The sequence below is a fragment of the Oncorhynchus keta genome, chromosome 25 (assembly GCF_023373465.1).
Source record: "Oncorhynchus keta strain PuntledgeMale-10-30-2019 chromosome 25, Oket_V2, whole genome shotgun sequence".
NCBI classification, from domain to species: domain Eukaryota; kingdom Metazoa; phylum Chordata; class Actinopteri; order Salmoniformes; family Salmonidae; genus Oncorhynchus; species Oncorhynchus keta.
In genome coordinates this window covers 7454076-7598254 of record NC_068445.1, presented here as the reverse complement: position 1 = coordinate 7598254, position 144179 = coordinate 7454076, and the positions used below count along the sequence as shown (strand labels likewise).

The 144179-nt window shown below is 42.9% G+C and overlaps 3 protein-coding genes and 2 pseudogenes across 7 annotated transcripts; 2 read left to right on the top strand and 3 right to left on the bottom strand.

The window, feature by feature from the left end:
• Positions 1-26123: 26123 nt before the first annotated feature.
• mvk (mevalonate kinase) lies at positions 26124-59505 on the bottom strand. 2 transcript variants are annotated; one of them, XM_035735476.2, is made up of 11 exons: positions 59444-59505; positions 53381-53424; positions 38071-38218; positions 37535-37682; positions 36585-36740; positions 35754-35857; positions 35368-35413; positions 34835-34925; positions 33171-33290; positions 32811-32964; positions 26124-27145 (listed from the first exon to the last, which is right to left on the bottom strand). In XM_035735476.2, exons 2-11 carry the CDS (start codon positions 53399-53401, stop codon positions 26994-26996), a joined length of 1140 nt encoding a protein of 379 aa, XP_035591369.1. In that variant the 5' UTR covers positions 53402-53424; positions 59444-59505; the 3' UTR covers positions 26124-26993. The 2 variants fall into 2 exon arrangements, with proteins under 2 accessions (XP_035591369.1, XP_035591368.1); XM_035735475.2 differs by lacking the exons at positions 53381-53424; positions 59444-59505 and adding an exon at positions 51645-52031.
• Positions 52136-56359, top strand: mmab (metabolism of cobalamin associated B). Its single transcript, XM_035735477.2, has 9 exons — positions 52136-52304; positions 52779-52843; positions 52929-53022; positions 53110-53167; positions 53257-53329; positions 53435-53532; positions 55381-55445; positions 55551-55610; positions 55706-56359. The coding sequence occupies exons 1-9, from the start codon at positions 52198-52200 to the stop codon at positions 55788-55790; spliced, it is 705 nt and encodes a 234-aa protein (XP_035591370.1). The 5' UTR covers positions 52136-52197; the 3' UTR covers positions 55791-56359.
• A 581-nt stretch (positions 59506-60086) lies between the features above and the next one.
• On the bottom strand, positions 60087-99459 carry LOC118358060 (ubiquitin-protein ligase E3B-like). 4 transcript variants are annotated; one of them, XM_035735473.2, is made up of 28 exons: positions 80705-80784; positions 79937-80107; positions 79608-79777; positions 79383-79494; positions 79127-79186; positions 78912-79016; positions 78699-78795; positions 78495-78580; positions 78300-78382; positions 77911-78016; positions 77635-77755; positions 77260-77437; positions 72070-72233; positions 71687-71854; positions 71424-71595; positions 69554-69672; positions 69298-69412; positions 67440-67539; positions 67213-67332; positions 66840-67016; positions 66475-66585; positions 66115-66252; positions 65769-65834; positions 65627-65685; positions 64844-65026; positions 64495-64606; positions 63481-63573; positions 60087-63132 (listed from the first exon to the last, which is right to left on the bottom strand). In XM_035735473.2, exons 3-28 carry the CDS (start codon positions 79766-79768, stop codon positions 62941-62943), a joined length of 3198 nt encoding a protein of 1065 aa, XP_035591366.1. In that variant the 5' UTR covers positions 79769-79777; positions 79937-80107; positions 80705-80784; the 3' UTR covers positions 60087-62940. The 4 variants fall into 4 exon arrangements, with proteins under 4 accessions (XP_035591366.1, XP_035591365.1, XP_035591367.1 ...); XM_035735472.1 differs by lacking the exon at positions 80705-80784 and adding an exon at positions 80524-80673; XM_035735474.2 differs by lacking the exons at positions 79937-80107; positions 80705-80784 and adding an exon at positions 99341-99459.
• Positions 95773-99542, top strand: LOC118357818 (BTB/POZ domain-containing adapter for CUL3-mediated RhoA degradation protein 3-like; annotated as a pseudogene).
• A 1141-nt stretch (positions 99543-100683) lies between these two features.
• Positions 100684-141365, bottom strand: LOC118357896 (unconventional myosin-Ih-like; annotated as a pseudogene).
• Between the last annotated feature and the right edge of the window lie 2814 nt (positions 141366-144179).

The window sequence follows — 144179 nt, the reverse complement described above, 5'->3', positions numbered from 1 at the left end:
TTGCTAGATGGGCTAGCTACAAAGTCAAAATTGTCTGTATTGTAAAATGCCATTGAAAACAAAAATGTGCTTTTTGGTCTTAATTTAGGGTTAGAAGTGTGGTTAAAAGTTAGGTTTAAAATCAGATGTTATGACTTTCTGGCTGTGCTAGCTAGTGACCACTCTGCAGAGCTGCCTCCAGGTCAAGATTCCCGACGATAAATGCCAACCAGCCTAAAATTGCCACTGTACGTTACTCATTGTGACTGACACAGCCAATTTTCTGTGGTCCCCACCACACAGCACCAGCAGTTTTAACCTATTTTTTTTCCTACTGTCCTACCCAGTCTCACACTGTCTGGACAAGAGGATTAGCTAGCCTAGTCTCCTCTCTCCACCCAACCTGGACTTGGAGGTAGAAGTAACACAGTTAACATACATTTGCACCCTCTATTTAGTATGCTTAGTACATTACCTTTCGTATGGTATGTATTCATTTGTGGATGTCCATCACCCATTTTGTATGACATGTTACGAATTACAATTCATACAATATGTTACCAATTTTCAATACGTATGATACAGTGCATTCAGAAAATCTTCACACCCTAGACTTTTTCCCACAGTTTGTTACGTTACAGCCTTATTCTGAAATTGATTCACTTGTTTTTCCCCCCTCATCAATCTACAACAATACCCCGTAATGACAAAGCAAAAACAGGTTTTTAGAAATGTTTGCAAATGTATAATATATATGACCTTTTCATAAGTATTCAAACCTTTGTCTGAAGCACTTTTAGCAGGGATTAACCGCCTCCGGTCTTCTTGGGTATGACGCTACAAGCTTGGCACACCTGTATTTGGGGAGTTTCTCACATTCTTCTCTTCAGATCCTCTCAAGCTCTGTCAGGTCGGATTGGGAGAGACGCTGCACAGCTATTTTCAATAATAGCTATAGACAATAATCACTAACCAGGACAGTAATGGACAAGGCGTATTGATATTAGGAAGAGGCATGGGGCGGTGCACAATTGGCCCAGCGTCGTTAGGGGAGGGTTTGGCCGGCAGGGATGTTCTTGTCACATCGCGCACTAGCAACTCCAGTGGCGGGCCGGGTGCACTGCACACTGACACGGTCGCCAGGTGTACGGTGTTTCCTCCGACACATTGGTGCAGCTGGCTTCCGGGTTAAGCGGGCGTTGTGTCAAGAAGCAGTGCAGCTTAGCTGGGTTGTGTTTCGGAGGACGCACGGCTCTCGACCTTCTCGTCTCCCAAGTCCGTATGGGGGTGGCAGCGATGGAACAATTGGATACCACGAAATTGGGGGGAAAAAGGGGTTAAAAAAAAGACAAAAAAATTCAATAAGAGGGTGGATTAGACTGAAAAAAGTTCCCTTCCTTTTTCTTGTCATTCCTGTAGGCTGCTCAAATGAATTTGCCTGTCATGGCCAACTGATGATGAATGGTAGGAAAGGTAATAGGTAATAGGTAAAGGTAATAGGCCTCTGGAATCAGTTGGGGTGGCAAGGTGAAGTCCGGCCTGGCAGATTGCCCGTCTTCCACCTCACCTCTTCATCCACCCACGCCACTGGCCCAGGCAGTGACCCCCTGTGGGGTTTCCAGGTGCACATCTAATACACACACCTGCAGCCCGTCAGCAATACACACACCTGCAGCCCGAGCCAGTCAACCTACATCATCAGCCGGGCGTCTGTTTTGACAAGGTGTCCAATTTGATCATCACGTCTCAGGGACCTTGCTTGGACACGCGACTCAAACCAGAGCATACCGGACCTATTTTCTCTCCATATTTCCCGGATTCGTGCCGCAAGCTCTGAACCACTTCACCTGGATCATCGCAGCTAGCTAGCTGCAATCGGAGTGACTACTCCTGGCTAACGTCTGTCCTGAAAGCAAGCACCAATTAGCCTGGAGATAGCCGGTAGAATGGGCCTAGCATGGGCTATCTGAAGAGGCCCGTCAGCCACTCCTGGGCTACAATACCCGGACCCCTTCTACTGCCGGTACGGGGCACGGAACCCCGCCAATCCTTCACGACTGGACTACCGACGTAATCTGCCACGGCCCGCTAGCTGTCGAGAGCATATTGGACTGTTAGCTGAATAGATCCATCGGACAATTTCTTGGGCCACTATACCTATTTTGACAATTGGACTTGGACCACTCTGCTACTAGAAACCCTACTAATACACCACGACTGGTCTATCGACGTCACCACACGCGGAGGCTAAAACAGACATTCCTCTGTCGCAACGTCCCTCTAAGGCACTACTATTAGCTTGCTAGCACCGGCCTGCTAGCTGTCTGAATCGCCGTGTCTCCAGCCAGCCCAACCACTCACTGGATCCCTATGATCACTCGGCTACGCATGCCTCTCCCTAATATCAATACGCCTTGTCCATTACTGTCCTGGTCAGTGATTATTGTCTTACTTCACTGTAGAGCCTCTAGCCCTGCTCAATATTCCTTAACCAACCATTTAGGTCCACCTCCCACATATGCGGTGACATCACCTGGTTTAAAAGTCTCTAAAGACAATATCTCTCTCATCATTACTTAATGCCTAGGTTTACCTCCAATGTACTCACATTCTACCATACCTTTGTCTGTACATTATGCCTTGAATCTATTCTATCGCGCCCAGAAACCTGCTCCTTTTACTCTCCGTTCCGACGACCAGTTTTTACTCTACTTTTACTCTCTGTACTAGACGACCAGTTATTTTAGCCTTTAGCCGTACCCTTATCCTACTTCTCATCTGATCCTCTGGTGATGTCGAGGTTAATCCAGGCCCTGCATTGCCTAGCTCCACTCCTACTCCCCATTTTAACCAACAATTTAGTTCCACCTCCCACATATGCGGTGACATAGATATCATCCTAACCAACTTGCCCTCCAAATACACCTCTGCTGTTTTCAACCAAGATCTCAGCATACACTGCCTCATTGCCTGCATCCGTAATGGGTCTGCGGTCAAACGACCACCCCTCATCACTGTCAAACACTCCCTAAAACACTTCAGCGAGCAGGCCTTTCTAATCGACCTGGCCCAGGAAAACTGGAAGGATATTGACCTCATCCCGTCAGTAGAGGATGCCTGTTTATTCTTTAAAAGTGCCTTCCTCCCCATCTTAAAAAAGCATGCCCCATTCAAAAAAAAATTAGAACCAGGAACAGATATAGCCCTTGGTTCTCTCCAGACCTGACTGCCCTTGACCGGCACAAAAACATCCTGTGGCGTTCTGCATTAGCATCGAATAGCCCCCGCAACTTTTCAGGGAGGTTAGGAACCGATATACACAGGCAGTTAGGAAAGCTAAAGCTAGCTTTTTCAAGCAGAAATTTGCATCCTGTAGCACAAACTCAAATGTTCTGGGACACTGTAAAGTCCATGGAGAATAAGGGCATCTCCTCCTAGCTGCCCACTGCACTAGAGCTAGGAAACACTGTCACCACCGATAAATCCACTATAATTGAGAATTTCAATAAACATTTTTCTACGGCTGGCCATGCTTTCCACCTGGCTACCCCTACCCCGGTCAACAGCACTGCACCCCCCACAGCAACTCGCCCAAGCCTTCCCCATTTCTCCTTCTCCCAAATCCAGATTGCTGATGTTCTGAAAGAGCGGCAAACTCTGGAACCCTACAAATCAGCCGGGCTAGACAATCTGGACCCTCTCTTTCTAAAATGATCTGCTGAAATTGTTGCCACCCCTATTACTAGCCTGTTCAACCTCTCTTTCGTATCGTCTGAGATTCCCAAAGATTGGAAAGCTGCCGCAGTCATGCCCCTCTTCAAAGGGGAGACACTCTAGACCCAAACTGCTACAGACCTATATCTATCCTACCCTGCATTTCTAAGGTCTTCGAAAAGTCTTCGAAACAGATTACCGACCATTTCGAATCCGTACCTTCTCCGCTATGCAATCTGGTTTCAGAGCTGGTCATGGGTGCACCTCATCCAGGCTCAAGGTCCTAAACGATATCATAACTGCCATCGATAAGAAACATTACTGTGCAGCCATTTTCATCGACCTGGCCAAGGCTTTCGACTCTGTCAATCACCACATTCTTATTGGCAGACTCAACAGCCTTGGTTTCTCAAATGATTGCCTCGCCTGGTTCACCAACTACTTCTCTGACAGAGTTCAGTGCGTCAAATCGGAGGGCCTGTTGTCCGGACCTCTGGCAGTCTCTATGGGGGTGCCACATGATTCAATTCTCGGACCGACTCTCTTCTCTGCATACATTAATGATGTCGCTCTTGCTGCTGGTGATTCTCTGATCCACCTCTACGCAGACGACACCATTCTGTATACTTCTGGCCCTTCTTTGGACACTGTTAACAACCCTCCAGACGAGCTTCAATGCCATACAACTCTCCTTCCGTGGCCTCCAACTGCTCTTAAAATCAAGTAAAACTAAATGCATGCTCTTCTAACCGATTGCTGCCTGCACCTGCCCGCCCGTCCAGCATCACTACTCTGGAAGGTTCTGACTTAGAATATGTGGACAACTACAAATACCAAGGTGTCTGGTTAGACTCTAAACTGTCGTTCCAGTCTCACATTAAGCATCTCCAATCCAAAATGAAATCTTCCTATTTCGCAACAAAGCATCCTTCACTCATGCTGTCAAAAATACCCTCGTAAAACTGACCATCCTACCGATCCTCGACTTCGTCATTTACAAAATAGCCTACAACACTCTACTCAACAAATTGGATGCAGTCTATCACAGTGCCATCCGTTTTGTCACCAAAGCCCCATATACTACCCACCACTGCGACCTGTACGCCCTCGTTGGCTGGCCGTCGCTTCATACTTGTCGCCAAACCCACTGGCTCCAGGTCATCTACAAGTCTCTGCTAGGTAAAGCCCGTCCTTATCTCAGCTCACTGAGAGACTCATATCTCCCTCACTAGCTTTAAGCACCAGCTGTCAGAGCAGCTCACAGATCACTGCACCTGTACATAGCCCATCCAACTACCTCATCCCCATACTGTATTTATATATTTATCTTGCTCCTTTGCACCCCAGTATCTCTACTTGCACATTCATCTTCTGCACATCTACCATTCCAGTGTTTAATTGCTATATTGTAATTACTAGACCCACCATTTATTGCCTTACCTCCCTTATCCTACCTCATTTGCACACACTGTATATACAGTGGGGCAAAAAAGTATTTAGTCAGCCACCAATTGTGCAAGTTCTCCCACTTAAAAAGATGAGAGAGGCCTTTAATTTTATTCATAGGTACACTTCAACTATGACAGACAAAATGAGAAAAAAAAATCCAGAATTTTCTTTTCTTTGTAGGTGACCAAATACTTATTTTCCACAATAATTTGCAAATAAGTTCATAAAAAATCCTACAATGTGATTTTCTGGATTTTTTTTTCTCATTTTGTCTGTCAAGTGTACCTATGATGAAAACTACCGGCCTCTCTCATCTTTTTAAGTGGGAGAAATTGCACAATTGGTGGCTGACTAAATACTTTTTTTGCCCCACTGTAGACGTTTTCTACTGTATTATTGACTGTATGTTTGTTTATTCCACGTGTAACTCTGTGTTGTTGTATGTGTCGAACGGCTTTGCTTTATCTTGGCCAGGCCGCAGTTGCAAATGAGAACTCAACTAGCCTACCTGGTTAAATAAAGGTGAAATAAAACTTTTTTTTTTTTAATTAAGTGGTGCGTTTTTACAGTGATTGTATAATTCTATATAGTCTTTATTTAGTCTATTTTAATTCCATTACTCATATTACAGAAGGTACAGAAGATGTGGATTTGGCGACTTTGCACTTGGTCAAAACAATATGTTGATTCTTTCCAAACAAGGCATTTCTTCGGTTGCATGCAACTTTTTATTTAGACTTTTTTTGGAAGTACATACTGGCCGGGACGGCAGTAATGGAGATAATTGCTCAGCGAATCTCGACTCTTTGGTATGTACTGAACGTATTTTTACATTATTAAGCTTGAAAAGCTGGTGAATGGCAAATTGAATGGCTGCTTCCTGGGCTTAAAGGATAATCACCATATTCAAAGTCTGGTTCTGGTTCACTCCACTCTCATCTTGCCTGTAGTAGCAGTGACCAAAAAAACAGCTCTAATTTCCTGTGTGTCCCTGGTCTCTGCAGCTGTTGCAGTCACTCCCTCCCCCTTCCATTTCAACTGTAATCATGTAGCCATGCAAATGTTGTGCGGTGAGAGGTTGTGTTCCCCTCTCCGGGACATTATTCCCAGCTGCCGGAGCCCTTGACTTGACCACCCAGGGGAGGGGAGAACGGGAAGTCATCAGCACTATCACATCCCAAGCGGGTACACTCTTCATACCGCCAGGCAGCCGCTCCAACTCACAAAGTCCTTGACAACTTGACTAAAACATCCAATTTGCAGTCAGACCCCATTTGGAAATGACAAATAGAAATCTTTTTAAAATTTTTATATATACAGTATATGCTTGTTTGGCCGACCGAAATGGTAACAGAGAAAAGGGAACCTTTTTTCCTCCCATTGCGCTGCTATTCTACCCACAACATCAAGGATATTCATTGTCTGCCATGTTGGTGGAGCTGGTTGGAATTAGCAACTCCTGGGAGCTGGCGCTAATATGTCGGTGGGCACACTAGCACACGCACCCCAGCAGAGGGGTAGGGGGTTGGGGGGGGCCTTTCACACTCCTAATGTGTAATTAGGAGCCATTTTGGAGCACTGCCTTCCACCACCGAAATTAGCTGCCTTTTATTAATCAGGCAGGCCAGCACAATGGCACACTGGGTCCCCCTATAATCTAACACCAAATGTTGTTCTTAATTACAGGGCTGGGGGAGAGGCAGCAAGGAAAGGCCTGGAGCTGTATGTATTGCCCCCCCCCCCTCCCCTCCCATATATTCTGCTTCCCAACGCTATGCAGAACACACAAACATTAGACTGCACACACACACACACACACACACACACACAAAGAAAGCAAATTTAACCTCATAGATGCATGGTCCATGCATTAAACACATTTGCATGATTTGAATGGCAGCTCCCCTTGTGAATGAGATCTTCATTTAGTCAGGTCCATTCTACTTCCGGCACCGACAGAGATGGACGCCTCGCTTGGAGTTCCTAGGAAACTATGCAGTATTTTTTTTTTATGTGATATTTCTTACAATGCACCCCAGCAAATATTTTATTACATACAGTCGGGAGGAACTATTGGATATAAGAGCAACGTCAACTCACCAACATTATGACCAGGAATACGACTTTCCCGAAGCGGATCCTCTGTTTGGCCTACCATCCAGGACAATGGATCGGATCCCAGCCTGTGGCCTACAACAACGGCGCAGTAGAAGGGGCAGACGGAGCGGTCTTCTGGTCAGACTCTGTAGACGGGCACATCACGCACCGCTCCCGAGCATACTACTCGCCAATGTCCATTCTCTTGACAACAAGGTATACGAAATCCGAGCTAGGGTAGCATTCCAGAGAGACATCAGAGACTGTAACGTTCTTTGTTTCACGGAAACATGGCTCACTTGAGACACGCTATCTGAGTCGGTACAACCACCTGGTTTCTTCACGCATCGCGCCGACAGAAACAAGCATCTCTCTGGTAAGAAGAAGGGCGGGGGTGTATGCCTTATGATTAACGAGACGTGGTGTGATCACAACAACATTCAGGAATTCAAGTCCTTTTGTTCACCTGACTTAGAATGCCTCAAAATCAAATGCTGACCGCATTATCTACCTAGAGAATTCTCTTCGATCATAATAACAGTCGTGTATTTCCCCCCCCAAGCAGACACATCGACGGCCCTATAAGTACTTCATTCGACTCTATGTAAACTGGAAACCACATATCCCGAGGCAGCTTTTATTGTAGTTGGGGATTTTAACAAGGCCAATCTGAAAATTAGGCTCCCCAAATTCTATCAGCATATCGATTGTGCTACCAGGGCGGTCAAAACCCTAGATCACTGTTATTCTAAATCCTGCAACGCATATAAGGCTCTCCCCCGCCCTCCCTTCGGAAAAGCTGACCACGACTCCATTTTGGTGCTCCCTGCCTATAGACAAAATCTAAAACAGGAAGCACCCGCGCTCAGGTCTGTTCAATGCTGGTTCGACCAATCGGATTCAACGCTTCAAGATTGCTTAGATCACGTGGACTGGGATATGTTCCGCATTGCGGCGAACAATAACATTGATGAATACGCTGATTCGGTGAGCGAGTTTATTAGCAAGTGCATCGGTGACCCACAGCGTCTATTAAAACATTCACCAACCAGAAACAGTGGATTGACGGCAGCATTTGTGCAAAACTGAAAGCGCGAACCACTGCTTTTAATCAGGGCAAGGTGACCGGAAACATGATCAAATACAAACAGTGTAGCTATTCCCTCCGCAAGGCAATCAAACAAGCTAAGAGTCAGTATAGAGACAAAGTAGAGTCACAATTCAACGGCTCAAACATGAGAGGTATGTGGCAGGGTCTACAGTCAATCACGGACTACAAAACAAAAACCATCCCCGTCGCGGACCACGATGCCTTGCTCCCAGACAGACTAAACAACTTTTTTGCTCGCATTGAGGACAATACAGTGCAACTGACACGGCCCGCTACCAAAACCTGTGGGCTCTCCTTCACTGTAGCCAATGTGAGTAAAACATTTAAACGTGTTAACCCTCTCAAGGCTGCAGGCCCAGACGACATCCCCGGCCGCGTCCTCAGAGCATGCGCAGACCAGCTGGCTGGTGTGTTTACAGACATATTCCATCAACTCGTATCCCAGTCTGCTGTTCCCACATGCTTCAAGAGGGCCACCATTGTTCCTATTCCCAGGAAAGCTAAGGTAACTGAGCTAAATGACTACCGCCCTGTAGCACTCACTTCCGTCATCATGAAGTGCTTTGAGTGACTAGTCAAGAACCATATCACCTCCACCCTACCTGACACCCTAGACCCACTCCAATTTGCTTACCGCCCCAATAGGTCCACAGACGACGCAATCACCATCACACTGCCCTAACCCATCTGGACAAGAGGAATACCTATGTAAGAATGCTGTTCATCGATTACGCTCAGCATAACACCATAGTACCCTCCAAACTCGTCACTAGACCCTGGGTCTCGACCCCTCCCTGTGCATCTCGGTCCAGGACTTCCCGACGGATAGCCCCCAGGTGGTGAGGGTAGGCAACAACATCTCCACCCCGCTGTTCCTCAACACGGGGTCCCCACAAGGGTGCGTTCTCATCCCTCTCCTGTACTCCCTGTTCACCCACGACTGTGTGGCCATGCACGCCTCCAACTCAATCATCAAGTTTGCAGATGACACAACAGTGGTGGGCTTGATTACCAACAACGACGAGACGACCTACAGGGAGGAGGTGAGGGCCCTCGGAGTGTGGTGTCAGGAAAATAACCTCACACTCAACGTCAACAAAACAAAGGAGATGATCCTGGACTTCAGGAAACAGCAGCGGGAGCAGCCCCCTATCTACATTGACGGAACAGTAGTGGAGAGGGTGGAAAGTTAAGTTCCTCGGCGTAAACATCACGGACAAACTGAAGTGGTCCACCCACACAGACAGTGTGGTGAAGAAGGCGCAGCAGTGCCTCTTCAACCTCAGAAGGCTGAAGAAATTCGGCTGGTCACCAAAAACACTCACAAACTTTTACAGATGCACAATCGAGAGAATCCTGTCGGGCTGTATCACCGCCTGGTAACCGTAAGGCTCTCCAGAGGGTAGTGAGGTCTGCACAACGCATCACCAGGTGCAAACTACCCGCCCTCCAGGACAAGTACACCACACAATGTCACAGGAAGGTCAAAAAAGATCATCAAGGACAACAACCACCTGAGCCACTGCCTGTTCACCCCGCTATCATCCAGAAGGCGATGTCAGTACAGGTGCATCAAAGCGGGGACCGAGAGACTGAAAAACAGCTTTTATCTCAAGGCCATCAGACTGTTAAACAGCCAACACTAACATTGAGTGGCTGCTGCCAACATACTGACTCAACTCTAGCCACTTTAATAATGAAAAAATGGATGTAATCAATTTATCACTAGCCACTTTATATAATGCTTACATACCCTACATTACTCATCTCATATGTATTTACTGTACTCTATACCATCATCTCATACTGCATATTACCTATGCCGTTCGGGCATCACTCATTCATATATTTTTATGTACATATTCGTATTCATTCCTTTACACTTGTGTGTATATGGTAGTTGTGAAATTGTTAGGTTATATTACTTGTTAGATATTACTGCATGGTCGGAACTAGAAGCACAAGCATTTCGCTACACTCGCATTAACATCTGCTAACCATGTGTATGTGACAAATACATTTGATTTGGATTTTGATTTGATAATTATTGGAACCCTTCATAAATGATGAGCAAAAAATACTATAAAATAAATCATACAAATAACGAGCTACATTTTATGCTACAAAAAAAAAAGGGAAATGTTCAGAGAAAGAGATGTTGTTTACACTACTGTTCAAAAGTTTGGGGTCACACAATTTCCATGTTTTCCATGAAAACATACATGAAATGAGTTGCAAAATGAATGGGAAATATAGTCAAGATGTTGACAAAGGTTATAAATAATGATATTAATTTAAATAATAATTGTCCTTCAAACTTGTCTTTGAATCCTCCATTTACAGCAATTACAGCCTTGCAGACCTTTGGCATTATAGTTGTCAATTTGTTGAGGTAATCTGAAGATATTTCACCCCATGCTTCCTGAAGCACATCCCACAAGTTGGATTGGCTTGATGGACACTTCTTACATACCATACGGTCAAGCTGCTCCCACAACAGCTCAATAGGGTTGAGATTCGATGACTGTGCTGGCCACTCCATTATAGACAGAATACCAGCTGACTGCTTCTTCCCTAGATAGTTCTTGCATAGTTTGGAGCTGTGCTTGAGGTCATTGTCCACTTGTAGGAGGACATTGGCTCCAATTAAACACCGTCCACTTGGTATGGCATGGCAAAATGAAGTGATAGCCTTCCTTCTTCATGATAACTTTTACTCTGTACAAATATCCCACTTCACCACCACCAAAGCACCCCCAGACCCTCACATTGCCTCCATGCTTGACAGATGGCATCAAGCAGTCCTCCAGCATCTTTTCAGATTTTCTGCGTATCACGAATGTTCTTCTTTTTGATCCGTTCTTTTGCCCATCTTAATCTTTTCTTTTTATTGGCCAGTCTGAGATATGGCTTTTTCTTTGCAACTCTGCCAAGAAGGCCAACATCCAGGAGTCGCCTCTTCACTGTTGACGTTGAGACTGGTGTTTTGCGGGTACAATTTAATGAAGCTGCCAGTTGAGGACTTGTGAGGCATCTGTTTCTCAAACTAGACACTTTAATGTACTTGTCCTCTTGCTCAGTTGTGCACTGGGGCCTCCCACTCCCCTTTTTATTTTGGTTAGAGCCAGTTTGCGTTGTTCTGTGAAGGGAGTAGTACACAGCGTTGTACAAGATCTTCAGTTTCTTGGCAATTTCTCACATGTAATAGCCTTCATTTCTCAGAACAAGAATAGACTGACGAGTTTCAGAAGAAAGTTATTTGTTTCTGGACATTTTTAGCCTGTAATCAAACCCACAAATGCTGATGTTCCAGATACTCAACTAGTCCGAAGGCCAGCTTTATTGCTTCTTTAATGAGGACAACAGTTTTCAGCTGTGCTAACATAATTGCAAAATGGTTTTCTAATGATTAATTAGCATTTTAAAATGATAAACTTGGATTAGCTAACACAATGTGCCATTGGAACACTGGAGTGATGGTTACTGATAATGGGCCTCTGTACGCCTAAGTAGATATTCCATAAAAAATCTGCCGCTTCCAGCTACAATAGTCATTTACAACATTAACAATGTCTAAACTGTAATTCTGATCAATTTGATGTTATTTTAATGGACAAAAAAAAAGATGACTTTTCTTTCAAAAAACGAGGACATTTCAAAGTGACCCCAAACTTTTGAATGGTTGTGTATATATATTAAAGATAGGGGCCAAAATGATTTTCACCCGCTTTCAGTGCTCCTGCATCCTACTACTCTCTTGAGAATAACGTGTGTGTGGCCAAAGAGCTATATTTTCATGTCATCTGACCATAGAGTTTGATAAACGGCATTGGGACTTGGACTGGAAACGGTGCTATGGTCAGATGACATGGAAGATAGAGCTCTCTGGCCATGGATACTAGTTGTGGGTTGGCCGTTGAAAAACGGAAGCATATGCAGAAAAGTACCTAATACCTACGGTAAAATATGGTGGAGGATCTTTGAGGTTATGGGGCTATTTTGCTTCCACTGCTCCGGGGACCCTTGTTAAGGTCAACGGCATTATGATTTATTCATTTTTATAGGTCTGTTTTTCCTCATCTTTATCAAGGCCACCAATAATTATGGACCTGACTGTATATGTGATTACAAGTACTGACCATCCATGTTTAGTGTAAGTGCTGTGACCCTGAGTAGTGTGATGCTGATGCACTCATGACTAGTGATGAGTGCCAACATGTGTGTGTCTTCTAGGCTCATGTGGGATACATAGAGTATATTCCTGTAGCAATGGGGCCCAGTGAATAATTAATGGACATGGCAAAACATTACCATTCAAGGAGTTAGAGAGAAATCCATTCATAGGGGTAGAGCTAGGTCAATGTTGGAATCTCAAATTCTGTCATTTACAGGGCATTCGGAAAGTATTCAGACCCCTTGACTTTTTCCAACATTTTGTTACGTTACAGCCTTATTCTAAAATTGATTACATTGTTTTTTCAATCTACACACAATACCCCCATAATGACAAAGTAAATACAGGTTTTTGGAAATGTTTTCTAATTTATTAAAAACATGACATTTAAATATGACATTTACATAAGTATTCAGACCCTTTACTCAGTACTTTGTTGAAGCACCTTTGGCAGCGATGTTCGTTCGGGTTCAAGTCCGGGCCACTCAAGGACATTCAGAGACTTGTCCCGAAGCCACTCTTGCGTTGTGTGCTTAGGGTCATTGTCCTATTGGTAGGTGAACCTTCGCCCCAGTCTGTTTTACTGAGCAGTCTGGAACAGGTTTTCATCAAGGATCTCTCTGGACTTTGCTCCGTTCATCTTTCCCTCGATCCTGACTAGTCGCACAGTCAATGCCGCTGAAAAACACCCCCACAGCATGATGTTGCCAGCACCATGCTTCACTGTACGGATGGTGCCAGGTTTCCTCCAGATGTGATGCTTGGCATTCAGGCCAAAGAGTTCAAACTTGGTGTCATCAGACCAGAGAATCTGGTCTGAGAGTCTTCAGATACCTTTTGGCAAACTCCTACCGGCCTGTCATGTGCCTTTACCACCATAAAGGCCTGATTGGTGGAGTGCTGCAGAGATGGTTGTCCTTCTGGAACGTTCTCCAATCTCCACAGAGGAACTCTGGAGCTATGTCAGAGTGACCATCGGGTTCTTGTTCACCTCCCTGACCAAGGCCCTTCTCCCCTGATTGCTCAGTTTTGCCGGGCGGCCAGATCTAGGAACAATCTTGGTGGTTCCAAACTTCTTCCATTTAAGAATGACGGAGGACACTGTGTTCTTGGGGAACTTCAATGCTGAAGAAATGTTTTTGTACCCTTCCCCATATCTGTGCCTCGACACAATCCTGTCTCTGAGCTCTACGGACAATTCTTTTGACCTCATGGCTTGGTATTTGCTCTGACTTGCACTGTCAACTGTGGGACCTTATATAGACAGGTGTGTGTGCCTTTCCAAATCATGTCCATTGAATTTACCACAGGTGGACTCCAGTCAATTTGTAGAAACATTTCAAGAATGATCAATGGAAACAGAATGCCCCTGAGCTAAATGTGAAGTCACATAGCAAAGGGTCTGAATACTTACGTAAATAATGTATTTCTGTTTTTCAAAAATCAAAATTTGCCACAATTTCTAAAAACCTGTTTTCGCTTTGTCATTATAGGGTATTGTGTGTAGATGGATGATAACAAATGTGTCATTGTCTCTTTTATCCATTTTAGAATAAGGCTGTAACGTAACAAAATGTGGGTCCTGAATACCATCCCGAATGCACTGTATGTAGGTAGTGACACATAGTGCTTATTCTGAATCGCTACCACCTACATAAAACAAACTCCCTCCAAACCTCTCCCAAATGCCCTTCGCTGCATGGCAGAAGAAAAACACCATCCTCTCTTCCATTCCAAGAAGAGCATCTGATTGCTTTCAACAGGCGATCAGTGGATGACACTGGTCCTTCCTTTGTCCGCTAGCCGCACTGCAGTGGGAGTTGTCGCAACGCCGAGGTCAATAATTCCTGTAAAAGCTATAGTCGGCATCTCAAATGGCACCATATATAAATCAAATCAAATTTTATTTGTCACATACACATGGTTAGCAGATGTTAATGCGAGTATAGCGAAATGCTTGTGCTTCTAGTTCCGACAATGCAGTAATAACCAACGAGTAATCTAGCTAACAATTCCAAAACTACCACCTTATACACATAAGTGTAAAGGGATAAAGAATATGTACATAAAGATATATGAATGAGTGATGGTACAGAGCGGCATAGGCAAGATGCAGTAGATGGTATCGAGTACAGTATATGAGATGAGTATATAAACAAAGTGGCATAGTTTAAAGTGGCTAGTGATACATGTATTACATAAAGATGCAGTAGATGATATACAGTATATACGTATACATATGAGATAAATAATGTAGGGTATGTAAACATTATATTAAGTAGCATTGTTTAAAGTGGCAATCGAAAATCAAATCAAGAGTCGGCTTTCTATTCCGCAACAAAGCCTCCTTCACTCACGTTGGCAAGCTTACCCTAGTAAAACTGACTATCCTACCGATCCTCGACTTCGGCGATGTCATCTACAAAATGGCTTCCAACACTCTACTCAGCAAACTGGATGCAGTCTATCACAGTGCCATCCGTTTTGTCACTAAAGCACCATATACCACCCACCACTGCAACTTGTATGCTCTAGTCGGCTGGCCCTCACTACATATGTCGCCAGACCCACTGGCTCCAGGTCATCTACAAGTCCATGCTAGGTAAAGCTCCGCCTTATCTCAGTTCACTGGTCACGATGGCAACTCCCATCCGTAGCACGCGCTCCAGCAGGTGTATCTCACTGATCATCCCTAAAGCCAACACCTCATTTGGCCGCCTTTCGTTCCAGTACTCTGCTGCCTGTGACTGGAACGAATTGCAAAAATTGCTGAAGTTGGAGACTTATCTCCCTCACCAACTTCAAACATCAGCTATCCGAGCAGCTAACCGATCGCTGCAGCTGTACATAGTCCATAGGTAAATAGCCCACCCATTTTCACCTACCTCATTCCCATACTGTTTTTATACTGTTTTTTTTATTATTGACTTTTCTGCTCTTTTGCACACCAATATCTCTACCTGTACATGACCATCTGATCATTTATCACTCCAGTGTTAATCTGCAAAATTGTATTATTCGCCTACCTCCTCATGCCTTTTGCACACATTGTATATAGACTGCCCATTTTTTCTACTGTGTTATTGACTTGTTAATTGTTTACTCCATGTGTAACTCTGTGTTGTCTGTTCACACTGCTATGCTTTATCTTGGCCAGGTCGCAGTTGCAAATGAGAACTTGTTCTCAACTAGCCTACCTGGTTAAATAAAGGTGAAATAAAATAAATAAAAATATATATATCTTACATCAATTCCCATTATTAAAGTGGCTGGAGTTGAGTCAGTGTGTTGGCAGCAGCCACTCAATGTTAGTGGTGGCTTTTTAACAGTCTGATGGCCTTGAGATTGAAGCTGTTTTTCAGTCTCTCGGTCCCAGCTTTGATGCACCTGTACTGACCTCGCCTTCTGGACGATAGCGGGGTGAACAGGCAGTGGCTCGGGTGGTTGTTGTCCTTGATGATCTTTATGGCCTTCCTGTGACATCGGGTGGTGTAGGTGTCCTGGAGGGCAGGTAGTTTGCCCCCGGTGATGCGTTGTGCAGACCTCACTACCCTCTGGAGAGCCTTAGGGTTGTGGGCGGAGCAGTTGCTGTACCAGGCGGTGATACAGCCCGACAGGATGCTCTCGATTGTGCATCTGTAGAAGTTTGTGAGTGCTTTTGGTGACAAGCCAAAATTTCTTCAGCCTCCTGAGGTTGAAGAGGCGCTGCTGCGCCTTCTTCACGATGCTGTCTGTGTGGGTGGACCAATTCAGTTTGTCTGTGATGTGTACGCCGAGGAACTTAAAACTTACTACCCTCTCCACTACTGTTCCATCGATGTGGATAGAGGGGGTGTTCCCTCTGCTGTTTCCTGAAGTCCACAATCATCTCCTTAGTTTTGTTGACGTTGAGTGTGAGGTTATTTTCCTGACACCATACTCCGAGGGCCCTCACCTCCTCCCTGTAGGCCATCTCGTCGTTGTTGGTAATCAAGCCTACCACTATTGTGCCGTCCGCAAACTTGATGATTGAGTCGGAGGCGTGCGTGGCCACGCAGTTGTGGGTGAACAGGGAGTACAGGAGAGGGCTCAGAACGCACCCTTGTGGGGCCCCAGTGTTGAGGATCAGCAGGGTGGAGATGTTGTTACTTACCCTCACCACCTGGGGGCGGCCCGTCAGGAAGTCCAGTACCCAGTTGCACAGGGTGGGGTCGAGACCCAGGTTCTCGAGCTTGATGACGAGTTTGGAGGGTACTATGGTGTTAAATGCTGAGCTGTAGTCGATGAACAGCATTCTCACATAGGTATTCCTCTTGTCCAGATGGGTTAGGGCAGTGTGCAGTGTGGTTGAGATTGCATCGTCTGTGGACCTATTTGGGCGATAAGCAAGTGCACTATATAAGGAATAGGGTTTGATTTGGGGGACACACCCATAGTCTGCTTTTGGGATTCGTTAGACGGCACACGTGACAAGAGAGCCTGTCACTCAAAGCGTTATTGACTGGGTGTGTACTAGGGGACAGAAAAAGAAGTGGGAGCAGCGTGTCAATGAGGGCCAGAGGTGTCTCTGGTGTTATGACCACATTGGAGTGCCAAATGGCGCAGCTGCAATCACAGAGAGCAGAGGGACTAGGAGGACACTGGTGTATAAGGACATGATACATGAATCATATTCAGGTATAGAAAGACCAAACTGTAAAATAACAAATACAACAAATATAAAATAAAGACCTGGGTCCATATTCACAAAAAGTTTCAGAGTAGGAGAGTTTATATAGGATCAGATTGATCTTTTAGATCATGGTGAATGCAATTATATGGACAAATGGACCTGATCCTAGATCAGCACACCTGCTTCGCGACACTTTGTGAAGACAGACTCTGCTTTCCCCTCACCAACAAAATAAAAAAAAGACTTTAAACAAAGTTACTTTCTAAATGGTTCAGAACCCATAGTTTATAAGCATGTTGTGTAGGTCTATATAGATCTGCAAAAACTTTGTTGCAGTGATCAGGGTAGACTTTCCAGCCAGTTTTAATATTGCATCGACTGTCGTGCCTCCAAGTGTGCCCCCATATTGTCACCCACCTCAGGTCTCCACAGGGTGTCCTGGCAGGGGAGGTGGGGGCCTTGCAGGTGAGGTAAGGAAGGAAAAAGGGCTGTGCTGTCTCTCTGACTGAGCCACTGGGGATTGCAGGCAAGCTATGCGACCGAAGGTGCACAGAAGCCTGAGTGTGACACCTGGGCTGTCTGTCACAGGGCTACAAACACAAATTTATGTGGCACATGACAGGACAGCAGTTGAGGCTGCAGCACTAGAAATAAAGACCCGGGCGACAGCGTGGAGGAGGTGCACACGGCTAAACAGCCCTCCATCGGCCACTGGAATCCCAGCCTGTCTCTCTCGCCTTCTCTCTCTCTTAAAACATGTCAGGTTCCTACTGGGTTCAGGTCCACAGCCATAGGCGTCTGAAGGGACTGCCTGTGAAGTGTGACTGGCTCAGAGGAGGGGAGCTGGTGTGCTGCAGTCAGAGCAGTCAGACAGAGCTGCATGAGGAAACAGAGACGAACGGGCTCTTAAGATGAATTTCCCTCTCCGCATTACTAAACTAAACTGATATCCAATTATGTTCCCCACATTGACAGGCTAACCGAGCAGTGGTGAGGCGCTCCAGCTCTGCAGCCGGCACAGCGTTGGCCCGGAGTGTCAGAATTGGCCAGGCGCGAGGCAGGACCTTGAAACCCCCAGGACCTTGAAGGAGATGTCACAAGGAGGCCGGAGTAAGTCCACCAATTGACTGAGCGATGGTCCACACACTTGTCTGAAAGAATGACATTGCCGAGGGGGGAAAGACACAATTTTATCATTCAGCACCATTCACACCCTCTCTCCCTGTCAAGCATGCCATATGTCCCCATCACAGGTTGCCCTGCTGGCTTATCGAGTGTGACAGGGCTATTCACACAATGCTCCCAATCAGACAGAATTGTCTGCAGAAAGAAAGGGGGGGGGGGGTAAAAAAAACACTGCCACCATGGCACAGTGATGGGCTGTCAGACAGAGGTCACCAACCTCCACAGGGCTCGGGCTGAGGACCTGCCAGCTGAGGGAGAGGGGCAAAGGTCAGGGGTCAAGATTTGAAGACACAAGGTACACAACCACACACACAGTCCAGTCACTGTATAATGCAGTGAAAGGACAACTGGTTTCATGCGTGTGCGTGTGTAACAATGGCAGTCTAGTCACCAGTCCATTTTCCTAACCCCCGGACCATACCGGCCCTTTAATATGCTTCATGCCAATCTTCCTACGTGCTGGGACAACTAAAAGTCAAACATCACGGAGGGAAACTTAAAGGATTGTATCAGGAGGCCATCTTCCTTTTCCTGGGTTGTAGGGAAATGTTTCCTTTGATATTAAAACATCCCTGCGGTGCTTAGCCACTCAGACCCAGACACAACAACACTGCAGATTAACATATTCCCCCCCGATTGATAATATGCATGGACAAACAAATCAGAGAGCAGAGCAAGAGGGAAAATAGAAGAGCGACAGCCGGTGGAGAGACAATATCACCTGATCTGTCGCATCTTGAAAAGAGAAGGGATGCCTCACCTCAAGTCATTTCATTTTTTTTTTTTTTTTTAAAGATCGAAACTTCCTGGTACATTTTGATATGAAAGGGTTCTGAGAAATGATTGCTAATCTATGCAAAAAAGCAATCAGCGACTCATTCATAATGCATGAAAAAAAAAGAGATACCAATTTTGCAACGCTTTCAGATTTGAGATGTTATCGTGAATGCAGCGGATGAAATATGAACACTCCTACCTGTCCCATAGTAATTACATGTGGTCTAAACAGGCAGTGGGAGAGAGAGGAGGACTGGTGAGAAATAGATGGGGGGTGGGGGAGTAATTGTGTGTGTGGCCCCCAGTGGAGCACAGAACAGCAGGATATAGGGATGTGGACACAATGGGGATGAGTGCGTTTCCCCGATCTATGGATCCCATTTTTCCCCCGCTTGATTTCTTCATTTTAAAAAGGCACAGTGCAGTCAAAATTATGTTTTTTCCTGTGTTTAATATCATATTGTACAATAGCTGATGAACATAACACTGTAAAAGTGTAAACACATTTGATCAGTGTTATTTCCTGAGAGTTGCTGTTTGAAAAATAAAATCTACACGGGACCTTTCAATCAGCAGGTTTGCACGGGCAGGAGGTTCGGTTTTCCATAGTGACATCACCATGCAGTAAATTGATTAACAGACCAATAAAGAGAGTTCCAAGCCTCTCTGCCAGTAATAGCTGGTTTTCAGATTTCCTCTCCCCACATCACTTATTGCATGAGAAGGTTTTTGGCTGAAAAGCTATTTTTACACATTTCAACCGAAATCTATTACTGTAAGGTAGTTCAATTGTGAAATCATGTTATTTTGATGTAAAAATGCCTCCCATTGGGCCTTTAATGCTGTCTTTTAAGTATGACCGGTTGACATAGGGTTTTTATTGTCCATCAAACCACACTGTGGCGGCACGTGATTAAATACAAAGATCAACATGTACCACTCAAAACCTCAGAGACAAACAGACACAGCAGGATGCAATGAATTGGCAACTATTCCAGGGGAAATGAGTGTATTTTCAATTCAAAAGGCAGTTCAAAGTATGCATTGTTAGAGTACGCGCGTCTCTTATTAAATGAACGCTAATAACATTTGTGCTTGGATATTTTGGTTCTTTAGAGAGCCAAATGTAATTACATGGAGTTCTTCTCAACGCGGGATGGTAGCATGACGAAAGGATTGGCGTCCGATTTTGGCGTCGCTGCATTTCGAATACTAGACGCAACGAATTGTGCATATTTCCGATTGAAGCGTAATAACAGAGATCAAGATAAATCACTTAAACTGATGTAATAATATCACAAGTGAGCAAGTTCAATATTCACTTTAAATATTCACCCAAATTCTAAAGTAGATACCGTTCATTCTACATCAGACAACCACACAACCTGAGAAATCATTATTGGCTATGTTTCTTGGGGGGAGGGGGTTGACTTTCTACAGGGTCGGTTAAGCTGCTTTAGAGTTGAGTTGAACTTGGCTCGTTCAGTAGAAGCCTTTAATATATTTATTTCTTTAACAGAGCCTTGAGCGGCCCCTTCCACAACACAGGCGGGGGGGATAAAATACAGCTTCAGTACATCCTCTCACTCTTTTTAAAAAGCAGAGGAGACAGATCTTTCACAACTTTAATGTCAAGACGACACCTGAAAGCCTGTGTGAAGAGCAAAAACGCTGCCAGATTTCATGTTTCAACATTCCCGGCAACTTTGCCATAAGGGATTTGCTGTTAAAACAAGGAGAGCATGGGATGAGGGGTGGTATACAAATCAATGAGGCTCTTCAAAAGGCAACAAGAAAAAGAGAGGCCTTAGCCTGCAATTAAATAAGAGAGCTGCCGGCACTAAGGGGATGACATACTACCGTGCAGGTGTCCTTCACTACTTCACAAAATCAATTACCCGATCAATGCAATGACATGATACAATTCCATGATGGAATATGGTATGTGGAGTGGAAACCAGTCATGGTTTGAACTCGGATTAACTCATGTGATAGTCAAAAGAGTGTCCCATTGCTTTTCCACAAAGTGGCACCAATGTTTCAGACCTCTTTAAACGAAGGGTGGGGAATTCTGTCACAGATTCCACCACACCCCGCTGGCCTTAATTGGGTCAGCAGACCCCTGCTTTCATCACAATCAGTCGCCCCCTGCCCCCCTCCATCCCTATCACTTCCCCCAAAAGGGCAACCTCCCCGCAGGAGGGTCACAGAGCACGTAATGAGTGAGAGGGGTCGCAGGCTAGACGCGCGAGGGCTTTCAGAGGCTGATGTCTGTCAGCCATGTTTGTCGGTCCGTGCGTCTGTCTGGCGACCTCTCACCCTGACATATAGATGTACTCTACATATACACACACTATCACCTCTCACCCTGACATATAGATCTACTCTACATATACACACCATCACCTCTCACCCTGACATATAGATGTACTCTACATATACACACGCCATCACATATAGATCTACTCTATACACACACCATCACCTCTCACCCTGACATATAGATGTACTCTATACACACACCATCACCTCTCACCCTGACATATAGATCTCCTCATATACTGTATTAAACAAAATACACATATAAACATATGCATGTAAATGACCACATACTGCACTCAAATCTCCAACTGACATTCTGAACAAAAATATAAAACACAACATGCAACAATTTCATTGATTTTACTGAGTTACAATTCATATGAGGCCTTAATCTATGGATTTCACATGACTGGGAATACAGGTATGCATCTGTTAGTCACAAGCCTTAAAATGGGCCTCAGGATATCATTACAGTATTTTTGTGCATTCAAATTGCCATTGATAAAATACATTTGTGTCGTCCATAGTTCATGCCTGCCCATACCATCTCTGGCAACAGCTCTGGTAGACATTCCTACAGTCAGCTTGCCAATTGCACACTCCCTCAAAACGTGAGACATCTGTGGCATTGTGTTTGAACATTTTTGAGTGACCTTTTATTGTCCCCAGCACAAGGTGCACCTGTGTAATGATCATGCTGTTCAATCAGCAACTTGATATGCCACACCTGTCAGGTGGATGGATTATTTTGGCAAAGGAGAAATGCTCACTAACCGGGATGTAAACAAATGTGTGCACAACATTTGAGAGAAATACACGTTTTGTGGGTATGGAACATTTCTGGGATTTTTATTTCAGCTCAAGAAACATGGGACCAACACTTTACATTTTGTGTTTATATTTTTGTTCAGGGTAGATACCAATATAATGAACTGCAAGGAAAAACATGCATACGCAAATATTAGTCATGGTCAAGAACTATGTGACATCTTGTCAGTCAGTTCCAATTGTGTGTTGAAAGTGAATGGATCCTGGGCGGCGCCGTGGTCTATGGCACTGCATCGCATGTGCCACCAGAGATTCTGGGTTCGAGCCCAGGCTCTGTCGCAGCCGACCGCGACTGGGACGGTACACAATTGGCCCAGCTTTGCCTGGGTTAGGGAGGGTTCGGTCGGCAGGGATATCCTTGTCTCATTGTGCACTTGCGACTCCTGTGGTGGGCCGGGCGCAGTGCACGCTGACCAGGTTGCCAGGTGTATGGTGTTTTCTCCGACACATTGGATGTGCATTGTGTCAAGAAGCAGTGTGGCTTGGTTGGGTTGTGTTTCTGAGGACGCATGGCTCTCGACCTTCACCTCTCCCGAGTCCGTACAGGAGTTGCAACGATGAGACAAGACTAACGACTACCAATTGGGGAAAATAAAGGGGTTCAAAATTAAATTAAAATAATAAAGTGAATGGCCCCTGACAACATTTCACCAACTTGTTGAGAACAGAGGCATGATTAGAGGCATGATTGGTGCCACAGTGATCATGATACACGACCACTCCATTTCACACACAGAATTAACCATCGCATTACTCTTGCATGAGCAGTAAAACTTCTGCATTCCTTATTACTCTCCCACAATGATTCAAACGGCACACCGTGAAAACAAACCACCCCAAAAAAATTACCATTTTACATCTCTCTTATCTCCTGGGACAAGGCTTTTAGGCTTGGATAGTGTTCTCATTTCATCTCCAGTGTTGACATTCTCCCTCTATCCTTGACCCCCTTTCCGTGCTCCCGCTGTTATCTGAAATAATGTCAGGGTCTCCTTAGAATCTATTCATCAGAGCAGAAAGAAGCGGGCGCTGACATTGATAAAAGAAAACATCTGTGCCACAGGGGTAAAAGGGAGAGAGAGAGAGAGAGAGGGAGGAGAAAGGGGGTCTTCAAATGAAACGGGCGTGACTGGGCAAGCTTTCTCCCTCTTCTCTCCCCCCCCCCTTGTCAATGCCATTTCAATTGAAAAGCGCAGTGGTAATTAAATTGCAGCAGGGGTTAGGGGCGACTGTGCCGAGCAGTGACGGGGGCTGCCCTGACATACAGATGACACAATTCAGGGGGATGGAAGGGGCGACAGGCGGAAAGGGGTGGTGGGGGAATGTGACAAATGGTGTTCATTCATATACAATGGCCAGGTCCACACTACTCAATCTTCATGACATTTAAAATTAAATAAAAATGGAAATTCAAGACTCAGATATCCCCAACTGACCTTTTCCAAAATGAGAGGTTTCTCTATACTCGGCTAATCCATATCTTACTGTATACGCAGCATAGGCAGACAATTCTGTTATGCTTAGGGGGTGAGCAGTTACGGAAAACGATTGGAACAAATTTGTCAGAACAAATGGAAGCGTGAGCACGCCACAGAGCTGTTTATCCACATTAGAGGGAAGCTATTCCAGAGGCTCCCTGAAGAGCCTTACCGATCCAGCCTCCACTTCCTCATGTCCTACACCACTTTTCTCACTAAACATTAAAAATGATCAAAAACAAACTAAGATCAATTACTTTCCTAACTTTGAAAAGACATCACGAGAAACGTGGGATGCATATGTACTGTTACACATTTAGTAATTCAAGATACCGTGGGTATCATAAATATTAATCCCCCTTGGATTGTTCACATTTGATTGGTGTTATAAAGTGGGATTAAAATTAATTTAATTGCTCTTTTTTTGTCAATGTCTACACAAAACACTAATGCCAAAGTGGAAGAAAAATGTTACTTATGAAAAATCACCACCAAGTCAATACACCTTTGGCAGCGATTAAAGCTGTTAGTCTTCTTGGGTTAGCCTCTAAGAACTTTACACACCTGGATTGTGCAATATTTGCCCATTATTATTTTCAACATTCTTCAGGCTCTGTCAAGAGATCATGACTAGACAGCAATTTTCAAGCCTTGCCAGAGATTTTCAAGCAGATTGAAGTCAAAACTATCTTGGCCAGGAACATTCACTGTCTTCATGGTAAGCAACTCCATTGTAGATTTGGCCTTGTGTTGTATGTTATTTTCCTGCTGAAAGTTGAACTCCTCTCCCACATGTGGTGTAAAGCAGGTATTCCTCTATAATCGTTCCTGTGCTTAGTTCGATCTCCCATCACAGCCATTAGCGGTTCTAACATCACAATGGTGACATCCCTGAGCAGTTTCCTTACTGTCATGCAGCTCAGTTCAGAAGGACAACTATATTTGCTGTCTCTGGGTAGTTTAATAAATCATCCACAGCATAATTATTAACTTGACCATGCTTGAAGTGATATTCAATGTCTGATTTGTTATTGTTACCCATCTACCAATCACTGCCCTTCTTTATGAGGCTCCCTGGTCTTTGTAGTTGAATCTAGACTTAACATTCTATACTTGACTGGAGGGACCATGTAACTTTGTGATTTGTTAAGTCAAATTTGACCCCTGAACGAATGTATGTTTGTCCAAACGAAAGGGGTGAATACTTACATAACGACTATATTTTAGTTATTTTGTTTTCATTCATTTGTAGAGTATTTTCTGTAGAACAATGACATGGTTCATATACACTCAGTGGTCAGTTTATTAGGTACACCCATTTAGTACCAGGTCGAACACCACTTTGCCTCCAGAATAGCCAGAATTCTTTGGGGCATGGAAACGTTGCTCAACCGCCACCAGCCTGTACCATTGACACCAGTCAGGATGGGACTCATGGACTTATGCTGCTTAAGCCAAATCCTGACTCTACCATCAGCGTTACGCAACAGGAAACAGGTTTCATCGAACCAGGCAGTGTTGGTGATCGCGTGCCCACTAGAGCCTTTTCTTCTCGTTTTTAGCTGATATGAGTGGAACCCGGTGTGGTCGTCTGCTGCAATAGCCCATCCGTGACAAGGACCGACGAGTTGTGCGTTCCCGAGATGCCATTCTGCACACTGTTGTGCTGCGCCGTTATTTGCTTGTTTGTGGCCCACCTGTTAGCTTGCACAATTCTTGCCATTCCCCTTCGAACACTCATCAACAAGCTGTTTTCCCCCACCAAACTGCCACTGACTGGATGTTTGTTGTTTGTCACATCATTCTCGGTAAACCCTAGACACTGTCGTGCATAAAAAGCCCAGGAGGCCGGCCGTTTATTAGATACTGGAACTGGCGCGCCTGGCACCGATTATCATACCATGCTCAGAGTCGCTTAGGTCACTCGTTTTGCACATTCTAACGTTCAATCGAACAGTAACTGAATGTCTCGATGCCTGTCTGCCTACTTTATATAGCAAGCCACAGCCACACGTGACTCACTGTCTGTAGTAGCGAACCTTTTTCGTGAACCGAGTGGAGTACCTAGTAAACTGACCACTGAGTGTATATTACAACCGTGAACAGCAATGTGAAAGGCGGAGGCAGAGAGGTAGCCTACCTACCAATAGTTATTTTTAAAGGCCTTGCAATTCTTGGTCTGTGGCGTGATGTCAGACATATTTGATGACCAAAGAAATCTGAGAAATGCTGTCATTTTCAAGTTCATACTCATCTCTTGGAAAGAAGAGCTTGAGGGGCTGTCTTCAAAAGATGGTCTCTCGCCACCAAAAATATGCTTTGGACATTGAGAAAACAATTACCCTTATGTGACAAGAGAATTATGCACATTTTTATTTTCAGTTTTAAAAAGGTTTGTATACCTAGGAATGCATCTGCTTTGGCATTGTATTAACACCTGAAGCAAAAACTGAATGACAATCTCTTCGCTACGATTTGCTCATGTCACTTAAGAGGTTAGTTCATTCTTACATTTTGCTGCCATCTATACGACAAATGGCTCACAGCACCCTCATTTGAAACGAAGAACAAGTCAACCAAGGTATTGATATTCAAAAACAAGTGTAAACAACTGCAAAAAAAAGAAAAAGAAATCAGGTGACCAACTGAGTTTGATGCAATGCTAATATTAAAAAGAAAAGCAAATATACACTGGAGTCAAGGTCGGTGGCCTGTCATCTTTCAATACATTTTTTACTTGTTTTTAAATACTAGCACCGAGACACACTGCTACGCACGGGGTTTATCTTGCTTTTTTGCAACATCTTCTTTTGAAGTTTCATGGTAAGCTCCTGCTAAACCAAAAACAGTTTAAATACACATTAGTTAACAATCATTTTAAGCCAGGGATAGGGAAGGCTACAGTGCATACCAAATAATGAAAACTGTGATCACCTGCCTAGTGCCCCTACAATCTTAGTTCCATGACCTCATGAAATGTCAGAAAAATATATGATGAGTGGGTGATTAGCAACTGTCCTCCCCTGAAACAAAGAGGCTGTCTTGACGGTTGGTCGTTAGAGAAGCGCTATTAGCATTTATGCATGTCCCATGCTGTATTGTGCTGTAGCCAACTCTTCTGTTGGAAGTTGTCAGGCCTTAACAATAGAAGACTTGGTAGGCCAAAGTAATTGGAGCAAAGCGTCACCTGTTCACCCATAGGAAGGGCAGACCCATGGCCAGTGGGTCTCAGTAGCGTGCTAAAACCTCCAGGGCCTCCTCTTTGACGGCGAGGGGAGAGTGCTGCTGCACGCCTTCTGCACCTACACTGGTCTCCCAGCAGTCATAGCCACAGTCTCTCAAGTCCTGGATAGTGTTCTGGATCACCGAGCACTCCGTTTCTACCAGAGGAAAATCACAAAGAAAAACTAAATCACAAACAGTGAGCTACATTCAAAAATACACGACTCGACAGTGTTTCCTCCGTGCGTGCCTCCTGTGCAAGAGGATTAGTTTACATCTGCGTAGGTTTTTACCTAATTCATCTCTGAGAATGACTTCGGCTGCTACACAATTGGCACCCTTTGCCCTGGATGCACCCTAGAGCTCTGTGCCGTGGGAGTCTGATGGCCGCTGTGAGAGCTGCTCACAAAGCCCTCGCCAGCAAACAGCAGAAGGGGCACACCAGCGGTGCCAAATAAATGGGACAAAACAAATAACTGGATTTAAAAAATGTGTAAGGGCTAGGGGTAAAAAATATTTAAAAAACACTTAGGGTGTGAATGTGTCAAATGTGCTATTTTTTATATTTTATTTCACCTTTATTTAACCAGGTAGGCAAATTGAGAACAAGTTCTCATTTACAATTGCGACCTGGCCAAGATAAAGCAAAGAGTTACACATGGAGTAAAACAAACCTACAGTCAATAATACAGTAGAAACAAGTCTATATACGATGTGAGCAAATCAGGTGAGATAAGGGAGGTAAAGGCATGGTGGCAAAGTAAATACAATATAGCAAGTAAAACACTGGAATGGTATATTTGCAGTGGAAGAATGTGCAAAGGAGAAATAAAAATAATGGGGTGCAAAGGAGCAAAATAAATAAATAAAATAAATACAGTAGGGAAAGAGGTAGTTGTTTGGGCTAAATTATAGGTGGGCTATGTACAGGTGCAGTAATCTGTGAGCTGCTCTGAGAGCTGGTGCTTAAATCTAGTGAGGGAGATAAGTGTTTCCAGTTTCAGAGAGTTTTGTAGTTCGTTCCAGTCATTGGCAGCAGAGAACTGGAAGGAGAGGCGGCCAAAGAAATAATTGGTTTTGGGGGTGACCAGACAGATATACCTGCTGGAGCGCATGCTACAGGTGGGTGATGCTATGGTGACCAGCAAGCTGAGATAAGGGGGGACTTTACCTAGCAGGCTCTTGTAGATGACATGGAGCCAGTGGGTTTGGCGACGAGTATGAAGCGAGGGCCAGCCAACGAGAGCGTACAGGTCGCAATGGTGGGTAGTATATGGGGCTATGGTGACAAAACGGATGGCACTGTGATAGACTGCATCCAATTAGTTGAGAAGGGTATTGGAGGCTATTTTGTAAATGACGTCGCCGAAGTCGAGGATTGGTAGGATGGTCAGTTTTACAAGGGTATGTTTGGCAGCATGAGTGAAGGATGCTTTGTTGCGAAATAGGAAGCCACTTGTAGATTTAACTTTGGATTGGAGATGTTTGATGTGGGTCTGGAAGGAGAGTTTACAGTCTAACCAGACCCCTAGGTATTTGTAGTTGTCCACGTATTCTAAGTCAGAGTCGTCCAGAGTAGTGATGTTGGACAGGCGGTCAGGTGCAGGCAGCGATCTGTTGAAGAGCATGCATTTAGTTTTACTTGTATTTAAGAGCAATTGGAGGCCATGGAAGGAGAGTTGTATGGCATTGAAGCTTGCCTGGAGGGTTGTTAACACAGTGTCCAAAGAAGGGCCAGAAGTATACAAAATGGTGTCGTCTGCGTAGAGGTGGATCAGAGACTCACCAGCAGAAAGAGCGACATCATTGATGTATACAGAGAAGAGAGTCAGTCCAAGAATTGAACCCTGTGGCACCCCCATAGAGACTGCCAGAGGTCCGGACAACAGACCCTCCGATTTGACACACTGAACTCTATCAGAGAAGTAGTTGGTGAACCAGGCGAGGCAATGATTTGAGAAACCAAGGCTGTCGAGTCTGCCGATGAGGATGTGGTGATTGACAGAGTCGAAAGCCTTGGTCAGATCAATGAATACGGCTGCACAGTAATGTTTCTTATCGATGGCGGTTAAGACATTGTTTAGGACCTTGAGCGTGGCTGAGGTGCACCCATGACCATTTCGGAAACCAGATTGCATAGCAGAGAGGGTATGGTGAGATTCTAAATGGTCGGTAATCTGTTTGTTGACTTGGCTTTCGAAGACCTTAGAAAGGCAGGGTAGGATAGGTATAGGTCTATAGCAGTTTGGATCAAGAGTGTCCCTCCCTTTGAAGAGGGGGATGACCACAGCTGCTTTCCAATCTTTGGGAATCTCAGACGACACAAAAGAGAGGTTGAACAGGCTAGTAATGGGGGTGGCAACAATTTCGGCAGATAATTTTAGAAAGAAAGGGACCAGATTGTCTAGCCCGGCTGATTTGTAGGGGTCCAGATGTTGCAGTTCTTTCAGAACATCAGCTGACTGGATTTGGGAGAAGGAGAAATGGGGAAGGCTTGGGCGAGTTGCTGTGGGGGGTACAGTGCTGTTGACCGGGGTAGGGGTAGCCAGGTGGAAAGCATGGCCAGCCGTAGAAAAATGCTTATTGAAATTCTCAATTATAGTGGATTTATCAGTGGTGACAGTGTTTCCTATCTTCAGTGCAGTGGGCAGCTGGGAGGAGGTGTTCTTATTCTCCATGGACTTTACAGTGTCCCAGAACTTTTTTGAGTTAGTGTTGCAGGAAGCAAATTTCTGCTTGAAAAAGCTAGCCTTGGCTTTTCTAACTGCCTGTGTATATTGGTTTCTAGCTTCCCTGAAAAGCTGCATATCACAGGGGCTGTTCAATGCTAATGCAGAACGCCATAGGATGTTTTTGTGTTGGTTAAGGGCAGTCAGGTCTGGGGAGAACCAAGGGCTATATCTGTTCCTGGTTCTAAATTTATTGAATGGGGCATGCTTATTTAAGATGGTTAGGAAGGCATTTAAAAAAATAACCAGGCATCCTCTACTGACGGGATGAGATCAATATCCTTCCAGGATACCCCGGCCAGGTCGATTAGAAAGGCCTGCTCGCTGAAGTGTTTCAGGGAGCGTTTGACAGTGATGAGTGGAGGTCGTTTGACCGCTGACCCATTACAGATGCAGGCAATGAGGCAGTGATCGCTGAGATTTTGGTTGAAGACAGCAGAGGTGTATTTAGAGGGCAAGTTGGTTAGGATGATATCTATGAGGGTGGCTGTGTTTACGGCTTTGGGGAGGTACCTGGTAGGTTCATTGATAATTTGTGTGAGATTGAAGGCATCAAGCTTAGATTGTAGGATGGCTGGGGTGTTAAGCATGCTCCAGTTTAGGTCGCCTTGCAGCACGAGCTCTAAAGATAGATAGGGGGCAATCAGTTCACATATGGTGTCCAGAGCACAGCTGGGGGCAGAGGGTGGTCTATAGCAGGCGGCAACGGTGAGACTTTTTAGAGCGGTGGATTTTTAAAAGTAGAAGTTCAAATTGTTTGGGTACAGACCTGGATAGTAGGACAGAACTCTGCAGGCTATCTTTGCAGTAGATTGCAACACCGCCCCCTTTGGCAGTTCTATCTTGTCTGAAAATTTAGTTTGGGATGAAAATTTCAGAATTTTTGGTGGTCTTCCTAAGCCAGGATTCAGACACAGCTAGAACATCCGGGTTGGTAGAGTGTGCTAAAGCAGTGAATAAAACAAACTTAGGGAGGCTTCTAATGTTAATATGCATGAAACCAAGGCTATTACGGTTACAGAAGTCATCAAAAGAGAGCGCCTGGGGAATAGGAGTGGAGCTAGGCACTGCAGGGCCTGGATTCACCGCTACATCACCAGAGGAAAAGAGGAGGAGTAGGATAAGGGTGCGGCTAAAAGCAATGAGAATTGGTCGTCTAGAACGTCTGGAACAGAGAGTAAAAGGAGGTTTCTGGGGGCGATAAAATAGCTTCAAGGTATAATGTACAGACAAATGTATGGTAGGATGTGAATACAGTGGAGGTAAACCTAGGTATTGAGTGATGATGAGAGAGATATTGTCTCTAGAAACATAATTGAAACCAGGAGATGTCATCGCATGTGTGGGTGGTGGAACTAATAGGTTGGATAAGGTATAGTGAGCAGGACTAGAGGCTCTACAGTAAAATTAGCCAATAAACACTAACCAGAACAGCAATGGACAAGGCATATTGACATTAAGGAGAGGCATGCTTAGTCAAGTGATCAAAAGGGTCCAGTGAGTAGTGAGGTTGGTTGGGGTCACGTCGATTCAGACAGCTAGCCGGGCCATCGGTAGCAAGCTAGCATAGGATGGAGGTTTGTTTTTAGCCACCTCATGCGTTTCTGTCAGTAGGATTAGTGGGGTTCCGTGTGGTAGAGGGGATCAATCCAATTTGCAAAAAAAAATTGATATAGTTATAGAGGCCCAAGAAAAAAATATAATAATTGTCCGATAGGTCTATTCAGAGTTTGTTTTGATATTTTAACATGCGTGTCGTGATTGCGTTTGGTGTGGGGGGACAAAATACATTTATGCACGATGGCGCACGCGCGCAAACGGTTTGGGTTCCGTGTTAGCCATCATTGATTTGGTCTTACATGCTGAGTGCTCATTGGCTATTAGAAGTAGTCCTTGTCTAATCGCATCGTAGCAATGCTCATACTACAAGATGCACAACCAACCGGGGTCTGGTGAATGGAACAGCCATCATGGTTGAGTCCTTGATCCGCTCAAACTACACAAGTCCTGACGTACTGACACTAGCCCTAGTTCATAGGATTTCACCCCGATCATGAAAATTAGCCTGGGACAGCAAAAACGTGGCGAAACCGTGTAGTGTATGACCGGCATAAGTTGGAAATTGAGTGGCACTAGCAACTCCAGGGTTGTGGGTTCAATTCCCGTTAGGGGTCAAATATACTAAAAAAATTATGCTCTCACTTGCTGCTTTGGATGAAAAGCATCTGCGAAATAGCATATACTGTATTATTAGTAATATTTACTTAGCTGAAGAGCCAACCATAAGCTAAAGTAAATCTCTATGTGGAAGAAAAAACATTACAATGCTCATCAGCAAAGAAATTAGAAATATTTAGCACGTCACCAGACAGTGGTGGATTTTAACAAGGCAGGAGGATAGCAGGTTACTTTACTGCATGCTCGTCCCTGCTCTACCTCAAATCAAAGCCTTTAAGCCCAAAGCTGATCTGAGAGCACTGGGAGGGAAAACAGACACTTAAGTAAACTTTTTGGAAAATAGCTTCAAACCATAAAAATGTGCAACACTTGCTTGCTAGTACAACAAAGCAAATCAACATCAGTTGGGGATATATTTAGGAGATCTTTAGCTGATTTAAAATTCAACGTGTTACAGGCTGCAGGCATAAACAAAGCAGGCAGTGGATTCAGAAAGGTTCTCTGCCTGTTTTGTTTTTGTGGAAGATAGGATCCTGTTTGTCACTCTCTTGGCATACTGACATATCCCTACTTCTCTACGACGTCGGTTTGAGACTACAGAGCTTTTCCCTAAAACGAGGAAGAAGATAAGGATGACTAAGGTAGAGATTTCCAGGACATACAATAATTCCAGCAGGAAGGAACCCCCCCCACCCAATCAATAGAATGGAGCCAAATCTACAGATGTCCTTTCATAGATCTCTCACTTTTAAAAGGATTCATTACAAATAGAAAATGGTAACTCTCTAACCCAAAATGAAGGTGAGGACCAAAGATGATGGCGATGCAGTGTAAGAACAAATAGGGATAGACGCCCCCCCCCCACTTGATTACTGTAAGCCAGATAGGGAGGTAAGTAGATAGCGAGCTACAGTACCTGGTCTAAGCAGGGTGATACCACAGCCCCCTCCGCCGGCACCAGTCAGCTTGCTGTGTAGCCCTCTGGCCAAGGTGACGCGGCACAGGGTGTCCAGGGCCGGGTGTCCTACACCCATCACGTTCAGGTGGTGCTGGTTGATGTCAATGAGTTCCTACGGTAGACATAATAGCAGCTGTCGTTTTTATTTGAGCCTTTTTTTTTTGCATGAAAACACTATTTGTCTTTTCATGCAGCTGTAGTCTTTACCGCGTGTAAGAGGAAGGGAATAATTTCTACACTGTGTCACACTGGTAGTGTGTCTGCAGCACCAGGACACACTGTCCATAGGCAACGTGTGCATGCATTTCCATACGGTACCTCCAGGATATTGTAGTGCTCTGGTGTGGGGGTGTCGTTGGTCATCTCTGATAAGGTCTGCTCGCAGGTGCAGGAGACTGCATTCACAGATTCCAGTACAGGGTTTATAATAGAGGGAAACTGGGGGGGGGGGGACAGCATATAAACATAGAATTAATACTTTTTACAAATAATTGGGAATTGAATGTAAAGGAATTGAACAACACTAAATATACTAAAGGAAGTCCACAGTGCAGACTAAAGCAGCAAATACTCATATCTCATCTAGTGGTCATAATCATTTAAACAGTCAGATACCGTACAGCAGAAACACAAAAAGCCAGTCACTCAGTGCTGAGTGAAAAACATTGCTTGCCCCCCCCCCCAATCATAACACTGCCAGTAACACCACCTATGTCGATCTAACAGAACAGAAGTGCTCACCCCTGTGGGTGTCGTCAAGGCAACGCCACACAGGGGTGCTAGCTGAGTGCTTCATCTCCATGTTTTATGAACTGGCCATTCCATATGAATTCAATTACTTTCTGACTGCACCCCTTTAGATTTCAACAAAACCTTCCAAACATGTTTGGCCATGTCAGAAGTGGTCAGAAAGGGACTTTTTGAATGCCCAAAGATTCAGGAGATTGAGCTTACAAAAAGGGTTGTCAAATCCTTTCTGAATTTCTAGATACTTGAAATGAAAAATGTATGCGTGTTGTCATAAATTGAGACACGGCATTATCTTGAATACAGGGGGGGGTCGTTGCAGTCATAGAAACAGAATTCATAAAACGGGATGTATTTCCATTTCAATTACTAACAGAAAGATGGACACCAGTCCACCCACCGTTGAATTTCAACTTGAATGGAAATGTCTATTCTATTATCTATATTTCTAGGATTTCAATAGGTTTACTGTGGAAAATGTACAGTTTATTTTAAAACAATGAATATTCCTACTCAGGTCAACATTCTCTGATGTGTGGACCTCCAACCATCTTTCCAACCATTTTGAAAGTAGAAATGTAAATTGTATTGAATTTTGTTGTTCATTAAATCAGCCAAAACATGACATACCCGTTAGGGTATTCAAGAGCATGCTGTCTCAACCAATGGTGGGCACAACACAAACACCTCTGATTATGTACAATTGTATCTAAGCTACAACAGATACTGTATGAACATTTAAAATTAAAATAAATCATATTTAGATAATTAATTTTAAAAGGTAAAAAAAAAAATGTAAAAAAAAAATACTTTTTGACAACCCTGTTTGTAAGATTATATCAAACTCAAACATTTATCTTTTTCATTGATGGTAGGGTGGTTTACATGTAGGGTGGTACATGTTTGCCCATGGTAGGGTGGTTTACATGTAGGGTGGTCATGTTTGCCCATGGTAGGGTGGTTTGAGCACCTCTATCTCCTGAATGTTTTGGCATTCAGGTCCAAAATGTCACTTTCTGACAACTTCTACCACGGGCAAACATGTACGGAAGGTTTTGTTGAGATCTAAAAGTTGTGCAGTCAGAAAGTAATTGAAATGACATGGAATGACCCAAAGGCACTCAATGCCAGGCCCCAGAGTGCCTTTCCCATACAAATGAAAGCACAGGCGATTACACTAATTACAGGGCTGGGGAGGTGAACACAGGGGAGATGAGATGGCAGCCATTTAGTACCTTGTTCATTTTGTCCTTCACTCCAGCAACAAGTACCTTGGTGCTGCGAGGGACCTTGGTGTTTGTGAGTAGGATCCTTAACATTGGGACCCTGCAAATGGGAAAATTAAAAAAGGCAGGTTAGCAATATAATACCACATGATGCACCTGTATTTGTCCAGGTGTTGCTACTGTTATGGGTTCCCTCATACGAGTGGCAATAGTAGAATCCACAGAGGGAGCATCGCCTATCTTTTCCATTGACCACTCTTGTGACAGCATGGGCAACGCCGTCTTCATTCTAAAGTAGTCAATTTTAACTTCACTTGGGGATTTAAATTCCACCTGCCCTGCTGGAATGTTCGCTCAAGTGTATAATTCACAGGCTGACCCCCCCCCACTGACCTGGATAACATTCTGGGATCCCTTCCCAACCCAGTAGACTACTTTAAAATGATGTCTGCTATCACAGTCTGTAAATCTGTCAATGTAAATTAGGCCCAGCGAGCATATTCATGGAAAGGTGATTTGTTAAGCAAAAAACTGTTCAGTACCTGTTTAGGGGTGTTATTTTCCCAGAATGGTATCTCAATATGCCACCTAAAAAAAGAGTCAAGACAAAGTGAAAGAAATCGGCATCGGATGAAAATAAAGAACACAATAGAGCATACATTTTCTGACCGCAAAACAGCCCTCGCAACACACAAAGGAATAGTGCAGCACATTTCCCCTCCGTTTACTGTAACATCCGCACAAATAACGTCTGCCTTCTCACAGAGATCCTACAACGAGATAAATCCCTACAACACTGTGTTCTGCAGACGACAAATGTTGCCAGATTGTATCATATCATTCCGTTGTAGTGTCCACATACACAGTTCATGGTATCATACATCACAATGCAAAGCTGTGTGGTACTGTGGTGTTGCGTGGGTCTTACCCCATGTCCCCACGGCGTTGTCCACCCCCGACGGGTTCCCATGGATGATCCTCTCCCCCTGAAACGCCCACCTGTTGATCAGCTCCATCTCCACCTCACCCCACCTGTCGAAACATGATGAAATATAGTAAAGATGATTACAATGACAATGTACACTGGGCATTCAAGCCCCATCAGCATTTCCCTGCTGTCCTTCAGTCTGTGCTTGTGATGAGCCCTACCCATACTAACATGTGAGGACATCAGTAACAAAGTCCTAACTGATTTTTGGAATAGCATCCTTCAGTGGCGGCAGCACCCAATACATGTGAGATAAAACAGTTTACAATTGGCTCATTCATCCTGTAACTATTCCCCAGGTCGTTGCTGCAAATGAGAATTTACCTGATAAAATAACGGATAAAAAAAGTATAGAAAAAATAAAAAAGATAAACTTTTGTTATTGACCAAATACTTATTTTCCACCATAATTTGCAAATAAATTCATTAAAAAATCCTACAATATGATTTTCTGGATTTTTCTTTCTCATTTTGTCTGTCATAGTTGAAGTGTACCTATGATGATAATTACAGGCCTCGCTCATCTTTTTAAGTGGGAGAACTTGCACAATTGGTGGCTGACTAAATACTTTTTTGCCCCACTGTATATATTAGGACATACGTTACGGTGAGAGAACCGTGCATTGTCTGACTGTGCATTGAGTGGTGCAAGTACTCTACATAAAACTACAGTACATGCAGACTAAGACAAATATGGCTTACATTGTTCCAATAGACAATTTAAATGTTGCAATGTTATTAGATCTAGTAGATTTGTTGTGCAGTCATTACCTGGCTGTGCTTTCCTGGTCACTGAGTAGAGAAGGGATGGTCCCACTTGCAGAGAGCAGAGCGGCAGCCAGGCACACAGAGTAGGCAGCACTTGACCCCAGACCCGCTCCAGTTGGTAACTCTGACCACACAGACACAGTCAGGCTGGGTAACTCCCTGCGATGGAGCAAGAACCATGAACCAAATTCTCATTCTCAGCTTAGATGTGCTTATATCTAGGAATAGGAAAGTAGTATGATTTATTAAGACTAAGATAGGCTAGGGAGAAAAGTATATCATTTGGGTGGAAAAGATACAATAAATAAACACATTCCATGAAATCACTTTAAAACTGGGCTTATTGTTTGTACCTACTACTGTTTGTAAAAGGCTTTTGGGTACCCATCTCACACAAAAACCTCACACTTTGCAACAGCTCATACAGCAAAAATATCCAGAAAGCACACTTCCTGTGATCTTAATCAAACAGGCCAAAGGACCGAGGCACAGCAGTACTTTTCCTCAGGAATGACTAGTGTGGTGTGCATATGTGCATGGGTGTGAGCTGAGTATACTTGCTCCACTGTCAATGTCCATGACAGTCAGACTCCTTTTGGGCAGACAGGAAACGCGGGTGCTCTAAACTAATTGTGGAGCTCTTCTCCCCAGGGACAAACACATCCAGACTTGTTAAGGCTGCAGCGGGGGCCCAGTGCCAGCTTCTAATTAGTGGCTGTCCGTCCTGTCAGAGCCCGTCCACTCCTCTCTCAAACACGCTAGCCTAGCGCTGCCCGCGTCAGCCCCGATTAGGCCTACTCTTTAGCATCCGCCCAGCTCCCAGCTGCCTAAGTCTTCCTCACTAGCATGGGGTCTGTATTGTTCATTAGAGGTTTGATTCTTGGGTGTCAAGATTAGAATTATCCTATGTTAACACTCCTATATAAATTAGCTCTACCAATTTCAATTCTTACCCTGACCCAGCAAAGACAGAGAGGTAGATGTAGAGAAAGGCTAAGATGGCCATGCTGCGAGTATCCAAGGTTCCATTTGATACACCAACCAAGTCTCGCAGCTTCCTGACAAGCTCTGCATCAAGCTCATTCACATTCCCCAGTTCGGCTGTAAGCAGAATTACAAAAATAGACAACATTACCATAGAAGAATAAAACAAAGAAAACCAACAATTATATTTTGAGCTGTTGTTTTACAGCTTGACCAAGTCTAGTTCAGGCTCTCTCCCAAATTCGCTGCATTGGTGTCAGAAGTGGAATGGAGCTGCTGGGAGGCCAGTATGTCCCATAGCACGGACACAAGGATATGACTTTCCAAAGGGGGTATTGTAGCAAACTTAGTACAACACCTACCTTGTCAGGAGGTTTAAGCCTCTTGGTGTAATGGCTAAGGTGTTGGACTGAGTCACAGGGACCAGGGTTCCAATCCCACTCGGGCCACCCCTTCAAATTCACTACAGTACATTTCAATCCTCCAGCCAGAAAGCACCTCTCACCTCCAGAGTCAGGAAGCAGCTGCTTCAACTTGGTCACATCCCAGCTGAGGAAAGTGTTGATGTTGGGGAGATTGATGCAGACTTTACTGGTGGATGTGGCTTGCAACCGTAGGTATGTGCGCAGGTTCAAACTCACAGCCAGAGCCACCTAGCAGGGGTTGGAGAAAACAGACCTCTGAATTGTTGTTGTGGTTATAGTCAAATCAATTTCATGTCAACAACCAATCTTTCAGTGCAAACACAGAATAGACTGTGTCAGTACTGGGTGAACAACTTTCATGAATACATGAGTGTATAAAGATGTTGTATTAGCCTGGGGGCAATTCCATGGTAAAGGAGTTGCACTGAGACTCAGGTTGTTCACTTAAAATGTTACCTATGCCAAAAGAAAAAAAAAATGTCAAAGTTGAACAAACCATACAATCTCTACGCACAATGAATACTTTCATCAATTTACACAGAACATGTTTCCAAAGCACACGTACTATTAAAACTGTGGAGATCTGCCACTGTTTTCTTTGTGACCATTTTACAAAAACTCTTAAATATCTGCTCTGAATTAAGATTCAAATATATCTGCAGAAAATAATGAGGTGTCAGCTATGATGACACCTTGACTTAGAACAAAAACTATTTTGGTTATTGAACTACAGTAACTGAACTGGATGTACACCAGGGAACAGCATTGCGGTAAAGAATTACATCATGGGTTTCTGTTCTGTACTGCACAAAAATGCATAATTATGGTTATGAATGTCATTCTCTTCATGGTGACTTATCCTCAACAGGTACACAAAGGCAGAAATATGCAATATCCTTATTTTGCATATTTGGGTATTATCCTACACACAGGCTATTATTTTAATGAGCTCTGCCACCAAACAAGACCAAATTTGGTTGGTCCGGACCAAATCTGAACCAATCATAGACGTCTATATGTTCCACAAGTTTGGACAACACAGAAGAGCTCAGTAGAGTACAGTATAGTTCATTATAATGTAGTGTACTCAACTCTAGGGGGCTCTACTGTGTATTAGGGGTTTGACGTATACATTCAATTGGGATCGTTAACTTTTAGAAAAGCTCCCTAACCAATCGTTTTAGTTTTTCACAAAATTAAAATCACAGTGCAGTTAACTTAGCACTAACAGGTCCCGATCACCATCATAAAGGGGTGAAAACGAATTAAACAAATACCTAATGCAGCAATGCTGTAACGTTAGGAGGAAATCCGTATCTTTCAAATTATTTGCCACGGATATAAAGCGCTCCGCTCGTCATTAACAGTTGGAAAAAATGTCAGAGTGAGACAGTGAAGCGGCAGCAGCAAAATCCTGTATGGGAATACTTTGAGAAATTAAATGAGAAGGTGGTGAAATCTGCTAACCTTGCGAGGTGAAACTGAGCAACCGTGGCAGTACAGGTGCAAGGCTGAAAGGGAGGGAACATGAGACCCAACCCGTTGCTGGCAGCAGTGCGATAAGGGACGTAGTGAGAGAAATCACAGCACCGACTACAGAAAGTATTGCAATTGATATGCAGATATTGTCAATGGTAGAGGATGACGGCTTCAATGTCCGAATGGCATAACTATAACCAGACGGAAGATGCCGAAAAAAACCGCGACAGCCCGGATGGAGAAATTGTATGATTGCTCTGCAAGTAAAAAGCGCGCGCTCTCAAACACCATGTGTGGCGTTAACAGCAGATTGTTGGACATCTATGAACAAGCTGTCATGCATCACTGAAACGAGCCATCACACAGCCCATGTACTGACATCTGAGAACATGGAGGAGAGGCACCCAGCAGGAAACCTAAAACGGCATTAACTACCATTGTTGCCGAGTGTGTGTGGGGGACAGCAGTAAGAGTGCAGTCTGGTAGGTATCCAGGCCTTCAGTAGATTGAACTGCATTGCCAACTAGCGGTCAAAACGCAGGATCATATCTGAATCACGTCATTTTAGGATTTTTCTTATGGTTTAAACTTTAACAAAATGGTACACTTGTCACATCCCTACCACAGATTGAACAACGAGACAAATGTACATCCCTGGATGTACACTACCGGTCAAAAGTTTTAGAACACCTAGTCATTCAAGAGTTTTTCAATATTTTACTATTTTCTACATAATAGAAAATAATAGTGCAGACAACAACACTATGAAATAACACGTCTTAAATTAATGGACTGTCGTTTCTCTTTGCTTATTTGAGCTGTTCTTGCCATAATATGGACTTGGTCTTTTACCAAATATCTATCTATCTTCTGTATACCACCCCTACCTTGTCACAACACAACTGATTGGCTCAAACGCATTAAGGAAAGACATTCCACACATTAATTTAAGGCACACCTGTTAATTGAAATGCATTCCATTTGACAACCCCATGGAGCTGGTTGAGAGAATGCCAAGTGTGCAAAGATGTCATCAAGGCAAATGGTGGCTATTTTAATTTGTATAACACTTGTTACTACATGATTCCATGTGTTATTTCATAGTTCTGATGTCTATTATTCTACAATGTAGAACATGTAGAAAATAGTAAAATAAAGAAAAACCCTTGAATGACTAGGTGTTCTAAAACTTTTGACAGGTAGTGTATAAATGTGAAGCATCAGCTTGACATTTCCACTGACAGGCAGGGGGAGAAGATTGAACGAGATGGATTTTGGCCTACATTTTCTCATTGATCTAACATTTGCGCTCAATACAGTTCTCTGTTCACAAATCTAGAATATGTTATGAACAGTTTGAACTAAGTTCTGTAGACTTTCGTTTTTTAATTTTTTTATCGTGCTGTGTAGAACGAGTGCAAAGTTGAATTGAGATATTGCACACGTGCACTTCGAAGTAAGCGTTCCCTAACGGAAATATGCAGATGTATGCTAAAACGCGCCAATAGGATCACGCTAGCACATGCTTGGCTCTGCCCACCTCCTTGCTTGTTCTGCCCACTAGGAATCATTTGTTCCCACTGGAAATGACAGGTACTGGTCTATCTTGGTTTAGTTATAAATCTACTGTGTACTGTACTGAACTCTACTTTTCTTTACTGTCACGATACCAGAATTTTGACTTAGAAACCAGGTTAAGGTTTAGTATCATGATACTAAAAAACAATAAAAAAGAAACAAAAGTCTCAGAAAGATCCAGACAAACTCAGCTAACGCTCTGTTCAATTGTTGAGCTTCTTTTGAGTTCAATATCATTAAATTACACTTTTTTTACATCAACATTTTTCAGAGGCAGCCATGAATGCATTAGTGAATCAATCATAAAATCAATCTAACTACATAACATAATAGTATCCATTTATTATGAACAAAAATATAAACATAACATTTTAATTGATTTTACGGAGTTAGTTCATATGAGGAAATCAGTCAATTGAAATAAATTCATTAGGTCCTAATCTATTGATTTCACATGACTGGGAATACAGATATCTTTTAGACAGATACCGTAAAAAATAAATAAAAATAGGGCTTACAATGGGCCTCAGGATCTCATTACAGTATTTTTGCATTCAAATTGCCATCAATAAAATGCTTATGCCTGGCCATACTTTATAACCCCACCGCCACCATGGGACACTGTTCACAACGTTGACATCAGCAAACCGCTAGCCCACGAGACGCTCTACGGTTATGAGACTGGTTGGACGTACTGCCAAATTCTCTAAAATGACGGAAACGGCTTATGGTAGAGAAAATAACATTCAATTCTCTGGCAACAGCTCTAGTGGACATTCCTGCAGTCAGCATGCCAATTACACGCTTCCTCAAATCTTGAGACATCTGTGGCATTATGTTGTGTGAAAAAACTGCACATTTTAAAGTGGCCTTTTATTGTCCCCAGCACAAGGTGCCCCTTTGTATTGATCATGCTGTTTAATCAGCTTCTTGATATGCCACACCTGTCAGGTGGAAAGATTATCTTGGCAAATGAGAAATGCTCACTAACAGGGATGTAAACACATTTGTGCAAACAATTTTAGAGAAATAAGCTTTTTGTGTTCATATTTCTGTTCAGTGAATTTGAATGGTAAATCTTTATTGATAAACTGGGTAAATCAAGATGTAGCCTAGGCTTATTCAAACAGGAGTGTGTGCATGCATTAAGTAACAGAGCGTGTTTTGGCTGATTTCATGGGGCTACAGATGAATCAACTTGCAACCTGTTTCATTGGACTGATCAACAACATTTAAATAGAAATTAGCTTAATTTATAAACGTGTGAGCTGTCTCTTTAACCAGTAATGGCATAGTTCAAGAGAGAACAGGGAGGCTGCCCATCAGAGCCCCATTCACACATTCTGTTCGCTGAGGCAATAGATCTTTGGGAGGGACCAATTTTAAGTGAATTAATAAAGTTTGTGGTAATCAACTTTCTGTATCATAATCAGTCACATTGACCCCAAAACACATGAAGTTGGATACAGTGCCGGAAAGAGGAGAATGTTATCTTCCTTATGAGACCAACATGAGCTCTCTCTACTCCAAATATCAAGCGAGTTACGTGCCGTGCCATTCACAGAAGGTTGGTGGCACCTTCATTTGGGAGGATGGGCTCGAGGTAATGGCTGGAGCGGAATCATATCAAACACATGGTTTCTGTGCGTTTAAAGCCACTCCATTCACTCTGTTCCATCCATTATTTTGATCCGTCCTCCCCTATGCAGCAGCCTCCATTAGTGCCATTTACATGCGGAACATCACCAAACCATGAAATCCACATGACGTGTCAGTGTTCTTCTTACACACACAAAATGACATCTTGCTCTCACTATACAGACATAGTGTCCGTCTGCATCGTTGTCGTGCACAAATATGCATACACGATCACATGTATACGTTTGTACACATACAAGCAACGGGATACACATTGGCTACATTCACTTATTTTCACACACGTACACGCACATGCAGTATGTGTGACAGAGAAACTCATACTGCACATGTTCGAAACATGTGTGAGGACTACGTGTGGTGTGCACGCGTTCGTGGCGCATGTGCACATGCATGTGCAGACAAATGCATGCACATCCCATGTAGTCCTCGCACATATCATGGTTGTGACCCTTACTTTTTCCATGTCAGATTACATTCTGGGAGAAGGCTTGGTACCATAAATAATTAGCGCGTTAAATAACATCTCTTTATAAAATACGTGTCGCAGAATGTGTATAGGCTATACTCAAACAAATAGTTTCAGTCTGACACGTCCCCGAGCACAGAGTAAACTACATCTGAAAAGAGCTAAAACAGGGAAGAGGATGGAGGAGATGAGAGCTAAAAAAGGTCAGAGTAAGCTCTGGGCTCTCTAAGCAGCAACTAAAATGAGAAATGTTAAAGAAAATATGTCCACACGCGTCCCCAGAGAGTGAGGACTGATCGTCTTTTTTTGGATCCAATTTGTGTGGGAGTCTTTGTCGCTGGTCCGCTGGCTTGAGCTGACGAACGTTTGATACAATTCTAAGTATCAAGATTCAGGAAGACACCAAGTTCATGCATCGATATTTTGTACTTGTGCCACACAGAGGACTTGGTCTGAAATTGTCAGTAGCACCCGGATGTCTGCCCTTTTTAAATCCAGGGTTCCATCCTGGGAGCGGCATCGCGTGGACATTGGCGAAGTTCTTGACATAGTGGACGATTCGCTGAATGTCCTCGTAGTACAGCACCTGTTTGCTGGCGAGACGACCACCACACTACTTCTTCCTTGGAACCACACCATGTTCCTTGTAGAACTTTATCACTCCTGTCAGCTTATTTGTAGAAATTCTGAAACCAGAAAATAAATGACTTAAAACAAGCCTTTAATATGTGCTGAAAGGAACAATGTATTCTGAGCTCTTATTTCTATTCATGATACAGCCGACTACTCATTCTTCCTGAAGTACCTCATTACCACTGTTGCAGCTCCAATAATAACAGAAAACATCCAAGTTGTATTACTCTAAAGAAAACGTAAGTGTAGGAACTTGAATGTTTCTCTTCAGATTTGCTTGCCATCAAGGAAATATGTCCTTTTAGAGCTGAACGTTTTCTTGCAGAGGTTCTTGGAAAAAGCTACTAGTTTTCTCTCTGGAAAAGTAAGATAACAATATATAATTCTTTAACATTCAGTCATTGTCATCTATTTTGGCCAATACATTTTCAAATATCAATAATTACACACAACCTGCACTCATTCAAATGCATACGTGAACACACAAACAGTACACAGTTTTACTAGTATTGATATGAAGGTATTTGATAACATTATTGATGGCCATTTCATGCATTTATGTAACCTGTCTTTAGGACAAATATAAGCACCCACCACACACGCACAGGTCGAATAAGTTACTGCAAATATTTTAAGGTCTCGCTCTCGGCTTTAATACGCTAGCTAGTCAGTCTATCTGTCTCATCACACACACACACACAGCAAACTAAACTTGACTAATAGTTGAATGGCAAGCACTTACCATTGGTGAGTTCATTAAAACTGGTCACGTCTTGACCATCTCCTTGGGGGTAAAAAGCAAATAGCAGGTCCTCCCTTCATTGGACTTGCAAGTGCACCTGAACTCGAACCTTTTCAATTTCTTGTCCAGAATCACTGACATATTACCCCTCAACCGACTGAAGCACCGTAATTGAAAGAGCCAACATTAAAGGGTGGTCTTCCTCGGTTGCCTCAAGGGGCTTGGCCTCAACGTCGGTGAGCTCGTCTGACTCGGTGTCTGTGCTGTCTGGAGTCGCTGATGGACTCACTCTCTGGCTCAGGTGTCAAAATGTAGTTGGCAATAAGTTGGCAGCCCTGATCGTCTGAAACAGCTCCCAGCACAACATTACTATTTCCTGCGAATCCATTGATGCAGTAGAAATCTAAGCTAGCTAGCTAAGGTGTAGGCAGTAGTAACAGTATGACTAAGTGTAACCGACGTGAAATGGCTAGCTAGTTAGCAGTGGTGTGCGCTAATAGCGTTTCAATTGGTGACGTCACTCGCTCTGAGACCTTAAAGTAGTTGTTCCCCTTGCTCTGCAAGGGCCGCGGCTTTTGTGGCACGATGGGTAACGATGCTTCGTGGGTGTCAGTTGTTGATGTGTGCAGAGGTTCGAGCCCAGGTAGGGGCAAGGAGAGTGACAGAAGCTGTACTGTTACATATGCATGATGGGTTTTTGACAGATGTTAAGAAACAGTGTAGCCTGAGGTAAAGTTTTTGTTTTCTGCGGATAATACACTACTGTATGAAAATAATACAATTGAATAGCCTATTGCAGCTTCATTCAAAATATATACAGTGTTTTTCAATGCGGGATCATTTTTGTTGGTACCCTTCCCCAGATATGTGCCTCGACACAATTCAGTCTCGGAGCTCAACGGACATTTCCTTCGACCTCATGGCTTGGTTTCTGCTTTGACATGCACTGTCAACTGTGGGACCGTTTATAGACAGGTGTGTGCCTTTCCAAGTCATGTCCAATCAATTGAATTTACCACAGGTGGACTCCAATCAAGTTGTAGAAACATCTCAACGATGATCAATGGAAACCGGATGCACCTGAACTCAATTTCGAGTCTCATAGCAAAGGGTCTGAATACTTATGTAAATAAGGCGTTCTTTTGCAAAAATGTCTAAACCTGTTTTCGCTTTGTCATTATGGGGTATTAATATATATATATATATATTTTATTAATTTTAGAATAAGGCTGTAACATAACAAAAATGGAGTCAATATACTTTCCGAATGCACTGTATGAAGGGCCTACATGTATCAACTGTCACAGTGAATGCCTTTGCTTAGAAGTTCTGTACGAATTAAATTAACATGTCAAATGCATAATAAAAAAATATTGTGCCTATTTAATGCAACCCTTGCTGATAATAGATCGCAAAGCAGCATAAAACTGAGCTAAACAATTGGAAATGACAAGTTCAGTTTCTCATTCATAGCCTAACAACACATATCAAGTGCAAGTTCGCTGTTTAGCTCACATCTGAAGGGGAGGGGGGGGGCATTTAGGATGTCTTTTAGGACGTCTTTTAATGCGGAACGCCAAAATATGATTATGATCACACTTCCTCAATTCAAATATTATCACGAGACTTCCGTCATAACTGAAAAAATGTATTGAAAAAAAATAATTACATGGGGGCAGTTTGGAAAAATAACTAATCCTGTCAGAATCGTACTACTCCTTCACTCTGCAGTCTGACTCATCCCAAACCATCTCCATTGGGTTGAGGGCGGGGGATTGTGGAGGCCAGGTCATCTGATGCAGCACTCGATCACTCTCCTTCTTGGTCAAATAGCCCTTACACAGCCTGGAGGTGTGTTTGGATCATTGTCCTGTTGAAAAACAAATGATAGTCTCACTAAGCGCAAACCAGATGGGATGGGTGTATCGCAGCAGAATGCTGGGGTAGCCATGCTGGTTAAGTGTGCCTTGAATTTGAAATAAATCACTGACCGTGTCACCACTAAAGCACCCCCACACCACCTCTTCCATGCTTCATGTGGGAAATACACATGAGGAGATCATCCGTTCACCTACTCTGCATCTCACAAAGACACAGCGGTTACAAATGTCAAATTTCCACCAGTCTGATGTCCATTGCTCGTGTTTCTTGGCCAAAGCAAGTCTCTTCTTCTTATTGGTGTCCTTTAGTAGTGGTTTCTTTGCAGCAATTAGACCACGAAGGCCTGATTCAGGCAGTCTCCTCTGAATAGTTGATGTGCTTGTTACTTGAATTCTGTAAAGCATTTATTTGGACTGCAATCTGGCATACAGTTCACTCTATTGAATGTATCCTCTGCAGCAGAGGTAACTCTGGGTCTTCCTTTCCTGTGGCGGTCCTCATGAGAGCCAGTTTCATCATAGCGCTTGATGGTTTTTGCGAATGCACTTGAAGAAACTCTTAAAGTTCTTGACATTTTCCAGATTAAGACATGAAGGTCAGTCAAAGTAATGATGGACTGTCATTTCTCTGCTTATTTGAGCTGTTCTTGACATTTACCCTATTTGGTAAAAGACTATCTTCTGTATACCACCCCTACCTTGTCACAACACAACTGATTGGAATTTCTTAATGTGTTTGAGACAATGAACTTAACAAGGTACACCTGTTAATTGAAATGCATTCCAGGTGACTACCTCATGAAGCTGGCTGAGAGAATGCCAAGTGTGTGTAAAGCGGTCATCAAGGCAAAGTGTGGCTACTTTGAAAAATCTCCTAAAATATATTTAACACTATTGGTTACTACATAATTCCATGTGTTATTTCATAGTGTTGATGTCTTCACTAATGTTCTACAATGTAGACAATAGTACAAATAAATTAAAACCCTGGAATGAGTAGGTGTGTCCTAAATTTTGACTGGTACTGTACATATCCAAACCAGAAGCCATGGATTACAGGCATAATCTGCACCGAGCTAAAAGCTAGAGCGGCAGCTTTCAAGGAGCGGGACACTAGTCTGGATGCTTATAAGAAATCCTGCAATTCCCTCAGACGAACCATGAAACAGGCAAAGCGTCAATACAGAACAAAGGTTGAATCCTACTACACCGGCTTTGACGCTCGTCGGATGTGGCAGGGTAAACGGACTACGAAGGGAAACCCAGCCGCGAGCTGCCAAATGATGCACGCTTACCTTTTATGCTCGCTTCAAGGCAAGCAACACTAAAGCACACAAGAGCACCTGCTGTTCCGAACGACTGTGTGATCACACTCTCCGTAGCCGATGTGAGCAAGACCTTTAGACAAGTCAACATTCACAATGCCGTGGGGCCAGACGGATTACCAGGGCGTGTACTCAGTGCATGCGCGGGCCAACTTCCAAGTGTCTTCACTGACATTTTCAACCTCTCCCTGACCGAGTCTAATAACTACATGTTGCAAGCAGACCACCATAGTCCCTGTGCCAAAGAATGCAAAGGTAACCTGCCTAAATTCCTACCGCCCCGTAGCACTGGGCTAGCCATGGCTCACATCAACACCATCATCCCGGAAACCTGAGACCCACTCCAATTTCTAACAGATCCACAGATGACGCAATCTCAATCGCACTCAACACTGACCTTTCCCACCTGGACAAAAGGAACACCTATGTGAGAATGCTGTTCATTGACTACAGCTCAGTGTTCAATACCATAGTGCCCACAAAGCTCCTCACTAAGCTAAGGATCCTGGGACTAAACACCTCCCTCTGCAACTGGATCCCGGACTTCCTGACGGGCTGCCCCCAGGTGGTAAGGGTAGGCAACAACACGTCTGCCACGCTGATCCTCAACACCGGGGCCCCTCAGGGGTGCATGCTTAGTCCCCTCCTGTACTCCCTGTTCACCCACAACGTCAGGGCCAAACACAACTCCAACACCATCCTTAAGTTTGCTGATGACAACAATGGTAGGCCTGATCACCGACAACCAAGAGACAGCCTATAGGTAGGAGGTCAGAGACCTGGCATTGTGGAGCCAGGACAACAACCTCTCCCTCAATGTGAGCAAGACAAAGGAGCTGTTCGTGGACTACAGGAAAAGGAGGGCCGAACAGGCCCCCATTAACATCGACGGGGCTGTAGTGGAGGGGGTTGAGAGTTTGAAGTTCCTTGGTGTCCACATCACCCTCAGGAGACTGAAAAGATTTGGCATGGGTCCCCAGATCCTCAAAAAGTTCTACAGCTGCAGTATCAAGAGCATTCTGACCGGTTGCGCCACCACCTGTTATGCTAACTGCCATCCAGGACCAATATACTAGGCGGTGTCAGAAAAAAATATCGTAAACTAAATATAAGTGTTGATATTAGTTCTTATGTTTATGTATTTCAAATACCTTTAAGACTTTTTCTGGTAGATGTTTTCTAAGAATCCTTGTCCAACTGTTTGACAAGAATGCCTTTTTTAAATAACTCTTTGCTTTTATTTGACACCCACTTTGACATGCTCCTAGAAACCTCACGTTGGTGATCATGGGTCTTTTTACATAGAGTCCGACCAATGTATAGGTTCATCAATATTATCGGCTGATATTGGCATTTTAGCGCTATATCGGTATTGGCTGATAATTCCACCGATGACCGATATTCAATTTATAGGAAGAAAAGGCCACACATTTCTTCCTGCGAAACTGCACATCACCATCTTCTGTCAATGTAAGGGTTTATGGCAGGGGAAACAGTGTTGCAGTAGTCTAGTGTGTGGTGCGGAAATAATGACAAGAGACCCTGGGGAGCTTTGCGTTCACGCTGCCTTAAAGGGAACCGGACTAAGGAATTAAAGTGAACCGAACTCAGACCATCTCTTGATGGTCTCCATTCGGTTCGCTTCGGGGGCTCTTTTGGGGGGGGTCTGAGTCCCCTTGGAGTGTTCACACTTCACAAAAATGTAAGCAAACAGCACTGAGTTCACAAAAACTGTCAAAGGGACCAAGTGTGAAAACACCCTTAGGCTCAAATTGTGTTTGTTGATTCTAGCAAATAATTCTACTTCACTGGCTAGCTGAGGGTTTCTCAGCCAATTACAACACATCAATGGAGTTGAGTGATAGACAAGTGTGTGGACTGTATCTCTGACTACGTTGAGTCATTGTCAGTCGATACTTCTAAAAATATTAATTCTACCTATATTTGTCCTCTGTAGCTGTTCAGTTTTGTTTGCTGAAATCTAGATTTTTTAAATAAACCGTTAATCAAATACAACCACCGACAGTTTCCCCATATCGACTGACAGCGACTCGATGTAGTCGGGAGGTACACTCCGCCCACAGTAGAGTAGAGTAGAGCTCTTCACGGATCCACCAGTATGCGAATACCCGAGACCCAATCCTGGACCCGAGAGGATCCGGATCCAGAATTCTAAATAATGTCACAGGTCTGAGTTGGATTCGATATGATCGTCACGGGTCTAAGGTATGTGTAATTTTGACTGACTTATCCGGAAGGATCTGAACGTGACTGCTGCAGTAGAGAGCAAGAGAGAAATGGTAAGGAGAGTAAGGAGATATCTAATCAATGGAAGATGGAATTAAAATGACAAAATCATAAGTTAAAGGAGGATAGGCTACAATGACCAAGAGCCAACAGGTAGGCTGCTAGTTAATATTCTCAATGGAGTTACTTGTAACTAGGATTAGAAAGTGCATGCACTGCAGCCTCAGTTAGCCTACCTACCTAACTTCTCACAGTTTGATCCAGTCAAGACCAATACTATGTAATCATACGATGACAAATAATCTAGCTATGGCAGCTATTAGCCTACTATAGCGCGAGTCGGCTTGGTTGGTTGCTGTCTCATCTTTCGCTTCCTCCTCCCCGTGTCACTCGCTCACAGTACGGCCCCTCCCTGCCTGTTAGAGCGGCACATCTCTCCCTCCATCCTCAATCCTCTCCCTTAAATAAAAAATACAACAATTCTGCTGCTTCCCTCACTCGAATCGGAACGGGTCTGGATCCGACAAGGTCTAGTTGTCCTCAGGTCCATTTCAGAACGGGTCCAACTTAGAATTGTAATGAGGCATATCTGGGAAAGGGTATACAATTTCTGCATCATTGGGAAATGTAAAAAATGACACTACCCAGACTCTGCCTAGAGCTGGCCATCCAACCAAACAACCTGGCAAAAAGGACCTTGATCAGGGAGGTGACCAAGAACCCGACCACTCAGAGAACTACAGAGTTCCTTGGCCGAGAAGGGAGAACATGATAAAAGGACAACAGTCTCTACAGCACTTCACCAATCTGGTCTTTATGGGAGAATGGCCAGACAGAAGTCCCTCCTGAGAAGAAGGCATGACAGCACACCTAGACTTTACAAAAATGCATGTGAAAGACCGGGTAAAAGATTCTGGTCTGATGAGATAAAAATGTAACTCTGACCTGAATGCAAAGCCCATCTAACACCATCCCTACCGTGAAGCACGGTGGTGGCAGCATCATGCTATGAGGATGCTTTTCAGTGGAAGGGACTGGAAGACTGGTAAGGCTAGAGGGAACAATGTCTGGAGCCAAATACAGACAAATTCTTGATGAGAAACTTCTTCTGAGTGGAAACTACCTTGGAATGTACATATTTGCCCCATTCTAACGGGACAATTCCCCCAAGCAAGACTGGAATGGCTTCAGAACAAGAATGTGAAAATCATTGAGAGGCCCAGACTTGAATCTCACTGAAAATATGTGGAAAGACTTGAAGATTGCTGTTCACCACCACTCCCCATCACTCCAATGTGGTTGAGAAAATGTGCCAGAAAGAATGAGGGGGAAAAAAATCCCCATATCCAGATATGCAAAGCTTATACAGACAAACTAAAGACGACTCAATGCTGTAAAGGTGCTTCTATGAAGTATTGACTCAGGGGTGTGAATACTTATTTAAATGAGATCTCTATTTCACTCAATACATTTGCTAAAACGTCTAAACATGTTTTCACTTCGTCGTTATGGAGTATTGTGTGTAGATGGGGGAGAAATTATATTGAATCAATTTTGAATTCAGGCTGTAACACAGTGTGGAATAAGGCAGGCGCTAGCTAGGTGGTCCACTGATTGTACTGCGCTCTAACGGTACTGTACTTACATTGCCATGCACGACAGCGTGTTCTCCGTGGAGGATAGCTTTCCCAGGTGCAGACATGATACATTCCTTGATATGCATTCTGATAGCGGGCTACGTTTTGGTACAGCGAATTTGCTCAGTAAATTATTAGTTGTTAGCAAGGTAACTAGCTGGCTAGCCTCCAGACAATTCGCCAGGAAAACGTTATCTGGCAATTTTTAGTGATACGTCAACCACTCCGAATGATGAGGGGTGGTCTATACACAATCCCGATGTATTTTTAAAAGGGATAAAACGTCAGTATGAAGCTGTTGCCACTTAAATAGCTTGCTACCGTAAAAATAGTGGAAACATCATGCGACAGTGAACTGTCAACACAACGCAGCCAGCGGGCCATAGCTCTGCTTCATGTCCAATCAGCGCTAGAGGTGAGATGTACAGATCTTTTGCTAGCCAATCAACATCCTACTCTGTCCCTCGTGCCATTGGTCGTGCGACAAGCTGTCCATCCCACGCACATACGGATACCAGGGATAAACAAGAGGCACAACGCGCGTTTTTATATTATGTAAACATGGTTTCAATGATTACCAAACCATCTCACCTACGTTGTATCCTGACAAGGACTAGCAAATGTTTAGCTGTGACTTGGACAAAGACATCATTTGGATCAGAAAGAAGGTAGCTGTATGGACCATCGCTTCTTATACAAATATTTTATATTGTTTGGTAGCTAGCTAGCTATGTGCCATAGTTATTTGACACACAGTTAGCTTACACATCAGTGGAGGCTGATGGGAAGAGCTATAGGAGGACGGGTTCCATTAATGGATGGAATTGGATAAATGGAACGGAGTCAAACATGTGGTTTGCATAGGTTTTGATAACCTTCATTTATTCTATAACAGCCATTACAATGAGCCTGTCCTCCTATAGCTCCTCCCATCAGCCTCCTATGCTACACATGTAACGTTAGTACTAGTCACACAGGTAGTGCAAGAGAATGGGATAAGAAACACACCTGAAATTGTTGTAGATGACGGCTGACTATGCTAGCCAATAATATTGCCTACAGACAGACAGCTGAAATGATCTTGCCTGCACTGATAGCCAAGCTAGCATAAAGCTCTTGATTATATTTTTCTCCTGTAAAAGTTATGCCTCCAAAACTGATGGCGAAAGCAGGATCCCCAAAATATACACAAAAACTGGTGATAAAGGTGAGTATGCAAGCAAGTTATTGCACATCATATGGTGATTTCAACAAGGAACACTTTGTTTATCGTCTTCCTGTCGTTGCCAAAGGTTTCTCTAGCACTTACACTGGAGAGAGAAGACCCAAGGAAGATCATGTGTTTGAAGCATTGGGAACAACGGATGAGTTGTCATCAGCGATAGGGTAATGTGATGTCCATCCCTTCTATTGGGTCTTATGCTTTGTTTCCCCTTACTGAATTGATTCACCGTCTTGTGTTGTCTTCTGCAGCTTGGCCAGGGAGTTTTGTATCGACAAAGGCCATACATTCACAGATCAACTGGACAAGGTCTGAGTTGTAACTTTTTCCCTTTCCTTTATGGAGAGTAACGACGAACGAATGTCTTGTACTCAACGTTTACCCTTCTAACCCCACAGATTCAGTGTGTCTTACAAGATGTGGGATCCAACATTGCCACACCTCAGTCATCTGCACGAGAAATTCATATAAGTAAATGACTTTGTTGTAAATCATTTTGAAGAATCATTCCACACAGCTTACCCGAGTCAATGGTCTTCTCATTGTCCTTATACTCTCTCGCACTCCTGCCAACAGAAAAAACTAAGTTCAGTTCCCAACCCGTGGCAGACCTTGAAGGCTGGATTGATGAGTTCACAGAGAAGCTTCCACCACTGACAAACTTCATATTACCTGTAAGCACTCACACACTGGATGAATCTTTTAGAAAACTGAAATGTTATTTAAAACATGATGTGGAATTGTGAGAGGCTTAGGGGGTTCATATTCCAAATACATGAGCTGACAATATGTTCAAGGTAAAACAGCATGAGGCAGATAACGTACTGTAATTGTGAATCCATGTGTAAAGCAACTCAATGCATGTGTATGGACTTGTACTACAGTGCATTCGGAAAGTATTCACACCCCTTGACTTTTTCCGCATTTTGTTAGTTTACAGCCTTATTCTAAAATTGATTAAATGTTTTCTCTAATCTACACACAATACCCCATAATGACAAAGCAAAAACAGCTTTAGACATTTTTGCAAATAAATAAAAATAAATCACATTTACATAAGTATTCAGATCCTTTAGTCAGTACTTTGTTGAAGCACCTTTGGCAGCTATTACAGCCTCGAGTCTTCTTCGGTGTGACGCTACAAGCTTCGCACACCGGGTATTTGGGGAGTTTATCCCATTCTTCTCTGCAGATCCTCTTAAGCTGCAGATCGGTGTGATGGGGAGCGTCGCTGCACACCTATTTCGGGTCTCTCCAGAGATACTTCGATCGGGTTTAAGTCCGGGCTCTGGCTCGGCCACTCAAGAACATTTAAGACTTGTCCCGAAGCAACTCCTGAGTTGTCTTGGCTGTGTCCTTAGTGTCGTTATCCTGTTGCAAGGTGAACCTTCGGCCCAGTCTGAGGTCCTGAGCGCCCTGGAGAAGGTTTTCATCAAGGATCTCTCTGTACTTTGCTCCGTTCATATTTCCCTTGATCCTGACTAGTCTTCCAGTCCCTGCCTCTGAAAAACATCCCCACAGTTTGATGCTGCCACCACCATGCTTCACTGTAGGCATGATGCCAGGTTTCTTCCAGACGTGACGTTTGGCATTCAGGCCAAAGAGTTCAAACTTTGTTTCATCAGACCAGAGAATCTTGTTTCTCATGGTCTTAGTCCTTTAGGTGCCTTTGGGCAAACTCCAAGCTTGCGGTCATGTGCCTTTTGCTGAGGAGTGGCTTCTGTCTGGCCACTACCATAAAGGCCTGATTGGTGGAGTGCTGCAGATGGTTGTCCTTCTGGAAGGTTCTCCCATCTCCACAGAGGAAATCTGGAACTCGGTCAGGGTTTTTGGTCACCTCCCTGACCAAGGCCCTTCTCCCCCGATTGTTCAGATTGGCCGGGCAACCAGCTCTAGGAAGAGTCTTTGTGGTTCCAAACTTCTTATATTTAAGAATGATGGAGGCCACTGTGTTCTTGGGGACCTTCAATACTGCAGACATTTTTTTTGGTACCCTTCCCCAGATCTGTGCCTCGACATAATCCTGTCTCGGCCCTCTACGGACAATTCCATCAACTTCATGGCTTGGTTTCTGCTCTGACGTGCACTGTCAACTGTGGGACCTTATATGGACGTGTGTCCCTTTCCAAATCATGTTCAATCAATTGGGTTTACCACAAGTGGACTCCAATCAAGGATAATCAATGGAAACAGGATGCACCTGAGCTCAATTTTGAGTCTCATAGCGAAGGGTATTCTGAGTATTCGGATACTTATGTAAATAAGGTATGCTTTTTTTTTCTCTTTTCTTTTTTTACACATTTGCAAAAAAATTGCTTCATCATTATGGGGTATTGTGTGTAGATTGAGGAAAAATGTTCATTTTAGAATATAGCTGTAATGTTGGAAAAGTCGAGGGGTCTGAACTTTCTGAATGCACTGTGTATATATTGGTGTTATTCATAAGGACCCTTTTTGGGTGAATACATTGCCTGTGCATATTGGTTTGATGTGTTTTTATCTTAACTTCTCTGTCCGGTTAGTCTGGAGGAAAGAGCAGTGCGGCCCTCCACATAGCACGGACAGTGTGTCGCCGAGCAGAACGCAGGTGAGTTCCAACGAATCATACGGTTGTTTAGACCCAACACTGTATAATGTTGTGATCCTGAACGTAGCCCCAGAAACAGCCATAACACTTGTCTTATCTTTCCAGTGTTTCCCCTATTGTGCGGTCAGGTGAGGCCGATCCTGATGTTGCCAAATATTTGAACAGGTATTATCCTTGTATACATGTGCAGATGTATTATCATGCGTTTAAGGAAGTGGTGTACTCTTGTTGATAATCATTTACCTCACGTCTTCCCATAGATTGAGCGACTACCTGTTCACAGTGGCCAGGTACACAGCCATGAAAGAAGGCAACGAGGAGACGATCTACAAAAGACCCGAGTGACACACGTCTACACGTGAATGATCAAACCGGGGACCTTTGTGGAACAACCTTTGTTCTGCTTCTCGGTTGAATTAAGTCATCGGCATTGTTTTATGTGAAAGGCAGTTTGATGGGTCTAAGTTTAAATACTGTATCTCGTGATGGAACTTTTCCTACATTTCAAATAAACACTTGAATCCAAATTCGACTTTGCTAGAGGCAAAATCTAAACGCACGGACACTTCTTTTGCCGTGCGGTACTTTTTCAAATGTTGCAACCATTTTTGAACAGGATAATAATAAAATGAGGTTTGATTTTGTAATGACACGCACAAGTTATAATCTTGTATTGTGTATATGAAGCACAGGTTGTATCACAAGAAGCTTTCAATACAATTTCTTTATCAATCTATTTCAGAGAACTGGATGACTAGCTTTTATCACTCGGCATCAGAAAGTACACTTTTCTAATGAAAACAGATGAGACTCCATTTTGAATGATCATAAACCTATATTTGTATAGCATTTCTACAAACTCTTATGCTGTCATCCGATGCTGCAGTAAATAAACTTCTTTCATCATCACATTACCATTATCTTCTACACCTCAAACGTAAAGTGCTGAAGGTCATATTGAAAACCTATTACAACTGGTCCTCAGAACTGTACTGTCGGTTCAGATATCCTCAGTTCACACTGGGCTTTCCAACATAGTTTCAACAACTATGGTGGATGTTTAACCAAGCAAGCATAGTACAGCCCGGTCCGGCTCAGTACTGTGAAAAGGGCTCTGTCTTCCAACTCACACACGGTCACTATCTGGCACCAGGCCTGGCTTTTCTGGGAAATGCTACTGGCCCAGGTCATAAGAGACAGATTGTGATCCTTGTATGGCAGGTAAATGCAGGTGGGTGATTGAGCAGGCATGATTTCCTGTGTGAGAAGCTATTAAAGCTGTAGCACCCATGGTAGGTGCCAGTGGAATGGGTTCCTGTCAAGTGGAGTTTTAAACAAAGATGGAGGATTATTGCACTTAACCCTAATTTGATCCAGGGTCACCGTACTACTATGGCTGACCCTGTTAAGCACATTTCACTTCACCTTTCATGTGTATGTAACAATATGTATTTATTAACTTACTATGGTACTGCTTACCAGACCTTATTATGGAAGAGTAGATCAAAAGTCCAGGGTTGTGTTCAGTAGGGAGCAAATGTTTTGAAAAAAGGGAGATACTTTTTTTTGTTGTTGTCCAATAACAAATTTGTTCTGCTACAAAAACAATCTGCTTTAATGAACAAGACCCATGTCTCCGCACTGAGAAGAGATGAGGACCAGAGGCAGCGATCTGACCCAGACTATTCTAGAAACTACCTACTCCCCGAAAAGGCAGGACCCTGTCATTGGAGCAGCGTACAGTATGTGTATAATCAGTGCCATTTCTAGGAACAAGCCCCCCCCCCCCTTAGGAAGTCAGTCGTGGTCTCAACTTACTGTTAAGATTAACCAGTTGAGCTGACATACGTTTTACACTGTTTAGCTGTGGGTTTAGTCATCAATCTAGCAAGACGGCAATATTTCATAAATGTCCTGTTTCCCCCCTAGAAAGCTATGACCTTTATGTCTGTCTGAGAACAAAAACAACTTTCAACCCATATGATCTACTACACAATAAAATAATAAAACACATACAATATATGATAATACTGCCTCCACTCTTCTGGGGAGGCTTTCCACTAGATGTTGGAAAACTGCTGCAGGGACATGCTTCCATTCCGCCACAAGAGCATTAGTGAGGTCGGGCACTGAGGCCTGGCTCGCAGTCGGCGTTCCAATTCATCCCAAAGGTGTTCGATGGGATTGAGGTCAGGGCTCTGTGCAGGCCAGTCAATTTTTCCACACCGATCTCGACAAACCATTTCTGTATGGACCTCGCTTCGTGCACAGGGACATTGTCATGCTGAAACAGTAAAGGGCCTTCCCCAAACGGTTGCCAAAAAATTGAAAGCACAGAATCTTATAGAATGTAATTGTATGCTGTAGTGTTAAGATTTCCATTCACTGGAACTAAGGGTACTAGGCCGAACCATGAAAAACAGTCACAATCCATTATTACTCCTCCACCAAACTTTCAGTTGGCGCTATGCATTCGGGCAGGTAGTGTTCTCCTGGCATCCGCCAAACCCAGATTCGTCCGTCGGACTGCCAGATGGTGAAACGTCAGTCATCACCCCAGTGAACATGTTTCCACTGCCACAGAGTCCAAAGGCAGCAAGCGGCATGGTGATCTTAGGCTTGTGTGCCGCTGCTCGGCCATAGAAACCCATTTCATGAAGCTCCCGATTAAGTTATTGGGCTGTCGTTGCTCGGTAGTGAATGTTGCAATGCAGGACAGACCATTTTTACACGCTTCAGCACTCATCCGTCCCGTTCTGTGAGCTTGTGTGGCCTACCACTTAGCGGCTGAGCCGTTGTTTCTCCTAGATGTTGCCAATTTACAATAACAGCACATACAGTTGACCGGGGCAGCTCTAGCAGGGAAAAAAATATGACAAACTGCTTGTAAAGGTGGCATCCTATGACGGTGCCACATTGAAAGTCAGAGCTTGAGTACGGGTCATTCTACTGCCAATGTTTGTCTATGGAGATTGCATGGCTGTGTGCTCGACTTTATACATCTGTCAGCAACAGGTGTGAATGAAATAACCAAATCCACTAATTTGAAGGGGTGTTCACATACATTTGTAATGAAATGTACATACATATACATACACACTGAGGGTACAAAACATTAAGAACACCTTCCTAATATTGAGTTGCACCCCTTTTGCCCTCAGAACAGCCTCAATTCGTTGGGGCATGGACTCTACAAGGTGTTGAAATCGTTCCACAGGGATGCTGTCCCATGTTGACTCCAATGCCTCCCACAATTGTGTCAAGTTGGCTGGATGTCCTTTGGGTGGTTGACCATTTTTTGATACACACAGGAAACTGTTCAGCATTGCAGTTCTTGACACAAACCGGTGCCCCTGGCACCTACAACCATACCCAGTTGCCCATTCATCCTCCACACATTCTAAAAGATAAGTCTTCATGCAGGGCTGCCCCAGCCTGGTCCTGCACCCCAGAGACAAAAGCCAGTGTATTCTTATGTGTAAACCAAACAAGTTATGTTGTTACTGTAGTAGTCCATAACAAATCATAATTCAGTATACCTTCTGCATGTCAGGCGACCATTACTCTTGCATTCATAGCAGGCTCTTGCTTTCCCACTAATGCTGTATAATGTTTACCTCTCAAACAGGCTTTAAAAAAAAATATATATATATATATATATATATATATATATAAATAAGCCTGCTGAAAAAAGTGTATACTAAACAGAGGACAGACCCTGGGCAGTAAGCATACCATTAAACCCCCAGTATCAGAGGGAAATGACTTCAAATCAGGCAATGCAAGTAATCCAGTCACAGATGTGATAAAGTAATTTAAGTTGTTCGATCCCGTCTCCTTAACTTTCTGAAAGTAATTTTGATCTCAAAGATGAACAGTGTCCTTAAGTTTGAGAAACAGAAGTAAATCAATAAATCATTGCAGATTGGTAGTAATAAAGTAATTAATGTGAATTTTGACAGCGAATTGATGCGTCTGACTAGTTTTAATGCACTTACCTCCACAAAGCTGTGAACCAGCGCGTTGAAAAAAAGACTTGGATGGGTACTCGTGTTTTTTTTGTTTTTTTTATTTGATTTTTTATAAAATGATCGGAAAACAAACTTTCTGAAAAGGACGCATTGATATTCATGCTCACAACCCAAACGTCAGAGTCGACTGACAGATTGGGGTGCTTCGGGTGTACACAATATAAACCAGCATGTGACACAATCAAACTTTACAGATAGTAACGACATTAATAGAGAACTGACCATAGAGAATGATAGAGGCCTCTAGTGGCCAAAAGGCCATTTTAGCATGGGCAGCGCCATTGAGGGCTTCCACCATTTTAACGCAGTCAACTGGGTGTGACTTGCATCTTCATTGGCTGATCCCTCCTGAATACCTGGAGTCAAGGTCCAACCGGCTCATCAGGAAGGATCAGCCAATCGTGAAGAAGAAAATGTACTACGTTAAAATGGAGATAACGCTATAATGGCAGATAAAGATAAATCTCTATGGAACTGACAGAACCTGTTCTTCACAACTGTTATATAATTATTTAATTAATAAATACTGCTCTGAGCTATACAGAACTTGTCTCGAAGTGAGAAAATAAATGGATTGATTCCTCTAGAAATAAAACCACAACACACTCACTTCAGTTGATAAGTAAAGTTTTTAGAATAATTATGGTTAACAATTATGTTACTGTTTTTACAGAATAAATAGTATCTTAAACAAACATGTTTTACATTGAAATTGAGTTTTCAATTACCTGCATTTCACATAGTGCAACCAGTTCCCAAAGACACTTCACAGATTGTGAGGGGACAGTACTTTCATAGAAGTATGTTGCACATTTCCTGGATTTATTTTTCTTCTAATTCATAAAAAGATATAGCAAGATTTCATGACATCGTTTAAAAATGGAGGAGTGCCCCCATTAAAACACCAGACAGAGCTTGTGAGGTATCTTCCAGTCTTCTCTGGGACACTGACCATTTCCATTCCATGACTCTTTTCTAACCCGTTTCAGGATACTGAAACAATTGATTGAAATAAAATGGGTAACTGTTGTCAGACTGGCACCACTGAAGTGAAAAAGATGCAGTCAGATTGAAGTATAACTACAGTATGCTGCAAATACTGCATCCAAAATAATACTTTTGTTTTACTGCAGTAATTTTGCAGTGTAACTGCAGTTCAAGGTACCAGTCGACTGCACTTCCTGCAGTTTTGAAACTGCAATCTTTTTTTGTAAGCAAATGATTCGTCAGAGGTCCTTGGGAAGTAAGGAAATATATCGCAGTGATCACAACAGACTGAACATTGAGGTAAAGTCTTCCCATAGAGTCACTAAGACAAATTGTCATTTCTATTTGTCAATGAGATTAATGGCATTTATAAATGGGGGGAAATGCCTGTACAGGTATGTTGTACCCCCTTAATATTCCTATACACAGATAAATCGAGCACAGATTTCAGTTAGTAAAGCAATACAAAACCATATAGAACGTTGTGTAATGCCCATAACATGCCTGTATAATCATCAGAACTGAGTTCTGTTAACCAGTGGCCAAGAGATATAAGAGATAGTTATTAATGGTGCTTAAAAAGGCTTTATTCCCTTTTTTTATGACCACAACCAGAGCCATGTCTATGGTTCTGACAACCGCTCAGCGCACACCCCTCATGAAACAGTTTTGCATAAAATACTGAATCAACAAATAGGCTATTGCTTTTCAGCCTGTTCATCTTTCACATTATTAAAACTCAGGACCCTTTTCTGCCTCGTCTGCAAACACCTTGACGTTGGAACTACACGTCACTAACAACTGCCCCAAATTGTCTCTATTTGCTCCTTTGACGTTTTGCATGGTATAATTATTTCCGATCTTTAGAAGAAAAAAAGTGTGTGTCCCCCCTCACAAAAAGAGCAGGGTTATATGTGCAAGAGAGAGGAGGTAAGAAAGGAGAGGTGAGAGAGACACACAAAAGCAATGCTTTCAGATTCACATGATCAACCAGCCCATGACAAATAGTATGGTTTGCTCCCTGTGTATCCCCTTTTCCACGTGGCTGTAAGGTTACGAGACACAAGGGAGAATCAGTACATGCTTGACACCAAACCTTCCTGGGTTGGACGGTTCAGTGGCGGTAAAGGGAGCATGGGACTTTTGTCTGTAAGCAGGCTCAAGTCCTTGTCCTATGTGTTCATGGCTTGATTCCATTCCAAGAGGCATGGCCAAATGTTTGTGATCGACTTCACTGTAACGGATTCGTTTGGGAATGTCACAATTAGGGACATGCAAAGTGGAAAAAACAATGGTTGTCAATGTTGTGTCCGCTGTAGTTATCGGACCCAGATTTCACAGCAAAATATATTTTTTTAAAACAGAGCCACTGTATTATCCATTTTCAGACGCATCAAGACAAGAGACTCCGGAACCATGACAGAAGATAACGGGGACATCTGGTATCAAATAACGGCATGGAGTTTGGTTTAAGTATTGATGGCATCACTTTGGGTCACAAATGCATTGCTGTGTAACATGAATTCTAATTTGAATACATTAGAGAACAGAGACATACAGGCTCCAAAGCTGTTGTCAGGTGACGGACTGTAGTGTGTGTGTGTGTATGGGGAGAGAGACAGATCGTCAGGATTTAATTCCCTAATTAACCCACGAGGGACAATAAACAGATATGACACAGGCGCCAACACGTGACCACATCTCCGTGGTCAGAACTTGTCGTTGAACACGAGGCGGTGATTTGTCATCTCTTTATGAAAAGGTGCTTCCGTCATGTTAAAAACAAGGTTATTAAGACTCGCCGAATGACAGCGGACAGTTGCTCGGATAACATCCTGTTCCAGCAGGTAGAACAAAGCTTCATATGATTTTGCTCCAGTGTGGAGTCTATCGCGTGTAATCGCTTGCATTGCATCTATATTGCTTTCCAGTTTGTTTGACGTGGGAGTGCTAGATCCAAGTATCGTTCTGTTAAGCCTGAGAAGAAATAGTAAGACACTGAGCCATTTTAGTTCAGCAATGTGTTTGGTTAAACATTCCTCCTTGTTACGATTATTAGCATGGATGTGGTTTTCGGGTGTGTGAGAGTAAAGAGAGACTGTTTCAATTGTGCTGTTCCCACAATTTCTTCAGCTACTTGTCTAGAAAAAAAGTGAAATAAACTCATATGGGCAATGACTGCCACTGGTCAGAACATAAGTTACCATGGTTGCACAGGCAGCAAATAGGGTTGAAAGCCCTTGGGGTGGGTGGAGTTTCCAGAATCCAGACTGATTGGGGTAAGAGAGGGTGGCGCTCCTCTGGTTTCCTAGACTGGGATAAAGGTACGGGGGTATCCTATTTGTTTCGCCTTCAGCTTTGGTGAAGCTCCACTGACTTGACCGGCTGCCACCCTTAGCCTGGGTAAGGAGGATGCTCTTTAGTTGTTTATCCTTTAGTCTTGCTGGCAGCAGACCACGAGCAGGGGGGAGTTTATTTTAGGAGAGCTCAAAACCTGTGTTCATACTGATGGCATAGCGGAGCTTGTCACGCAGGATGCTTTTCTTGCTGTAGTTAGGCAGCTTGAGCAGGTTGAAGCAGGTGGACGAGGTGGGGAGGCGACCGCCAGGCTCCTTCTTCCGGATGGTGAAGAAACCCCGCAGGACACTGCCCAGGGTGTCCCCCGTGTCCTAGAGAGAGATGGGTGACAGGAGCGTGAACACAAACACAGAGATCCAAAGTAGTCTCAAGGGACTGACTTCCCAAACTTAAGTTATTCAACTAAAATAGGCGTACTGGTTGTGTGTGCTGGGGCGCCAGGTAGCCTAGTGGTTAGAGCGTTGGGCCAGTAACTGAAAGGTTGCTAGATTGAATCCGCGAGCCGGTAAAAATCAAGGCAGTTAATCCACTGTTCCTAGGCCGTCATTGTAAATAAGAATATGTTCTTAACTGACTTGCCTAGATAAAAAGGTTAAATATATCTATTTTATTTAACAAACATGTGGCTTAGAACTTTCCAATGATCCAAGTGTTCTCACCTGATCATCGGACACCTCCACACAGCGAATGGAGAAAGGGGGCTTGAGGTAGGCAAAACCCAGGAGGGGTGGTCTCGAACAGCTGGTGACAAACTGTAAAAGCAGAACAACAACAGATCACATAACAAGTGGAAGGGCGTTCTAGAGCAGGGGTCTCAAACTGACAGCCCCGCAAGCCAACGTAATGCAGTTAACGTATGAACAGTAAAATAGCATTTTATACTGAACAAATATATAAATGTAAATTGCAACAATTTAAAATATTCAACTTTATTGCAGTACATAGAAGGAAATCAGTCAATTGAAAATTCATTAGGCCCTAATTTATGGATTTCACATGACTGGGCAGGGGCGCAGCCATGGGTGGGCCTGGGAGGGGAAGCCAGGCCCAGCCAATCATAATTACTTTTTCCTCCACAAAAGGGCTTTATTACAGACAAATACTCCTCAGAACCATCCTCCCCTCCTCAGACGATCCCACATGTGAAGAAGCCGGATGTGGAGATCCTGGGCTGGTGTGGTTACACGTGGTCTGCGGTTGTGAGGCTGGTTGGATATACTGCCAAATTCTATAAATTGACATTGGATGCGGCTTATGGTAGAGAAATTAACATTAAATTATCTGGCAACAGCTCTGGTGGAAATTCCTGCAGTCAGCATGACAATTGAACACTTCCTAAAAACTTGAGACATCTGTGTCATTGTGTTGTGTGACAAAACTGCACATTTTAGAGTGGCCTTTTATTGTCCCCCGCACAAGGTGCACCTGTGTAATGATCATGCTATTTAATCAGCTTCTTGATATGCCACACCTGCCAGGTGGGCGGATTATCTTGGCAAAGGTGAAATGCTCACTAACAGGGATGTAAAGAAACATTTTTGAATAATAAGCTTTTTGTACATATGGAACCTTTCTGGGATCTTTTATTTCAGCTCATGAAACATGGGACCAACACTTTACATGTTGTGTTCATATTTTTGTTCAGTATAGTAACATTTGGGGGTTGTTACTACCTTGAGGAACATGGCCCTTTCCTCAGAGGAGAAGTCACTGGACAGGATGTCCCACAGCCAGATGATGACCCGATGGCTGCTGTGGAAACCTCCATAGTACACTGTGTGTTTCCTGACAACAGGAGAGAGAGCGGGCAGGAAAGAGAGCGAGAGAGACCATGTCAGCAAGCACCTTCACCTTGGCTTTACAACCTTACACAGTCAACTCACTGTCCGTTACCCAATCAAATGGGACATTCAAACCTAGGATGATAGGATTTCAGGATTTCCCCAAAAAGTTTGGGAATTGGCAGGTCGAAAAGATGTGGAGAAGCTCATCGAGGGGGAAAGGGGGTGGAAGGTCACGCACTTAAGGTCATCCAGATCTATCTCGGCGTTGTCCCCGGAGACGAGGCGCTGGACCTCGGGGGTGGAGAACATGTGCAGCCACTCTGGGTTGATGATGCTGCGGAACCCTCGGATGAAAGCTGCCGTTTGCTCTTTTATCTGCGTGTGCATGCGGAAGTGCGCCATCAGGTGGATATAGCTGATCCTGCAACACGGACAAGGTCAAAGGTGAGGTTAAGTCAGACTCAGAACACCATGGGCCTCAGGGTTCTCTCTTCTTTTTTAACAAGGTGGTGCTGCCGAGTACTGTGGGGGGAGGCCCAGGGGGACCATTTTCTATAATCTAGAGCCAAACATTTCCTTTACTTTTTTTTTAACATAGTGGTGCAGACAGTCCGCAAGATGGCACAGCGAACCGCTTACATTCTTTGGGGAGAACCCTGGGCCTGTCTAGAAACAACCCTCTAGCCCTTCCGCCTAGGTACTTGTGGAGAACTGAAAGGTTTTGATATATGTACTAGCGTATTGCTTATTATACCTATCTACCTTGCACTGTGATAGGCTTGGTAGGACATACACCATATTGCTTACACCCATCAGATCTCCACAAAGTGTCAAAGGGCCGGGTGTAGGGGCTAGGGGTTGTTCCTGGACGGAACCCCACGTCGTCATCCAACTTGTTATAACTACAGGGACAATAAACAAATCTTGTGTTTAGAGAATGAGAGTGTTAACATCAAATGACATCAACAACTGTAAAAATATACATCTTTGTTCTAGATACTGCATCTGCATCTTTCCTCACTTGTTTTCATTGGTGACTGGCATCGTCTTTCCTCCAGGAATCAGCTCATGACAGACCAGCTGCGATATGACACGAAGACAGTATTAAGAGACAAGAGAAGAGTTCTGTTTTTCTACATTCACAGAAAAACTATGGCTTCTACCTGTCCCATAACATCCTCGTCATACGATAGCGTCAGTCCTAGATCACCAACATCCCCGTCGTAGCGCTGGAAAAGGACAAGACGAAGATCAAAGAACTATTCTGAGTCGACTTCCACAACTTCAGAGTGATATTGATCACAGAAAGTAACGACGGATAACAGCGAAGCAAAAAAACTTCTCAAATCAAAATAGCGGTCACCATAAACCAGGGTCGTGTTCATCAGGCACCAAGTAGAAACAAAACAGACTGAAACAGGGAGAAAGGACCTCATGGACTTATACAATAAGAAACACTCCCTTTCGTTTTCAGTGTGTGTGTTGGGAGGGGGGAGGAGTCTTTCTGACCTTAATGGAGGTGAGGTTCTTGTAGAACTCAGAGTCCAGGGAGGGCAGCTCGTCAATGGAGCTGTAGAAAGTGCTGTGATGGTGGCCCATGACCTGGCCGAGGAAGAAGGAGGCGAAGGGTACGTCTACCACGATACCCTGAAACACACACACACACACACACACACGTTGATCTCATGGACTATCAGGCTTCGCATCGATAGCTCCATCTATAAATTGTGGCAACATTTCTCCAGACCTATCCCTCAGCATTATAGTGGGAAAAAGTGGTGAGTTGGGCTAGTGGCTTTAAAATAAGTCATTCTTGTTACATATATGGTCATTTCACATGAATAACATTCTCTGTGAGCGCATGCACACCTCATACATGGCTTTTCCGAGCATCTTCCCCACAAACTCAAAGAGCTGCAGGTGGTTCTCGTGGATGTAGGACGTAGGGGAGGGGTACAGCCTCTCATTGCCACTGGTGGTCTATGGGGGGAGACATCAGCATAAAATCAGCAGCAGCAGTAGCAGCAGTGGCTAAAAGTACCGTGACACTATTTGAAATCTTTCAAAAGACTATGAGCGTTAGCTTTAGCCTATCCTGGAGTGCCAGGTGGGCAGTGTATGCACTTTTGAGACTTGTCTATTGGTTCCAGTGCAACAGGCAAGCTCAATCAAGCACAGATACAGCACTCAAAATTATTTCAAAAATTATTTGAAACAAGGTCTGGAGAGCCAACCTTAAAGAGGTTGAGAGCCGGATTGAAGACTTTCTTGATGATCTCTTCCAGGAACTCCTTGAAGACGCCGTCCTGGTCGATGCCGGCCTCGTCCACACCCAGGTCGTTGACAAACTTCACGCGGATCACACCTTTGATGGAGTTGACGGGCAACCGGCGGAGCTGGTCATAACCATCCTTATGAGAGAGTTCAGACACAAAGAGTTTGGGTGATCAGTTTGGGTATCAGTCACAACCACCATGCCTGACTGTATTTGACATCAGGCTCTGTGCCAATATGTACCCTTTGCATAACACTGTTTCGAGAATACATTCTTTGTGATATGCTAGTGTGGGGGAAAACATGCAAAAGATGGATACATCCATTTCATACCTCTAACATCCGTGAGCGGCGAATGGTGATATGGGTGACATGCGGAGAGGCGGAGCTGGTCTCCACCAATCCCAAGGTTTCCTTCTCCTTGGTGACAATGTTTCGGAACAGCAGGACCCTCTAAAGTGGGGAGGACAACGAGTGAGACACTATGTGCATTATTGGTATAGTGAAACGACAAATACGAATGCCCGGGAAGGACAAATATTATTTCTGTGCAGACTCACGTTTTTGTGTGGAATGACGTGTGGGATGTACTGAAGTAACAGCTGAGCTCTCCTCTTGCCCTTCTCCAGCTCTTGGAACAAAAGGCTCGGCTTTAAATCCCTGGACACAAGGGGTGAAAGAGTGAGTCAGTAAGTGTCCCAATTTTTTTCCTACTGATCAGGCCTGGGACAAATACAGTGCCTTGAGAAAGTATTCACCCCTTGAATTTTTCCACATTTTATTGTGTCACAAAGTGGGATTAAAATGGATTTAATTGTCATTTTTTGTCAATGATCTACACAAAACACTCTGTAATGTCAAAGTGGCAGAAAAATTCTGAAATCTAAAAATATTTATGGATAATAAAACACTAATATATATTGATTAGATAAGAATTCAACCCAGAGTCAATACATTACAGCAGTTAGTCTTTCTGGGTAAATCGCAGAGCTTTGTACACCTGGATTGTACAATTCTTCAAGCTCTGTCAAGTCGGTTGTTGATCATTGCTAGACAGCCATTGCTAGACATAAGATTTTAAAGCAGACTTAAGTCAAAACCATAACTAGGCCACTACGGAACTTTCAATGTCATCTTGGTAAGCAACTCGTGCATAATTGGCCTTGTGTTTTGGGTAATTGTCCTGCTAAAAGGTGAATACGTATCCCAGTGTCTGTTGGAAAGCAGACCAAACTAAGCTCTCCTCTAGGATTTAGCCTTTGCTTGGATCTATTCCTTTGCTTTTTATCATAAAAAAAAACTCCCTAGTCCTTGATGATTAGCATACCCATAACATGATGCAGCCACCACCAACCATGCTTGAAAATATAAAGAGTGGTAACTCAGGATGTGTTGGATTTACCCCAAACATAACGCTTTGAATACAGGACAAAAAATTAATTTATTTACCACATTTTTTGCAGTATTACTTTAGTGGCTTATTGCAAACAGGATGCATGTTTTGGAAAAATTGTATTCTGTACAGGCTTCCTTCTTTTCACTCTGTCAATTAGGTTAGTATTAGGAGCAACTACAATGTTGTTGATCCATTCTGTTTTTTTTCCAATCACAGCCATTAAAAACTGTTTTTTTTTAAATGTTTTAAATCCCCTTTGGCCTCATGATGAAATGCCTGAGCGGTTTCCTTGTACTCTGGCAACTGAGTTAGGAAGGACGCCTGTATCTTTGTAGTGACTGGCTGTATTGATACACCATCCAAAGTGTAATTAATAACAGCACCATGGGACATTTAATGTCAGCTACCAATAGGTGAACTTCTTTGCGAACCATTGATAAACCTCCCTAGTCTTTGTTGTTGAATCTGTGCATGAAATTCACTGCTCGACTGAGGGACATTACAGATAATTGTATGTGTGGGGTACAGAGATGGGGTAACATTTAAAAATCATGTCAAAAACTCATTGCACACAGAGTGAGTCCACGCAACTTATTATATGACTTGTTAAGCACATTTTTACTCTTTCATTTATTTAGGCTTGCCATAAGAATACTTATCGCCTCAATACATTTCAGCTTTTCATTTGAATGAATTCGTAAAGATTTCTAAAAACATAATTCCACTGACATTATGGGTTATTGTGTGTGACACAAAATCTAAATTCAATCCATTTTCAATTCAGTCAAATACTTCCAAGTAGTGGAGGTGGGCCCAACATGGCTTGCGTGGAGTACTGGGTGGTCAAAGTTGGCACAAATGTTCCATTGGTTCCATTGTGGTGGGCAAGCTTCATCAAGCGCTCCTCAAGCATTTGACCGCTACTGATCACTAGGATTACCTTAGCAGGTTTTGGGAAGTGCAGACTAACTATGGGAAGGATCAGGGATTAGGATAAGTATGTTTCCCGGAGGGGCACTTACTTGCGCAGCCAGTTGTCATCAGGGGAGAACCTCCTCCTGCAGTCCCGCTCGTAAAGCACCATCAGCCAGCCGTGAACGCTGTGGAACAGGTCCAGCTTCTCTCCTTTGGCATTCTCTGTCACAGACAACAACACACTCAACGACCCTATCCTCAAGACATTTCTCATGGTGCCGGAAACTGGGATTGGCAATTCTGTCACTGTCTATCACATCACCTTAGAGTACGACAAGAATTCAACAGAGGGAGAAGACTCACCCAAGATGCCATCCCAGACCATCTTGTAAACAAACGTGTTGAGAAATGAGGAGATAGTTACAAGCTCCTCCGTCTTAAACGAGATCTGCTCTTCGTAAACTTCAATGTCATCCAGGATCCTGTATAACACACAAAGGATGGTCAACATATAACATATACAGTCGTGGCCAAAAGTTTTGAGAATGACACAAATATGAATTTTCACAAAGTCTGCTGCCTCAGTTTGTATGATTGCAATTTGCATATACTCTAGAATGTTATGAAGAGTGATCAGATGAATTGCAAAGTCCCTCTTTGCCATGTAAAATGAACTGAATCCCCCAAAAACATGTCCACTGCATTTCAGCCCTGCCACAAAAGGAGCAGCTGACATCATGTCAGTGATTCTCTCGTTAACACAGGTGTGAGTGTTGACGGGGACAAGGCTGGAGATCACTCTGTCATGCTGATTGAGTTCGAATAACAGACTGGAAGCTTCAAAAAGAGGGTGGTGCTTGGAATCATTGTTCTTTCTCTGTCAACCACGGTTACCTGCAAGGAAACACGTGCCATCATCATTGCTTTGCACAAAAAGGGCTTCACGGGCAAGGACATTGCTGCCAGTAAGGTTGCACCTAAATCAACCTTTTATCGGATCATCAAGAACTTCAAGGAGAGCGGTACAAATGTTGTGAAGGCAGCTTCAGGGCGCCCAAGAAGGTCCAGCAAGCGCCAGGACTGTCTCCTAAAGTTGATTCAGCTGCGGGATCAGGGCACCAACAGTACAGAGCTTGCTCAGGAATGACAGCAGGCAGGTGTGAGTGCATCTGCACACACAGTGAGGCGAAGACTTTTGGAGGATGGCCTGGTGTCAAGAAGGGCAGCAAAGAAGCAACTTCTCTCCAGGAAAAACATCAGGGACAGACTCATATTCAACAAAAGGTACAGGGATTGGACTGCTGAGAACTGGGGTAAAGTCATTTTCTCTGAATCCCCTTTCCGATTATTTGGGGCATCCGGAAAAAAGCATGTCAGGAGAAGACAAGGTGAGCGTTACCACCAGTTCTGTGTCATGCCAACAGTAAAGCATCCTGAGACCATTCATGTGTGGGGTTGCTTCTTAGCCAAGGGAGTGGGCTCACTCACAATTTTGCCTAAGAACACAGCCATGAATAAAGAATGGAACCAACATCCTCCAAGAGCAACTTCTCCCAACCATCCAGGAACAGTTTTGTGACGAACAATGCCTTTTCCAGCATGATGGAGCACCTTGCCATAAGGCAAAAGTGATAACTAAGTGGCTCGGGGGTACAAAACATTGATATTTTGGGTCCATGGCCAGGGATCTCCCAAGACCTTAATCCCATTGAGAACTTGTGGTCAATCCTCAAGAGGCGGGTGGACAAACAAAAACCCACAAACTCCAAGCATTGATTATGCAAGAATGGGCTGCCATCAGTCAGGATGTGGCCCCGAAGTAAATTGACAGCATGCCAGGGCAGATTGCAGAGGTCTTGAAAAAGAAGGGTCAACACTGCAAATATTGACTCTTTGCATCAACTTCATGTAATTGTCAATAAAAGCATTTGACACTGATGAAATGCTTGTAATTATACTTCAGTATTTCATAGTAACATCTGAAAAAAATATCTAAAGACACTGAAGCAGCAAATTTTGTGGAAATTAATATTTGTGTCATTCTCAAAACTTTCGGCCATGACAGTATAAGTAAGTACAGAGATGGGATATTGTATTTAGGGCCAGTTTCCTGGATACAGATTAGGACTGAAAGAGGAGCTTCTTAGTCTAGGACTAGACTTAATCTATACTTAAGAAACCACCCCATACTGTATAACGTGTAAGTTATGTGGTAGCATTTCATGGAGCTCACGTGATGAGGTGTCTGGAGCAGTCACAAAACAGCATGAGCATGGCTAGCAGCTGTTTAGACTCCTCTGTGTCGTTGTTCAGGCACTCTATGAACAGCTTGAGCCCTCCTTGGGGTCCTAATTCGCAGATGAAGGCCCACAGCTTAGGCAGCAGGTCATCCAGGTAGGTTAGGCCTGAGGGGGACAGCACCGAACACAACATGAGAGAATGTGCGTGTGTGTGTGTATGCGTGCCTGATTCAAATGGAACTATGCATGGACTCACCAGTAAGGATTTGCAGTCGTATCTGGGTGAGCGTGGTGAGGGCTGTCTGGTACAGTACACAGATACTGCACACTTTCTGAACCTCTGCGGAGTCCACCCGTCTCCCACCAACTGGCTTCAGGATGTTTCGTACTGAGGCAGACTTCTGAAATGCCCGCTTGAATAGACCTAAGAGGAAACCGATCCAATAAGGTTAGTTCATTGTTTTTTAAAAACACAACTTATATTATGCACTTCTATAATATAATCTGGTTCAATCAACAACAACCCAGGTATGTGATAATAAATCTGATAATGGTGTCAAAATAAATAACCCATGACATTAAATGATTAAATGCCTGATGAGAAAACAAAAGAGAAACTGAAATACAAATTCGACTTACTCTTGACTGGCAGGTTGTTTTGGGATGTGGTAGGTTGTGGTGGAGGCGTGGGCTCTTGGGCCTCCAGCTTTTTGCTGAGGACATCACTGAAGAGAGTCCGGATCACAGGCATGCCCCACAGGTACTGCAACTGCTTCGTGACCAGTGGCATGGACTCATTCAGACTGGAGGGATGAAGTAAAGGTTGAGTGGGAAGGGGGTGGGTGGGTGTGTGTGTGTGTGTGATTGAGTTGGTCCCCCCTTTGCTGCTATAACAGCCTCCACTCTTCCGGTAAGGCTTCTCTGCCAAACCCAGATTCATCCGTCAGATGGTGAAGCATGATTCCTCACTGCAAAGAATGTTTCCACTGCTCTAAAATCCAATGGCAGCTAGCTTTACACCACTCCAGCCAACACTTGGTATTGCCCATGGTGATCTTGGTACGTCTAAATCAGCCATGGAAACCCATTTCATGAAGCTCCCAATTAATAGTTCTTGTGCTGATGTTACTTCCAGAGGCAGTTTGGAACTCTGTAGTGAGTGCTGCAACCGAGGACAGACGATTTTTACGCGCTACCGCACTCGGCAGTCCCATTCTGTGAGCTTGTGTGGCCTACCACTTCACGGCTGAGCCATTGTTGCTCCTAGACATTTCCACTTTACAATAACAGCACTTACAGTTGGTGGGGGAAGCTCTAGCAGGGCAGAAATTTTGGTGGCATCCTATGACACGTTGAAGGTCACTGAGCTCTTCAGTACGGGCCATTCTACTGCCAATGTTTGTCTATGTGCTCGATTTCATACACCTGTCAGGAACGGGTGTGGCTAAAATAACCAAATCCACTCATTTGAAGGGGTGTCCACAGTTTTGTATATATATATTTTGTAGCTGAATAAACTAGAAAATACCATGGCTTGCGAAAGTATTTATCCCCCTTGGCATTTCTTCTATTTTGTTGCCTTACAACCTGGAATATTTTTTTATTTTTTTTTGGGGGGGGGGGTGTATCATTTGATTTATACAACATGCCTACCACTTTGAAGATGCTAAATAAATAAAAATATTTATTAAATTTTTTTTTTTTTTTTAAATAAAAATTGAAAACTTGAGCATGCATGACTTTTCACCCCCCCCAAAGTAAATTATTCTCCAACCACCTTTTGCAGCAATTACAGCTACAAGTCTCTTTGGTTATGTCTATAAGCTTGGCACATCTAGCCACTGGGAGTTTTGCCCCTTCTTCAAGGCAAACCTTCTCCAGCTCCTTCAAGTTAGATGGGTTCTGATGGTGTACAGAAATATTTAAGTCATACCACAGATTCACAATTGGATTGAGGTCTGGGCTTTGACTAGGCCATTCCAATACATTTAAATGTTTCCCCTTAAACCACTCGAGTGTTGCTTTAGCAGTATGCTTAGGGTCATTGTCCTGCTGGAAGGTGAACCTCCGTCCCAGACTCAAATCTCTGGAAGACCGAAACAGGTTTCCCTCAAGAATTTCCATGTATTTAGCGCCATCCACCATTCCTTCAATTCTGACCAGTTTCCCAGTCCTTGCCGATGAAAAACATCCCCAGAGCATCATACTGCCACCACTGTACTTCACTGTAGGGATGATTTTCTGGGGGTGATGAGAGGTTTTGGGTTTGCGCCAGACATAGCATTATCCTTGATGGCCAAAAAGCTCAATTTTAGTCTCACCTGACAAGAGTACCTTCTTCCATATGGTTGGGTAGTCTCCCACACACCTTTTGGCGAACACCAAACATGTTTGCTGATTTTTTTCTTTAAGTAAAGTCTTTTTTTCTGGCCATTCACCTGTAAAGCCCAGCCCTGTGGAGTGTACAGCTTAAAGTGGTCCTATGGACAGATACTCCAATGTCTGCTGTGGATCTTTGCAGCTCCTTTAGAGTTATCTTTGATCTCTTTGTTGCCTCTCTGATTAATGCCCTCCTTGCCTGGTCCATGAGATTTGGTGGGCGGCCCTCTCTTGGCAGGTTTGTTGTGTTGCCATATTCTTTCCATTTTTTTAATAATGGATTTAATGGTGCTCCGTGGGATGTTCAAAGTTTCGGATATTTTTTATAACCCTACCCTGAACTGTACTTCTCCACAACTTTATCCCTGACCTGTTTGGAGAGCTCCTTGGTCTTCATGGTGCCGCTTGCTTGGTGGTGCCGCTTGCTTGGTGGTGTTGCAGACTCTGGGGCCTTTCAGAACAGGTATATATATATACACAGATCATGTGACAGATCATGGAACACTTAAATAAAGTCCACCTGTGTGCAATCTAACTAATTATGTGACTTCTGAAGGTAATTTGTTGAACAAGATCTTATTTAGGGGCTTCATAGCAAATGGGGTGAAAACATATGCACGCACCATTTTTCCATTATTTTTTTTTATTTTTTATTTTTTTGAAACAAGTCATTATTTTAATTTCACTTCAACAATCTGGACTATTTTGTGTATGTCCATTACATGAAATCCAAATAAAAATCTATTTCAATTACAGGTTGTAATGCAACAAAATAGGAAAAACGCCAAGGGGGGTGAATACTTTTGCAAGGCACTGTATATTTTCTCCAATCGATTTTACGGCTATTCTGTGTTGAGCGGTTAACAAATTAACAGGTCCTCATATATGATTCATTTAGAGTTATTTATACAACTTTAGTGGTGAAAGAAACATTGGGCTACATGTTTTGATTTTTAATACATTCTGCAGGATGTAACTAATGATTTTCCCTTTTTTACACATGAAAGGCATGAGTTCTGCTTTGTTTAGTTTTTTGCGCAGGCTGCACACACTTTATCAGTCTCTCATTCACAATTTGACAAGCAATTGATTATGCCTAGCAGTCATGGTGCCCTTGGATAAATATAATAATTCCTTCCCCCAGCTGAGTTCTCCAAAGCACCTCTCACTCACGTGGCTTTCTCAGATACCGCAATTCTTATTAGTCAATGGCCATCACGTGATCAGGTCCTTCTCACAGGCTACAAGTGAACACACACATCTGGGAAGCAACTGAGCTCGTACTTGTCAAATTCTGAGGCGCATATTGAAGATGTTGGAAGGCCAAATGAACAGCAAACGCACTAGCCTATGTCAATCTACTAACTCCCAAAGTACAAAAGTTGAACTATTTTGACCTATTCTATTGGTCAACTTGTCCTTCTGTGCGAGAAATAAATATTCCAAACATAATCTGGGACAGTTGTCGAATGCGACAGATCCCAAATTAAATACAACCACTAGCATAAAAAAAATGTTTAAAGCAATGAGGCTGATGCAACAGATCAGAACATTTAGCTCATTGATTGTCAACTAAATTAAGTCGTGGGACAATTTTTCTTGAGCGGAAGGTTGGGTGCCAGAACGTATTTACAAATAATTTGTAGACTGCAAATTGGCCACAAGAAGCCCAAACCAATATAATGTTTGATTAAAACATAATCATTTTAAACCTGGCTTACATTTGTGTACGATCACATCTCTCCATTATACGTTGGAATACTTGGGAGCAGATTTCTTAAATTAAAATCACTTGGAGCTGATTTCCTGATGTTTTTACAGTCTTATGTCCAACAATTAATTTTAAAATGTTTTAAAAGTTTTTTCCCTCAGAAAACCTGGGGGGTCAAATAAAACCACCCATGGGGTGCCAGTTTGGGATCCCTGGTTTAGCTTAAAATGTTGATAAACTATTAGGCTATTTCTTCACATTATAAGCTCAGAAATGCGCACACGGCAGTAGGCTATAACAGTGAATATTGAGAATGCAATTAGCGGGAAAATACTATTCTTAAAAGTGACCGCAAATGCGATTATACATGTAATGCTTTATTATAAAGGTACATTTTTATGGCGACAATTATCTTCCCCAAACTTGAAACTCAGACGCTGCCAGGGCCTCTCGAGTGGCACAGTGGTCCAAGGCTGTGCTACTAGAGATCCTGGTTCGAGTCCAGACTCAGTCGCAGCCGGCCTCGACGGGGAGACCCTTGGGGCAGCACACAATTGGCTCAGCGTCGTCCGGGTTAGGGGAGGGTTCCGGGTTAAGCGAGCAGTGTGTCAAGAAGCAGTGCGGCTTGGCTGGGTTGTGTTTAGGAGAACGCACAGCTCTTGTCCTTTGATTCTTCCCGAGTCCGTACGGGAGTTGCAGTGATGGAACAAGACTGTAACTTCCAATTGGATACTACAAAATGTATGCCAGTTAGGCTCCTATGTATGCTAGTTAGGCTCCACACCAGTTGTAAAGCAAATTAATGTTCGTAATTTTAAGAAGTTATTTGGCCACTTTAGTGGCGATAAAGACCTTATCAAAGGGGTTTGTGACTATGATTTGAAAAAGTTGCAAAAAAGGCATGCACTGTTTCTTGCCTCACTGCACAGAGGCTGGGCATCATTAACAAGTGATACTATGTCATTCACAAGTGATACTATATCATTCACAAGGGATACTATATCATTCACAAGTGATGGGCTAATATTGTCAACAATCAGACTATTCTTGATTTAATCTAGTCTTTACATATACTAAATAATATATGTGTGAAATTTGTTTTGATTTAGAATGGACCATTAGCATGCACCTGTCTCAAAACAGGGGCATGGGAAAGAAATACATGTTATCTACGCACTTAAATAGGGAATGGAGGACGCTTTTCCCATGGTTCACTTTCATGCCAGCCAGTAAAGAGAAGCAATGTGCTTAGTATTAGGAAAGTTGAGAAATAAATATAGTAGGTCTAGCCTGTAGAAAGCTGATAGGATCCTCCTCTCTTTAATAGAGGCCATCAAAACTCTGTTTTCTCAATTGCATAGCCTATAGAAATATTGCACAACATGAGCTCATGGGCTCTCATTAAGTATTTGATTAGATTTTCGTTTACATTTGTCAGAGTGATTACAGGGACAATAGAGTGCTGAGTACAAGGCAGTTAGCAAGTTGGTACGCTACTAATGACCATCAGCAGTATCAGAGCTTGGAGAAGACTAATGACTCGTGACTGCCGGTGTGGAGTAACGCGGACAACATAACAGCCCTAGTTGAGATCCCATTTCATAGCCCAGTCCCAGATCAGTTTGTGCTGTTTTGCTCCTAAGGTCATTGACACTTGATTTTGGCATGATAACAACCATAAGAGTCGGCAAGAGAGCACAAACCGATCTGTGATCAGGCTATGAGGATGTCTCACTGACCCGTAGTCTACGGTTTGGGAGAACCAGCCAAGGACAGGGTGCCAGTGGGTGAGGTTAGATTTCTTCTGGGACACGTATCTCTGGCAGTAGGACAGCATGTCCGTCAGTTCCGTCACAAAGTGGTTGGCCTCCTCCTCCAGTACTTTCTCGTTGAGGTAGCCCAGGTGAATCAGGTTACCTACAGTACAACAGGATGAAACGGAGGCCCCGCAGAGCAGCAACCCCAAATAACTGATTCAGTATGTTTCCCACAGCACCGCACAGAGAAAGACAAGAAAGAGAGAGACAAAAAAAAGGCAACTCAAACATGCACGCTCACAGTAGTAGCCAATATTGCCATAGAATAGATATGAGAGTCAGTGTAAACGGCCCTACCCAGTAAGCACAGTGTGTGGCTCCCCTCCAGGCAGACACAGATGTCGACACACTGCTCCTCGCAGCTAAGGAACAGGATGAACTTCCTCAACAGGTCGTGGGTCTGGATGGTGGTCATGCACTGCACAGAGACAAGCACACACTCAGAGGCTTTGTCATTGTACAAGCTATTATATGTTTATACAATAATGTCTATATATCTGAAGTGGCATCCTACACAGTGCACTAGGTAGAGAATTGGCTGTAATTTCTTCATTTTGAGTGTTTAGCGTTTACCTCTGGGGTGATGGTGTAGATGTGGGAGACAACTGCTGGGACAGACATGATGTGGATGAGGAGAGACCTCAGCAAGTTGTCAGAGAAGTGAGCAGCAATGACAGGTCTGTAAAATAAAGACAAATTACACTAATGGCTCCCGAGCCTTCTTCAGCTCCAAGCATTCTAAAAAGGTGACCAAACAGATCATACACTATGATAAGATAGGACCTCATATTCCATGAAGCTAAGCCACTTGATTTTTTTTCTTCCAACAAACCCAGTTACAGAGGGAAGTCTGAGCAAGCAGAACATTGGGTATATACAACAATAGATCTGGCCCAGGCTCTATTGATGCAGAGACAATTGATCCGTGGTGGTCGAATGGGAATGAGAGAGCTTCCACTCACCTTAATGCCAGTGTGAATACTGCTGTGAGTGTGCCCTTGGTAAGTGAGGGTCTGGAGCGTGCCAATCCGTTGGTGAGTAGAATCTACCAGGGAATGCAAAATTGCAGAAACCACCAATAAAACGTCAGCAACATAATAATAATCATTCTAAAAGCCCTGATGAAAAGATGGAAAATGTCATATGAGTCACTGTACCTGCAGTATTGAATAAAATCCCTTTTGATTGAGATGCCCCATGATGTTCTCACAGATCCGGGTCAATGCTGGTCTGAGGGCCTCGCCTACCACAGAGGGAGAAAAAAAAATGGAGGACTCCACTTTGTCTTTTTCCTTTCAACATCAAGACACTTATATAGAGGAGGTGTGTGTACTGCAGCAGTGGTTTGACCTGAGACCGACCTTTCCCTCTCACTATCTTCCAGGTTGATGTGTCTGTGAAAGTCACCAGCATGGTGAGGTACAGAGTCACCAGCTTATTGTCCTGCATGATGTCAGGCTACAAGAGACAGAAGGAAGAAGGGGTGTAAAGATCCAATTATAACATTTCAATATTTAAAATGGTACACCTGTTTTCTTAAAGAAGGTTATTATAATCAAAGCATTCTGATTTACTTTTAATTTTTTCAGGAACTGACAGGAGATCCACAGGAGATCTTTAATCTGCTTGATCCAAGGGATGGTGAGGTCTTTAGAAAGAGCCAATGACACATACCAAACCTGATAACAAAGAACAATACATTATTATATATAAAGTCAGAGTCAATCACACTCTGGGTTAATTAAAAATCTGTTCTCACTGATGATTCCTTCACTATAATCATACTCACTTTGGGCTCATTTTCAACATCCATGCTGCCAAGAATGGAGCGACAAAGCTTCTCAAATCTCTGTGTAGTTAAAAGCATCATAGCTTGTTAGTTATATGTACACTAAACAATCTCAAGTACTATACTGATATGTAATCATTAATTTGCCTTTCAATTAGTAAATAAGAGACATCATCCTGTAAGAGACAATTAATAACAATGTACAAAACATACATTCAAATCAGTGAGGGTAAAGTGTAGGTGTTAAAGAACTTACCAACTTATCATCTTGGCAAAAAATGAATAGTAACTTCCGTGCAATTTTAAAAATGGATAGTGCGTTTCTTTTTGTGGTCCCGGCATCTTGGAATAAGTCATCAACTTCTTTCCTAGTAAGAAAGAGAGCATTCATACATTACTTCAAAAGGTTTATTCACAAACTAGTCTCATGAAAGATTGTGTGTCCTAATGCATAACAGCACGCATTGCTTGTAAAGCGAACCTTATTTGTTTCTGGAGTCTGCAGCGACAGAGGAATCTCCTGACCAGCGCTTGAATTAGGGTGGCTGCTCTGTCCCTTGCTTTGTACCCCTTCCTCTCCTCACGTGCCTGCCTGGCTTTGTCCAGAAACTCAGACTTGGAACTCTGAGCTGCACTAAACATTGTGCACCCCTAAGGTCAGACAAAATGGATAGACTTAGTTGGTGCTGAAACATAATGGAGATGAATACTCATGGTCAAATTAACACATCTATAGTCTCAGTGTGGGAAGGGGAGGGGGAAGAACCATACACTGGAATAGAATATGAATACATTCAAATTAAGGTATACCTGTGTTTTCCTCTGGTCTTGACTAGACCTTTGAAGCTCAGAATGCGCTATGCTTCTCAAGTCATTTGAACATCCTCGACATCCAAGTTTTTAGACACCCTTCGAGAGCTATAGCTAGCTGCGCTTCGGTTAGCCCAGCAAAAGCTGCAATTGTCAACTCTAGGAAAATAACTATTTAAATAACATATGTAACATTAACACGTCATTACAACTTGAGACCATGTTAACTAGCTAACGTTAGCTAAATTCGCTAGTTAGCTACATTGACGACGTTGTCTGGTCTCAAACGTTGACATTCCTAAGGCAGGTAGCTAGCTAGCAACATAAACGATATTTTTATCCAATGGACAAACTGACAATGTGGTACCAATCAATTGTATCGGTTAGTTAGCGTACTACAGTAGCGTTAGGTAGATAACTAGACCCGGCAAATAACTCGCTAGCTTTTGTCGCCAGTCAGCTAGCTATTATGGTTAGCTAGCTAGCTGTGTTGGTTAGCATAGCAGATTAGATACTTCATCGCCACCAATTGATTGAAATACTTGTCAAAGCATTTTACTAACATGAAAAACGAAATAAATCATTACTCAATAATAACCGAACGTTCACTGGAAATGACACCCTCATTAAGTAGAGTCCGTACGCTGTTTCAAAATGTAAACAATAACAGGCGATCCATTGACTGCATCCAATTTAACCATTAATCCTTGCACTGTCGCACAGAATATATTGTGAGTGGGATGTAATTGTGTGAGAGTAGACACTTACATAATAATTTCAGTATTGATACATTGTATTTATACTGAACTATTAGCATTTATTTTGTCACAATTACTCTTGTTTGAACTGCATCTCTTCAATTAAAGCAACTTATAGGAACTATAGGTATTGCTATGAAAAGGGGGGAGATATTATTGGTTACTCCTTTGTGGGGCGGAAGCTAATTAGTGACGTATAACAATCCAACGCTATTTATGGCTTATAAAGAATAACTTGTTGAATCTTTTTTTTATATATATGTTTACCGTTCTCATAGCAGCAGGATATTATGCTGGCAGAACAATAGCGTATTTATTTTTCTCTATATAAGAGTCCCAGTTTTGCTTCTGTCCCTCTCCTCACCCCTACCTGGGCTTGAACCAGGGACCCTCTGCACACATCAACAACAGTCACCCACGAAGCATCGTTACCCATCGCAGAGCAAGGGGAACAACTACTTCAAGGTCTCAGAGCGAGTGACGTCACCAATTGAAACACTATTAGCGCACACCCACTAACCACATCTGGAGCCCCACAAGGGTGCGGGCTCAGCCCCCTCCTGTACTCCCTGTTCACCCATGACTGTGGCTACATACGCCTACAACTCAAATATAAAGTTTGCAGATGACACAACAGTAGTAGGCCTAATTACCAACAATAACGAGACAGCCTACTGGGAGGAGGTGGGGTCTTGGCCCCTAAGACCATCACAAACTTTTACAGGAGTACAATCGAGAGCATTCTGTCGGGCTGTATCACCGCCCGCAACCACAGGGCTTAACCACCCGAGCCATGGCCTGTTCATGCCGTTATCATCCAGAAGGCGAGGTCAGTACAGGTGCATTAAAGCAGGGATGGAGAGACTGAAAAACAGTTTCTATCTCAAGGCCAACAGCTTGTTAAATAGTCATCCCTAGCCGGCTACCACCCGGTTACTCAATCATGCACCTTAGAGGCTGTTGCCCTATGTACATAGACATGGAATCACTGGTCAATTTAAATGGAACAACAGTCACTTTAATAATGTTTAATACTGTTTTACTCATTTCATATGTATATACTGTACTCTACTGTATTTTAGTCAATGCCACTCAGACATTGCTCATCCTAATATTGATATATTTCTTAATTCCATTCCTATACTTTTAGATTTGTGTGTATTGTTAGATACTACTGCACTGTTGGAGCTAGGAACACAAGCATTTCGCAACACCCGTAATAAACATCTGCGAAATATGTGTATGTGACCCATAAAATATGATTTGATTTTGATTTATATAGTGTAGGTTAAGAGGAAGAATAAACTGATATCACAATATGCCTTGCTCATATCGATATCAAACAATATATCGAGTTGTCAACATTGGTGCCCACTACTAACCCTAACCCTAACCTTAAATATAAATATAAATATAATATAAATATAATATAATTTAATTATTAAGAATATATCTTCATTTCATCAGTCTGCTGTCTCCTTCAAGCATAAAACATTAACTTCTTTAAACAAAGTAATTTACTCTCCAATAACTCATATAGGCAACAACACATCCACTATGCTGATCCTCAACACAGGGGCCCTACAAGGGTGCGTGCTCAGTCTCCTCCTGTACTCCCTGTTCACCCATGACTGTGTGCCCACACACGCCTCCATCTCAATCATTAAGTTTGCAGATGACACAACAGTGGTAGGCCTGAATCCCAACAACATTGAGAGAGACTACAGGGAGGAGGTGAGGGCCCTTTTGCAGAGCAGTGCCAGTCAAATAACCCCTCCCTTGACATCAACAAAACGAAGGAGCTGATCGTGGACTTCTGGAGACAGCAGAGGGAGCATGCCCACATCCACATTGATGGGCCGCAGTGGAGAAGGTGAAAAGCTTCCTCGGGGTACACATCAGTGGCAATCTTAAATGGTCCACTCACACAGAAGATGGAGGCTGAACAAATTTGTCTTGGCCCCTAAGACCCTCACAAACCTTTACTGACGCACCATTGAGTGCATCCTGTCGGGCTGTATCACCACCTGGTACGGCATCTGCACTGTCTGCAACTGCAGGCTCTCCAGAGGGTGGTGTGGTCTGCCCAACGCATCACCGGGGGCACACTGCCTGCCCTCGAAGACATGTACAGCACCCTGTGTCACAAGAAGGCCAAGAAGATCATCAAGGTCCTCGCCCCTAAGACCCAAGGTCCTCAGTGTGGAACAGCAGGCTAATGTTAGTGGTTGCGTTGCAATGCTTGCAGTTGCCACTGATTCCTTCCAAATGACTCACTGTTGAATTTGCAATTTCTAACTTGCTGTGTAATCTTTATGTCCAAATGCCGATGAGCACCGATGCGTTTTATCTACATTTTCTCTTCATTATTTCTATTCATATGACAAGGATTAAAAAGGATTTGCCAGTGGATTGTCGACTTGATTCATGATGATGACTGCTAGCTAAGACTTTGAAAGTAATATGTTGACATGATCAGTACAATCATAGCTACTGTAAATATAACGTGATTTGACATAATTTTATCTGTGACCAATGACCTTGAGCTTTCTTGGAAGGGCACTTGTAATATAATTCTATGGCAGGACCCAAAGGGTTGCAATTTTGGATGTCTACCCTTACTAAGCACTTAAACTTGTTGATGACGTACTGTCCCCATGAGTGACAGAACACTGAGCCAAACACGGCGCAATGCTCCTCTTTTTGCTGGCTCGCCCCACCACCACAGAAAGCACTGTGCTAGGCTGAAACACCTGCATTTTGGAGCTGCCTTACTCAAGAAAACAAAAAAGTATGTATGCAGCTTTATTAGCTCAATGATATATATTATTTTTAATTGTTTGTAAACTGATATGTGACATGTATTACTGCCAAAATAACATGCAAAACAGGCAAGCCCCCCCAAAAAAATATTTATAGATTTTTATTTAATTTATTATTATTATTTTTTGCAAAAAATGTGGGGCTCAGCCCCACCTACCCTGAATGACGGGTCGCCACTGGTAATCGCTGCCAAAGGTGCTTCAACAAAGTACTGAGAAAAGGGTCTGTATACTTATGTAAATGTGATATTTCAGTTTTTTATTGTTAATACATTTGCAAAAATGTATAAAACCTGTTTTTGCTTTGTCATTATGTGATACTTTGTGTGCATGATTGATGTGGGGGGGGAAACTATTTTAAAATGAGGCTGTAACGTAACAACATGTGGAAAAAGTAAAGGGGTCTGAATACTTTCCGAATGCACTGTATATATACTGTATTTATATATTTATACTCCCGACTCGAACATTGCTCATCCTAACATTTTTTTTAAGGTGTTTTTTTTCTCCAACTGATATTCAACACACCAGTCAAATAATTCATTTGTTTGGGATTAATGTAACACACAGGATTAATATCCAGTAATCCATATACTGTGCTCTGTACTATTCAGTCCCCCATGAAATAACACCATACAGTATACACATTCTACTGACCCTACTGTGTATTCCCAACCACACTTTTACCTCGGCACATCAAATGTTTTTTTCTTTGTAAACCAATTTGTAATTTCTAGGCCTACAGCGTATTGCATTCTGACTAATGGAGTGGGTGGGGTAGAAAGTGCTGCTGGGTATTTAGACCACAGTCCCCCAATAAATAAAGTCGTATATAGATTCTACAGACCCTACTGAGTAATCCCAACCCCATTTTAATTTGGCACATAGAATTGTTTTTTTTCTCCTTTTTTTAAGCCAATGTGTAATTTATAGCCCTACAGTGTATTGCATTGTGACCACTGGAATGGGTGGATTATAAAGTGCTGCTGGGTATAACGACCTCAGTCCCCCATTTCTTATCAACAAGCCAATTTGTAATTTATAGGTAGGTCTAAGGTGTATTGCATTGGGACCACTGGAGTGGGTGGAGTAGAATGTGTTGTATTTATGTTACGATAAACTAGGAGTGGTGGATGGAATCCGGCGCAGAGAGCAGGGTTCAGTAGATTGTCAAATGTATTCACCGGCGCATACAAAACGGTCACGCCAACACACAGGGCGCATACAATTTTTACCAGCCCAAACAACAGGACCAAAATAGTCCGGAGAATAAAGACACGAAAAAAACACCATCCAACAGAGTAACAAAAAAACAAGCCCGCACAAATACCCAGTGGGCCTAGTGCCCTTAAATAGCCTACAAACAAACACTAACACAAAACAGGTGTACCCAATTACCCAATAACCAGAAAAAAACGGAAAGGGAATCGATGGCAGCTAATAGGCCGGCGACGACGACCGCCGAGCACCGCCCGAACAGGAAGAGGCACCATCTTAGGCGAGGTTCGTGACAATTTAGACCTCAGTCCTCCATGAAATAACACCATACACAGTGCCTTTAGAAAGTATTCACACCCCTTGACTTTTTCCACGTTGTTGTGTTACAGCCTGAATTTTAAAAGGATTTCATTGAGATTTTGTGTCACTGGCCTACACACGATACCCCATAATGTCAAGTAGAATTAGGTTTTGATACATTTTTACAGATTAATTTTAAAAAAAAATGTAAGCTGAAATGTTTTGGGTCAGTCAGTATTCAAACCCTTTGTTATGGAGTAAAAATGTGCTTAACAATTCACATAAATTGCATGAACTCACTGTGTGCAATAATAGTGTTTAACATACATTTTTTTAAATGGCTATCTCATTTCTGTACCCCACACATACAATTATCTGCAAGGTCCCTCAGTCGAGCAGTGAATTTCAAACACAGATTCAACAACAAAGACTAGGGAGGTTTTCCAATGCCTCACAAAAAAAGGCACCTGTTGGTAGATGGGTACAAAAAAAAGTGGATATTGAATATCCCTTTGAGCATGGTGAAGTTATTAATTACACTTTGGATGATGTATCAATGCACCCAGTCACTAAAAAGATACAGGCGTCCTTCATAACTCAGTTGCCGGAGAGGAAGGAAACTGCCCAGGGATCAAACCATGAGTCCAATGGTGACTTTAAAATAGTTATAGAGTTTAATGGCTGTGATAGGAGAAAACCGAGGAGGGGTCAGCAACATTGTAGTTACTCCACAATACACAACAACAAATTCTTATTTTCAATGATGGCCTAGGAACAGTGGGTAAACTGCCTGTTCAGCGGCAGAACGACAGATTTGTACCTTGTCAGCTCAGCGATTTGAACTTGCAACCACTTGGTTACTAGTCCAACATAAATGGACTTTATGAAAAGAAGGAAGCTTGTACAGAACAAAAAAAATAAATTCTAATGCATTTTGTTCGTAATAATACAGAAGAGTATTAGGACCAAGTGAAGAGAAAAAATACATTAGCTGCGATGCTATATTTCTAGAATGAAGTCCCAATATCTTGAGAATAAAGTGGCAATATTTTGAGAATAAAGTCTAAATTAAATTGTATGAATAAAGTGGCAATATTTTGACAATAAAGTGGCAATATTTCGATATTAAAGTGGTTTGTGCTGTGTGCGCCACCATTGAAATGCCTGAGTTCGATGATCTGGTGAAGCTGTACTTTAGAGGGAAGTAGGGGTGCTGAGGGTGCTTGCTGCACACCCTGAAAAATCTATATATTAATTAAAAAATATATATATGATTTTTTTTCTTTTTTTTTACAAAAGTAGTGCACTGGGCTTTTATTAGTCCTCTATTAGCTGACCGATATCATTTTCTAATGCTTTTAAAACCCTGAAGCCAAGTGCAGAAACTATGGATACAACTTCTTCCATGCTCACACATGATCTTAATTCATATACATGCCAATATAAATCCCTGCATTTAATATCATGCTTCTGTTAGCTGAAACATAATGACAAAATACACTATAATAATTTCCTCCAGTAAGACAAGGGGTGGAGGTCTGTGTATATTTGTAAACAACAGCTGGTGTACGAAATCTAATATTAAGGAAGTCTCAAGGTTTTGCCCGCCTGATGTAGAGTATCTCATGATAATCTTATGGTTCCAGCGGTCACCAGAGGGTAGCAGATACCGTCCTAGAGACATTAACGTCACTCAAGTGTGTCCAATTTACTCATTATGATTTCCCTGTTAAAAGAGGTGTGTTTTCTTTTGTCCTTTGCAGAAGCTTGAATTGTTATCCGTGTGCGTTTGTTCCTTGAGTGAGTTTGCGAGACTTACTGTTTGTTGTTTTTTCAAGTGTACTGTGATCCTGCGGCTACCGTTTCTCTGTAAAAGTATTACGTTTATCCTTAACCACTGATTCCTCGTATGGTCTCTTCTCTGCATCTGGGTCCGACCTTACCACGTCACAGATAAGCAGTAGACCACACTATTTACCAAGAGAGTTTTCATCATAGCTGTCTATATACCACCACAAACCGATGCTGGCACTAAGTCCACACTTAACGAGCTGTATAAGGCCATAAGCCTTACCGGCTCCGACGCTCATCGGATGTGGCAGGGCTTGCAAACTATTACAGACTACAAAGGGAAGCACAGCCGTAAGCTGCCCAGTGACACGAGCCTATCAGACGAGCTAAACTACTTCTATTCTCACTTCGAGGCAAGCAACACTGAAGCATGCATGAGAACTTCAGCTGTTCTGGACGACTGTGTGATCACCGTAGCCGATGTACGACCTTTCAACAGGTCAACATTCACAAGGCCGCCGGAACAGATGGATTACCAAAACGTGTACTCCAAGCATGCGCTGACCAACTGGCAAGTGTCTTCACTGACATTTTCAACCTGTACCTGACTGAGTCTGTACTACCAACATGTTTCAAACAGACCACCATAGTCCATGTGCCCAATAACACTAAGGAAACCTAAATGACTACCGACCCGTAGCACTCAAGTCTGTAGCCATGAAGTGCTTTGAAAGAATGGTCATGGCTCACATGAACACCATTATCCCAGAAACCCTAGACCCACTCCAATTTGCATACCACCCCAACAGATGATACAATCCCTATTGCACTCCGCACTGCCCTTTCCCACTTGGACAAAATAAACACCTATGTAAAAATCCTGTTCATTGACTACCGCTCAGCGTTCAACACCATGGTGCCCTCAAAGCTCATCATTAAGCTAAGGACCCTGGGACTAAACACCTCCCACTGCAACTGGATCCAGGACTTCCTGACAGGCCACCCCCAGGTGGTAAGGGTAGGTAACAACACATCTGTAAAGCTGATCCTCAACACGGAGGCCCTCGGTGGTGCGTGCTCAGTCCCCTCCTGCACTCCCTGTTCACCCATGACTGCACGGCCAGGCACGACTCCAACACGATCACTAGGTTTGCAGATGACACAGCAGTGGTAGGCCTGATCACCGACAACAATGAGACAGCCTATAAGGAGGAGGTCAGAGACCTGTCCGTGTGGTGCCAGGACAACAACCTCTCCCTCAACGTAAGCAAGACAAAGGAGCTGATCGTGGACTAAAGGAACAGGCTGGCTGAACAGGCCCCTATTCTCATCAACAGGGCTGTAGTGGAGCGGGTTGAGAGTTTTATGTTTCTTGGTGTCCACATCGCCAACAATCTATCATGGTCCAAACCCACCAAGACAGTCGTGAAGAGGGCACGACAAAACCTTTTCCCCCTCAGGAGACTGAAAAGATTTGTCATGGGTCCCCAGATCCTAAAAAAGTTCTACAGCTGCACCTTTGAGAGCATACTGACTGGTTGCATCACCACCTGGTATTGCAACTGCTCGGCATCTGACTGTAAGGCGCTACAGAGGGTAGTGTGTACGGCCCAGTATTTCACTGGGGCCAAGCTTCCTGCAATCCAGGACCTATATAATAGGCGTGTCAGAGGAAAGCCCATAAAATTGTCAGAGACTCCAGTCACCCAAGTCATTGACTGTTTTCTCTGCTACCGCATGGCAAGCGGTACCGGAGTGCCAAGTCTAGAACCAAAAGGCTCCTCAACAGCTTCTACCCCCAAGCCATAAGACGGTTGAACAATTAATCAAATGGCCACCGGACTATTACATTTGTTTTGTACACTGCTTCCACTCGCTGTTTATTATCTATGCGTAGTCACTTCACCCCTACCTACATGTACAAATGACCTCTACCTGAACCCTGCACACTGACTCGGTACCTGTACCTCCTGTATATATAGCCTCGTTATTGTTATGTTATTGTGTTACTTTTTATTATTTTTAACTTTAGTTTATTTGGTAAATATTTTCTTTCTTAAACTGCACTGTTGGTTAAGCGCTTGTAAAGTCAGCATTTCACGGTAAGGTCTACATTTGTTGTTTTCGGCGCATGTGACAAATAAAGTTTGATTTGATTTTGATTTGATTGGGAGTACCATAGGGTGGCGCACAATTGGCCCAGTGTTGTTCGGGTTTGGCCGGTGTAGGCAATCATTGTAAATAATAATTTGTTCTTAACTGACTTGCCTAGTTAAAAAAAAGACGTTTTTTTTTACTTTACTCTTTATGTTTTTGACAACTTTTACTTTTACTCCTTTACATTTATATAGCAAATTACATACTTTTTACTGCATACATTTTCCCTGACACCCAAAAGTACAAGTTACATTTTTAATGCTTAGCAGAACAGAACAATTGTCCAATTCACGCACTTATCAAGAGAACATCCCTGGTCATCCCTACTGCATCTGATCTGGCGGACTCACTAAACACAAATGCTTCATTTGTACATGTGTGTTGGAGTGTGCCCCTGGCTATCCATAAATTTACAAAACAAGAAAATCATTCCATCTGGTTTGCTTAATAAAAGGAATTTGAAATGATTTGTACTTTTACTTTTGATACTTAAATATATTTATAACAAAATACCTGTAAATTGGTATAGAATCAGCTTGATCCCCTCTGTCGAAGACACTTGGACCGTATTTATTTATTTTCAGTTATATTATTAACAAACACACCCCAATAACTGACTGTGATCTGGCAGTGTTACTCCACCTTAAAGATTTGCATTTGGCGAAAGTCTCGGCAAACGCATACTCAGGCTGACTGGCTCTCGTTCAGGCAAATGAGAAATAAGTGCACTCAGGCTATCCGGAAAGCCAACGTTAGTTACTTTAAGGAGCAGTTTTCTCTCTGTGGGTCTAACCCCAAGTAGTTCTGGAAAACGGTTAAAAACCTGGAGAATAAACCATCCTCCTCACAGCTGCCCATGTCCCTTAAAGTTGATGATATGGTTGTTACTGACAAGAAGCACACGGCTGAGCTTTTTAATCACCACTTCATTAAGTCAGGATTCCTATTTCACTCAGCCATGCCTCCTTGCCCGTCCCACATTTCCTCATCTCCCACCCCTTCTAATGCGACTAGCCACAAAGCTTCTCCCTCTTTTTCCCCTGCCCCGCTACAAAGTTTCTCACTGCAGGCGGTAAATGAGTCCAAGGTGGTTAAGGAACTCCTTAAACTTGACCCCAAAAAACATCCAGATCAGATGGTTTAGACCCATTCTTCTTTAAGGTTGCTGCACCTATAAATCACCAAGTCTATCTCCAACCTTTTTAACCTGTCTCTCCTCTCTGGGGAGGTTCCCATTGCTTGGAAGGCAGCCACGGTTCATCCTTAATTTAAAGGGGGAGATCAAGCTGATCATAACTGCTATAGGCCTATTTCTGTTTTGCCTTCTCTATCAAAAGTGTTAGAAAAACTTGCCAATAATCAACTGACTGGCTTTCTTGATGTCTATAGTATTCTCTCTGTTATGTAATCTGGTATCCGCTCAGATTATGGATCTGAGCTGATCACTGCAACCTTAAAGGTCCTCAATGATGTCACCATTGCCCTTGATTCTAAGCAATGTTGTGCTGCTATTTTTATTGACTTCGCCAAAGCTTTTGATACGGTAGACCATTCCATTCTTGTGGGCCGCCTAAGGAGTATTGGTGTCTCTGAGGGGTCTTTGGCCTGGTTTGCTAACTACCTCTCTCAAAGTGTGCAGTGTATGAAGTCAGAACATCCGCTGTCTCAGCCACTGCCTATAACCAAGGGTGTACCCCAAGGCTCGATCCTAGGCCCCATGCTCTTCTCAATTTACATCAACAACATAGCTCAAGCAGTAGGATGCTCTCTCATCCATTTATATGCAGATTATACAGTTTTATACTCAGCTGGCCCCTCCCCGGATTTTGTGTTAAACGCTCTACAACAAAGCTTTCTTAGTGTTCAACGAGCTTTCTCTGCCCTTAACCTTGTTCTGAATGCCTCCAAAGTCATGTGGTATGGTAAGAAGAATGCTCCTCTCCCCTCAGGTGTGATTATTATCTCCACAGGGTTTTGAGCTTGAGCTAGTCACCTCATACAAGCACTTGCGAGTATGGCTAGATGGTACGCTGTCCTTCTCTCAGCACATATCAGAGCTGCAGGCTAAAGTTAAATCTAGACTTGATTTCCTATATCATAATTGCTCCTCTATCACCCCAAGCGGAAATACATACCCTGATTCAGATGACCATCCTACCCTCGCTAAATTACAGAGATGTAATTTATAGATCGGCAGGTAAGGGTGCTCTCGAGCGGCTAGATGTTCTTTACCATTCGGCCATCAGATTTGCCACCAATTCTCCTTATAGGACACATCACATCACATCTCTGTATACCCATTCGCAAGACCCACTGGTTGATGCTTGTTTATAAAACCCTCTTAAGCCTCGCTCCCCCATCTCTGAGATATCTACTGCAGCCCTCATCCTCCACATACAACACCCGTTCTGCCAGTCACATTCTGTTAAAGGTCGCCAAAGCACACATCCCTGGGTTGCTCGTTTTTTCAGTTCGCTACAGCTAGCGACTGGAACGAGCTGCAACAAACACTCAAACCCGACAGTTTTATCTCAATTTCTTCATTCAAAGACTCAATCATGGACACTCTTACTGATAGTTGTGGCTGCTTTGCATGATGTATTGTTGTCTCTACCTTCTTGCCCTTTGTGCTGTTGTCTGTGCCCAATAATGGTTGTACCCTGTTTTGTGCTGCTACCATGCTGTGCTGCTGCCATGTTGTGTTGCTACCATGTTGTTGTCATGTTGTGTTGCTACCAAATCAAATCAAAGTGTATTTGTCACGTGCGCTGAATACAACTGGTGTAGCCCTTACAGTGAAATGCTTACTTATAGGCTCTAACCAATAGTACAAAAAAGGTATTAGGTGAACAATAGGCAGGTAAAGAAATAAAACAACAGTAAAAAGACAGGCTATAAAAGTAGCGAGGCTATAAAAGTAGCGAGGCTATAAAAGTAGCGAGGCTACATACAGACACCGGTTAGTCAGGCTGATTGAGGTAGTATGTACATGTAGATATGGTTAAAGTGACTATGCGTATATGATGAACAGAGAGTAGCAGTAGCGTACCATGCTGTATTGTTGTCTTAGGTCTCTCTTTATGTAGCGTTGTGTTGTCTCTCTTGTCGTGATGTGTGTTTTGTCCGATATTTTTATTTTATTTTTAAACCCAGCCTCCGTCCCCGCGGGATAACTTTATCCTTTTGGTAGACCGTCATTGTAAATAAGACTTTGTTCTTTACTGACTTGCCTAGTTAAATAAAGGTTCGATAAAAACAATATAGACTTTTACTCAAGTAGTATTTTACTGGGTGACTTTCACTTTTACTTGAGTCATTTTCTATTAAGGTATCTTTAATTTTACTCAAGTATGAAAATTGGGTACTTTTTCCACCACTGGTAATATCTTTTGAATGAGGTTTCCTTATTACCATACTAAACTGACGTCATAGTTTGTTCTCCTGGCAAATGTCAGGAGACGTGCAGTATTATCATAAGGATACGTTTACTTGTAATACAGAGGAGGAATGGAGGGAAAAGGAGAGGCAGAAGAGGTCAAAGAGAGAGAGGGAGGAAGAGGGTGGCTTGAGTCGGTTAAAAATTGCGGGAAAAGGGGAGATGTTAAAGAATGGTAGAAAGTGTAAGCAGAGTGAGCTGAAGACAGGAGGAGAAATGGAAGTGAATGAGTGTAACGGATGTGAAATAGCTAGCTAGTTAGCGGTGGTGCGCGCTAAATAGCGTTTCAATCGGTGACGTCACTTGCTCTGAGACCTTGAAGTAGTGGTTCCCCTTGCTCTGCAAGGGCCGCGGCTTTTGTGGAGCGATGGGTAACGATGCATCGTGGGTGACTGTTGTTGTTGATGTGTGCAGTGTCCCTGGTTCGCGCCCGGGTATGGGCGAGGGGACAGTTTAAAGTTATACTGTTACATGAGGGCGAAGGTGTGGTGATGTTCTCTGAGCCTGAGGCTTGCACCGAGGGTCAGGATAAAGATGAGTCTGTGACAGTTGGAGTGAAGTTTTTGGAAAAAGTGTACCCTTGCCTTTTGGCTGATCCATTTGTGGTTTCAGGGTGGGTGAAAACAGAGTTGGATGCCGTGGAATCGGTGAGGGTAACCAGAAGTGGTATTGTGATAATTGGTTGTGTTTCTGCTGATCAGAGGGTGAAGGCGCTCCACGTTAAATGAATGGGGCAAGAAATGTGAATTGTTTTGCTCTCAAGAAAAGGGCACTATTGAAAGGAGTGATTACTGTTAGCAGTAAATGTAAAAGTTTTCCAACTGAAGGGGAAGATTCCCGGTGTTTGTGATGCTCGTCGTTTAGTGCGACACAGACAGGGTGGCGTGAGTGGTGAAACAGAAGAGTCGTTGTCTGTTCTTTTGAGTTTTGATTTTGAGTCTTTGCCCGACAAAGTGATATTAGGATATATAAGTTATCCTGTACGAGCTTTTGTGCCGAATGCATTAAGTTGTTACAGGTGTCAAGCTTAAGGGCAGCAGTGTGTAGGTGGGAGGTTCTTAGGTGGGAGAAGTTATTTTTTCTTTTTTTTCACCTTTATTTAACCAGGTAGGCCAGCTGAGTTCTCATTTACAACTGCGACCTGGCCAAGATAAAGCAAAGCAGTGAGACAAAATCAAACAACACAGAGTTACACATAAACAGTCAATAACACAATAGAAAAATCTATGTACAGTGTGTGCAAATCTATAAGAGTAGGGAGGTAGGCAATAAATAGGCCATAGAGGTGAAATAATTACAATTTAGCATTAATACTGGAGTGATGGATGTGTAGATGATGATGTGCAAGTAGAGATACTGGGGTGCAAAAGTGCAAGAGGGTAAGTAATAATATGGGGGTGAGGTAGTTGGGTGGGCTATTTACAGATTGCCTATGTACAGGTACAGTGATCGGTAAGCTGCTCTGACAGCTGATGCTTAAAGTTAGAGAGGGAGATATAAGACTCCTGTTTCAGTGATTTTTGCAATTCGTTCCAGTCATTGACAGCAGAGAACTGGAAGGAAAGGCAGCCAAAGTAAGTGTTGGCTTTGGGGATGACCAGTGAAATATACCTGCTGGAGCGCGTGCTACGGGTGGGTGTTGCTGTGGTGACCAGTGAGCTGAGATAAGGCCTAGCATAGACTTATAGATGACCTGGAGCCAGTGGGTTTGGCAACGAATATGTAGTGAGAGCCAGCCAACGAGAGCGTACAGGTCGCAGTGGTGGGTAGTATATGGGTCTTTAGTAACAAAACGGATGGCACTGTGATAGACTACATCCAATTTGCTGAGTAGGGTGTTGGAGGCTATTTTTTAAATTACATTGCCAAAGTCAAGGATCGGTAGGATAGTCAGTTTTATGAGGGTATATTTGGCAGCATAAGTGAAGGATTGCGCAATAGGAAGCCGATTCTAGATTACATTTTGGATTGGAGATGCTAAATATGAGTCTGGATGGAGAGTTTAGAAGTGTGCAGAAGGGCATGAGCCAAAGGAATGTGTAGCATTTGGGAAAGTAGTGGTATGTGTTAATTGTAGGGGTGCCCATGGGGTTGGGGATCAGAAATGTCCCGTGCGAGAGAGGCAGGTTGAGGTTTCCAGGGTTGGAGTAGAGCAGAAGTTGTCATATGCTGAGGCAGTGAAGAAAGTAGAGGAATATGTGTCATGGGGAGGGGATCCTGAGAGAGTAGTAGATCTGTACCAGTACAGAGGGAGACGCCAACAAGTGATATATGTTTCAGTAAGATTGGATTTTTGGCATTTATAGCAATGGTTATCAACTGTACTGCAGGGATGGAACGTAACTCGCAGAAAATTGAGGTTGTGGTGGCAGCTGCAGAGAGGTATTTGGGTGTGCAATACTTTACCTCAGAAAAGTTACAGGGTGTGTTAAGGTGGGGTTGTCTCATCCTTTTAGGTTGTTGGCCTGAAGTGGGACAAAATAGATTTATATAGTGGAGTAGGGTGGTGTTATATTTTAACATTATTATTTTGTATTTTTTTTGTGAGTGTTGTAGATTGTAGGGTATTTGTTTATTTATTTATTTTTTCAAGCAAAGTATAAGGGAGTTATACTCCAGTCTAGTAGTTGACGGTAATGCAACATTTGTTGAATGCAAACCGCCGTTAAACATAATCACATAAGAAGTTCCGCTGGCAAAAAGTGTCCGGAAGTGGGTGATTCCTGACTCGGGCTGGTGCTAGATTACCTAAATCTGTTTGGGGTGGGTTCTATGGTAGATATGACTGAATAATGTTATTGTTCTAAATCACATGGTAGTTAGCTAGCACTTTCGGGAATAGAAAACATTGAATCAATGATCACTCATTTGTCAAATGTGGGACATTCTTGTCTCTTTGGCCTAACGTTAGCTAGTCTTCTTGGTTTAGCCCAGTATTGGACCTTACATGTTCTGTTTAAAGGGGGAATTGGGCCTGGAAGCCAAAACAATCAAATATTCAATCTAAACATGATTCGGTTCTCATTTGCGGTACTGTATGTTGTTGTTTTTTATATCACGTCAAAATAATTTCACAAATGCAAAATACACCGTTCCTATACATTGTTTTAACAGTTAAAGCTGACAGTATTTTTCAGTGGCTTCTATTCCATTTACACAAAGGTGTTCGGAGATGCAGATAGCGAAGTTAGTTAGAACAGGTCGTCCAGTGTCTTCCACTGTAACATGGAAATATGGCCGTGTGGGAACTCTAAACCTATAAAAGGTGTGTACTAATTTAAACTTTTTGGAAAATTATTTGTCGCTGATTTTTAAAGATACGTTCCTTATGTTTCCCAAACCGTACCGCAAGCGATGCGTTTTAACGTTCAGAACGAACGTTTGGGCTCTTTTAACAACACTCCTGCGGCCAACCCCGGTCAGAAGGTATTATCGTCAATAGGCGCTACTATGAATGGGTTATCCTATAGTTAACTGGGGGGAGTCTAGTTATGTCTAGAATATAAAGCTCTGGTTATGTATGTGACCTGTGGCCAAAACAAAAGTTAGCTGCCATTAACTGGGGAAGATGACCAACTGTGAGAATTGAGAATCAAATTGGTTTTGGGTTAGGCCATAGCAGGTCCTACCTACTGTATCTAGCTCATCCTTTCAGATCTCAAGTCTTGAAGCTTGGGGTCAATGTGGGTTTGAATGGACTGGTTTTCCAATGCCAACCTGTCCATGCGGCTCATTGTCTTGTTTGTCGTCTTGACACTTGACTTGGTGATGTTGTAGGCACAACCGTTACAGGAAGAGATGTCAGGAGAGAGCGTGGTGAGCTCGACAGTGCCGGCGGCTACAACCCGGACCACCTCCTTCAAGTGATCCAGCTCCAAGTATGTGAAGCTGAACGTGGGCGGGGCGCTCTACTACACCACCACGCAGACCCTCACCAAGCAGGACACCGTGTTCAAGGCCATGTTCAGCAGCAAGATGAAGGTCCTCACAGATAGTGAAGGTACTGTATCTGTCAGACATCAGTGGCACCAGAACGCATGGTTGGAGGGATCCAGAGTGTCTGAGTGAGGAGTCTTTGTAACATGCTTCTGTATTTTGCTATCCTGGTCCGAGGTCTGTCTGTGCTGTCTTGCCAACTCCTAAATATCCATTGTCAAGACGAGCATGACAACGAGCCTAGGAATTGGCTATGAGCAATTCTTCAGGAACAGAGTGATGCTAAGTCTCATCTTTTTCACTTTAAAATGTATGTGAAACAAAAATCAATGATTGCAGAGTTAAACAAACCATAGAACTCTATGCACAATGACTACTTTTAACCATTTCCACAGACATTTTTACCAAAAAAAAACGTTTACTTCAAGAACAGGGATGGTTTGTGCTGTTGGTGCCATCATTCTGTTATCAAACTTTGCATCTGCACTGTTCTTTAAGTAAATGTGTTGGTAAAATTTTCTGTGGAAATTGTTCAAAGTCATCCATAGTCATCCAAAGTCATTGTGCATAGAGTTGTATGGTTTATTTAACATAGAGAACATTGTTTTTTGTTTGGGATGCATTTTTAAAGCGAGAACTCTGAGTCTTAGCATCACTACCATGGAATTGCCCCCATACACTAATTACAAATGAAAGTGGTCTCTAATCTGGTGCTTGTCCCTTTCTAGGCTGGATCTTGATTGACCGGTGTGGGAAACACTTTGGGACAATTCTGAACTACCTTAAGAGATGGAGTGGTGCCACTCCCAGAGAGTGGCACCACAGGAGACTGAGGAGATGCTGGCTGAGTCCAAGTACTATCTGGTCCAGGGCCTGGCTGATGAGTGTCAGGCTGCCCTTCAGGTAACCCCTCACCCTCAAGACTGGTCTTTTCTCCTGTCACACCTCTTTACACCCTTTTCACACTACTGAGCTGAGCCAAGCTGCACTGCACTGATTTGGTTATGCAGCCACCATAGTCGCTTGAATTGTGTTGGAAAGGACCATGTCAAAATGAAAATATTAGAGCCAGTACGGTTTTGGTCGGCACAATGGTGTGAAATAGTTTAAGTCTCATCCCTGCACCCACACTCTGCCTTTGTATAGCTCTACTTCCTCCCACTGCCTCTACCTCCTACAAATATATCATTACTGGCCCAGCCAACCCACCCAATCTGTTATAGGATCTATGTCCAAATTCATATTGATTCTGGACAAAATCTCTCTTTACCGTCTCATGTTTTTATTGGTGTTCTAGAACAAAGAGTCGTACGAGCCGTTCTGTAAACTTCCCCTGGTGACATCATCGACGGAAGATCACAGACTCATTGCCACCTCTGATAAGGTATCATTGACTGAGTCAGGCATCAGAGTGAAGGACTTTACTAGGGAAGATCTAGTCTCACATATTGAATATTTACTGGCATCTTCCTCTGTTGTTTTGTCTCTACACAGCCTACTGTCAAACTGTTACACAACAAAAGCAACGATAAATACTCCTACACCAGGTGAGACTCTTACGTCTACAAAGACAAATTGGCAGTGAATTATGGTTCCGTTGAAGTCGGAAGTTTACATACACCTTAGCCAAATACATTTCAACTCAGTTTTCACAATTCCTGACATTTAAACCCAGTAAATATTCCCTGTCTTAGGTCAGTTAGGATCACTACTTTATTTTAAGAATGTGTAATGTCAGAATAATGGTAGATAATTATTTATTTCAGCTTTTATTTCTTTCATCACATTCCCAGTGGGTCAGAAGTTTACATACACTCAATTAGTATTTGGTAGCATTGTCTTTAAATTGTTGAACTTGGGTCAAACTTTTTGGGTAGCCTTCCACAAGCTTCCCACAATAAGTTGGGTGAATTTTGGACCATTCCTCCTGATAGAGCTGGTGTAACTGAGTCAGGTTTGTAGCCTCCTTGCTCGCACATGCTTTTCCAGTTCTGCCCACAAATGTTCTATGGGATTGACTTCTTTGTGATGGCTACTCCAATACCCTGATTTTTTTTTTGTCCTTAAGCCATTTTTCCACAACTTTGGAAGTATGGTTGGGTCATTGTCCATTTCGAAGACCCATTTATTTTCGACCAAGCTTTAACTTCCTGACTGATGTCTTGAGATGTTGCTTCAATATATCCACATAATTTTCCATCCTCATGATGCCACTTCACAAAATAGCAAAGCACCCCCACAACATGATGCTGCCACCGCCGTGCTTCACATTTGGGATGGTGTTCTTCGGGTTGCAAGCATCCCCCTTTTCCTTCCACACATAACGATGGTCATTATGGCCAAACAGTTCTATTTTTGTTTCATCAGACCAGTGGACATTTCTCCAAAATGTATGATCTTTGTCCCCATGTGCAGTTGCAAACTGTAGTCTGTCTTTTTTTCTGGCGGTTTTGGCGCAGTGGCTTCTTCATTGCTGAGCTGTCGATATAGGACTCAGTAACTCTGACGACAACATGTCAAAGAACATCGAGCTGTTTAGCAAGCTGTCCTTAACAAGGACGTGATCGGCGATGAGATCTGCTGCTGGTCCTTATATGGCCAGGGCCGCAAGATCGCCGAGGTGTGCTGCACCTCTATCGTCTATGCCACCGAGAAGAAGCAGACCAAGGTAACGCAAGTGAATCATACTCTGAGACGGCTTATAGTGGGATGTCGTCATTAAGATATTTTAATCAGCACAAACTAGGCAAGTACATCATGTATCTGGCCTCCATCTCTGATGACAGAACTGATTCATCCTCTTTAGTAAATTATTTCAATTTATGAGTTGGTTGTCTCTAACCTTCTGTTAGCATAAAATAGAATACTTTAATATGCCGTTGTGACTTTTTTTTTTTTTTTTTAAGTACAGGCGTACTTTGCGTTCAGATAACATAATACCCAGGCAGACAGACATACATAAATGCATATATATCCACTCCCCTACCGTTCCAGGTGGAGTTCCCTGAGGCGTGGATCTACGAGTAGCCCATCAACATCCTGCTGTACGAGTCCCAGGACGGGAGGGGTCCTGACAACGCTCTGCCGCCGGCCACTCGCACCACCTGGACGAAGACGAGGAGCGCGTTGACAGGGTGCGCAGGGTCCACGTGAAGCGGCCCGACGACCGCACACACCACCACCAGTAACCCCTGACTGACCTCGACCTTCCAAAGCACGGCCCTAAATGTCCGACCCTGGGGACTCAGTGGAACTCTTCCGTGCCTTACTTCCAGTGCCTCTCCTTCTCCCTCTTCTTCCCCACTCCTACTCTCACACAGGAGCTCACTGCTGAGGATGAGAGACGAGTTGAAGCGTAGTGTGATGTGGTGAAGTTGATTCACGTGTGTTCATCTTGTTGTGTGTAGTGCTCTGAGGATTTTTAGTTTTCTTTTTCTCGGTTGGCGGTTGCAGAGTTTGGAGGTGATGATTTGTTTTTCTACTGTGCGTGACTGTAACTAGGATTGCTAATGGGACTGGAAATGTGTGGAATGGAAATGTCAGTTGTTATACTGGAGGGAATTGCAATGTCAGCATCGTGTTCTTTGGTCCTTGCTATAATGCAATCCAGAAGAACAAGAATCATGCAACGTTTGTCACTGAGTTTTTGTATGTGTTGAAAGAAAAGTCTTCTAAGTGTTTGAAGAAGCTGTATGATGGCTGTCAATCAGGTGTTCTACAATAAAATCCCACTAGGGGGCAGTATTGAATCAGATGATCACATTGTGTCTGAGACAGTGTCGCTGCTCGCAGCCTTTCATGTTCTATCAATTTCCAATGATTTTTGTTGCATTTTTTAAATTCACCCTATTGAATATCAGTCAACATTTAGTTGATTAAAAAGATATCATACAATAGAGTACCTCTACTCTCCCACAACCACTTTTTAATGAATAGGATTTCCCATTTAACCCATTGTCCCTTCTTGCCATGTAAGTGATTGCTTACAAGGGACGAACTTGAGCTGTGACGTGTTATCCAGGTTGATTGAAGATTGAATGATGGAGCTCCAAGGCTGAAAAGAATGGTTGAAGCTAAAGCTCTACCCACCCCCAAGGAGGAGAGCTCTCCTACAAGCTTTTAACAGGCAGATCATTTAGACCTGGCCCTCATCAGGGAATGTAGTATGTCCACATGTGTTCTCTTTTAGGAAACCATACTTGTGAAGACATCTGTCTTCAGATTTAACATTTAAATGTTTTACATGTTTATAGATACCTTATCAAATAAATTAAAGATTTCTACAATGTTGTGATTTTATTTTTCTAATTTAATTTGAATGTTGGTTGAAATACAAAATTATGATACACATGACTTTGTTGCAAAATCAATGATTCCTATCCTGACGGTTGCTATAGTACAAAAATATATAATGTACTATTTTAGAGAGTAAGTACACTTTGCTCTGAATTCAACAACACCGTAATGTGAATAGAGTGCTTACATCTGAAATACTAAACCAGCAGAGACATAAGGCTCCCTTAGCCTTGAATTCACAAACAGAAATTAATTGAAATATACAAGTGTGTGGTAGATCATAGACATGACACAGGTTTGTGCTTTTCTTGGGTCCCTTAAAGAGATTATCCGGTACTTTTGTATACTTATTAGTCAGTAGTTATGAAAGTAGCGCTCATGAGCCAAAAGTGGTCCCTGAAAATGGCATATGTCACGTACTGTATGTGCACGACGTCATTTCTCTCTCTCTGCTGTGTCCACTGAGCCGTTGGGCCCTGCAACTTTGTTGGATAACACTGTCACTCAAATGCAAGCTCATTGGCTAGAACTCAAATTGCTAGGTGGCTGGCCACGTGAGGTTAAATTTAGGGAAAATAGCGCAGCTTCAAGAAAAGTCGCTTTCAAACTAGGAATTTCTTCGCTAATTGAGGTAAGACTAATTCTGCTCATAGATTATTCATAGTATGAACTACAATAGTATGAACTACAAATTGACACATTCAGCCCAATGTGGGAGGTTTAAAAAATACTTTCTTAGTCGCCAAAGTACCGGAGTATGTCTTTAAATGAACACTTGGTTGGCGCCAGTCAATTCTATCACACAGGATTGGTGCATAAGAAGAACTGAAATATATTTTCTTAAGAGATTTCCTGATTGACATTAAATACATTGATTGATTCAATGGTTTGTACATTTGCAGTTTCGGGTTTTCTGAAAGCAACAGCTGTAGGTATTTTTGGGGTGTTCATCTCTAACAAAAACCAGCCTGATCCCAGATTTGTTTGTGGGGTCTTGCAACTGGCTATTGAGTTTGTGTACAACACAAACAGATCTGGAATCAGGCAATACAATAGCAAAATTCTTGGTCTAATCCAGATGATGTGTCTGTCTCCTGGGTGCCTGTCCATTCTCTCCTTAGTGTATCTCTATGTCCTGCACAGGTCATCGAGCCCTGGTCCGAGTGGAAACCTAGAGTGACAAATATGCAATTCGTTCAGTCTGCATGTGTTGATCACCTGCATTGTGTTAATTAGGGGACGTAACAGAAAACATTTGAAAACCCTTGCAATTAAATGAAAGATTCCTATTGGACACTGTAGTCCCTCTTTGTTTCAGTCCATTTTCTTCCGTTTGGTGCCAAATGAACGCGATCCTGGAGCTGCCTGCTGCAAAAAGGACTCCGCATTCCTTTTTGTATGGTTCACAGTATGTCCATAACCCAAGGTAGTGCATGCCCTCGTAAAAAAAACATACAATAACTGCATCTTACTCCAAACATTTGTTAACGTTTCCTATGTTTGATATCATATCAATGCGATCACAGTCATTTCAATATTTGTTTGTCTGTTCTGTGTATAATGCCACTGGGAAGCCAAAGGAAACATTCTACTTTGTGTGGACAATAAAAATAAATGTCTTCTTTGTCACGAATCCCGCCGAAGATGGTGCCTCTTCTTGTTCGGGTGCCACTCGGAGGTCGTCCTCGCCAGGCCTACGAGCTCCCACCGATCCCCTTTTCTGTTTCATTTAGTTGTGTCTGATTTGTTGCACCTGTTTGGTGTTTAGGTTTGGTTGTGGGCTATTTAAACCCTGTAGGCCCGCCGGCTTTTGTGCTTGTTTTTCTCTTTATGGTGTTTGATTATTCTTGTGGTTTCTTTTTTTCCGATCAGTTTCGTCCTGTTTGTTTGGACTGGGACTTTACGCGCCCTTGTGTGTGTGGCGTGACCGTCTCTCTGTTTTTTTGGAATATTAAAGATCCACATCTTTTGAACTACCCTGCTCTCTGCGCCTGACTCCTGCACTCACTACTTATTGAAGCCGTGACATTCTTCTAGCAGCTAAAATAAAAGTCAGCAGAAAGCATATGATTCTAACCAGCTGTGCACGAGCCTGGTCCCAGATCTGAGGCAAATTATGTGGCAATGGCCATAGGAGTTGGCCAAGACAGTACAAACAGGTCTGGGAACAGGCAACCAGGCCCCTCTCAACAGCAGTAACAGCATCACTCACCACCATGAGATGTCCATTCTTGTCCTTGTACACCATGGACTCCTGGCCACTGCTGAATTCCACAATGCCCTCTTTCCCCGCCTTCATCTGAAACTTGATGCTAAAAAATAACCACATATCATAGTCTTATTCACCCAGCACTCCTTGGAAAACACTGGCAATTGTTACTGAGTGGACTATCCTAAATAAAATAACATTCATAAGTAAGCTCATCTGGCCTCTTGACCCATCGGACTAGAACTCCCAGAATCAATCCTGTCAGCCACAGCCTTACCTGCCCTGGACCACGTTGATGGCGCTCTGCTTGTTGGCAACCACGCTGAGTTTGGTCAACGCTTCAAACAGGTGGTCACACTGCATGATTAGGTCCCCCTGGGCACACGAGGTCAGGACACATTGGATAGCATTAGGACTGTGTCTGAAATGGCATTATATTCCCTGTATAGTGCAATACTTTTGACCAGGGCACGTAGTGCACTATATGTAATAGGGCGCCATTTTGGATGCACATCGGATTCCATTTTGAGCAGTTCCTGGTTAGAATCACTTGAATAACAGAGGCACTACATGGACATTACCAGACTATTATTCTATATGTTGTGTGAGGGTGTGGAGACCGGGTCCTCCTACCTTCTGCTTATCGTCTTCATTTGGAATATGGAAAATGATGATGCCATCACTCAAGGTACTGACCGACACACCTGTAATCGAGTAAGCAGCACTCACACAGATCAGTACACTTTAAAACCAAATCTATTCTATACAACCAGTATTTATCCACATTAGTCCCATTGGGGAGAATCCAAACTTCCCCTTAAGTAGAATTTTGACCTAGTAATCCATTGTAAAAATGTGACTTAAATGGAAGTTAAGATTCGTCTCATTGAGATCAAATCTATTTTGCAAGAGAGATCAGACAAGCTAGAACCCCATCCATCCAATCCACGGCATGCTGGATGCTCACCTTTCAGAATAGTGTACAACACTCTCTGCTTGATCTTGGCATCATCCACCACATAGGCAGCAGTCTGTGTGAGGATGAGCTGCCGAGGTCGGGCTTTAAATCCATTCCTGTCGTACTTCACTATTGGTATGCTGTACTGCAAAGAGAGAGAGAAAGATGGTGGGAGAGAGGGGCGAGAGAGAGCGAGAGGGAAGAGAGATGGTGTAAGAGTGAGAGAGGGAGGAGGAGAGAAAAAGAGAGAAAATATTTTGAAACGATTGAAACAATCTTTCTATGAGTTTTAAGTGTAAAGGACACACTGCAACACAAGTGTCTTGATTACCTTGATTCCTTCATGGTGAATCATCTGCAGGACCTTCATATTTATGTCCTGTTCACCTGAAAAAAGAACATAGTGTAAGATGTGGCATTTGACCCTAAAATACCAGTTTAAGTAAGACACCACATAATACACAGATACTATTCACTACTACAGGGGTTTCCAAACGTTTTTGTCCCACAACCCCATTTTGATATCTGAAAAATCTTGCGACCCCAACCTGGTGAAAATAAATATGTAATTAACAGCCGATGTTAACTTGTTTATTTGGGGCTGTGGCAGTCAATTGAAAAACATTCTAACAGTGTTTCTGATTGTCTTTTTAACTCACCAGCACATTTTAATGTGGGGCTATGACAGTCAATTGCAAATTAGTCTGACGTAGTCTCTTATCTTACCACCACTAACGAGATGGGTGTGCTTGATGCATGTCGTGTCGGAGCTTCTCAAAGTCAAGGGGCGTGGTCAACAGTGCGCACCTCATCTCTGAGGTCACATCCAAACTGGATCAATATTTGGTTTAATGCAGGAGAGAGCACTGAATCCAGCTTCACACAGATATGAGCTGGTGAAGGGTAGCCTACCACAAGTTTTATGGTGTTTTTAAGACAACTGGGAACTCAAGGTCAAATTATGACGTCAGTGATCTTCAGGTCGGAAAGCCGGAGCTCTGGAAAGAGGCCCGAGGTTCAGAGTTGGAATTCCGAGTTGGATGACCATTTCTTTCCGAGTTTCCAGTTGTCTTGAACGCACTGAAGTCAGAGATTTCAGAATTCCCAGTTATTTTGAATGTGACATAAATGCTCAGAGTAGTTGCGCATCACACCTGCACAACGGTCAGAAGGAATTCAACTGCAATATTCTTGGGATGTCTGGTGTGAACCGCTCTCTTGAGGTCACGCCATAGCCTCTCAATCGGGTTGATGTCACAACTCTGACTGGGCCAATCCAGAAGTCGTATTTTCTTCTGTTGAAGCCATTCTGTTGTTGATTTACTTCTGCGTTTTGTGTCATTGTCCTGTTGCATCATCCAACTTCTGTTGAGCTTCAATTGGCGGACAGATAGCCTTACATTCTCCTGCAAAATGTCTTCAAAAACTTGGGAATTCATATTTCCATCGATGATAGCAAGCTGTCCAGGCCCTGAGGCAGCAAAGCAGCTCCAAACCATGATGCTCCCTCCACCATACTTTACAGTTGGGATGATGTTAGTTTTGATGTTAGTGTGCTGTGCCTTTTTCTCTCCACACATAGTGTTGTGTGTTCCTTCCAAACAACTCAGTTTAATCTGTCCACAGAATATTTATGCCAGTAGCGCTGTGGAACATCCAGATGCTCTTTTGCGAACTTCAGACGTGCAGCACTATTTTGGGACACTTGGCTTCTTCCGTGGTGTCCTCCCATGAACACCATTCTTGTTTAGTGTTTTACGTTATCGTAGACTCGTCAGAGATGTTAGCATGTCCCAGAGATTTCTTTAAACTAGCTGACACTCTAAGATTCTTCTTCACCTCATTGAGCATTCTGCGCTGTGCTCTTGCAGTCATCTTTGCAGGACGGCCACTCCTAGAGAGAGTAGCAACAGTGTTGAACTTTCTCCATTTATAGACAACTTGTCTTACCATGGACTGATGAACATCAAGGCTTTTAGAGATACTTTTGTAACCCTTTCCAGCTTTATGCAAGTCAACAATTCTTAATCTTGGGTCTTCTGAGATCTCTTTTGTTCGAGGCATGGTTCATTGGCATCAGCCAATGCTTCGCTTCGTGTGAATAGTAAACTCAAATTTTGTGAGTGTTTTTTATAGGGCAGGGCAGCTCTAACCAATATCTCCAATCTCGTCTCAATGATTGTACTCCAGGTTAGCTGACTCCTGACTCCAATTAGCTAATGGAGAAGTCATTAGCCTAGGGGTTCACATACTTTTTATCAACAAACACAGTGAATGTTTAAATGATCTATTCAATATAGACAAGAAAAATACAATCATTTGTGTGTTATTAGTTTAAGCAGACTGTTTGTCTGTTGTTGCAACTTAGATGAAGATCGGATCTAAATTGATGACCAATTTATGCAGAAATCCAGACAATTCCAAAGGGTTCACATACTTGTTCTTGCCGCTGTAGGTCAATATGTGCTCTTCCAAGTGTTGGAGGTGAGCAGGCATCAATCGTGTGGGACACTTTACCGATGCTGTGTCAAATTCTTATTCACAATGACAGCCTAGGGACAGTGGGTTAACTGCCTTGTTCAGGGGCAGAACAACAGATTTTTACCTTGTCAGCTCGAGGATTCGATCTAGCAACCTTTCGGTTACTGGCCCAATGCTCTAACCACTAGGCTACCTGCCGCATAGTGGGACTATCATTTGTTTTTCAACAGGACAATGACCCAAACACACACCTCCAGGCTGTGTAAGGGCTATTTGACCAAGAAGGAGAGTGACGGAGTGTTGCATCAGATGACCTGGCCTCCACTATCACCCAATCTCAACCCAATGGTTTGAGATGGTTTGGGATGAGTTGGACCGCAGAGTGAAGGAAAAGCAGCAAACAAGCGCTCAGCATATGTGGGAACTCCTTCAAGCTGTCGTCAAGGCAAAAGGTGTCTACTTTGAAGAATCTAAAATATGTTTTGATTTGTTTAACACTTTTTTGGTTACTGTCATGGATCCCTCTGGAACTTTCATAGCGCACACCTGGTCCCTATTCCCACTGATTGTATTTGTATAATGTCCCCTTTGTTCACCATGGTGCTGTCGATTATTGTTACGACGTCTGTTGGTGCGTGTGAGTACCTGTGCTGTGTGTTATGGATTGTGCAGATGATTACGGGTCTCGTCCCGTGCGATAATCATTGTGTGCGTGTGTTATTTATTCGAGGTACTCCTCGCTCTTTTGTTTGAGTTTCAACCCTGTGTTTTTGTTTCGTGTTTGTTTGGTCTTTGTCCTTGTGCCTTAACACAGCACGCCGTAATTTGGGCATAATAAAAAAATATATTACGCATTCCTGCGCCTGTCTCCCGAATCTCTTCATGCCAAAGTGACAGTTACTACATGATTCCATACGTGTTATTTCATAGTTCTGATGTCGTCACTATTATTCTACAATGTAGAAAATAGTCAAAAATTATGAAAAACCCTTAAATAAGTAGGTGTGTCCAAACTTTTGACTGGTACTGTATATATATATATATATATATATATACATACACACTGTATATTTTGTAGATATATATAGTTGTATATCGTATTTTATTCTCAGGATTTTGGAAATTCTCCTGCGACCCCCATATCAGGTCCCCTCCTGCGACCCCACATGGGGTTGCGATCCCTAGTTTGGGAACCGCTGTGCTACTATATACTGACTGATCCTGGTGTCCACATAGGGTTGGGAGACACTCTGTGGGTAGCTGTCCTTCTTGCCCTTGAAGATGACACTGGTGATCCCCTTGAGTTGAAGCTGGGAGGGAAACACAATTAATAAACATCACAAAGACGGAATTACACATTCATGTGATCACAAACATCTGCATAAGCTATACAGGTTATACAAGGTTTAAAATCCTAACCTTTTAGGCCCCTATGCCTACAACACAGTAAATCAAATAAAACATGTACAGTACTACAACAAAAGTCTGTTGCCTACTATATCCATGACGTAATGGATAGCAAAAATCTAGTTTTCATTTATCTGCATGTTCAGCCCTTAGATTTAATAACAATTTCACGTAAACAGTTGATTTCATGAGTTTGATTCACAAATGTCAATTTTTATATTTATATTATTATATTATTAAAGAAAATACGGTCCGCCAAAACAAAAACCTGATCAGAATGAATTTATATGAAGCTGTAAGTACAGAAATGGTTTGCTCAGGGGGAAATGAATATCCAACTCGTCAATGACAACTGTCAGGAATTTGGAGTGAGAGCAACTATGTGAGCTTATTACTGTATTATAGACACTACGTTCTGGGATTTCCTACGATCTTCTACGTAAAAGAACCCCTTACCTTCTAAAAACTCTTGTGTAGCTAGAGCGTGTATATGAGAGTCTCATCTTTTCATAGATAGCTTTTAATCGTTTTTAGTAGCTTAACCATTCGGATGTTTTAGTAAAAAAGACCCAGCCCGGAGCCTCTTTGGGATCTGCTCTTGTCTCACAAACACTGCCCTAGCTCAGCCCCCGTTAATCACACAAACAAATGATTGGTATGGATGCAGAAAAAATAGACAACTCCAATGGTACAACCCAGAAGTCTGTAGCTCAAACACACTTTGTGTTTAAAAATTCCTAAACAGGGGTGGAAGTAACTAATTACAAATACTCTTGTTACTGTAATTGAGTAGCTTTCCCGAGTACTTTGATTATTTTTCAAAGTCAGTAATTACATTTTGACTTAAGTATGTTTTGAATTAATTATTGTATTTCACTACCTTTTTAAAGCCATAAATTACAGACTACAATTTTGTAGGCTATCCATAGTTTATCATGATGTTACATGGGCTGGGGCCCCTCAAATAAAATATGCGCCGTGCACGCAGACTGAACGATGATGGTAGTATGAGGATTCTGTGTTATGCACTATAGCCCGTTTCCATATGTTTCCATATGTGATTGAAACAATTTGTAAGTCGCTCTGGATAAGAGCGTCAGCTAAATGACTTAAATGTAAATGTAATATTATCTGCTGTTGGCTTGTGTGGATGTATGTATGTGTTTTGCAACATAGCTGACTTGAAACATTGTTAACAGTTTCAGGGCCATGGGCCTTTCTCATGATGGAAAAATACAGAATAACATGAAGACAGGAACTGTGCAATGAGTTGGGGGGGGGCACATTCAGAACGTAGTGTTGCGAGAACAAACGGTCTTTTGTTAGATAACAGGAGCCAGGTGCGAGATAACGGTATCGAGCATGAGCACATAGATATTCTTCACAGCAACAGTTACATCTATCAACTGAAGCGCGAAGGGGGCTGGGACCAGCCTCTGCGCCAACTATCAACGATAGGCTGGGTGAGTTTAAACCACACCCAGTCTCTACTCTGACAGGCTTGCTCGGAAGCAGGAACTACTACTGTCATCAGGGTATATTATAATATCTTTGTCAGGAACAAGTCAGTTCTCTGTTTGCCCTGCGAGGTGGGACAGAGAGCCCGTATATATACGAAAATTGCATTTACCACTTTTTGCTTAGCTAATAAAAAATACATAGTATACAATCGTTGACTCATTGTCATATTTATCCTGATACCAGATTTGAATTGACGCAAATCTAACAGTAGGCAGATTTTCAAAAACGCGAAAATAACTTTGTTAGTCTGACTTGTCGTGAAAGAGAGTAAAAGTTTTTTTTAATCAAAGCGGTGTGTGTGAAAAACAATGACTGAGGAGAGTCAGGAGACAATCCAGACACATACCCAGTGTCTGTGTCTTCTGGAAAACACAAGGAGGAGAATCAATGGTTGCATTTCAGTGACCAGTTCTCCTTCATGTACAGGAGAGGCCATCCTTGCAGCTACAGTAAGTTAGCTAGCTAGCTGCATGGCTAACCAGCACTCGAAAATATTAGCCGTTATTGTGGCTTGCACGTCATTGTCACTATGTATGGTGGGCTAGGGAACAACATTAGCGAGACTAACATCAAAAACAAGTGAACTAGCTAGCTAGCCATTTAGCTAACATTAGCTTGCTTGATCATGACATATTTAGAGAGATTTAGGATTTTTAGCTATCTGATGTACTTAGTCATGTGCAAATTAGGATAATGTTAATCTAAAAGCCAGACTCAGTAAGTATAAAATAGAATGTGTCAAGTTTCATTATTCTTTTATTCATTATTCGTTATTCGTTAACTATATTTGGTTAGATCACTCAGATGATGTATGAAAGCATAGAATAGCCAAGTATCACATAATTAAATCACATAAAATGTGCAGCCGTTCATTACACATTAATGAGAGTTGAAGTAGGCCTATCATTCATTACATTAACCTTAATGATTGATGTATTCACTCAACATCAGTGTTTCTCACAAATAATGTATTGTCTACACATCAATCTCATTTCATTGAGTGTGTGTCTGCATGTGAAGTGAGAGAGAACAATACATTAATGCATCTTGCATATAACTGTGTGTGTCAACACAATAGCTACAGCTAGACATAGGCTCATCTCATTAGGCAACTTTTTAGGTCAGAGAACATCTGACAGACTCATTACAGTCTCAGTATCTTGAGAATAATAAGCAGTGATTTTAGCATGTAAATGTTGGTGGGGCAAAAAACTAAAAGTGGGATGCATTACAGCAAAGCCACTACACAACACAACACTAAACAATACACTTATTTCAATATAACAGTGACAAACGGTGCCCACAAACTGTTAGGGCCTACAAAAAGCTGTCCCAACAGCAGAGTCCCAACAGCAGTCCCAACACCTTACCAATGCTACACCTGGCTTTCAGCAGAGCCTTGTCTGGCAGCGAAACAGTTCATTCAGCCTCATTTACTGCCTTTAAAAAAAACATACAGTAGCTGATATGGCTGACTTGCTTAAACGAATGTGGTTTCTGGACGACAAGCGGATAAGAGGCAATCCGTATTTTCGATTAAGACAATAAGCGAGCGAACGACCACCTATCTAGTCAATATAAATATTTGTTCAGCACTTTTGAAATGTACAGCGACAGAATTCAGAACATGGGCCGTTTTTACAGTGTACTCCCTGTACAAGTCAGAACCGTAGGATAAATAATGGGGACATATAAACAGACAATGAAAGCTCTTACAATATTCGATGATTGCATTTCTCTGAATTTTTATTGAAATAATAATACTACTCATATTACAGAGCAAGTGATCGGATACATGTGCACAACCAAGTTAGAACAGAACGGTGAATATAGACCAAATTATTAGGGTAGGGCACATTGAACACTGGCATATTACATAATTTATGCAGCAGCACACAATACATTTTTGGACTCACCTTGTGAAGGTGGCGTGGCGGCCTTTTGTTGGCTAATTTTGTCATCAAAGTCTGGCATTCTCTGGATTTATAGTGGGAACTCGGGGGGAAAAACACAGAGCCACTCCATTGAATAGCAGGCTAACGTTAGTGGTTGCATTGCAATGCTTGTAGTTAGCCACTCTTTCCTTCCAAACGACTCATTGTTGAATTTGCGATTTCCAACTTCTTGTGTAATCTTTATGCCCAATGGCCGATGAGCACCGATACATTTTATCTATCAATTCTCTTCATTATTTCTCTTCATATGATAAGGATTAAAAAGGATTTGCCAGTGGATTATTGACTTGATTCATGATGATGACTGCTAGCTAAGACTTTGAAAGTAATATGTTGACATGTTCAGTCCAATCAAAGCTACTGTAAATATAATGTGATTTGGCGTCATTTTATCTGTGGCCAATGACCTTGAGCCTTCTTGGAAGGGCACTTGTAATATAACTCTATTGCAGGACCCAAAGGGCTGAAATTTTGGATGGCTACCCTTACTAAGCACTTAAACTTGGGGATGACCTACTGTCCCCATGAGTGACAGAACACTGAGCCAATCACGGCGTAATGCTCCTATTTTCTGCTGGCTCGGCCAACCACCACAGAAAGCACTGAGCTAGGCTGAAACACCTGCATTTCAGAGCTGCCTTACTCAAGAAAACAAAAAAGAGAATATGTGTGTAAGCAGCTTTATTAACTGAATGATATATATTATTTTACATTGTTTGTAAACTGATATGACACGTATTAATGCCAAAATAACATGCAAAATAGGCAGAAAAATTGTGTGCAACACTGTCATCAAGGCAAAGAGTGGCTACTTTGAAGAATCTCAAATATATTTTGATTTGTTTAACACTCTTTTGGTTACTACATCATTCCATATGTGTTATTTCATAGTTTTGTTGTCTTCACTGTTATTCTACAATGTAGAAAATAGTACAAATAAAGAAGAATTCTTGAATGAGTAGGCTTGTCCAAAGTATTGACTGGTACTGTACAGTTGTTGGTTAGCTACCTAGCTAATTTTAATAATATTAGTGTAGATGTGTCGAAACACCTCAAAACAAGACATGGTATCAAGAACAAGATAAAACTAACTGAAACTATCCACCTACCATTCCCCACATGGCAGCTTCTTGTCATTGTTGCTAGCTATCTGGCCACCAAGAATCACAACAACACAGGATTTCTGCCCCATTGAAGCATTGTTTTCGTGACATTGTCAGCTAACCTGTCCATAGAGCTAGAGCCTCCATGTGGCAATTTATTAGATATCTAGGCTAATCAATGGAAGATGGAAATATAATAACAGAACTAAAAGTTAAATGATAAGGAATGGCTACCACACCAAGAGCCAACAATGGGCTGCTACTTAATAATCTGAATGGAGTGGAGAAGGCACACAATTAAAATAATGTAGCTAGTCTCAATTAGCCTAGCTAACGTTAGCTAGCTGGCTAGTTAGTGTAACTAGCTTATTTTGGTTCGATGTGGTAAAGACTGGTACTATCTCCTCAGATGAGATTATAAATATCTAACCATAAATTAAGGGCTCCACACAGTCAACGGATCCGTGACGGATCCAACGGAGCTTTGCTTGTGTAGCTCTGAAGTTCTACATACTTTTGTGCAGCAGAATCTTTGGAACACTCCATAGCTCCTATTCTAACCACCTCTCGCCAGCTTTGTATTCATGTTACCTGATGAAATTGCTGTACAATATGATCTTGTTGCCATCTAATGCACATAAATCAGCGCTGCATAGGTCTCCCTGTCTTCTGCCGTGCCTTGATTGTATTACTGCTGATATCTGGAAATGTGAATGTACACCCTGGCCCATCTACTGTTGCAAGACCCAATTCTGACTTGTGCTCTGATATATGCTTCACTGATTCTGCTCTCGTAAAACCCTGGGTTTTCTGCACGTTAACACTAGAAGCTTATTACCTAAAATGGATCAATTGAAAGTATGGGTTCACAGCTCCAATCCAGATGTGTTGGTCATTACTGAGACGTAGTTAAGGAAAAGTGTTTTGAACACTGATGTTAACCTTTCTGGTTATAACCTTTTTCGGCAAGACAGATCTTCCAAATGTGGGAGAGTGGTACTCTTTACCAAGGATCACCTTCAGTCCTCGGTTGTCTCCAACAAGTCTGTCCCCAAAAAATTTGATTCTAAGCATTAAACTTTCAAATAGCTCTTTGTTGACGATTGCTGGGTGCTATCGTCCTCCATCAGCACCGGCCTGTACCCTACCTACACTAAACTCTCTCCTGGCCCCTTACACTAAGTCTGAATTTGTCATGTTAGGTGACCTGTACTGGGACATACTTAAATCCACCTGACCAAGTCCTAAAGCAATAGGACTCCCTAAATCTTTTTCAGATTATTACCAATCCCACAAGGTATGACTCCAAACATCCAGAAAAGGCTACTCTCCTCAATGTTACCCTCACAAATGATCCTGACAGTTATCAGTCTGGTGTTTTCAGTAATGACCTTAGTGATCACTGTTTTACAGCCTTTGTTTGTAATGGCTGCTCAGTGAAATGACATGTCCTGATTTGTCATAGATGCTTGCTAAAAAACATTAATGAGCAAGCCTTCCTTCATGAACTGGCCTCTAAAATGATATAGAATCAGCTTCACCCCCTCTGTTGGAGACACTTGGACTTTCTTTTTTGATATTTTCAGTGTTATTGTTATCAAACACACCCCCATAAAGAAAATGAGAACTAAAAACAGGTTCAGCCCATAATTCGACCTTGATCTTGCAGAGTTACTCCACCTCAAGAATTTAATTTGGCAATTGCATTATAGGCCTATTTATATTTTGCCTTGTCTATCAAAAGTGTTGGAAAAACTTGTCAATAATCAACTGACTGGCTTTCTTGATGTCTATAGTATTCTCTCTAGTATGCACTCTGGTTTCTGCTCAGGTTATGGATGTGTCACTGCAACCTTAAAGGTCCTCAATGATGTCACCATTGCCCTTGATTATAATCAATGTTATGCTGCTATTTTTATTGACTTGGCCAAAGCTTTTGATACGGTAGACCATTCCATTCTTGTGGGCCGGCTACGGAGTATTGGCCTCAGAATTGGACTGAGGGGGTCTTTGGCCTGGTTTGCTAACTGCCTCAAAGAGTGCAGTGTATAAAGTTAGAACATCTGCTGTCTCAGCCACTGCCTATCACCAAGGGTGTACCCCAAGGCTCGATCCTAGGCCCCACGCTCTTCTCAATTTACATCAACAACATAGCTCAGGCAGTAGGAAGCTCTCTCATCCATTTATATGCAGATTCTACAGTCTTATACACAGCTGTCCCCTCCCCGGATTTTGTGTTAAACGGTCTCTACCATTAACGTTGTTCTGAACACCTCCAAAACAAATGTCATGTGGTTTAGTAAGAAGAATGCCCCTCTCCCCACAGGTGTGATTACTACCTCTGAGGGTTTAGAGCTTGAGGTAGTCACCTCATACAAGCACTCGGGAGTATGGCTAGATGGTACACTGTCCTTCTCTCAGCACATATCAGAGCTGCAGGCTAAAGTTAAATCTAGACTTGATTTCCTCTATCGCATTCGCTCCTCTGTCAACCCAGCTGCCAAACTAACACTGATTCAGATGACCATCCTACCCATGCTAAATTACGGAGACAATTTATAGATCGGCGGGTCAGGGTGCTCTCGGGCGGCTTGATGTTCTTTATCATTCTACCATCAGATTTGCTACCAATGCTCCTTATAGGACACATCACTGCACTCTATTCTCCTCTGTAAAATGGTCATCTCTGTATACCCGTCACAAGACACACTGGTTGATGCTTATTTATAAAAACCTCTTAGGCCTCACTCCCCCCTATCTGAGATATCTAATGCAGCCCTCATCCTCCACATACAACACCTGTTCTGCCAGTCACTTTCTGTTAAAGGTCCCCAAAGCACACACATCTCTGGGTCGCTCCTCTTTTCAGTTTGCTGCAGCTAGCGACTGGAACGAGCTGAAACAAACACTCAAACTGGACAGTTTTTATCTCAATCTCTTCATTCAAAGACTCAATCATGGACACTCTTACCGACAGTTGTGGCTGCTTTGCGTGATGTATTGTTGTCTCTATCTTCTTTCCCTCTGTGCTGTTGTCTGTTATGATGCTACCATATTGTTGTCATGTTGTGTTGCTACCATGCTGTGTTGTCATGTGTTGCTGCCTTGCTACGTTGTTGTCTTAGGTCTCTCTTTATGTAGTGTTGTGTTGTCTCTCTTATCGTGATGTGTTTTGTCCTATATTTAAAAATATATATAATAATATCCCAGCCCCCATCCCACCGCGGGCCTTTATCCTTCTGGTAGGCCGTCATTGTAAATAAGAATTTGTTCTTAACTGACTTGCCTAGTTAAATAAAGGATAAATAAAAAATAAAAAGACTGTTAAATCACTGTGGAGAACCCTTTAATCTACCAGTGCAAGTCGACTTGGTTGCTATCTCTCTCCCCCTTCCCTGCTCCCCTCGTCACTAGTCACAGGCGCACACCGCATTTGGTTAATTGTTATTTGTTGCATTTCCATGAGGTTCTGTTGTTGCCTTTAGAGCTAATTTGACATCAAATATTTTGGGTAGGTCCAGTGTGCCCTGGCACTCCCCAGATTGAGAAGGGTGCAATTGCGGCCTGCAATTGCGGCCTGCAATTTGGGCCGTTCCTGCATGTTGGCATACCCAGGACAGATAAACCCCACAGAAGAAAGGGCGGGGGGTCAACGGTAGCTAGCTAGCTTCAGTATTCTTTCAACTTCTGGTCCTAATTCAAGACCGGCGTGATGGTGGGACTCATTGGGTAAAAATGGAAAATTAAGGAGTAATTCTGGTTTTACCTGTGCTTTCTGTTGTTCAGTGATACCTCTGATATACTTCCTCACCATGAGACGCATGTGGAGCTGACGCAGGATCTCTGAGGTCTGTACAAGTAGAACAAGCACAGTTCCACAGCCAAGTTTCACTGATCTTCCCCTTTAAGCAAATTAGCCATCCTCAATTCAATGTAATTGAATTCCAATGTCAATACATACCTCCGTCAATACCGGTGGAGGGGTTAGCCAGCTGGTTTTATCCAGAACCATTTTGGGGAGATTGTCTTTCAGCCTGTTTAGGTAGTTCTGTCTGACAAAGGCCAGGTATTCTGAGTTATCGGTGGACTTTGCCTCCCCTCTGGCCATGTATCCTTTAATAAACCTGGGATAGAAAATTATCAAATTGGTCATGTATTTGTAAAACTGCCCTGTGTCTTCTGTGACTGTGCTAGGAAAGGATAGGCTTCAATCCACTATGGACCTAAACTATGACATAGTCTAGAGTATAAACGAGGTTATGTAATTTTGGTTGATGGGTCAACATTGTAGTGCTAGAGCCTGAAGATATAACCTCGTCCTCCATCTTACTTCTTGATGACCTTGACAGCCCATTGTCTCCTCCCTTTCGCTTTCCTGGCTTGTACTCCTCGCCAGCAAGTCTCAATCTTGGTGGCTAAGGATCACATGACACAACAGGTCTCTTAATAAAATGGAGAGAATGGTGAACCCATTGAATGTCTCTGTATATTTAGTTTTAGTTCAGACTACTCCATTCTGTTTACATGGCCAGCGAAATTAATATACAGCTTGTCTACAATGTTCCTGCTCTCCAAAAAATGTACCATTTATCCTATGTCATGTTACACACATCATAATACACTGAACAAAAATATAAACTCTACATGCAACAATTGAAAAGATTTTACTGAGTTACAGATTGTATAAGGAAATCAGTCAATTTAAATAAATTCATTAGGCCCTAATCTATGGATTTCACATGACTGTGAATACAGATATGCATCTGTTGGTCACAGATACCTTTTAAAAAAAAGGTAGGGGCGTGGATCAGAAAACCAGTCAGTATCTGGTGTGACCACCATTTGCCTCATGCAGCGTGACATATCTCCTTCGCATAGAGTTGATCAGGCTGTTGATTGTGGCCTGTGGAATGTTTTCCCACTTCTCTTCAATGGCTGTGCGAAGTTGCTGGATATTGGTGGGAATTGGAACACGCTGTCGTACACGTCGATACAGAGCATCCCAAACGTGCTCAACGAGTGACATGTCTGGTGAGTATGCAGGCCATGGAAGAACTGGGACATTTTCAGTTTTCATGAATTGTGTACAGATCCTTACGACATGGGGCATTATCATGCTGAAACACGAGATGATGGTGTCAGATGAATGGAATGACAATGGGCCTCAGGATCTCGTCATGGTATCTCTGTGAAATTGCCATTGATAAAGTGCAATTGCGTTCTTTGTCCGTAGCTTATGCTTGCCCATACCGTAACCACACCGACACCATGGGGCACTCTGTTCACAACGTTGACATCAGCAAACCGCTCGCCCATACGAAGCCATACACGTTGTCTGTGGTCGTGAGGCTGGTTGAACGTACCGCCAAATTCTCTAAAACAACATTGGAGGGGGCTTACGGTAGAGAAATTAACATTCAGTTCTCTGGCAACAGCTCTGGTGGACATTCCTGCAATCAGCATGCTAACTGCACACTCCCTCAAAGCTTGAGACATCTGTGGCATTGTGTTGTGTGACAGAACTACACAATTTAGAGTGGCCTTTAATTCTCCCCAGCACAAGGTGCACCTGTGTAATGATCCTGCTGTTTAATCAGCTTCTTGATATGCCACACCTGTCAGGTGGATGTATTATCTTGGCAAAGGAGAAATGCTCACTAACAGTAATGTAAACAAATTTGTGCACAAAATCTGAGAGAAATAAGCTTTTTGTGCATATGGACAATTTTGGGGATCTTTTATTTCAGGACCAATGCTTTACATGTTGTATTTATATTTTATATTTTTGTTCAGTGTATATTTAATAAATATATGCCATTTAGCAGACACTTTTATTCAAAGTAACTTACAGTCGTGCGTGCATCCATTTTTCTTTTACATGTGGATGGTCCTGGGAATCAAACCCACTATAATGGTGTTGCAAGCACCATGCTCTACCAACTGAGCTACAGGCAGTGTTAGGGAATAGTGAACTACATGTAGTTCAACTAGTAATTTAACTACATTTTACAGTAGCTTTGTGGTAGTTGAACCTAATTCAAATCTAGGTCATCTTTTCAGTAGTGAATTCCTTTTTTGCCATGTTAACCCCTCTGCTAACATATGAACCTAAATTGATCTGTTCTTCCGATTTGTAGTCTATGATATATCATTTTTCACGATGGAGTAGTTTGGATGTAGTGAACGACTTTTTCAAAATTTTTCTTAAAGCGCAACTCCACCACTTTTCAACCTCATTTTCATTACCTCCAGCACAATACCAGTGTCAACATATTTTCACAACAGCACAGTTCTACGTTTTGTAGAAGTTATAAAGTTAAAAAGTTCTACCCGATGACATCATTAAAGATGAACAGTTATTTTAAAACACTATGAGATTCGCAGTGATGTGAGGAGCAAGAAAATACCCTCCCTTTGGCTAGAAACTCTTGCAGCTTTTGAAAATCCCTGTTTTTTTTATTTTAATAATTTCTTCTTATATTTTTTTTTACCACAGATCATAGAAATGTACTGTTTTCACATATGTAGACACTGGTTTGGTGCTGGAGATGATGAATATGAGGTTGAAAAGTGTCGGACTTGCCCTTTAAGGGTAGCTTTAGTGTAGCTTAATGTCTTCTAGTGTGAAGTAATTGGTAGCTTGGTAAACTATATTTTTCGAGTAGCTTCCCCAACAATGGCTACAGAGGACCACATCATGTAGCTTAGCAGTCACTTACCGGCTTCTTTCTGTCTTCTGAATTGTCCTTTTTGCCAGTATGCCTTGTACTGGGCCTGAATCCTTGATGCTGTAATATCAATGAGTAATATTAAAATCTCTATGCAAATAAATAAAACCTCTTGATTTATCTTAGTTTTCCTGTCCTTACCAAGATCATGTTTGCAGACCTCAAAGGCATCCTCTGTAGCAAAAAGTGTCCTGGGGTGGCGGATAAATATCTTGGTTCTAAAGTGAAATGGAAAGTTAACAGAGGTCTGTATGAACCAATTTAGTCAAGGAGAAATGAGTTGCCCACACTGGTTAGCTGCTCTCACCTGCCCATTTTGTACTCATCTGGCAGGTATCCCAGGTGCTGCACCAGCACTTCCACTCCTTCTGCAGCCACTCCTCTCCAATAGGGCCAGGTGGCTGGGCATAGGGGCTTGTATCTGGAGGTGGATCACACATCACCTAGATGGAGTAGGCCTAATGCTCTACAGTATGTTGTACTGAATGTAATACCTGTGCTTGTTTGTGTTGAGACACAAGACAAATTTCCCCAAGGGGACTCAATAAAAAATAAATAATAATGGACAGGTAGAAATATGCACTACACTTTTCTACACACTAACTTTTACAGTACCACAGATCAGTAATAGTCTTCCCGTCTAACTGTCATGGTGACATATGTAGTTGTAGGTGGATTGTTTGTCAAGATATGCAATAGGCTAACTAGCAATCATACCACATATAAAAGCATTCAAAGCGGCATCAGTTTTCAATTTGAATCCACAATAACAAATAGGAATAGCTGATAGACAATGTAGAGGCCAGCTGCATTATTGTGCATGAAAGAACAGTGAAGACATGAGACACGCAGATCAGAAAGCTCCCCTGTAGATCTTGCTTAGGGACAATAAAATTATCCTAGCTAGACTAGCCAACAACACCACAATGCAATGAATAATTGTATTACTGTTTTCAAGTGTACAAAATGATACACTAGGCTGCAGTGAAAATATAACTTGGCAAAGGCATTGATTTCAATGTCTCATTCCATTTGGATCAGTTGTGGATCTCCTCTCTGCAGTTTATAAGGTTTAGAAAGACACAGTAGCAGGCCAATCGCTGTATTTTTCATTCTGATACTGATGCAGTCATGGGTAAACAGGGAGTACAGGAGAGGGCTGAGCATGCACCCTTGGTGTTGTTGTCTACCTTCACCACCTGGGGGCTGCCTGTCAGAAAGTCCAGGACACAGTTGCACAGGGTGGGGTTCAGACCCAGGTCCCTGAGCTTAATGATGAGCTTGGAGGGTACTATGTTGTTGAAGGCTGAGCTGTAGTCAATGAACAGCATTCTTACATAAGTCTTCCTCTTGTCCAGATGGGATAGGGCAGTGTGCAGTGCAATGGCGATTGCATCATCCGTGGATCTTTTGAGGCGGTATGCAAATTGCAGTGGTGCTAGGGTGTCGGGTAAGGTGGAGTTGATATGCTCTTTAACTAGCCTCTCAAAGCACTTAATGATGACAGAAGTGAGTGCTACGGGGCGGTAGTCATTTAGTTCAGTTAACTTTTGCTTTCTTCGGTACAGGAAAATGGTGGACATCTTTAAGCAAGTGGAGGCAACAGACTGGGATAGGGAGAGATTGAATATGTCCGGAAACACTCCAGCCATCTGGTCTGCGCATTCTCTGAGGACGTGGCTGATGATTGATGTTTGGCTGCCGTTTGATAAACAAAAATACTTTTTGTCCATAATAATCACATCATGTCGTAGGCTAACCCGTACTGTATCTGCGAGAGCTGTTGACTAGAACGCACATGCTAATAGCAGAGTGGGAATATTCGCTATACTTACGCAACATTTTTTGTGACAAAACCATCAGTATGCCTAGAGTTGACTCTGTTTCATGTCGATGCGTTGTTTGTGTTCGCGTTTATTGTTGTGTTTATGGTTTTGTTTATTTATTAAAACACTCGCTCCCTGTACTTGCTTCCCGATTCTCAGCGCACTTGTTACAATTAACTTCAGGTATCCCTGGTGGTAATTTCCACAACAGTTTTATTTTTTTTACTGACATATAACCATTCAATCAATCTAAACTGTGCAGCGGCCATTTGATGAATGGAAAGAGACATCTGTTACAAAACACCAAAATGTTCAATGACATTCAATACTGGGTAGAACCTACATGGTAGGGAGGGATGTATTTTCTGTTGGTCAAGATTGACATAGTCTATTTATTGTGGTGTTAACGCACCCATGATATTGAAGTTGCCGAAGTCAGTATGCTTTGTTTAATGGTTGTGTGCTGCATTGACACAAATCTGTTGGTGGAATATTTGTTGCATATATATAATTATAAATATGGCATCACAATGTTGAACATCTGACTTATTTTGAGTTCATTCTATGAGGGGGGGATGGTGTGCAATTTATTTTACTGTACAAGAGCAGGATCATGTGAAAATATATTTTTACGTTTGGGAGGTGGATGCCATTTTTGGACCAGGCCCCTAATATCAACAGCTCATGTGAAGGCAAATTATAGGCTGAAATTCCTCCCTCTACAAAGTAATCAACGTGGTCTGCTAAAGCAATAAGTTCTACTGTCCTACCTCTGCAGAAAAACGTCATAGCGGCATCGGTATGCAAAACCTGCCCGTCTGACCCTAAGGTGTTCCATCAGCCCCAGGTACTTCACTTGGTGCCGAACCAGCACGTCGTCAAACTGCCCTGTTGTGCGTGTGCGCGCGTGCACACAAAAGGAGAGAAAGACAGAGGGCAAAAGAGAAAGAAAGAAGGAGAAATTGCTTCATAAACACAGTTGACAGGTTGCCATTTTGCAATTTGGAAGTGCCACCAGCTGGTGAAGATCTGGTGCACGTGGTGGAGGTCAGAGGATCTCTCACCTGGCTGTTGGGACTCGTTAGATTTGAGGCAGCGCACATACCAGGGCTCCTTAGACATGAGGATGTCTGTCAGTCCCAGCAGACTGCTCTTAAACTGGCTAGCAACCTACAGAGAAACAGGCCTGGAATCAGTGTCAGTTCTAGCAGACTGCTTTTACAATTTAGTGTTGTTTCAAGGGGACAATAAATAATCTAATTTAAACACAGAGCAATCTATTGCTTTTCTCAGTTGTTGGTAATTCTGAAAACGGCACGTCCCCATACAGCCATACTATATTTAATATGTTATACTATTGAGGCAATGTACAAGGAAAGAAACAATGTAATCGTGACTTCAGGGGGACAGATGGGAAAGAGGTGGGAGAAAGACTTGGTGAGCTGTCACCGTCTCTGGTCGCCGCCTGCCATCTGACTCCTTTGATGCAAAGTACTCTCTGACTATGGTATTTTTAGATTGCCGCATCACCTGTGCGTAGGGAAAGGGGGGGGGGGTTAAACAAAATAATTAGGAATTAAAATAACAGAATGGACATGAACCTGATGATTGGAGAAAGGTCAGCCTTTTTGGTCAAGGAGGTGCCAGTGCTGTGATAAGATATTGTGTAAAATAAAGAATTTGAAGAATTGATCGGCACTGTATGTTAGCTAGCCAGTTTTAGAGGAATGATTCCATAATTTTTTTGAATTAACTGCCAATATGCCAACATTCCATTCGAACAATGCAGTCAATCCTCAGCTGAAATCAGTTGATGATAGGACTTCTACAAGTTGTAAATGCAACAAGTACTAATATTGTATCATAAAAAAACAGAAATGTAGTCATTTATGGTGTGTTTACATATATACATAGAGGCTATTTATATAGTACATTTGTGTAATACCCATATAAACTGTATTTATAATTATATTACAATATTTTAGATTGACAATAATTATATTACACAATTTCTGATATATCACATGTCTTACTTTCATTTTCCTGCATAAGTAAAATCAGGATTATGCTTCTCCTGCCATTTATTCCAATTAGACTAGTTTGGATTTCTCCCTGACCAATATGGCTGCCATTTTCCCCCCATTCTGGAACTTCGAGGGTTTATGACATTGCCCCTCTAGTAATTTAATAGGATCTCTTTGGGATAAATACACACACACACACCACCCATCAAGTGTATACTCAAAACCCATTGGCCAAATTCACTGCATTCCCCTCCTCCTCTATTATTTACAATAAGTCTACAGGAGAGTAAATAATTAAGGAACCAATTGAAGAGTCCCTTCCTCGTCTCACATAATACATGAGTAGAAACCTGCAGACTCACATCTTTGATGTTTCTGTATAACAGGTCATTGTTTTTGTTGAGGAACCCTGGGATGACACAAATAACAACAATAACAACATGTGAGAGAGTGTCCTGAATGATCTAGTAGTAGGACATGTAGGGACATTGAGGAGCAGAGTAATGCCCCCACTGGGCCTGAGACCATGGTTTCCCTTACCCACAACACAGTAGGTGACCTCCCCGGCGTAATGCAGAAGGCGAAAGTTGCCCCTCTCCAGCGTCTTACGTGTCTTCTTGTCAGCCAGCTTGTGCCTGCAGTCAATGGGATGGAGAGAGGGATGAAGAGTGAGAGGAATGTAAGGACCGAGCCTTAGCTTATTGTGTCGACTCACAGGGTGGGACAATAATAGGTCTATCAGCAAAATGTTTAAGGCTTTGAGCTTAAGTGATAAGGGAGGTTGACTTAAGTGATAAAGTTACACCATTGTATATCCTTGAGAAGGGTTGTGCGTGGTCAACATGTACGTATGCAGGAGTGGGGGGCCGGGAGGGGAGGGAGGGGAGGTAGCTACACTCACGTGACGAAATGAGGGTGACTGTCTAATTTTTCCTCGAGCCTTTCCAGAAACGTGAGGTCAGTGGCCTCTCCAGGCCTCAGGCACTCTTCATCCTAAGAAAGCAACAAGACTATCACTGCTCGCCATTTCATTTCAGCCTATGTCCTTTCCAAGACCAATAGGATGCTTCGTGTTACTGTATGGGTTCAGTCTTATGGGCGTCCAAAATGGCACCCTATTCCGTATGTAGTGCACTTCTTTTTCCCAGAGCCCTGATCAAATGTAGTGCACTAGATAGGGAATAGTGTGCTGTTTGTGTGTCCTCACCAGCACTGAGATGATGCCCCTGTGTTTCTCCTCCACTAGGTCACAGATAATCTTGTTGTTGAAGAACTGGACAGGCTCCCACTGAAGAGGAAAGGAAAGCATGGGTAAGTGAGGGGAATACTACCTGAGTCAAACTCAACAGAAACATACACAACCCACTGGGCACACCACGTCATTTCCTTCAGCATTGACAATTGGGTAATATTTGGTTGTTACAACATCAGAAAGACAGCCGAAAGTTTGTTGAATTCCCAATGTGTTATCACTATGCTTTCAACCATCTAAAAAAATGACCAAATTCCTATGGAAAATAAAATCAATGTCAAATGTTTTGTTAGGTTGTCACCAAACTTTTTATCACTGCGCTTTCAAACATTTAAAAGCACAACAAGGTTCGGTAACACTTCATTTTCAGGGGTCCTTATTACAGTGTAATAACAATGTAGCATACAAAATTATATGAATAAATAATTAAATTCCTTCATTATTGTCGAGATCACAACTTATTTATCTCATGATCGTGACATAAAAAAAGTTATTTTGTGAACATCACAAAACAAACTCTATGAATAGGATTGTGGACGTATTGATGATGGGATTGACAATAATACTATGGCTGAAGCGGCAGAGCCCACAATGGATCAGCGCATACGTTTTTATTGATTGCTACGCTAAGCGACGGTATATTTTATGCTAACGCCATGCTTTCATTTGTGCTTGGAGTTCATTATCAGTTTATAAGTTAGAATGTTAGCAAGCTAAATGTCACGTATCTTGAGTTAAAAGCTTGTGGAGCATCTAAGCCCTCATGGGGCATTTAAGTCCTGAATGATGCCTAACAGGCTGAGTGCCACCCCCAAGACAACAGCCAATCTCATGCAAGCAACAACGCAGTTGGCTAGTCTTGTGAGCGAGCGAGCTAGTTAGTCTTGTGAGCAAGCAAGCTAGCTAGCTAGTTCGTCTTGTTAGCTAGCTACCTTGTTATCTTCTACAGAGCTCCATTTTTATGGAATGGTCTGCCTATCCATGTGAGAGACGCAAACTCTGTCTCTACCTTTATGTCTTTACTGAAGACTCATCTCTTCAGTAGGTCCTATGGTTGAGTGTCGTCTGGCCCAGGGGTTGCATTACCCTTCCTAACAGGCTGGCCTTCATTTTAAAGCGTATGGAATGATCCAATATCACTATATCATGGAATGTTGTTGAGAGCATTTTTGGAAATAGAAATGTAGTAAATTCTTGAATAGCTTTTCTTACTTTGAGAAAAACAGGAGTAGTCTTTCGTAGCTGAGAATAGTAATCTCCGGGTGTCCTGTAAATTATTTGTAGAGATAGAATTTTTCAGCCTCTTTGGAGGTCCTTTGAATGTGCCTTTTTTATTTATATGTCTGCCAATCTTATCGAATGTACATAATGCTTTAGATCGCCTGCTAAAATAACAGTTACTGTCTGGATATGTTCTAATATAGCTTGAATTCTATCAACAACAAAAAAATGTTTTTGCCCCTGGTGGGATATACAATGGAATCAATGTCTATTTTTCACCATATAAGGTACAATTCAATGTTAGAAAAATGGCCTTCTTGGTCTGTGTACTGGGATATATGGGAAAAGGATGTATTCTTATTTATCAGGATGCCTACACCTCTGCTGTTGCTACAGTAGGTGGCAGCATATAGGCCTCTCCAACCCAGCTCCTCTTTAAATAATATATTTTTTTAAATGTAACATTTGCAGGAAAACCACATCTTCTGACAACCTCTTTAAGTGTTCAACCTCTTTAAGTGTTCAAGAACAATAGGCTTCTCTCTTTTTTTGGAGCCCGTGCAAATTCCATGCAATAAATTGTTGGTCCTGTATAAAATCAAATTGAACCTTCCTTGTCTGTTCCGTCTATCATTAAAGAACCAGATAAAACCTTTTGGCAGACATGTCATATGAGGGCGGTGGGCATTCCATGATATGGGAGAGTCACAGTATGAATACATAGTTATTGTATACATTACATACATAAAGCATGTGAGCATGAGGGCTGAGTGGACATTTAACAGAAAACGTACAAAAACATAATGCAACGTACTTCTTTGTAGTTTGAGGCACTATGCCTATTTAGGGCTTTAAAGATCCAACTCCTCTGTACCAAACGTTTGTGGATTATGTCGTTTTACATACAGTACCAGTCAAATGTTTGGACACACCTACTCATTCGAGGGTTTTTCTTTATTTTGACTATTCTACATTGTAGAATAATAGTGAAGACATCAAAACGATTAAATAACACATATGGAATCATGTAGTAACCAAAAAAAGTGTCAAACAAATCCAAATAGATTTGAGATTCTTCAACGTAGCCACCCTTTACCTTGATGACAGTTTTTACGCTCTTGGCATTCTCTCAAACAGCTTAATGAGGTAGTTACCTGGAACGCTTTCAATTAACAGGTGTCCATGTTAAAAGTTAATTTGTGGAATTTCTTTCCTTCTTAATGCTTTTGAGCCAATCAGTTGTGTTGTGACAAGGTAGGGGTGGTATACAGAATATTGTCATTTACCAAATTGGGCTAAGTTCTTATTTATTGCAAGAACAGCTCAAATAAGCAAAGAGAAACGACAGTCCATCATAACTTGAAGACATGAAGGTCAGTCAATTCTGAAAATGTCAAGAACTGTGAAAGTTTCTTCAAGTACAGTCACAAAAACCATCAAGCGCTATGATGAAACTGGCTCTCATGAGGACCGCCACAGGAAAGGAAGACCCAGAGTTACCTCTGCTGCAGAGGATACGTTCATTAGAGTTAACTGTACCTCAGATTGCAGCCCAAATAAATGCTTCACAGAGTTCAAGTAACAGACACATCTCAACATCAACTGTTGAGAGGAGACTGCGTGAATAAGGCCTCCCTCGGACAGAGCCCCGCTCCACTCTCACCAACAACCACCAACTGCGCTATAAAGACAAACAAGGAATAATAATTTCTCAACATCTCCTAATCTGTCCAGAACTCTTATTCATATTCATCTTATTCATTTTACATCAGGTTTGCAAAATGTTTTAAATAAATGTACATTGTAGTATTGTTAAATCCTTCTTTCTCTCTCTCCCAAGCCAAACCCATCCCTCTCCACCTCACTCTCCCTGTTTTCTGGCCCCTTTACCCCACCCAAGGCATGCTTGTCCCAACCTCCTATCCTTACCCACCCAAGCCAAGCTTGTCCCAACCTTCCATCCTTTCCCACCCAAGCCATGCTTTTGTTTCTCCACCCGCCTCTTGAGGATTGGCCACAAGTTCTCAATGGGATTAAGGTCTCGGGAGTTTCCTGGCCATGGACCCAAAATATTGATGTTTTGTTCCCCGTGCCACTTAGTTATGACTTTTTCCTTATGCCTGGAAAAGGCATTGTTCGTCACCAAACTGTTTCTGGATGGTTGGGAGATGTTGCTCTCGGAGGATGTGTTGGTACCATTCTTTATTCATGGCTGTGTTCTTAGGCAAAATTGTGAGTGAGTCCACTCCATTGGCTGAGAAGCAACACCACACATGAATGGTCTCAGGATGCTTTATTGTTGGCGTGACACAGGACTGATGGTAGCGCTCACCTTGTCTTCTCCGGACAAGCTTTTTTCCGGATGCCCCAAACAATCGGAAAGGGGATTCATCATTGAAAATGACTTTACACCAGTCCCAGCAGTCCAATCCCTGTATCTTTTGCAGAATATCAGTCTGTCCCTGATGTTTTTCCTGGAGAGAAGTGGCTTCTTTGCTGCCATTCTTGACCCCAGGCCATCCTCCAAAAGTCTTCGCCTCACTGTGTGTGCAGATGCACTCACACCTGCCTGCTGCCATTCCTGAGCAAGCTCTGTACTGGTGGTGCCCCGATCCCGCAGCTGAATAAACTTTAGGAGACGGCCCTGGTGCTTGCTGGACTTTCTTGGGCGCCCTGAAGCCTTCTTCACAACAACTGAACCACTCTCCTTGAAATTCTTGATGATCCGATAAATCGTTGATTTAGGTACAACCTCACTGGCAGCAATATCCTTGCCTGTGAAGCCCTTTTTGTGCAAAACAATGATGACGGCACGTGTTTCCTTGCAGTTAACCATGATTAACAGAGGAAGAACCACCCTCCTTTTGAAGCTTCCAGTCTGTTTTTTGAACTCAATCAGCATGACAGAGTGATCTCCAGCCGTGTCCTCGTCAACACTCACACCTGTGTTAACGAGAGAATCACTGACATGATGTCAGCTGGTCCTTTTGTGGCAGGGCTGAAATGCAGTGGAAATGTTTTGGGGGGATTCAGTTCATTTGCATGGCAAAGAGGGACTTTGCAATTAATTGCAATTCATCTGATCACTCGTCATAACATTTTGGAGTATATGCAAATTGCCATCATACATACTGAGGCAGCAGACTTTGTGAAAATTAATATTTGTGTCATTCTCAAAACTTTTGGCCACTACTGTAGATTGTATTGGGGGGAGACGGAAAGGATATGGTCTCAATGTACAATAAGATGGTCTTAGGCATCCCTGTATGTAGCCTAGTGCACTCATTGTTTTTTCCTACTTCGTCCACTTCTCGGAGAAGGGGGCTCTCCTCCTTCAACTGGGAAGGTTTCTTGTAACTAGGGCTTCATTGGCGCTTGTGAATTCCATCCTTTGCGTTCCCTTCCATACCCGCTGCACTGCTGGGAACAGAGCTGAGGCTCGATCCCCTTTTCCTACAGTAACTGTCTGATTGGAATGTATTCCTTGCATCTCTCTTTCAGCTTAGCAGACAGGTCCTGGCCGAATCGAATGGACCAACCGTGGATTTTGATCTCCTTCCCCCCTGTGACCTCAGAATGTTAATTTTGGTTTGATAGTTCCACAGTTTGAAGGTTATCATGCTTGGGTATTTAGCGTCATTTTGTTTCATGCCGATCCTGTGGCATCGTTCCAGATCTTCTGATGATATAGCCACGTGAAGTTCCTCTGATATCAGTTTGACCACATAGCTGGTATGGTCACCTTTTTCCTCGTCTTCCGGTAAGGACAATATTATCATGCTGTTTCGTCTAATTCTATTTTCTTGCTGGTCCAATTCATCTTGTAATGTTTGCAACTTTGTTTCCAAAAGACACATTTTGTTATCTTGCTCATTCATTCAAATGCCTCGTTGTGCGTGTAACACGATCCACTTTTGTAATAACAAATTGTAGAAGTTGTTTGGATTCGTGTGACCGCTTCGTTTTACCAACTGATTGGTTCGCTGTTGTACATAACAGTTGCTTGGGGATATATCGATTTAGAGGTTTTAGAGGCTTACTGTAAACTTTGTTGTCTGGTTTCTACATATAACCACAGTTTTGTCGGTACAAACGTGCTATTTTGGGCAAATCAAGTACAACACTGAGTACCCCTCTTCATATTTTCAAGCAGTGGTGGCTGCATCATGTTATGGATACGCTCGTCATAGGCAAGTACTTAGGGAGTTTTTGTCGTTGATAAAAATAAATGGAATAGAGCGAAGCACAGGCAAAGTCCTAGAGGAAAACCTGGTTCAGTCTGCTTTCCAACAGACACTGGGAGACAAATTCATCTTTAGCAGGACAATAACCTAAAACTCAAGGCCAAATACACACTGGAGTTCCTTCCACTTTGACATTACAGTTTTTTATTTAGATTGTTGAGAATTTCTTTTTGAATTTGTTCCATTTTAATCACGATTTGTAACACAGCAAAATGTGGAAAAAGTCAAGGGGTGTGAATACTTTCTGAAGCCACTGTCTTGTTTTAATTAACTTGTTGAATTCCATTTGATATCAACCAAAGCTTGAAACCCTTGGCCTATATGTATTGTCTAGTTTTAGTTGAGTCCTGGGTTGAATTGAAACAATAGCTGTGGATTACTTCCCAAATGCTATATAGGCCTATATAGGCCTAAATTTGCATCATTGACGATATATAATTGAAATATGGTTATCTTTCATTTTCTCTGTTAAACCCATCCTTTAGAATGTCTTATATAACAACAGTGAATCTATTAAGTGGAGACTTGGTTAAAGCCCTGGATGGGAGACCAAAGACAGATCAACTCCCCAGTAGGAGTTGCTGCTCAGTATAGTTTGTTTTCTTATAGTGGATATTACGTTGAAGATCTGACGTTGTTTTAAATGTACAAATTCAACATATTTTATGCAAAGTTTGTCTGTGTTGAAAATTGGTTATCCCGATGACATAATCCTGTGAGTGAAATTTCACCTTCAAAACAACAGTTGGAACTGCAGCAGGTTGATGACTTTTTAAAAAATCCTATGTATTTTCCTCGTAGATTGCACGTCACAATACATTGATAAATGATGTTGAAACAACATTGTTTTAATCAGTTTGTTCCCAATGGGGAGGCATTGCAGGATTCAACAATACCTATAATGCCAAAGTAATACTTTGACAAGGTAAAAATGCCATATAACACGTGTTGACTAAACAGAACCAAATAGAACCCAAAAGAATAGAATAGATCAATTACGTTTACCCCAATATTCTCTGCTTCGTACTCCTCCTGCTCCGACTTCAAGGTCAGCTGGATAAAAAGCTGCTGCAGTTTCTCGTTGCAGTAATTTATACAGAACTGTTCAAAACTGGAATTGACAGACAACATATTTCAATTGAAGTGCACATTAAAATGTAGCGCAATAGTTTTCTACAATGTACTGCACAACTTAGGTCCACCTACCTGTTGACATAGAAAACTTCAAAGCCATATATGTCTAGGAGACCAATTACTGTCTTACATGAAGAGTCCTGTCGAAAAAATGTCAGGAAACTGTGGTCATTCACACGGATCACCAATGCTCCTGTTTTATCTTGACATGTACTTTTCACTTACTGTATCTGCTAACCTTATTTTCCATGGAGTCGTTGATTTTATTGACCAGCCAGGTGAAGGTGCGTCCATAGATGGCTTTGGCGAGGGCATCTCTGGCATAGATGGCATGGTCCACTGTGAACGGGCTGAGCACCTGGATGGTGATGAAAAAGAAGGCACACATTAACAACTACCTGACCTGACGAGTGAGTTAAGTTAGAAATGCCCATTATTAGTGAGTGTAGTCCCTCCCTTCTCTCTCGACATTCATTCCTTCATTTAGTCATTCACCTCCCTTCTTCTCCTTCTCACCTCATCTGTTTTGGCCTCAATCTTCCTGGATGTCAGCCCCTCCTGCAGCACTTGAACATTGACGCCCAGCAACTACAGATGATCACACACAACACAAAGTCAGCAAAGTACAGGGACCGTGGTCTGCAAAGCATTGTTGTGGAGTGTCTAAGGACTAGCAAGACATTGGCATGGTGTTGTTGTGGAGTGTCTAAAGACTAGCAAGGCATAGGCATGGTGTTGTTGTGGAGTGTCTAAAGACTAGCAAGGCATTGGCATGGTGTTGTTGTGGAGTGTCTAAAGACTAGCAAGGCATAGGCATGGTGTTGTTGTGGAGTGTCTAAAGACTAGCAAGGCATTGGCATGGTGTTGTTGTGGAGTGTCTAAAGACTAGCAAGGCATTGGCATGGTGTTGTTGTGGAGTGTCTAAGGACTAGCAAGGCATAGGCATGGTGTTGTTGTGGAGTGTCTAAGGAATATCAAGGCATAGGCATGGTGTTGTTGTGGAGTGTCTAAAGACTAGCAAGGCATTGGCATGGTGTTGTTGTGGAGTGTCTAAAGACTAGCAAGGCATAGGCATGGTGTTGTTGTGGAGTGTCTAAAGACTAGCAAGGCATTGGCATGGTGTTGTTGTGGAGTGTCTAAAGACTAGCAAGGCATTGGCATGGTGTTGTTGTGGAGTGTCTAAAGACTAGCAAGGCATTGGCATGGTGTTGTTGTGGAGTGTCTAAAGACTAGCAAGGCATTGGCATGGTGTTGTTGTGGAGTGTCTAAAGACTAGCAAGGCATTGGCATGGTGTTGTTGTGGAGTGTCTAAAGACTAGCAAGGCATTGGCATGGTGTTATTGTGGAGTGTCTAAAGACTAGCAAGGCATTGGCATGGTGTTGTTGTGGAGTGTCTAAGGAATAGCAAGGCATTGGCATGGTGTTGTTGTGGAGTGTCTAAGGACTAACAAGGCATTGGCATGGTGTTGTTGTGGAGTGTCTAAGGACTAACAAGGCATTGGCATGGTGTTGTTGTGGAGTGTCTAAGGACCAGCAAGGCATTGGCATGGTGTTGTTGTGGAGTGTCTAAGGACTAACAAGGCATTGGCATGGTGTTGTTGTGGAGTGTCTAAGGACCAGCAAGGCATTGGCATGGTGTTGTTGTGGAGTGTCTAAAGACTAGCAAGGCATTGGCATGGTGTTGTTGTGGAGTGTCTAAGGACTAGCAAGGCATTGGCATGGTGTTGTTGTGGAGTGTCTAAAGACTAGCAAGGCATTGGCATGGTGTTGTTGTGGAGTGTCTAAAGACTAGCAAGGCATTGGCATGGTGTTGTTGTGGAGTGTCTAAGGACTAGCAAGGCATTGGCATGGTGTTGTTGTGGAGTGTCTAAAGACTAGCAAGGCATTGGCATGGTGTTGTTGTGGAGTGTCTAAAGACTAGCAAGGCATTGGCATGGTGTTGTTGTGGAGTGTCTAAGGACTAGCAAGGCATTGGCATGGTGTTGTTGTGGAGTTTCTAAGGAATATCAAGGCATTGGCATGGTGTTGTTGTGGAGTGTCTAAGGACTAGCAAGGCATTGGCATGGTGTTGTTGTGGAGTGTCTAAGGACTAACAAGGCATTGGCATGGTGTTGTTGTGGAGTGTCTAAGGACTATCAAGGCATTGGCATGGTGTTGTTGTGGAGTGTCTAAGGACCAGCAAGGCATTGGCATGGTGTTGTTGTGGAGTGTCTAAGGACTAACAAGGCATTGGCATGGTGTTGTTGTGGAGTGTCTAAGGACCAGCAAGGCATTGGCATGGTGTTGTTGTGGAGTGTCTAAGGACTAACAAGGCTTATTGTTGACACCCAGAGGAGCTCAGCGCTGTTGTTCAACGTGGCGTAGCCTTTGCTGTCAGGCTCAAACTGCACGTTCCCTAAGTGGAGGACGCTTGCGATGACCCCTAACAGGTGCTGTGGAGAATGGAGACGTGGGGGTTAAGGTTAGGTTTGAGGTGGTGGCCAGAGTAGTAGTAAAGCAAAAATGATGTGCGGCGTAGTAGGGCACAGTATAGCACAATAAGCAATTGAATGAATGTCATCACAAAAGCTGTTTCCACAAGCAGTGTGACAGCAACTCACTTGTATGTCTCTCTCGTCAAAGTCGATGACGGACAGGGCGTTTCTCACTGTCTTCCAGTCATTCTTGTCATTGATTGAGGCCACGTTGGCACACTCACCCTTTTTGAGAGAGGGAGTCAACATTACAGTGGCACCCATGCATGGCTCCCACCAGTTGGCCTAGCTCTAGCTAGCCCGTCAGCGGACTACAGTGGTTGCCCAAGCATGCACCAGTTAGCCTAGTCCGAGCTAGCACATCAGTTGACCACAGTGGTAGCCCATACTTGCACCAGGTAGCTGTAGTGCTGGCAGTTGCTCTCAAGGCCTAGCTGATGCAGCAGGTCCTCCTCTCCTCCCTTCACCAGCTGGTAGAAGATGTGGAAGTTCCTCTCTCCGTGGTTCTGATGGACCACTCTGGACTTCTCCAGCAGGTAGCCCAGGATGTGCCCCCCCCACGGCATCCCCCTGAGAGTGCCAGACATGTGACAATGATCAATGATCCAATTAGCCTCAACAAACTGCTTACCCGACCTGGACCTGTATTCACAAATCGTCTCAGAGTAGGAGTGCTGATCGAGGATCAGGTCACCCCTCTTATTCAGTAAAAAGGCCCAACCTATCCTAGATCAGCACTGCTACTCTAACAAGCTTTGTGAATATGGGTCCGGGGTTGAAATAGGGGTGGTATTCTTCTTAATCTTTTGAGCCTGTGAGTGCCAGGTGGGTGGGGATGCAATTTTTCTCCAATGCGCAATCAAGCACAGCAAAAATATTTGAAAGAAACAATACCCTGGTATGCCTTCTGCTTACTTTAAGAACATAAACCCATCCATCCTTACCTGGATGTCAAACTGGATATCCATGTACTTCCCGAAGCGGCTAGAGTTGTCATTCTTCAGTGTTTTGGAGTTGCCGAAAGCCTGTGGAGGAAGCACAAAGGTGTTAGTCACTAAGAGGTTTTAACTACAATGTTGTTTTTCTTAACCTTTATTTTATTAGGCAAGTCAGTTAAGAACAAATAATTATTTTCAATGACAACCTAGGAACAGTGGGTTAACTGCCTTGTTCAGAGGCAGAACGACAGATTTTTGCCTTGTCAGCTCAGGGATTTGATCTTGCAACCTTTTGGTTACAAGTCCAACGCTTTAACCACTAGGCTACCTGCCACCCCAAAATAAACTATGTGATCCACGGTGTGTGATAGCCTGGTCCCAGATCTGCTCATACGATATAGTCATGATGGCAATGACCATAGCACAGCACAATGGCGAGACAACACAAACAGATCTGGGACAAGATCTGACCAGATGTGTGATAACAGTACTGACATTCTCCAACCTATCTCCTGATTCTGCCTCCTCAACCCTCCTCTCCTCCCTTTCTGCATCCTTTGACTCTCTATGTCCCCTATCTTCCAGGCCGGCTCGGTCCTCCCCTCCCGCTCCGTGGCTCGACGACTCATTGCGAGCTCACAGAACAGGGCTCCGGGCAGCCGAGGATAAATGGAGGAAAACTCGCCTCCCTGCAGACCTGGCATCCTTTCACTCCCTCCTCTCTACATTTTCCTCCTCTGTCTCTGCTGCTAAAGCCACTTTCTACCACTCTAAATTCCAAGCATCTGCCTCTAACCCTAGGAAGCTCTTTGCCACCTTTTCCTCCCTCCTGAATCCTCCTCCCCCTCCCCCCTCCTCCCTCTCTGCAGATGACTTCGTCAACCATTTTGAAAAGAAGGTCGACGACATCCGATCCTCGTTTGCTAAGTCAAACGACACTGCTAGCTCACACTGCCCTACCCTGTGCTCTGACCTCTTTCTCCCTCTCTCTCAGATGAAATCTCGCGTCTTGTGACGGCCGGCCGCCCAACAACCTGCCCGCTCGACCCTATCCCCTCCTCTCTTCTCCAGACCATTTCCGGAGACCTTCTCCCTTACCTCACCTCGCTCATCAACTCATCCCTGACCGCTGGCTACGTCCTTCCATCTTCAAGAGAGCGAGAGTTGCACCCCTTCTGAAAAAACCTACACTCGATCCCTCCGATGTCAACAACTACAGACCAGTATCCCTTCTTTCTTTTCTCTCCAAAACTCTTGAACGTGCCGTCCTTGGCCAGCTCTCCCGCTATCTCTCTCAGAATGACCTTCTTGATCCAAATCAGTCAGGTTTCAAGACTAGTCATTCAACTGAGACTGCTCTTCTCTGTATCACGGAGGCGGTCCGCACTGCTAAAGCTAACTCTCTCTCTCTGCTCTCATCCTTCTAGACCTATCGGCTGCCTTCGATACTGTGAACCATCAGATCCTCCTCTCCACCCTCTCCGAGTTGGGCATCTCCGGCGCGGCCCACGCTTGTTGCGTCCTACCTGACAGGTCGCTCCTACCAGGTGGCGTGGCGAGAATCTGTCTCCTCACCACGCGCTCTCACCACTGGTGTCCCCCAGGGCTCTGTTCTGGCCCTCTCCTATTCTCGCTATACACCAAGTCACTTGGCTCTGTCATAACCTCACATGGTCTCTCCTATCATTGCTATGCAGACGACACACAATTAATCTTCTCCTTTCCCCCTTCTGATGACCAGGTGGCGAATCGCATCTCTGCATGTCTGGCAGACATATCAGTGTGGATGACGGATCACCACCTCAAGCTGAACCTCGGCAAGACGGAGCTGCTCTTCCTCCCGGGGAAGGACTGCCCGTTCCATGATCTCGCCATCACGGTTGACAACTCCATTGTGTCCTCCTCCCAGAGCGCTAAGAACCTTGGCGTGATCCTGGACAACACCCTGTCGTTCTCAACTAACATCAAGGCGGTGGCCCGTTCCTGTAGGTTCATGCTCTACAACATCCGCAGAGTACGACCCTGCCTCACACAGGAAGCGGCGCAGGTCCTAATCCAGGCACTTGTCATCTCCCGTCTGGATTACTGCAACTCGCTGTTGGCTGGGCTCCCTGCCTGTGCCATTAAACCCCTACAACTCATCCAGAACGCCGCAGCCCGTCTGGTGTTCAACCTTCCCAAGTTCTCTCACGTCACCCCGCTCCTCCGCTCTCTCCACTGGCTTCCAGTTGAAGCTCGCATCCGCTACAAGACCATGGTGCTTGCCTACGGAGCTGTGAGGGATCAGTACCTCCAGGCTCTGATCAGGCCCTACACCCAAACAAGGGCACTGCGTTCATCCACCTCTGGCCTGCTCGCCTCCCTACCACTGAGGAAGTACAGTTCCCGCTCAGCCCAGTCAAAACTGTTCACTGCTCTGGCTCCCCAATGGTGGAACAAACTCCCTCACGACGCCAGGACAGCGGAGTCAATCACCACCTTCCGGAGACACCTGAAACCCCACCTCTTTAAGGAATACCTAGGATAGGATAAAGTAATCCTTCTCACCCCCCCCCCTTAAAAGATTTAGATGCACTATTGTAAAGTGGCTGTTCCACTGGATGTCATAAGGTGAATGCACCAATTTGTAAGTCACTCTGGATAAGAGCGTCTGCTAAATGACTTAAATGTAAATGTAAATGTAACAGTGAATAACGGGAACTGTCTGATCAGACCTCCAGCACAGGGTTGGACAACAGCATCCGGTCCCTGACATTGTCCAGTAGGGTGGTACTGGGGCAGCTCACAGCGTAGTACTGCAGGATCTTTTTGGAAGCCTCTGTCTTGCCAGCACCACTCTCTCCAGAGATGAGGATGAAGTGGTTGTTGGCCTCAGCCAGCATGGTGTGGTAGGCATTGTCTGCCAGGGCAAAACTACAGAAATATAGTGTGTCAAGTGAAAAGTATATTCACATTCCAGATTTCAAATTTCTTCAACGATGCAGTGATGATAATGATGGTATATGCTGCTCCCATGCTTTAGGCCTGGACCCACCTATGGTATTTTGTCAGACAGCCGTATAAACTCTGAATACATGTTGTATATGGATGATTCTACAGAAGTGGTGCAACATTTAACACAACAGTTAAGTCTCCAAATGTCAGACATTTATTTACATGACGATACGTTCTAATTCAATCCAAGGCAATAATAAACATATTATTAAATGAATATAGTGCAAAGTCATTGTTTATACACGTATTTCAAATGAGTTGAGGTTGTTCCAATCCCTTGCTCCTAAACTTCATGTTTGAAGATAAAGCTATTAATGATTTAACATTTACATGAACACTTTTACTTCAGTAGAACATTTGGAGTTGTTATTGTATTACATTGAAACGTACTGATCTAACAAGTAGCTTTGTTCATTTTTAAACATCATTCTCAAAAAAAATGCAGTCCCGCCTTTTGATGTCACGACAGAAACACACATGAGATAGTCAGCCATATGTTAGCTATGGGTATTCCCTGTGTAAATCTGTTTTGTTATAGTAGAAATACATCTAGAACATGTACTGTACTATCTTGTAATTCATCTGATATTATGACATCCAGTGGCCCTTTTGGGTACTTTAGAATACAACAGGTGTCTGCAATTACATCTAGCTTGCTGTGTGGCCTTATCTGTCCCACTATCTTTTAATTAAAGCTCAGCTATAATTTAAATAAATTAGCATCTGACTTGGAAGTGTGCAAAGAATTTTTCCTGTTTCTTCAGCTACAGGTATTACAAAATACATTTTAAAAAGAGGACCACCATGTGGGTAGTGGGCAAGTGCACACTTCAGGAAAAAGTGTCAAGGCTTGAGATGCATAGCCAGCAGGGGGATTCTAGCCTTCCAAGAGCCCAAACATTGATATATATATTATGTGGTATACTGTACTGTGCTCTAATGTACTCAACTGTACTGTACTCTACTGTACTCTACTGTACTGTACTCTACTTTACTGTATCATGCTCTACTGTACCCTACTCTATTGTACTGTACTCTACTGTACCATGCTCTACTGTACCCTACTGTACTGTACTGTACTGTACTGTACTCTACTCTACTCTACTCTACTCTACTGTATTGTAGTCTACTGTACCATGCTCTACTGTACTGTACTCTACTGTATTGTAGTCTACTGTACCATGCTCTACTGTACCCTACTCTAATGTACTGTACTGTACTCTACTGTACCATGCTCTACTCCACTGTACTCCACTTTACTGTACTGTGTTCTACTATACTGTACTGTATCCTACTATACTCTACTGTACTGTGCTCTACTGTACTCTACTGTATTGTAGTCTACTGTACCATGCTCTACTGTACTGTAGTCTACTGTACCATGCTCTACTGTACCCTACTCTAATGTACTGTACTGTACTCTACTGTACCATGCTCTACTCTACTGTACTCCACTTTACTGTACTGTGTTCTACTATACTGTACTGTATTCTACTCTACTGTACTCTACTGTACTGTACTGTGCTCTACTGTACTGTACCCTTCTCTACTGTACTCTACTCTACTGTAGCATGCTCTACTATACTGTTCTGTACTGTACTGTACCCTAATCTACTGTACTCGACTCTACTTTACTGTACTGTGTTCTTCTCTACTGTACCCTACTCTACTGTACTGTGCTCTACTGTACTGTACGTGAGTTTACTCTAATTCACTTTCTTACAATTGAAGAAAGTGCCCATGGACTCTTGATTTACTGGTCTTCGTCTTAAAACCACTCAAGACCACATACATTTTTAAAAAAAGCTTGTAATGGTCTCAACTCACTGGCTCTGGATCTGGGATGAATGTTTTGGTATAAATCTTGGTCTTTGCTTCTGGATATTACTTTAGTCTTTGGTTTACAAACCATAGGCATCCCAATTTGAAGAAGACAATGCTCTCTGATCATTGGCTGATCACTCCCAAGCCATAGGAATTCCCAAGCCATGGTGGAAGCCCTCAATTTACAATGTCTATACTAAAATGTGTTATATCCATCTACAGTCCTCCATTTATCTGATTGACACTTGACACTGAAACACATGTTATTTTGCCAAAATAAAGACAGATAAAGACAGATAAACATCTAACAACATAATTCATTAGATGCATAAGTAATTCTATCAATCAACAAGTTTCAGATTCATAAAAACAACATTGAACATTTTAAAGACGGCAATAGAAATCAAATTTCTATAAATTCTATTTAAAGGTTTTGAAAATCTGTTAAATTATGTTTTCACTATTTTGTAAATTTGTTAAGTAAATAACATTTCTAAAAATGTCTCTGTAATAGAAGGTCATGGGGCTACTATGCATGGTTCTCCCTTCATTGCATATTTTTCATGATGTTTCGGTAGTGACAAATTTAGTGGGGTAGTATGGAATTCAAGTAAATATTTCAAATATGCAATACAAACAAAGTGTGTGAGTAGTATATACAGTGGGGCAAAAAAAGTATTTAGTCAGCCACCAATTGTGCAAGTTCTCCCACTTAAAAAGATGAGAGAGGTCTGTAATTTTCATCATAGGTACACTTCAACTATGACGGACAAAATGAGAAAGAAAAATCCAGAAAATCACATTGTAGGATTTTTAATGAATTTATTTGCAAATTATGGTGGAAAATAAGTATTTGGTCAATAACAAAAGTTTATCTCAATACTTTGTTATATACCCTGTGTTGGCAATGACAGAGGTCAAACGTTTTCTGTAAGTCTTCACAAGGTTTTCACACACTGTTGCTGGTATGCTCTCTAGCAAACTTCAGACGGGCCTGGACATGTACTGGCTTAAGCAGGGGGACACGTCTGGCACTGCAGGATTTGAGTCCCTGGCGGCGTAGTGTGTTACTGATGGTAGGCTTTGTTACTTTGGTCCCAGCTTTCTGCAGGTCATTCACTAGGTCCCCCCGTGTGGTTCTGGGATTTTTGCTCACCGTTCTTGTGATCATTTTGACCCCATGGGGTGAGATCTTGCATGGAGCCCCAGATCGAGGGAGATTATCAGTGGTCTTGTATGTCTTCCATTTCCTAATAATTGCTCCCACAGTTGAGTTCTTCAAACCAAGCTGCTTACCTATTGCAGATTCAGTCTTCCCAGCCTGGTGCAGGTCTACAATTTTGTTTCTGGTGTCCTTTGACAGCTCTTTGGTCTTGGCCATAGTGGAGTTTGGAGTGTGACAGTTTGAGGTTGTGGACAGGTGTCTTTTATACTGATAACAAGTTCAAACAGGTGCCATTAATACAGGTAACGAGTGGAGGACAGAGGAGCCTCTTAAAGAAGAAGTTACAGGTCTGTGAGAGACAGAAATTTTGCTTGTTTGTAGGTGACCAAATACTTATTTTCCACCATAATTTGCAAATAAATTCATTAAAAATACTACAATGTGATTTTCTGGATTTTTTTTTCATCATTTTGTCTGTCATAGTTGAAGTGTACCTATGATGAAAATTATAGGCATCACTCAACTTTTTAAGTGGGAGAACTTGCACAATTGGTGGCTGACTAAAAACGTTTTTGCCCCACTGTATATTTCTACCTGACATATGTTGAAAGATACAGGATACAAATTTGGAGAAGAAATTCAACCCCCAATTTGTACCACTTCTGTAGAATGACCAGTATACCATGTATGGGATTATCCCGTGGTTTGGCATATCCTCTCACAACTGACAATCAAAAAGATTTGCAAACAGACATGCAAAAACACACACACACACATTGGCGTGCTAATTATATGACACTCACATATGCGGTGGAAGCTCAAAAAAGTTGACGCCCATGTATATATCCATCTGTTTTTTACTGTAGATATCCAACTCTTTGTAGGGGTTCACAGACACTAGCAGAGTGCCTATATAGGTCTTCATGTGAAGAGAAACCTGGTTAATATCTGTGGTTAATATCTGTAAGTTGATAGCTGTACATTCTCTAAATGTTTCGCAGAATGTTACTTATAATATATCTTTCCTTCAACTATTGCAACAAACAGGGTCTGCAAGTGGTGTCATTATACATCATGCAATGTATGTTTTTAAATGTTGATACTAAGTCGACCAAACTCACATAGATTAGGTCCTCACTGAAGCGTTTCTTCAGGTTGTCGAGGAAAGCAGTCTCGCTTGTGTGGGAGTCCAGCAGGACAAAGTCCTGGATCCCCACGCGGTCCCGTGCGGTCAGAGCCCCCTCCATGTCCAGCTGACCCCGGGCACACCCCTGCAGGCAAGCACACGGCAATAACATTTGATTTGAAGGGTACCTACATAAGGACTGGAAGAATGAAGAAGATAAGCGTTTCATAAATGTATTATTGTTCTGCTTATGAATGCATTTTATGGATGTTTTTATGTAGTTATGTAGTTCTATGTGATTTTTTTACAGGCATCCAAACAAAAGTGGATGGATAAGAAGGATGAATAGAAGATGCTATACAAAACTTTAATATTGTCCACAAATTAATTGGACAGAACGAGGCACACCTCTCCAATCCATGAGCAAAATCATGTATTGTTTGCCTAAAACTAAGGATTTGTGTGCTTTCATGAGATAGGAAATTGATTAATATTATATCATATGTATATCATGTGTACTGTATAACCATACAGCCAACATTTAATGTAAACAATTAGCAACTACACCTCCATGTTGTATATTTAAGTCAAGTTGCAGAGGGGTCCTTGGTTACCCAGCGGAGGTGTGAAATCAGCAGAAAAAGCTAAAGCTAGCTGTTAGCTCTATTGAAACGAGGGCTCTGTGGGTCTCATGGGGCTTTGAAGCAGAGCCCTCTGATTATGCAATGGTAGTCTATAGACAGAAGCTAATGACTGCTACAGAGCACATAGTACGGAGGCGTCGGCCAGCGGCCCGTAAACCACCACACCACCCTCACCCTGTGCAAATGGAACAGGGGAACGACAAAACAGCGGCACATTTAAGAAAGCAGAGTGGGAAAAATTCCACCAATCTGTTTTGCATTCTCAACACCAACACTTGGTCCAAAGGTTTTTTTCCAGCTTTTGTTGGTTGATTTTTTTCTCCTTCTTTGGAAGGCAGAAATCCTTTGATTCTCAACTCTCATTTAAACATTTTAAAAAGATAATCCATTGGTTGTAATTGACACAAAGCCCTTAGTCCCCCACCCCCAAGTCCCCTTTCCTATTCCATAGCCCTCATTACTTCTGAGAAAGGCCAAGTGTTTTTGTCCTGTAAATACCATGGAGCAGAGACAAAAATAAGGTTTTTAAAATGCAGTCTACAATCCATTACATATATTCCCCCAGCATATCCATTCAGTAATTATTCATTAGAAAACATTTAATGTCACAATCAATTTCATGCTGGCCAGTCAGAACACAATAGAGAAGATTTTCCCTATGTTTGGATGAGAAGGGGGTTCGGTTGGACAGAGGAGGGTGAGGGCAAAGGAGGGAGGGAATGAGGGAGAGGGGCAGTATTTGTCTGATCTGAGAACCCTCTGAAATGGGGCCGTCTTGAGACAACGGGGCAGACTAAATAGTGCAGTAACGGTCTGTGTCCCGCTGCTTGCTGTGACACTCATTTAGTGTGCCCTGGGGGCGGACAATAGGGGCTTGTTCCAAGCAATCCTGTGCTGCAATTTGGACTTCATTACCCTCCTCACATGGGGCCTCATGGATGGATGGAGGGGGGCTAGTCGGATGAGAGCACCCCCCCAATCCCACCCCCTCTTCTTAACAATAACGCTCACCCCGTGTCTCTCACCAACCCCTCTCAGCATCCCCCCACTTTAAGCCAATGAGACAGGTGAACAATATCATTGAAGGCACCCCATTTGAGACGTCAAAATCAATCTACTAATATGATGGTAGTGGTGTTGGCTGTGTGGGGTATTTGTGACACCCCATTCCTTCACGGGAACAAGCATCTCTCAAGGCAGTGCAAACAGAGGATGTGCAACGCTCAGAGACAGGGGGTGATTTGGGAGTCTACCGTACAGCTCCATAACAGAGCATATGGACAGCGGTAAATACTACTGTTAATACAACTACCTTGATGGACAATTCCTGTATTTGGAGAGTGGCCACAGTAAACCAATAACTGTGCACAAGACACTGGATCTGTGAGGTAACTGTATCGGAGACAGACTCAACACAGTGTAACATAATTCAATGGACATATGTATTTTCCATGTGTCTCTCCGACTCAGCTATACAGAATTTATAGACTGATAAAAGTGACTCATTGTCAGATCAGGGGACCAATTGCCTTTTAAAAACGATGATGTTTTCTTTTGTCATATGCCGCTAGGCTAGCTGCAGCCCGCCCAATTAAAATGTAAATGAATGAATTAAGAGATGCCCCTTCGTCTCGGTCTAGAGTGTCAAACAACGTCACCTGAGACGATGTTGACCTCATCTCATCCCCGTGAGAGAACTGCAGGAGGGGAAAACAAACTAGCAAGACCCAGTGAAAAATAGGTCATAAACATTAGGCACCAAATGGAAGAAAATGGAATGAAACAGGGAGGGACTACGAAACACTCATGTTTGTTTTCTGTTGCAAAAACATTTCCATTGCGTGCCCTAATGTACAGGACCATGAGCAAAACATATCCGTCTTCTAAGGATGGAATGAATCTGCCTCCCTCCCTTCTTCTATTCCGCCCCGCGGTATGGAAGCCAATCTCTTTGCCTGACCCACACGATCCTGTTACGCCCCACTAACAAAGAGTGGGCCTCCATCCCTGTCATAAGCACTTTATCTATCTATGGTCCCCTGGCTGGGCCTCTATGCCCCCCCCCCCTCTAAATTTAACACGGTCAGACAGTGAGCACCCAAAGGGATGATATTGGTTATTTTATCTTTTAGCATGAATCAAACTTTAAAGCATTTAAGTTAACGCTCTTAGGGGCCAAGGAGCAGCAAGGAATGTTTTACAGTAGACCTTATGAAAAGTTAACATCCCATCTGTGAAAAGACTAAATGGTACACATACAGTACATTTGAAGCATACCTGCATTCTCCAAATCTGTGTGGG

Coding starts and splice junctions, on each gene's coding strand:
- mvk (XM_035735475.2), bottom strand. CDS start 51,722: ATGCATATCAAGGAATGTATCATGTCTGCACCTGGGAAAGCTATCCTC. Junction 38,219..51,644: donor ACGCTGTCGTGCATGGCAAT/GTAAGTACAGTA, acceptor AACCCCTGCTAG/GTGGCTCTGGCTGTGAGTTT. Junction 36,741..37,534: donor TCTGTCTTTGCTGGGTCAGG/GTAAGAATTGAA, acceptor GCTCCATCGCAG/GGAGTTACCCAGCCTGACTG.
- mmab (XM_035735477.2), top strand. CDS start 52,198: ATGGTTTCAATGATTACCAAACCATCTCACCTACGTTGTATCCTGACA. Junction 52,844..52,928: donor CACAAAAACTGGTGATAAAG/GTGAGTATGCAA, acceptor TCGTTGCCAAAG/GTTTCTCTAGCACTTACACT. Junction 53,168..53,256: donor TCACAGATCAACTGGACAAG/GTCTGAGTTGTA, acceptor CTAACCCCACAG/ATTCAGTGTGTCTTACAAGA.
- LOC118358060 (XM_035735474.2), bottom strand. CDS start 79,768: ATGTTTAGTGCAGCTCAGAGTTCCAAGTCTGAGTTTCTGGACAAAGCC. Junction 79,187..79,382: donor TTTGCCAAGATGATAAGTTG/GTAAGTTCTTTA, acceptor TTAACTACACAG/AGATTTGAGAAGCTTTGTCG. Junction 77,438..77,634: donor CCACACACTGTGCTTACTGG/GTAGGGCCGTTT, acceptor GTTGTACTGTAG/GTAACCTGATTCACCTGGGC.